This window comes from Crocuta crocuta, unplaced genomic scaffold (assembly GCF_008692635.1).
Source record: "Crocuta crocuta isolate KB4526 unplaced genomic scaffold, BGI_CrCroc_1.0 scaffold734, whole genome shotgun sequence".
Lineage (NCBI taxonomy): Eukaryota > Metazoa > Chordata > Mammalia > Carnivora > Hyaenidae > Crocuta > Crocuta crocuta.
In genome coordinates, this window is record NW_027531987.1 from 804,224 (window position 1) to 948,402 (window position 144,179).

Below are 144,179 nucleotides of genomic sequence, written 5' to 3' on the forward strand. Positions count from 1 at the left end.
CCGATTTGTATCTAAAAAGTGTGGGAAATGAAGTGGAATAACAGTATCGCTGTTTCAATGTATACCGTTTACAAAATAAGTATTGAGTTTTTTCTCTTGAATGCTGGGATTGATTTTTCTACACCACCCACACTGTCTCCCACTACCTTTACTGCCCTGGCGACTATAAATAAGTCACAGGAAAATTACTTCTCTACTGTTTCACAATACTCCCCTTATCTGACTGCCACAGCTGTCATATATCCAAATGCTCTTATTTAAGATGTCTACGGCTGGAAATATTACTGCCTATGTTCTTCAGTGGCTGAAGAACATTATCATATTATTTGGTGGATTTAATTCATTTCTTCTCTTTTGCTCCATTTTTAATGTTTTATTATCTCCCAAACATACCAAAATAGATACTTTCGGTCTCCATGTTGTTCCTGTGTCTCCTGTTAGTATTTATCCTAAGAAAAATTAAATTTCAGATTGTGAGGGATGGGTTTGAGCTTCACAATTTACTCTTTCAATTTTGGTATGTCTCGTGCAAACCCACAAATAATGCTGATCCTTTTTGATATGACTAATACATCTTCAAGATCATTACTTGAGCTCCCAAAATATGAAACAGTCAAGATTTCTACAAGTTCTTCTCGATATTGTTCTGTTCATTTTCTTCAAAATTAGATGTCTTTATAAAGCACACAGTAAAATATTGCATAGAACAAAACACAATGGAATTCATTTCAAAACTCATAGGATTAAAAGCTTTGTATACAGTTAGATTCTATATGCCTATATTTCCTTTTGAATTACTTTAGTTCAGTTTATTCCCTTAGTTAATATTATTTATTCTGAGAGTTCTTGTTATCTAATATATACATTCTGAGATTAAAACAAAATGCAGTCAAAATATCACATAAAAGATACTATATTAATATTTTATAATAAGATGCCCAAGATATCGATGGATCTGTACAAACAGAAATTTCATGAAATATTGTCTGATAAGTGTAATCAACTCTGTATGGATATCTGTATGGATATCTAGCACACTTTGATGACTTCCTCAAATGAATTAAAATCCTTCTTAACACTGAGTCGTAGAATGAGGTATAAAGTAACTCATATTTGCCACAAAATCAGGGCAGGCTAGTAGTGAAGTTTACGGAAATGGCCGACTTTCATATGGAACACCAAAAGTTTCTGTTTTATAAAATTTCCCTCAAAATTATTGGCCTGAGAAACATATCATCTACTAAGTAAATGTGAAATATTGGGGAGAAAGTCAAAGTCATCACTCACAGAAAACACTGAAAGCCACAGCGAAAAACAGTACAACTCTGATCATGGGCAAAAATGCATTTTGTGATTATTTTTCACAACTCCAAGGACTGGGGAAAAGCCAGTGGTGTCAAGGAGAAAGAAAAAAAGAAAAAAACCTAGAACCCCTGGAAATTATTTTGAGGGTTTGATCAAACTAGACTTTCAATTATGATAATTTCAACCAAATTTCTCATTTTTTCCACAGTAGTACTATTCTTTAGTTATGTTCTTTTCCCATCTGAGTTGTCAGAATAATTGTTTCAGTCCAAGGCTTTCTCTCTCCAGTTCAACGGTGGATTCGTTCCAATAATGTAACTTCTGAGTATCACAGTGTCATGTTGTGGTTGGTGTGAAATGACTTTTTCCTTTCTATTCACAATAACTATGTCAAACAGCATAAAAACATAATCAGGTGTCTTTAAAAATACGCATTTGCCTGTATTACTAGAGAAGACCCGGTTACCATTGCAGACAGACTTTGAATTAGTTATGAAAGTGAGGAAGTAACCCAGGAAATCAGCACTGGGGTTGGAGTGTCACAGAATGAAATTTTCCTATATTTGGAGGAAGAAGTCTTAGCTTAAAAGTAACACAAGAGTTTGTGGAAATGTAGCATAAGGTTGGGAAAACCAAATTCAACTAGATTTCATAGTAAAGGTAACTAGAAACTACTGGAAGATCTATACTAAAACAGTAGAGGAAATTTTTTTTTTTAATGTTTTATTTATTTCTAGGAGAAAGAGAGAGAGAGAGAGAGAGAGAGACAGCGTGAGCAGGGGAGGGTCAGAGAGAGAGGGAGTCACAGACCGAAACAGGCTCCGGGCTCTGAGCTGGCAGTCAGCACAGAGCCGGACGCGGCGCTCGAACCCACGAACCGCGAGATCATGACCTAAGCAAAAGTCGGACGCTTAACCGACTAAGCCACCCAGGTACCCCCATACTAAAACAGTAGAAAGTGGGATATAAAGAGATGGTTTTTAGAAGACAAAAAAATGTGTAGCACTTGGAAGCCTATCACAATATACATATTCACAGCAGAGTAACTTTGAAACATACTACTCTGTTCTTCAAGATAGATTCTAAGGTTAAGAAAAACAGAGGAATTTTTTTTTTTTTGAGAGAGAGAGAAAGGATGCATGCGTGGGAGCAAAGGGTGAGGAGAGGGAAAGAAAAAATACAAAGGACTTTCCAGGCTCCACACTGGGTGGGGCTCAATCTCATGATGGATATCATGACCTCTCTCATGACCACAAGAGAACGACCTGAGCCAAAATCAAGATCTGAAATCAAGAGTCAGACACTTAACCAACTGAGCCACCCAGGCGTCCCATGGTAAAGGCATCTTAAAATTATCTCAGTTGTTTACTTCTAATGGTAATTATTGTTTTGTTTAAGAACCAAGAGTTGCAATGAAGTAGAAAAAAGATATAATTATAAAATTTTAAAAAGTTAAGTTAAACCATGTAATTTTAAATTAAGGTGAAAATACTAAATGAAGTTATCATTTTAAATCATAAATTTTCATCATAAATTTAAAAATTTCTAGCTCCCTCCACTGGGGAAGCTCAAAAGCAGTAAGACTCCTTGTTGAAATCATCATTCCTCAAGGGTTCCTGGGTGGCTCAGTCAGTTAAGACTTTTGATCTCAGCTCAGGTCTTTATCTCAGCATTGGGAGTTCAAGCTCTGCATGGGGCTCTGCACTGGGTATGAAGTCTATTTAAAAAAAAAATTAGCCCTCTCTAACACCAAGATATCATAATCTAATTATCATTCACACTGAAGGAATCAGGGACCCTTACAGAGTGGCTGATTCTAGAGGGGAAGCAGGGAGGTTAGGCGAAGGCAGCCGCGACTTTTACAGCACACGTGTCTTAAAAATTCTAAGAAAGAAAGTATGATGGGACAATGTCAAAAGGACACAGTAGCCAGTCCGAAGTGTCTCCTCCCAGTCCAAACTGGGACAGTTAAGCATTAATAACAACAACTATAATGCATTGAAATCCATAAATACATACTACTGAGTGGTACTTAGCAAAGAGAATATAAATCAAATGAACTCATTTGTCATTATCAGACATAATAGCCTTACTTAGAAAATTGGTAATTAAAAGATGAGAACTAGGGGCGCCTGGGTGGCTCACTTGGTTAAGTGGCCAACTTCATTCAGCTCAGGACATGATCTCCTGGTTTGTGAGTTCAAGCCCTGCATCAGGCTCTGGACAGCTCAGAGCCTGGAGCCTGCTTCAGATTCTGTGTGTGTGTGTCTCTCTCTCTGCCCTCCCCTTCCCATTCTTTCTCTAACTCTTTCAAAAATGAATAAACATTAAAAAAAAAAGACAAGAACCAAACATGTATCTTATTTTTAGGATCCTATTTTTGGGGAGTTTTATTTAATTTTTCTTAAAGCAGCTTCATGCTCAATGTGGAGTCCAACACAGAGCTTGAACTTTCGGAGATCAAGACCTGAACTGAGAGTAAGGGTTAGACACTTAACCAACTGAGCCATTCAGGTGCCCTGTTTATCCTGTGTTTTAGATAAGAACTGTAATTTCAAGGTTAAAAGTTACTCTAGTTGATAAAGAAAACCTTTTATTTATTTACAGAAGCCTAATAACGTAAAAGCAAAAGTAGAATTAGAAAAATCATTTTGTTAATTTTAATGAAATATCTATGAGGAGAAACTTCAATGGATGTGGACACTTTTTGGTGAAATGTTAGGAAACAGGGTGTTCAGGTAATGCTGAGAATCTCTCCACAGATCTCTTGTTAATTGCAAAGGAGGAAACATACATTTCTGGTGGAAAGTTCTGACTGTGACAAAATTAATCCTCTAGCACCACTTACTAGTGAACCACTCAGTCTATAAATGAAATGCAACAAGAAATTCCAATTTTATCCATGAACTATTCTTGCCAAAAGTGTTTTACTTGCATCTAATCATGATGCTGGTTTTAACTTTCAGTTTACAAAAAAAACAGAGGATGGAGAAACACACACATTACATCATGAAAACACGATCAGACAAATGCAGAATGTAAGACATTCTACACGGCATCTGGTCTGATGTCTTTAAAAAGTTAATAGCTTCGGGAGGAGAAAAAAAAGGCAGAAACTATACTTGATTTAAAAAGACTTAAGAGACATAAATGTATTGAGCACTTTCTATTGAATCCTGATTTAGAAAAAAAATAGTTATAATAGACTTTTGGGAAATTTGATTATCTGATATTATTAAGGCATTGCTGTTCAGTTTTGTAGGTGTGATAACGCTTGTGTGATCAAATGGGAGTGAGACAGTGAGAGATTATGAGGTGCCTATCTGGAAAAACAGATCTTGGGATAAAATCTTGGGATAAACACTCTCCCTAATCTTGCAATTTCAGCCTGATTCAAAATGAAAGCTCTTTAAATATCTGTCCATGTAGTCTTCTCTTCTGAGGCACTTCTTTTACAAAATAAGAACTTGCAGAAAACCTCGAGGCCTCTCATAGACCCATTTTTCCAGCCCTCGTATCCAGTACTACATACGATTAGGAAGCCACAAGATACTCACTAGCATGAAGCAAACTCCAGGGCCCACCTTACAAACGGTTTGTTCCTGCAAAGACCAGACCAGTCAGAGCGCACACGGAGCCCTAGCCCTGACCTTTCACTGATTTTTCTGATCACTGTAAAGCCAGAAGTCACACCAAGGGTGAAGACTTAACGAATGCAAATAAAACATACAAGGTCTGAAGAAGCACTTTCTGTCAGTTACGCCTGCGTCCACAGCTTCTTATGTTTTCTGCCCTTACTCGCTCAGAGCTCACTCCTTTCCTGCCTCAGCTCCTTCAACACCTTTCTTCAGCCACTGGTCAGGGAGCAGCCTGGTACCCCTTACCAAGGCTGTCTGCCTCATGCCCAGAAATGAGCTTGCAATAGATGCTACCTGCGTCCTCCTTGGATGTCATTTAGAAGGTGTCATGTTATTTACGAAAAATATTTTAAATGATATAGCCAGACAGATATAAGTATAGATTCATATAGAGTACAGATCTCGATTGACATCAGATTTTGATTGATCATCTGAAATAAACCACAACCATACTTTAACATGGATGGTGAATTTATGTCTTTTTTGTGGTGTTCTTTCTATTTTTCTATGTGTTTTAAAATTTTTACTTTATTTATTATTATTTTTTTAATGAATGTATACAATCTTAAAGGCCCAGAAAGTACTACAAAAGGTATGCTAGCTCTATTCCCTCAGGGCTTTTGCATTAGAGATTCAAATGCTTTGCCTCCATGATTGAAGTTCAAAGAGATAAGAAATTAATTTGGGCAAATCAGTAGTTCCAAAGGGAACTCCTTTGTTGCCAACCCCAGAAAGGATACCTGTATAATAGACAGTATAGAATTGCTTCAACGTGTTATCATTAGGAATTTAGAATATCCTGGAGGATTCTTAAATCTAGAAATTCTCTGGGTGTAGTTGCAAAGTGGGACAGCCCAAATCAATTTCCAAACCTTTCCCTGAGCCTTTTTGGGGCCGGGCTGTCCTTGTAAAAGACCTCCAGGCCAGCACATGTCTGGGATCTCACCTCTCAGCCTAGATACTCCTAGGCCAAAGTAAAAACACTAACTGTCTTGGTATTTGCTTGTGCTTCCAGGAGAGAAGGGGAGGGCTACTTAAGGTCTCATGGCCAGGCTGTCCAGTGTCCCCATGTCAGAATACTCTGGGATGGCAGGTTAGTTTCATAAATTCATCAGCTTGGCTAGTCTGTAAATGTCCTGTCACAGGGAAAAAAAACATGACAAAAAAATGCCTTGTCCATAAACTTCCACCTTGAGTCCAAGCCCTATAAATCAATTGTGCTTTCAACAGCCTCTTTTTAACCATACCAGTCTTGCTTCTTAGTTCGTTGAATATGAATTTCAGTGACAATCAATTATTTTATAGGGAAAAATGTTTCTCAACAGGAAGGAAATTCTTTTTATCTTACTAAACTCGGACATAATAGTTTAGACATTTCCATTCTTTAAAACATAAAAACATCTAGTGCATGGCCATTACCCTAACCACTAAATCAAAATGTTCTTCTCAGGTAGAATGTGTAAGTACTTAGAAAACTCATTAAGTCAGAAAGTATTCATTGAGCTCCTACGGCTTGAAAAGTACAGGGTTGGTCACTTAAGAAAATTGTCAATATAAGTCTAACTCCATTTCCTTAGGGAGTTACAAATATTTATGGGAGAGAAGGTAATCAATGTGATAGGTTTTTCTTGAATTTAGCCATTAACTATTAATTTTGTTCATATAGATTTTATGCCTGGTTTATTCAAAATGTAAATTCTGTAAGTTAAAATAATGATGGTCATTTCTGATAATGATATGTATACACTTTCTGTAACCTTTTAGTTTTAAATTATGAATGAAATCCTATCAAGTATCACATTTATAAAAAATATGAATATATCATCAGAGATTCTGGCATGCAAAAGCTAGCATTAAAAAGTAAAATCTGATTCTTCTAGGCCAAAGTGGTTGAATTTAGGTTACAGTCTCAGAAAATGGACTGGTCATTACATGCTGCCTTTCAAATTCCATGTATATCAACAACCAGATTGTTCCTCTCTCCTTTATCTTTTTGTCATACCACATTTCATATTTGGAATTTCACCTATCTGAGTGATAGTTAATTCCAGTCTTCTCCACCAGAGAGGAAACTCAGTGGGGACAGAACTGGTGCCTGATTGGTTCCCATCGTACCCAGCCCCTGGCATGGAGTGCAGCACACAGAAGACATTCCAAATCCCTTATTGAGGGAAAATAAATAACCCTTCCCATCTCCATAAGCATACTGCACTTACACTTACTCATGCCCTGTGTGTGCGCACCACTGTCTTCTTGTGGGTCTGCAGGCAATTTGAAGTGGTGGGTGATGGTTGTAATTGTGTCCGGAATGACAGCTCAAAGCAGCTAAGTGCCGGCTTGGCGGAAGCACCCTCATGTGACACCTCTAGGACTCCACAAACAAGCTCATAATGTCCAGAACAAACTTCTCATCCTGAGTCTGCTTTTCTTATGGTTTATATCAATTCCCATTTTAGTAGATTTAGATTCCACTGTATATCATTCAGGTTAAATTTCAATTTCATACCTGACCCAATCGATAACCTTGTTGCAAAGACTATTAATATCTCCCCCAACATCCTACCCGCCAACACAATGATATTACAAGGTGGGGTCTTGGGTGGTGAATAGGTCATGAGGGTAGAGCTTTCGCAAATGGGATTAGTACCCTTATTAAAAAGCCAGAGGGGGGCACCTGGGTGGTTCAGTCCATTGAGAGCTTCTTGATTTCAGCTCAGCTCATGATCTCATGTTTTACCAGTTCAAGCCCCCAGTCAGACCTCTGTGTGGATGGTGCAGAGCCTATTTAGGATCCTCTCTCTCTCTCTCTCAAAATAAATAAATTTTGAAAAATTAAAAAAAAATTTAAAAAGCCAAAGAGAATTCTTTTGTCCTTCCACCATATGAGGGTACAGTGAGAAGACGGCTCTTTATAAATCAGTAAGTGGCCCATCACTGGAGGAGATCAAATTGGCCAGCACCTTTATTTCGGCCTTTCCAGCTTCCAGAACTGTTCATTAACAGAAGTGTTCATTACTTAAAAGCCACCCAGCTTGTGGTACTTTTGTTACAGCAGCCCAAATGAACTAAGATACTGGTATAATATATATATTATACTAAATATTATATATCAAAGTTCCCAAGTTCGAGCCCCTTGTCAGGCTCTGTGCTGACAGCTCGGACCCTGGAGCCTACTTCAGGTTCTGTGTGTGTGTGCGCGTCTCTCTCTCTCTGTCCCTAATCCCTTACACTCTCTCTTTCCTTCTTTCTCTCTCAAAAATAAATAAACATTTTAAAATCCTAAATATTATGTCTCCAATATTGTTTTAGATCAGATATTCAATTATATTAGAGCTCAGTGGCTTTAGGGTAGGCAGCTGGAAGTCCTCTTAAGAATTATCTTTAAAATACTTTCCAAAATTATATATTTTGGCAAATATTGTGTTACGGGTAATAAAAGTCTTTGAGGAACTCTCCATTTTTAAACACAAATCAAACATCTTCAATTCTATTAGTTAAGGGACTATAAAAATCTCTTAATTATACTAGAAATTTGTTCTCTCAGTATTTCATTGAGAGTCATTAGAGGCAAAATAATTTTGACATACAGAACTTTGTCTTGATGTTGTTTTGATAACTGTTTAACTGTTTATATGGTGTCTGTCTCCCAGAATGTTTTTAGTAAATAATCTGAAATTGATCTACCATTTGGTGGTTACATTTGTTTCAGGTGCCTCACACGTTCAAATTTAAAAGAAGGGATTATGTGATACACATGAGTCAGTAGTGCTTCTTGGCAAAGTTTTCAATGGAAATGTCATTGTGTGGGAATTTGGGGCATAAGGTATCTGTCTAAGGTGTCTGCTTTTTAAGGGTATAGTTTTCTTTTGGAAAAATTTTTTCAGTCAGTAGAAAGGATGTTCCCTAAGGCCCTGCAGAGACAGGAGTTGATAAGAGGTCCTTTGAGACTCTGACATAACATAGAAGAACTTGTACTATCCACAACTTAACTCCTAAATCCTGCTCTGAGATTGCTTCCCGGGATTCACACAGTGGCTGTTCACAGTGGCTATGGCTGAGCCAGGGCATCCTGGCTTCCGGTGGCAGTACTACTGCTACTTTATGGAACAGCTTCTCCTGTGTGTGTTGTTGAAAGACTTTTTTGCCAGGCTTCATCTACCACTATAATAAAATGAGTAATTTCAGGTCCAATTTATGAATGCAATTAATGACCAGGATAACTCTGCTGGATTCAGAGCTCCTAAAGCACCCAGTGAGAACCTGATGAAAAGCAGAATTATTCTTGATTACAGATACAATTAACATCATCCTGAGAGTATCTAATAAGATAATATCTAATAGGATACATCTATAAGACATTCCCAGGATCGTCTTAATTGTATAGAGAAAAGGAGAAGAGAAGGGGAGGAGACAGAAAGTTTACTTCTGATCCCTGATTATTTAGGAATTAATGATAATATTAAAATTTAATTCTGAAATGTACATGTGCTTTTTTATAAGATGAAAGGAAACTTTAGTGCTCATCAGATGAATTTCTCAAAGAAGAATTCAATGCAAATATGAAAGATGAATGTTTTGGAATAATTGGGTAAAATAAAATATATGCAACAGCACACTTCTCCAGAGTTTCTAAAAGGTATTCCGATACTGAGAAGCAAATATCCAGTGGTGTGCATGCATTTACAGTGTGAATAATTGCTTTACTGTGGAATATTATTTGATTTTTTAAAGTTTATTTATTTATTATGAGAAAGAGAGAGAGAGAACACAAAAGTAGGGGAAGGACAGAGAAGGGGAGAGAGAATTCCAAGCACTCTCTACACTGTCAGTGTGGAGCCCGACATGGGGCTCAAACTCACCAAACCAGAGATCATGACCTGAGCCGAAATCAAGAATCGCACACCTAACTGACTGAGCCACTGGGGCGCCCCAGAATGTTTGATTTTTATACCAATAGATTTATAAATTTAAGTAAGTCTTTGTACTTTTTAAAATGTTAGAATTTTGTTATAATTTGATTACTTGAATCATTAGAAAGCCAACTGAAACACAAAAGTTATATCTCTGATTCTTAATGATAAAAGAAACTTTTTTCCTACTGTGCATTGACATCTAACTTTATTTCATTCATGAGATTTGACTGTTAATCTCCTTGCTTGCTTTCTCCTAATGTATCCTTAATTACTGGGATTCTCTTTTAGGGCACATAATCATTAATGAGAAAATTCTCTCTGAAATCAAAAGTCCCGCTCGTGAGGATCCCTAGCTGTCCAGTATATTCATTACACAGCTAGAGACAACAGCAGGATTGAAACATTATAATACAAGCAGGGGTCTCCATGTTAATTGGTCTGGAAGGCTCTTTTGATCTAATAGATTCTGGTTTTATTTATTTATTTATTTTAAATGTTTTATTTATTTCTAGGAGAGAGAGAGAGACACAGCGTGAGCAGGGGAGGGTCAGAGAGAGAGGGAGTCACAGACTGAAACAGGCTCCAGGCTCTGAGCTGGCAGTCAGCACAGAGCCCGACACGGGGCCCGAACCCACGAACCGCAAGATCATGACCTAAGCGAAAGTTGGACGCTTAACCGACTAAGCCACCCAGGCGTCCCAGATTCTGGTTTTATAGTGATGAATTGATGAAACACACGTTTAAGAAAGTCACCTGGGATATTTTTTCCTTACTCATAGATTTTCTCATGATTGATAAATATTCCAAGAAGGAAAAAGCATTATTCTACCATATATGCTACTACATATTTCTAAGTCACTAGTCACTATTCAGTGCCTGCCATGCATCAGGTGCTATATTAAGTGCTCTGCATAGAATATCCTATTAATTCTCACGAGAACCAAGTATATTAAGTATTAATAGGGCCATATTACAGATGAAAAAATGAAGTCCGAGAGAGGTGTTTCAACTACTTGCATCTTCGCAAAACCAGAAGTGGTAATAGAACCAGAAATAAACCTATGTTAGCCTGACTTCAAAAACTGTATTCTTCCAAATAAAGCAGGTTCTTTTTTAATATTTCTGTGTAAATGTAGGGAATTTATAGGGAAATATATATGCTATAAATTTTAAGAACTAAAATATATTTTATTTCTTAAAAAGTAATAGACCTTTAATCTTACACAGCTAAATTACTGGTTATATATTTGCTGACCTGACTTCAGCATTTAGAAAATTGTATCGTGAGCTTTATTTTTTGATTGCAAAGCCTTCTTAAAGTCTTTCTACTCCAAAAATAAGATAAAATAAAATGATGCATGTAACTGGCCAATAAAATACTTAAATAATTATCCTCATTTATTTAAATAAGGTAATGCTCATAAAGCGCCCAGGGGCTAACATAATTTAATTAGAACAAACTGCAGTCACAAGTTTTACCTGAATAGTTAGAAAATCTGGGTTTACTGATGTATTAGTTAGGAAAGGCTGACTACTATAAAAACACTAGTCGAAAATGTCAGTTATTTAACACACTGAATGTTTAATTCCGGCATGCATTGTACTCCAATGTTGACCAGTAGGGTGAAGATGAAGTCTTGCGGCTCTATCCCATAGAGTTACTCAGGGAACTAGGTTCTTACGATGCAGTGAGTCTGAAACCTTGGGACTTCTGCACTGAAAGGTGCTACCTTTGTCCCAGTAGTAAAGCAAGGAGGAGTCAAAAAGACGTAAGATCTTTAGGGGTCAGACATAGAAGCACCATAAATCACTTCCACACACATTACACCGACCAGAATTCAGTCATAAGCAGGGCTAACTGTCAGCAGGGCTGAGAAAGAGTCTCCCTACACCCAGGAGGAAAACAGAACCAGGTCTGGTGAACACAGAGCTTTGTCTCTGTCCCAGCAAACAAATACATCATCATCAAAATCACAAGTGGTGACTAGGGTTTTGACAGTGACATTGAAACCCCCGTGAATAGGCATAATGTAAGAGGTCTGCAAAAATTTCTCCCTTTGAGAAGAATCTCAGTCCTCGTTCCAAAATTATGAAATGAGCCACCGAAGATTACTCATATATTTTAGCATTAGAAATGTGTCTTACTGGTTTGCCTCTTTTGCAATGCCAGCATCAGCAAAACCCAAGTGTTTTCATTATAATAGTGATTTTGTAACAAATTTAAATAAAACTGGAGTGTCTCATAAATTTCCAAGTTATGACATCATTTTAAGGCACTATGAATTCACACCCTGTTAAATGTGAAGATTATGAAATTAGACTCATTTTTAGGAGAAAAGAAGTAGTTTCCCTGAAATTGTAAATTGTGTCATTCTTGAAAGGAACAAAAAGACTAACGGTACTGTCTCATGCCCAAATATAGTAGAAACAGCAGTTGAAAAATTGTCTTCCTCCAACTTTGCCAATGTACATGATTCCTGAGATATATTACCACATCCTATTTACTGTCCTTGGCTTGGTTTCACCTGGAGTCTGCCAATTCCTTTTGAAACAGCCAAAGATTTGTGGCAATCTTATTACAAATGGTCTACTTTTTTTCCTCATGGAAATACTTTACTTCCTATATTTTTCCATACTATGACCTTGAGAAGAATTTTGTTCCAAGATGGTGGCTTTGTCAGTTCTGCCGTTGCCCTTAACCACTAAGCTCTCAGAAAATGATTTCTAGAAAGGAATTTTTAATTTCAGTACTGTTGACATTTTAAATTCAAATTCCAAATTTTATTCATCCATGCATTTACTCATTCACCCTTGCGTATTTTTGGCTTATCTTCGAGATTACAGGCACTGTGTTTAGTATGAGGAATCAAACCTCAACAGATCCTGACTCATGACTCACATTCTTGTGGGGGAGACATAAATAATCAGATAAATAAAATAAAACCCAGACTGTGAAAAGTGTTATTAAAACAAAATTGGGGTTTCTGGGTCTTTATGTAATAAGGCTTGAGTCTTTAAAATAGAGAAAAAACTTAAAAATCTCCTTTAAGATGGTTTAGGGTGGGAGCTCATTATGGAATTGAAGTTTAAATGGAGACTCACTGGTTTAGGAAAATCCACTCACATAAAAGGACAGGAAAAGAGTAGATTTGAAGGCCCCGAGATGGGAGAGTTTAGCGTATGACTAGCACAGTGAGTTCAGTGGCTGGACAAATAAAGGACTGGGAAGGAAAGCAAGGGCCAAGCCATGTAGAGCCCTGTCGGTATGGAAAGTCAAAGATTTTAAGTGGGAAGTGTTTTGCAGTATCTTGCTCCTATGAGAGGATTTTCATTTTCCGATCATTTTTGTGGCTTCATGGGAGAGTAGACTGAAGGGTAAAAGTAGAAACTGGGAGACCAATATAATGAATAATGCAAACAAGACATCACTGTGCCTTGGATCTGGGTAAAGAGAGTAGAGATGAAAAAAATAGTAGATGAGGCTCTATATGGAAGCCCCAAGACAGGTTGGTAGGTGGACCTGAGGAGTAAGAGAAGGGAGGGATCAAAGGTAAATCTTCGGTTCTTGGCTGGTTACTAAGTGGCACCATTTACTGAAATGTGGTTGACTATGCCAAGAACATGTCTGGGAGGCTAAAATAACATAATGAGAACAATCAAGCTATTTGAGATGTGTAAGAGTCATTCAATGTAAGCCTGGATCTAGGAAAAGTTTAGGTTAAAGTAGCATTTATCTTGTAGATGGCATCTACACATGGGAATGCTTGAGATCAACTGGGAAAGAGTGCATATGAGAAAGAAAAAAGTGCTTAGAATCTAGTTGGGGAGACCTCAGTATGTAAACGGTAAGCAGAGGAAGAGGCTTCATGCAGAGTCTATATCCACCTGGCAGTGGAAAAAATGGATTAAAATCAGTGAAATTTTATCTTTACCAGAAATTGTCTAACCTGTGGATGCTTGAGAAAATAAAAGAGATGTAATCGTGTGTCCCCACCAGATCTTTGGGTCAGGTTCTTCAATGCAAAAGTCATATAGAAGACACTGTTTTAATGTTCATAACAGACTTCCTACCTAATGTATCTTACAATGTTCTTGTGTACTAAGATTTCCACAAAACCAATGCCATTTTTATTTATTTTGTCTAGATGTAAAGCAGACAGCATGTCACATTACACATATTGCTACAATTCCTGCAGCTTAATGTATACAGATTTGTGAATTTTGAATGATTTGACGTTCATGAATATCTTGAGGTTGGTTTGTTTTGTCTTGTTCAAACCCTGGATTTCATGTTTTTGCAGTTTAATACATTTCTTCAGAGGAAAGAAATGTTTAGATTTCCAGCTAGACATAAAATTGTCAGAGAGAATAGAAGTTAAACATATAGAGGAACAAAGGTAATGCTCTTGGAATATATTGGGAAACCCTTCAAATAGTCTAGGCAAATACAGTCAAAGTGTTTTATTGTTAATCAAAGCTCTAGAGAAAGGATGGTTAGCTTTTGAGAAAATTAATGAATATTGTGGGCTTGGACAAAAAATAATTGCTGAGTGCTCTATTTTTTAGAAAAAAATTTAACAAAATTTGATCAGCTATACAACAGTCATATCATATAGGGATAAAAATGTATACACATTTTGATTTTTATTATTTTTATCTCGTATGCCATTTCTGTAATGACCTGACTGTCCACACTGGTCAGGCTAATGGATGGGAAAACCAACAGGCCCTTAAATATCAAAGACTGTTTTCACACCTTTGACTTGTGCTGTTAATCCTATCCGTTTGCACACTTCTTACATGCCCCTTACCAGGCCAGTTTGCTTATATCCTTTTCTACAAATCTGTTTCCTAGGGTCCTCATCTATTAGCTCATCATTCAAAGCCTTCTACGATCTTGCCATATCTAACCTTAGATCTATTTCTCCCACTACCCATTATATTGGGAATGTAATCCCTATGACTAATTTACTTATGATTATTTATGTATTTCACGTAACTCCTATGTGAAAATATGTTTTGTGTATTTCTAACTCTACATTGTGATTACCTTATTGTGTCTTCTACTCAGTGTCACGTTTTCTTCTTTTATACAAGAGGAAGGCAAGATTGGGTTTTATGTTCCTCTGTCTCCCCTGCATTGCCCAGACAAGCAACATTTTAGAGACTGTAGTTTATCAATAATTGTTTCCTGGTTAATTAGATGATTCATATACAAAATGCTCTCGATGAGAAGGATAAATAAACATGATCAGAGAGGTTAATGTAATTAGATTCAATCTGCTTCAAAACTCATGTCTTTGTTTTTTTAAAATTTTTTTTTATAGTTTATTTATTTTTGAGACAGAGAGAGACAGAGCATGAGTGGGGGAGGGACAGAGAGAGAGGGAGATACAGAATCTGAAACAGGCTCCAGGCTCTGAGCTGTCAGCACAGCTGGTGCGGGGCTTGAACCCATGAACTGTGAGATCTGACCTGAGCCAAAGTCGGACGCTTAACCAGCTGAGCCACCCAGGCACCCCGAAACTCATGTCTTTGATAGTGTTCCACACTAACCCCCACCAAGAAAGACACTGCTGTCAAAAGTCACCTCCTAGACTCCATTTTTCTCTCTCAAATACTTTTACGAGTAGAGATTTCTTGGTTAGTCCATGATGTTTTACAAACAGAACAATTGCCTAATGTGTGTGATGTAATAAAGAGAATTGCATTTGAGGATTTAGTGAGTTGCCAATCAGACAGATGGGTGACTTTCAGATGTCTCTTTTTCCCTTCAGGCTTTCCAAATACATTTGTTTATGACTGAGCTCCTAGCGGCTGGTATTAAGGAAGCTCACCTAAATCAAGAGATAGACTGGGGAGCAGATGCTGTGGTGACCACCCAGATGCCCCTTCAGGATGGAGAGAACTGATTACCTTAGCTGCTGGGGCATTGGGTCCTGACATCTCACAGTGGAGTCCTGATGTGAAAATCTCCCTTGGCAGAAGGAAACCACTCCATCCAATGTTAATGTCTCTTTCCCAAAGAAAGCCTGCTTCCAGTGCAGATCAATGTAGACAAACAAAGGACTGTCCCCTCACCTCAAGAAGAGGCAGTTCCGTGAGGGAGCTCAGCCCTAGGGCTCCCTGAAGAATCACTTGAGGTCTGCGTTGCAAGTACATCGCAGTTCACACTTGCCCTCTGCTTGCCGCTGCTTTGTTCACTGTGCCTCGCATGTATAATCCCCAAGACCAAGCCCCAATAAATCTTGAGCGCTCAAATCTCCAATTTACACTCTGTTTCCAGGGAACCAAGCTAAGACAGCCTATATTCATAGCAGGCATTAATAACAGCCTGTCCTCACTCTTGCTCCAGCATGGAGAGATTTGTATGTGTGATATGTTGAGCCTTTCAGAGCTCCGTGTTGTTTCTGTTTTCTACTATCTCCCTCAAATTTACTGGAATTAATCTCAGTATTTTAGGGGTGTATTCAACGTTCCTCTAAGAAGTTATTTGTGTTTCTTGTACCTTTAGAGAAGTAGCTAGGCTTAAAAGAGAAAGTATGGTGCCAGGACTCAGAAAACTCAGATTTTGTGTCCAGTCCTTGTATTTTTCAGTATTTGAGTTTTTCTGTGGCTCAGCACCTATACTTAAAAATCAGTTTAATTGCATCTACCCTCCAGAAATCTGATGATGTTTCAAATGAGATTAGATGCATAAAATAAAATAGTAAATTAGAAAAAGGTTTTCATTTATCAACATAATCAGACTTTTAAAAGAAAAATGCCATTCTTAAAAATAATCAGTGAAATTTTCAAAACCATACCCTCATCAACTCTCTGATTTTTTTTCAATATGAATCTTTAAAAATTACTTAAATGTAGATACCTTCAGAGTCCCAGAAGTCTTTAGACATTGTCTGCTCTAATTCTCCTGTTCATGCATGGGGAAATGGAGGTACCATAACGCTGAGAAATTTATCTATTACATACTTAGAAAAAGATCCACAACTAGTACTAGCACTCCCTAATTTCTTAGTGCTTAAAAGGTAATTTTTAATTTGTGAGAATGATAGAAATTTGCTCAAGTTACCTTTGACTTATGATCCCTAGCTACCAGTGTTTGTTGTTTTATAAAAAATTACTCCAGTCTTTCCATTTTGAATAATTCAGCTTTTTCATTTCTATTTTTCCCTTTTGATTTAAATATAGCTCATCAAAATGAGCTTCCATAGGGTTGCTACCAGAAAGAGCCTGCAAGCCCCTTTAATATGAAATGGAGGTAGTACTAAGTATAGACTTAATTCAGTAAACTGACATCTCAGCAAACAGTCTTTATACCTCTGTAGACAGCTTGTGCCTGTGTGTGTGTTTTGAGGAATGGCATTTTCGCATTGCCACAAAAGCACTCTATATAAGAAAATAATTCACATTTGCCATGTAGGAGTAGTAGCTATGGGACAGGTTATAGCTGACTTCTGTCTCTGACTTCTCCATTCCCATTATTCTGTTTGACATTTCCGAAGCCAGTTTTACATTTTAGTAGAGCCATAAATAATGGCGATAAGCTCGAAAGGCTCGAATCTGCAAGAATGGAGAAAAGAAATAAATAACATATATATGTTCTGTTACGTTAAAGGGCAAGGGGGCATTCAATGTTAGGTAAACCCAATTCTGAGCAGAACACATGGAATGGCCAGGAAAAAAATACATGTCAGCCTCAAACCCTTCAATTCACTAGGGTGGGAGAGGTTTTCGCAGACCCGTGGTTTCTCTCAGAATGTGCCAGCAGGGCCCTGAATTAATTGTCCTTCAGGCAAATTTAAGGTGAGAAGGTATCTGTCCCTGCCTGACTACACCTCTGACAGTTCTTCCCCACGCCTGTCCCTAAGGTCACTGCCGTGAGAACCACCTGCATCAGTGCCTGGCCTGCGTGAGCAGAGCCTCTGTGCTCACAGCCACCCCATTACAGAGCAGCCTGTAGAAGGAAAGGAAAGACAGAGGGCTCCTGCTCAGTCGGTTAAGCATCTGACTCTCGCTTTTGACTCAGGTCATGATCTCACGGTTAGTGGGTTCGAGCCCAGCTTTCGGCTCCACACTGACAGTGTGCAGACCTGCTTCGAACTTTCTAGCCCCCTCCCCGACTTGTGTGCGGCTCTATGTGCCTGCGCTCTTTCTCTCTCTCAAAATAAACCAACTTTAAAAAACAACAAAGAAAAAAAAACTTTCTTCAACTTACACTCTTTATTTTTTCTTGAGTATTCTCTCTTTTGCTTATTTTTGAGTAGATATTTAAATGTTAGGTTTCCCTTTTCCATGACATTGCAGAATATACAGAGTTCATTTACTATTTATCAACTCAGCAAATACAGGCACTTCTTTCAAACCTGGCTAAGAAAATGACTCTCTATGGCTTCTGCTTAGGTTTGAAAGGCAGCAGGACCTTCCCTTTGTCCCCAAACAGTATACAACAACTAAAGATTTTGAGACTATTCAATACTCTATCCCAAGAAGTGAGCGATTTTAGTGCAAGTGGCTGTTTCCAAGCAAGAAATAATAGCAGAGATACAGCTAAAGGAAGGCTGGATGAAGGCTTCCATTTCCTTGGACTCTAAGAAGCTCACCTGAAAGTTGTTTACAAAGGGGACGGAATCAAGGTGACAATTGATTTGCCAATGGCCTGAGGCAGCAACTGATCAAGATAGCAGCCATCAGGTGGGAGAGCCCGAGAGAAGTCCGGTCTGATAAGGATGAAGATTGTGCTGGTAAATCTGAAGCCTGACTCTCCAGGATTTGAGAGTAGAAGCAAATGATTATAAAGATTACAGACAATACAGGGACTCTGCTTTAAACAAACAAACAAAACCCCCCAAAACACCACTACTTTCCTGTCCGAGTCATGCCAAGAATATTAAATCAGGAGCACCAACCACACTGACATTCCCGTCCTGGTGGGTGGAAGAAGGCAGGGATTCAAGTTAGTGCTAAGCTATCCAGTGCATCTTCCCTGCACTGGCCTCTGAGACCAGATGATTATATTCCCTCTTTTCTTTCCAATTCATCCGGCATCGCAAAGCTGTGTGACCCGTCCTGTCAGTAAAACCAACCAAGATGGCTGGGAAGTAAGTGACCAGTCACTGCAAGCTGTCCCAAACCAAGTAAATTATGTATTTCAACCACTAGTACTGATTTTTCCCCCCAATGTCAAGCTATGCAGCTTAGCTGTCAGAGCAGTGAAGTGAAAATAAAATTAGGGGCCAAATGCCTAAGCCCTCAAGAAATGTCATGGAGAAGAAGCAAAAACAAGTAAAGGGTTTACTTTATCATTAATATTTTTTTTAATGCTTAAATATATGGATTTTGTTATCAGTGTACTGAAAATGGAATCAGTGACCCATTGGATCAAATACTTATGTTTAAGAAATGCCTTGAACTTTAAATAAACACCATTTTTTTTCCTCTTTTGGATTAATTTACTTGCAGATGTGTGACACGGCTCGGGAATACACACCCAGCTGAAAAACACAGACAAGGGCAGGGCAGAACCTAATTTTCTTACTATTCAGTCTTTATTGAGCAGACAACACAGCTTTCAAAAGAAACATGAACTTCTCTTTCGTATCCACTTCAGGGACAGAGAAATTGGATAAAGCAGAATTCAGAGTTTCCTCCAGTGACCACAAAATAGCATTTTAAAATCTTGTAGTGTTTTGCTTTGCTGTTTTGGGTTCTTTTCCTTTTCCTTTTCCTCTGCAGGCTTGTGAATTTCTAAGTAGCCCACCCTCGCTACCTCCTTATTCCTGCATTTATTAGCAGTAAAGATGCATTAAGTAGCTATGCGGCTGTAGGGAATTCACATCACCCGGCTGGCCCTTAGCTTTCTATCTGTAAACCCAGGGAGTTCGATTAAATCATTTCCTATTCCAGTGTTTGGGTCGATCTTCTAGGTCTGTGTAGATTTGATGTTTGAATGTCCGCCCCCACGAGGGGGTGGCATGTCTTACCATAGCCCAAAATACTACAGAATTGGCCACAGGCAGAGAGTGTTCCCATCAATGTGTGGAGGAGACCATGCGTGGCGAATACAGTCAAGAGTCCTTAGAACCTCTTGCCCTTTTTACTTTCCTGTTTTCAGTTTCATATTGTATATATTTGTACTGCGCTTTGGTGAACATAAAAAAAGAGCAATTATCAGTCCCAAGGATGATTAGAAAGCAAAACTTTGAAAAAGGACATTCATGTAAGAATTTTCTCATTTTAGGAAGGAAAATATTCATATTTGATGTTGAACTTATGTCAAATGGCTGAATATACAATTATGGGGAAGTTACCGCCCCCATTATAAATATCTCCTTGTTATGATTCAAGAGTTTGTTGAATGTATATATATTTTTAGTGTTTGCTTATTTTTGAGAGAGAGACAGAGTGCAAACAGGGGAAGGGCAGAGAGAGAGAGGGAAAAACAGAATCTGAAGCAGGCTCCTGGCTCTGAGCCGTCAGCACAGAGCCGGACATGGGGCTCCACCTCATGAACCAGGAGATCATGACCTGAGCCGAAGTCGGATGCTTAACTGACTGAGTCACCCAGGCACCCGGTTGAACACTTTTAAGATTTTAAATAACATTTTAATTGTTCTACAATAATTCTTATTGCCTTAGTAAAATCACTGTTATTTATGCATAACCTCTGTCTTACTGAAATAACTTCTGCTTATTAGTAAAATTAAGCTGTGCTAATGTTAGAATGAATTACAAGACTTACAGGGCATATTAGTTTCTTAGGGCTGCCGTAACTAATTGCCACAAACCGGGGCGCCTGGGTGGCTCAGTCGGTTAAGCATCCGACTTCGGCTTAGGTCATGATCTCACGGTAAGTGGGTTCGAGCCCTGCATTGGGCTCTGTACTGCCAGCTAGCTCAGAGCCTGGAGCCTGCTTCAGATTCTGTGTCTCCCTCTCTCTCTGACCCTCCCCTGCTCACGCTGTCTCTCTCCCTCTCTCAGAAATAAATAAAACATTAAAAAAATTTTAATAAAAAACAAATTGCCATGAACCATCTGACTTAAAACGAGAGAAATTTATCTCCTCACAGTTCTGGAGGCCGGAAGTTCTATACGGAGTTTCAGCAGAGCCGCTCTGCCTCTGAAGACTCTAGCGGAGAATCCTTGCTTGACTCTCTCTTAGCTTCCAGTACCTGCCCTACAATCGACGCGCCACTCTTGGCTTTTCTAAGCACCACTATGATCTGCCTGTTTTCCCCTTTCTGGTCTCTTAACAGGACACCCATCAATGGATTTATAGCCCACACTCATCCAGGGTGATCTCACCTTGAGATCTTTACCTTACTCATATGCAAAAGCCTAATTTTAAATAAAGCCACATTCTCAGGTTTCAGGTGGACATATCTTTTGGGGGTCACCATGTATCTTGGTTAAGTTTGGACCCCTATAGCAAATTACCACAGACTGAATGGCGTAAACAACCAACATTTAGTCCTCACAGTTCTGGAGGCTGGAAGTCCAAGATCAAGGTGTGGGCAGATCCAGAACCCACTTCCTGGCTTACTGACAGCCATCTTCTGGCTCCCTCCTCTAATGGCAGAGAACAGAGACAGGAAGCAAGCTCTGGAATGGCTCTTATAAAGGCACCAGCCCCGTTCCTGAGGCTCCACCCTCATGACCTCATTACCACCTCCTGATATCATCACATTGCATATTGGGCTCTCAACCTAGGGCTTTTGAAGGGACACAGACATTCAGTCCACAGTGCCATTCACCCGACTGCATGGAGGAGGTCATGCAACTCAAGAGAAAAACAGCTGCCGGCCTCGGAAGCCGGTGGAAGCAGCAACTGGGAAGCTCTTTCTGTTAGTCAACCCCCCTCTCCCTCTGGGGCTGCCGAGATCCTAATTCTGCCTCTCCTTGCACATGAGCTTCAATCGTTAGTCTCTGTAGCCTGGCTTTCTCTATGGCCGAAGACTATCCTGCAGGTCTTCGACTCAAATGCCTTGGCTCAAGGGGCCCCTAGGGAGGGATTAACCTCTAGTCTCCATTCTAAATTCCGACAAAAACAAAACAAAAAACATAATAACCTCAATGTCCAGCTTAGTTCAAGCCTCACATGAATCTCTTCATTTATAGAGAAAGATCAGGGAAGTGAGGTCTTGGAAAGAAAAGCATTGAAAAAGTCACAATGACCTGAAGATTATTAGTGTAAGAGGTTTTTATACTATTACCACTGTTGATTGAGAAACCACTTAAGTTTTTAAAACGATTCCCCCAATACCTCATAGCCATCTAAAATAGCTTCTAGGTTTAGATTGGCCAGAAATCTATGATCTATGTCATAAATTGTCCATTTTGCTGTTCTACCATCACAGTAGCACCTGCTGGGACCATCAAGGGGGGTTGCATGTACTTTTTTGGGAAATATTCAAAAAAACGCCAAACTATATTGCCTGTAATTAGAACAACAGGGTAGGCTTTGGTCTGACAGCTTGAGTTCTGTGAAGTTCTCTGAATATACACAGGGGAACTGATCTATAGGGCCCCTGAGATACAATCTCTTTCTGCTGAAAAGAGGTCACTGCGTGGCAATAATGGTCAAAGAAACCCTGAAAGGATAGTGTTTATGTGCTTGGAGGTAAAGTGGTGGTGGGAATAGTGCATGTGCTCCTGGGCATGACAGGCAGACTTAACGGTAAGTAGAGGGACATCAGGAAAGATACACTGGTTGGAAATGGAAAAACCTCAGGGAGACAGGGTAAAAAATGCTTTGACTGCAATTAAGGTCTCCTTTTCCTGACAAATAGTGAGCTCTCAGAAGTGTGGGGAGCTGGGGCTTCAAACACGACATGCCAGCATACATGGATGTGAGGTGGCCACTACTTCGGGTACAACTTCCACATCTCAGAGTCAACATTAGGTACTGTAGTGTGCAATGCAGGTACTAGAGAAGGCTGAAAAGGAAAAGTGTCACAGGTTCAAATGTCAGAAAATAGAACTGGCAGCTACAAGGTAAAAAATTGGTGTGTAAAAACAGCGCTGCTGATTTTATATACCAACTGCTGAAATAACGCTGGATGTGTTACCTGAGCTCATCAGGAATAAAATGTGATAAGAAAAGCTATCCTATCATTGAGATAGGGCTACACGTGAAAGAGTGGCTGGTATGGGTTCTAGAGTAAATAGGATGACTTCACAATTGATTATAATATATTAATTTCCTGAATAAATTTTTATGGGTCATGATCACATGATTGTTATTGGACATGGATGGAATTGTGCCCTTCTCTCCAAATTCCTACATTGAAGCCTTAACCTTCAATGTGACTGTATTTGGAGATAGAACTTTTAGGAAGTAATGAAGGTGAAATGAGTTCATAAGGGTGGAGTTCGCATCTCAGCAGATTGGTAGCTTTCTAAGAAAAGAGTCATTTCCATGCACGTGCACAGAAGAAAGGCCATATAAGGACACAGCTATTTGTAAGCCAAGAAGAGGGGTCCCACCAGACACCAATCCTACAGGATCTTGATCTGGGACTTCTCAGCTTCTAGAACTGTGGTAAAATAAATTTCTGTTGGTTAAGCCACCTAGTCTATGGCATTTGGTAAGGCAGCCCAAGAAGACCAATACATATAGCCACAATCACGATTGCACACACATAAAAGTTTACATAATTTTTCTTCAGGCTATGAAATTACCCTGATCAAATGCTTCTATTTGCAGTAAAGACATCACCTACTGTAATTTTCTTTTTGGACGAGTATAGTATTTTGCAGATAATTGGATTTCTGATCAGACAAAGGTCAGAAGCAAACTGCCCATACCATGGCAGAGTAAGTGATGAACAGAGGCTGGAGCATGGGAAATGGGAACACTGTAAAATTGGGGACAGAAATCAGGAGCCCCACGCTGACAGCCCTTCATCCTCCTTCTAGATGCACATGGAGACTTGCTGGCCACTGGTTTCCATCAAGAATCAAGAGGGGCACTGTGTCTGCCCATACGTGTATCAATTTTTAGCATACCCGTTCTTCCTGAATGAGTTTGAAAGACTGTCAAACAGTGAGAAACTGACTTGCTCTGGTTTACAAGACCCCATCTGCTGTGAACTGTGTCTACATCTTTGGCTAAATATATCAGAAACTCAATCTAATTTTGTGTTAATTGTTTATTTGTAGTTTCTTTCAGCTGAATTCGGGGCCCACCTTACATAATAAATCTTTCAATTCCTTTTTCCATTCTAGGTTCTATGCTGAGGCCAAACAAGTATCTTGTTAACACAGACAGGCCCTTTTTGGAGAAGAGTGAAATATTTGTTTTGAATTAAAATCTGGAGGTAATTGTTCCTAAAGCTCCCTCTTTGTAAAGACATAGGAAGGAAATGGGGACAGCTCATGTAAATCATAGAAGGGCTGGTAGACATCTCAGACTGGGACTTGTGAGAAGTTTGAGAATAAGGGACAGACGAACAAGTCCGTAAAACTAGCTTCAGGATGTTAGCAATGAAAGAGCTTAAAAGGGAATGTTTAAAGCATTTTGCCACTAGAAACTGAGTAGAACACAACTTACTAAAAAATTGATTTGGAATTTACTGAATTTGCATCTTCTTTTTATGATGTGTATATTGAAAATTTTGCCAGATTCTTATCTACTATGAAGACAGAGTAACCTTGCTTTTCTTCAAGCTTGCATTTTTACTGGTCTTTAACTGAGTCTGTTATTTTTCTAGCAGTGATTCACACGGATCCATTTGGTTGTTACTGTTTGATCCAGTAATGGTAATACATAGGATTGCTTGAGTGCTTTTCTAATTACATAATAATTCATGAAATCCTCACAACAATCACAGGTGAAGGGCTGCATTACCAGTTCACAATCAGGGACACTGAAGCTTGGAGAAGCTCGGGAACTTGCTCAACATCATACACAAGTAGTAAAAATAGCAGAACCAGGATGTGAATGTGGGTAGCCCAGCTCCTGATTTCTTCCTCTTCACTACTTTAGCAAACCAACCAGCACTGCCGATTGAAACTGTACAGAGTATCCTAGAATTTGCAACTTCCATACAGGATGCCACCTTTATTTTTTCTTATATTCTGAATTGTTAGCCATCTAATCCATTTCCACAGACCAGTGCATTCCTACAATAAATAATGTCACTGCAGCATCGAGGCATGAAAACTGAATGTACTACCTTGTGCCAAATTTGGCTAGTGAGTAGAACAGTAGTACAGCTATTTCCCCCTTTTCTTTTTTTTCTTTCTTAATATTTATTTATTTGAGAGGAGGAAAGAGAGAAGGAGAGAGAGAATCCCTGGTAGGTTTCACACTGTCAGGGCAGAGCCCAACATGGTGCTCAATCTCACACATGGTAAGATCATGACCTGAGCCAAAATCAAGAGTCGGATACTTCATTGACTGAGCCACCCAGGTGCCCCTCTCCTTTCTCTTTTGACACTCTAGCACAGTACTTCATGGTATAAGACAATGTCATTGTTGGCATATGTCCAACTCACAGGTGTATTAACTTTTCTTCAATGCTCTCTAATGCCTCAACGTTGGCTAGAAGGCATATACACAAAGTGATGCTACAGGGAAGCCATTAGGAGAGGGCTGGGAGTGAGGGAAGGTCGACGTGTATGTGAGATATACACCAAGAATGAGAAGACCAGGGTCATAGTAGACATCTGAAAGTTTTCTGTAGCTACTAGAGATTATAAGAAGGCAACTCTTAAAACTGAAGTCTGTTGTGCCTGTTATGTGGACTGCAAGCATAGTTTGCAGTCAGAAGCTCTGGTTGGTGAGCCACCATGGGACACTCTCAGGAGAGAATAGTGTTATCAGATCTGGGCTTGCAGCAGGGCCTGGGAAGTGTTCTTTGTCAGTCCAAGTCTCACTTTCAGAGATCTCAAGTGGATTCCAGCATCAGTTAGAACAAAGAGTTCCGGTAATAAAAATGGGATGCAGTGATTTAGGGCCTGGACTTTTTGCTAGACAGCAGGGTGCTCTGGGTCCACCAGCTCATTTTCTCCTCCAATATGTCAAGTAGGCCACAGTGTATCTTAAACAACAGGATCTGGGTTCAGAACAATCTCCCTTGTGCTTGATCTTCAAATGACATACTTCTTTATGAACCATAAATGTTATTTGGCATTTGCAGTCATGCGGACATAAGAGGTACAGATGGAGAGTGGATTTGAGTTGAGGCCATATAATATGGCTTCACAGTTTTGTTTCCTGGTTATTCATATTTTCAAGACTGCCACCAGAATGCCTATCCAGAGAACAAAAAGAGGGTGTCGAGGAAGAAATGACAGCGACAAATCCCTATGAAAGTCTAAATTCTCTGATAATCCAATGGGAGAAAAGACAGTATCAGCTGCATATATTAACACTTCATTAAAACACCCACTCAGGTTTTGAAATATCCATTTAAAATAACTTGATTAAAACCCAATTATAGAAACTTTCCACACTAACAATGAAACATCTATTTTATTATTATTCTGCATGTCAGTGGCCTTTAAATTTTGAAGATGAACTGCAATGCCTTTTAAAAGGAGCACTAAAAGGGAAAACCTACAATAAAATCCATGATGGTCTCAAAGATATTTTTTCCTTGATTTGAGAACATGAATTCCAGCTGTCCCCTGGAATATGTGAATAACAGAAAGTATTCAAAGAACAGGATGTCTGTTAGTATTTGTTCTGTTTAGAGAAATATTAGTCTTCAGCACATTAAGCAATTAATGTGGAGACTCTGAGTTTTGACAAACTGTAAATTGTCTAAAAATTCAGCAAAATACATATGTGTATGCTGTTTTATCATATGCCATCCACTTATAACTTTTTTGAAGTATTCCTTTATAAACAATTTACTGAGCCTTGTAGAAAGCCTGAGAAATGTAGTAATGTGAATTTAAAGCAAGGTTTTCAGAAAGTCACCTTTCACTTTGTATTTTTGGCCAAAGTCCTCTTTCAGCAAACGCATGGTGACCCAGGGCTCACACTGTGATGCTGATGCCTTTGTTGCTGGCTTGCAGAGCAATTGGTTCTTGTGGTCCCCTGCTGGCCACAGCCCTGAGTTCGGCCCAACATCCACGCATGTGATCTGCTGTTGCTCCTGTCTTGGGAACCCATGTCCATCCCAGCTGACACAAATGGCTAGGTTTTCCGAGGTTCCTCTCGAATTCCATTAGATTATAGTCACCTTTAAATTTCTTTAGATCTTGTGTCTTAGGACCTCAGACATAAGAATGTAATTTCAAACCAAAAATAAAGTACTACCAGTGGCTATCCTACCTAAAAGTAGGTACCCGGCTGTTGACCTTTGTCATTTTCATTTGGTAGACGGAGCTGTCACAGCCATTGCTGGAATTAACAAGTGACTGAAAGGATTATAAACAAACTGAAAAGAAGAACCTATACTGTTAATATGAATGTTAACACAAACTGAGAGATTATGAGCTTCTCACTGCAGAATGTCAATAACACGTTTGTTGATTTCTACCTTCCCGCAAACAAATTTTTCCTTACAGGATCTATTTGTAATATGTGAACATAGAAGAACTTCAATGTTTACATGTTGGAAAACTGAGGTTTTAGAATTAATGTTGCCATGTGGCTTTTCACCAGGCTTTCCCCTTACTCAAAAACACTTGAGTTTTTCCTGTTTTGTATGTTACAAAACCCAGATTCCTCGATCTGCTGGTAAACCAATGCCTTCCCCAATCGAGCTCCATCCTATCCACCAGACAATATACTCTTTCGAGTTTCCCATGTGCATACTGCAGTTAAGCCCTCCTTCCCTCCATCTATGCTAACCTTAACTAATCTTTAGACAACTCTCTCAATTCAAAGATAAGTCTCTTGAATATCTAGGTCCTGGCTCACTCAGCTCCCTAATTTAGCACTGAATTTGGTACCTAGGTATATACTACATCCATTTGTAGCGTGATGCTATTCTTTCAGTATTTTCTATGCACGTCTCTACTTCCTTCAACTGTCCTGGAGGCATAAAAACAACTAAATACTGAAGTCCAAAAGCAATCAAATGCCATTTTCTGGGTCAGACACCAAGTGGGTTGGGATGCTTAAGAGTGAGAAAACTCTAGAACCAGCTGATTGCCAACAAGGATAGCAAGAGCAGTCCCTCCCTCACAAACAGCTCCATCCTACTCGTCCTCAAGCTCCCAGCCCAACTGAGGGGCAGTCTCTGCTGTCTGGCCCTGGCTGAGAAATAAGGGCTGAGAAAATAAAGAGAGGAACAGCAGTCTATAACCAACTTGGGAATTTCCATTGTTATATTCTCATTACTCGAGGAGTTATTTTTAAAATATAGTTGAATGGAATTANGGGTTAGCAAGAGCAGCCCCTCCCTCACAAACAGCTCCATCCTACACGTCCTCAAGCTCCCAGCCCAACTGAGGGGCAGTCTCTGCTGTGATCTCTGGCCCTGGCTGAGAAATAAGGGCTGAGAAAATAAAGAGAGGAACAGCAGTCTATAACCAACTTGGGAATTTCCATTGTTATATTCTCATTACTTGAGGAGTTATTTTTAAAATATAGTTGAATGGAATTAAGTCTGGCACTTATTTTCAACCCTGACTAGAAAAAATAGCAAAAATTCATGAAATATAAATCTAAGGTTACTTTTTTTAATTGTATTTTCTTCTTGCAAATGGAAGAGCAAAAGCTANAGAATTTTAATATATTAAACTGTAAGTAAAGTGCATTCATTTTAAATGCATTTATAATTTTTATAGTTTTATAAAGTTAAGCATATACTGTATATCTCTATATTTATACAGATTTCTTTGCAGAGATCTATCCAGCAGACACTACCCATTAAACTTTTATATGTCTTAATCTCCAATGAGAAATACCAAAGTGAAATAGGTCATTTCTTTCCATGGTGGAGCTGATGGCTGATTCCAAGCTGTGACCAAATGATCTCTCTTTGAGGCCAGAGGAGAAAATATGAACATGCTCTTATTTTTCCTTATGTGTATTTTCAAGAGCTTATTAATAATTCTACTTTCATGATCATGAGAGTTAACTTTTAGGACCATTTATTTTATGCAAAAAAAAAAAAAGACTAAAAGAAGAGCTCTTTATCTCTTCAAGATGATATAACTTTGGCTGTGGAATTTTTAAAAATCTTAAAGGACCACTGTGTGTTTGGAAAGAAAAATGGACACTGACTTGGAATCTTATAGTTAAAACATCTCCAGTTATCTTTCTACAGTCTATACTCTGAAAGTGTTCCAACTGTTTTAACTTTTAATTGAAGCCAATTTGTATTTTCCTGCTCAAAGTCATTAATTCGGTTTGTTAGAACAAAATTCTCTCTCTTTTTAAACAAAGTGGATCATGAACAACCCAGACACTTCCCTAAGAAAATTAAAGAGTGGCACAAGATCTTTATACATTATTCTAAATATTTATTGATACTGACTCTATCTCCTGCACTATGCCAAATTCTTTGCATGAATCATCTCATTTAATCTTCACAGAAATCTTATGAGATAAATACAATTATCATCACCATTTTCTGAGGAGAAGACTCAAGTCTAGAGGGCTTAAGTTGCCTAATGTCATAGAATTCTGGCATGTGCAGAATTTACACCTGGTCATTCTGACTCCAAAGCTAAAGCCTTAAGTCACTACTCTATTTTGCCGCCCAGACAAAAATCAGCCGTATCTTTGAGTTTATTTTCAGCTGAAGATGAGAATCTTTTTGAGAGCAACACTTATATAATGATAGCCCAGAAAAAAGCCTAAGATTTTATGCCCAATTTCCATGCTTGGGTTTTTTTGCCATACGGAGCAAATCTCTGACACCACCTTAGCGTCCTACAATTCAACTCAGTTCTGACACTCACTACTTGGAGATAGTGTCAGATCCCACAGGTTACAGGCTCAGTCCTGCAAGACAGCCTCCCTCCCCTGTGGATGCCAACTGCAAATCCATATTGTCACCTGTGCTTCTGGTGTCTGGGCTATAGGTTGGAGGTTCCCACAATCCCCTCTTTGGGTTTGGTTAATTAGCCAGAGTTTCTTACAGAACTCAGAAATGCAGTTTACTGATGAGGCAACTGGCTTATTATAAAAGAATCTAACTCAGGAACAGCCAAAGAGAAAAGACACGCAGGGCATGGAAGAGAGTGAGGCCACAGAGTTTCTATGCCCTCTTAAAGTGTCACTCTCCACAAATCTCCACACGTTCACCAACCCAGAATCTCTACAAACTCCATCCTTTTTGAATTTTTATGGAGGCTTCATTACATAGGCAAAGTTGATTAAATCATTGACCACTGTCTACTGATTCACCCTGCTGTGCTATCCAGTCCCTGGAACTCAGGAATGGGGCTGAAAGTTCCAACCCTCCAATCACAAGGCCGGTCCTCCTGGCCACCAGCCCCCAACCTTAGGTGTGTCCAAAAGTTACCTCATTAACACAACAAATGCCCTTTACTGCTCCTACCACTTAAGAAATTCCAAAGGCTTTAGGAACTCTGTGGCAGAAAAGGAATCAAAGACTAAATATATATTTTAATTATGAATCACAGTATTACAAAGCCCTATGCCTTGTATTTTTGAGTGCAGGGAAAATTTTCCCCTTGGTTGGGTAAAGACTTCACATGGTCCCCTTTTCCAGCCCATGTTCCTAGAGGTCTGCTTGCCTGAGACTAGGCTATCTTTGGGGCATGGGGTGTTTCTTGCTGAGCTTGCTGACCTTGAGGGTAAAGGTATGTGCACTAGCCTGTTCATTTCTCTTCATCTTTAACTCCATGGGGTGGGGCGGAGGACTCAGGCTATTTTACAAACTTCTTGGACCTTCAGTGTCCTCAAGCAATGAGCAGTCATCTCTGTGTGCTGCCCAGAGTTGATGTAATGACATGTTTGAAGACGTTTGAAAACAAAACAAAACGCTATCCAAACACTGGTTTTCTTTGATATTCCATTCACTTGGGGGTGTAAGGATAAAGCAGTTACAATAGACCATCAAATATAGCTCATGAAAAGTATTTCTTAAAATGAGAAAATTTCACAGATACGTACTTTAATCTTTAAATGGCTTAAATATGGATCATGGCAACATATCAGTATGATCACTTGTTTTTCTGTAATCGCTTCTAGGATGATCTAAGTGGGAATATTTTATTTTTAATGTTTATTTATATTTGAGGGGGGAAGAGAGGGGGAGAAAGAGAGAGAGATAGGGAGAGAGCGTGCGCACGTGAGCCAGGGAGGAACAGAGAGAGAGAGGGAGACACGGAATCTGAGTCAGGCTCCGGGCTCCAAGCTGTCAGCACAAAGCCCGATGTGGGGCTCAAACTCGTGAACCACAAGATCATGAGCTGAAGTCAGACACTTAACTGACTGAACCACCCAGGTACCCTCTGAGTGGGAATATTTTAGACAAATTAACTTGTGCTGCCACATACAGCACCAGGAATTTTGGAGTTTGCTAATGGAAGTGGGATTGTGTGGTGGGTAGGAGGACTCCGGAACAGCAGGTAGAAGGAAGGAAAGAAAGATGGACTGGGCAGGATGGCCCTATCCCTGGAGGGGACACTGGCAGCAACAGTTCCTTCAGCAGAGACTGGTTACATTTATAGAAAAAGTAGTCTATTTTTTTCTAAACATTCTCAGTAAAACACACAAGGAAACACACTGGCCTTGTGTTGCTGGGACTTTGGGGAATGCAGGAAGTGGACAGGTCTGCTGGAGTCAGAGTGGTCAACAGCCAAGCCATCTCAGCCTCAAGGCTGCCCCCAGGCAGTGGTCACCGCCTGCCCACGGAAGAGTGGGAAGATGGGCTGAAGGCGGCTTCTCAAGCAGATAATGGAAAACCAATCCTATTTTCAAGTGCTGGAGGAAGAGGATCCACCAAAGAGAAGGGAAACAAACATTCTGTTACATGGAAGGTAGATCTTCAGTCACCATATTTGAATATTAAAGGGAATTTTAATTAATTAATCACATTACTCTTATTTCAGGGCCTTTCCCATGCCTGTGTGGCTTTTTCAGCCTCTCTGTTCGTAGTGACTCACAGGGAAGCACAGATGATTCATCAGCCTCTCTAGGGCTGTTTCTAGCAACAGGTGCTGATGCAGTCTTCCAAGTGCCATAAAGAAGTTGTTCTTTAAGTGCACCTGCAAATGTGGGCCCCGCTTCTGGTTGTCCTGGTGATGATGGCTTTCTCTCTCACACCCAGGAAGACTCTGCTGCCTTCAGTCCTCTGCTCTGAGCATTTTCACTCTCCTGTGCCACCTGGAGTGACTTTACAGGGAGCCCTAATGTCTTGGGACAGAAAGATGTGATTTTTGGGCGGAGCACAACCTGAAAAATTGATGGATGTTAGCCTGTGGTACTTGGCAAACTCCTCCAGTTTCATCTTCCTCAATCACACGACTGGCTCATGCTGCTCAAGTCACACTAGCTTTTTATTTTATTTTATTTTATTTGCATCTCTTCCAAGCACTCAGGTCTGACTGCTCTAGGAAAAGGAATCATCTTTTCCTCCAGTCTTTGTATACTGTGCCTTTGTTCTTTCACTTTCTCTCAGTTATCTCTTTATCTAAATTATATCACTTTATCTAAAATAGCTTTTTTTTAGTGTAGATCTTTCATATATGGCCTTTGTATATGTTGAGGTATATTTCATATATGTTGACATATGTTCCCTCTATCCCCACTTAGTTGAGGGTTTTGGATACTGTATTCTGTCAAATGCTTTTTCTGCATCTAGTGAGAGGATAATATGGTTCTTATCCTTTCTTTTTTTAATGTGGTATATCACATTGATTTGTGATTATTAAACAACACTTGTAGCCCAAGAATAAATCCCATTTGATTGTGGTAAATAATTCTTTTTGAAAACAGTATGGGGGTTCCTCAAAAAGTTAAAAATAGAAATACCTTACAACTCAGCCATTGCACTACTTGGTACATACCCAAAGGATAGAAAAATACTGACCCAAAGAGACACATGCAACCCAGTGCTTATAGCAGCATTATCAACAATAGCCAAATTATGGAAAGAACCCAATGTTGATCCACTGATGAATGGATACAGATATAGATAGATAGATAGCATACACACACACACACACACACACACACACACAGAATGAAATATTCAGCCATCAAAAAGAATGAAATCTTTCCATTTGCAATGACATGGATGGAGCTAGAGTGGATTATGTTAAGTGAAATAAGTTAATCAGAGAAAGACAAATGTCATATGATTTCACCGATATGTGGAATTTAAGAAACAAGACAGACAAACATAGGGGAAAGAAAAAAATAAGAGGGAAGCAAACCATAAGAGACTCTTAACAATAGAGAACAAACTGAGGGTTGATGGAGGGAGGAGTGGGGGAGAGATAGGCTAAATGGGTGATGGGTATTGAGAAGGGCATTTGTTGAGATGAGCACTGGATGATGTATGTAAGTGATGAATCACTGAAGTTTACTCCTGAAACCAATATTATGCTATAGGTTAACTAAAATTTAAATTAAAGCTTGAAATAAAAAAAATAGGTAGATATGTACAGTAGCTTTTTTTCTACCACTCTGTTATCTAGTATTTTTTTTATTATTGTGGTAAAATATACATGTAAGATTTACCATCATAACCATGATTAAGTATACAGCTCAGTGGCATCGTATACATTCACACTATCGGGCAGCCATTACCATCATCCATCTTTAGAGTGGCTTCATCTTCCCCAACTGAAACTCTGTTCTCAATTCAACACTAACTCTCCAAGCCCTGCCCCCACACCCCAGGCCCTGGTAACCATCATTCCGCTTTCGATCTCCATGAAACTGACTACTGTAGGTATGAGGTACCTACCACTTTTTATCTTACCACCTGACTGTCCGTCTGCATTCACACATCACAAAATGAAGTTCTTTTTTTAATTTACTGCTTTAGAGTTTATCACTCATATTATCTACTAAAATATAAGTGATTTGAGGTCAGGGATCCTATTTTTCTTATTTACTGCTATATCCCCAGATATTCAGCAGTGCTTACCCTGTGGTAAATGCTCAATAAATACTTATTAGATTCATGAATGAGTCAACACACTCCTGGTCTTTAACTTCTTTAGGTTTTTCTGCTTTGTGATTATATTCCTAAAATAAGTGAGCTATGGTTAGTCTCCTCATTTTGAGAACCTGCTCAAAATGAGACAAATTATTAAAATGAAAATTATTCACAAAAAATGAAAGTTACATTACAGTGCAAGAGAGATCATGCAATAGATAGCTGAGGTTTTTGAAAACATATGTTACATATAGTTCTGTTTTCTCTTTCTTGAAGAAAAGTTTATTAACCGAAAACAAAAACTTACTCCTAGAGAAGATAAAACTGGACTAGCAAATGCATTTTTCAAAAGCTTACAATATGACTTCAGGATGGATATTATCAATAATTAATCAAAGTTCTGACATTACTTAGTAGTAGCCAGAGAAAGGCCATTGTCTTTTTCTGGTCCAGAAAGTTCTTCCACATATTTCCACTTTATTTTTTAAAAATTTGTTTTGACTCCTAGCGATCAATAAAATTCAGCTTAAATATATACAGTAACAGAGATGCCACAGTGCCTTTTCCTTTCTATTTTGGCTTTTCTTTTATCCATATAACTTGGCCTTTGTTTGGACCAAGTTATTCAATAAGTGAAAGTCAAGTAGGTACAACAAAAAAGAAAAACATTACATTAAAAGGTTCTGAATCATAACAAGTACAAACAAAAACATGAAAAATAAGTATCAAAGGTTTGATGGATTTTATTTCAGATTCAGTGCATCCGTCTGCCTTTCCATTTTGGGACATTGGTTGTGTAAAGAGTGGACAACCACTGTTATTAATGATAAAATAAAAAGAATACATTTTCAAAAGTATATCTCATGTCTTTAAACTACCCTGAACCATTCATCACCATAGGAGTCTCCTACAGGAATTTATATTCCACAGCCTAATTGTTGAGGTATTCCATAACAATGAACACGTGCTAGTGGAGGTGGTAAGTGTAGGGCAGATCTCATGACAGGATATAATCTTACCGGCTGAGGGTGTCAGGGAAGCATTTTCCATCCTGTTATCTCACAATGATTATGCTATTAGTATGACAGCTCTTTTTTACCTATTCCCCCAATTTCAGGTATGCTTATATTTATCAGGCATCTTTAAACTAAATCAACAATATCGATACTTAAGAATATTTAAATCATTGGTGTGTCTGAGTGGCTCAGTCAGTTAAGCATCGACCCTTGATTTTGGCTCAGGTCATGATCTCATGGTTTGTGGGTCGAGCTCCATGACAGGCTCCATGCTGACAGCACAGGGCCTGCCTGGAATTCTCTCTCTTCCTTTTTGCCCCTTCCCTGATCGTGTTTTTTCTTTCTCTCTCAAAATAAATAAATAACATTTTAATAAAAAAGAATATTCAGGGCGCCTGGGTGGCTCAGTGGGTTAAGCGACCCGCTTCAGCTCAGGTCATGATCTCATGGTTCGTGGGTTCGAGACCCATGTCAGGCTCTGTGCTGACAGCTCAGAGCCTGGAGCCTACTTCAGATTCTGTGTCTCCCTCTCTCTCTGACCCTCCCCTGCTCACGCTGTCTCTCTCTCTCTCTCTCTCTCTCTCAGAAATAAATAAAAACATTAAAAGAAAATAAAAAAAGAATATGTAACTCATTAACAATCTTATTTAAATGAACTCATTTGTGAAATGTGATCATTTGTATTTTGAAAAGAATTGGTTGTTTTTTTTTACAAATATAAAGCAATTTAAAATTCAGATGTGGACAAAAAAATTAAGCGGAATGTAGCCTATCTGATAAAAAATATATTGAGATTTATTTGGATATTAAATTTTTCCTGAACAAAAAAGAAACCCTTTTTTTGATATGTATAACTAATGAAATATCTTAATATATTTTTAAACTGCATGACCATGCATAAATGTTAATTACGTTTACTTATTCTTGAAGTGACAAAGTGGGCAAAAGTAAACGAGTGATCTTAGAAAATATTTTATTCCATTTTTACAGTTTAATGTATTTTTAGATAGACCACAAAAATATACAAAATTGTATCTATTTTATGTAAAAGGCAATAATTTTAATAGTAGAAAAAATTAAATTTCCCTGCATTATAAGGGTGGCTAGAGTCCTTTTAACTAATATTGTGAGTTATGAGCCATGATATTTTTCCTTTAAGAACCAGTTTTAGAACTCTCAAGTGAGTTTAGGTGTTGAATAATTTTCAAGTAGTACAAGGAGTTCTAAGAGCTGAGTGACTTTACTTTTTGTCCTAATAAGAAAGTAGAAATAAAACTGATATCCAGAGAGAATCTTCTGGTCCTTGCTTTGTAATTTCTTTGTACTATTTGAGTGTTATAATTCCAAGTAAGATTCTGATAGGTTTGGGTTAGGTTGAGCAAGTGTCCTGGTTTTGATACCAAACATCCAACATCCAAGGAAACTCTTCAAAGCCAGATGGTTGATCACCCTAATCTGGCTTTGGAGGCGCTCTACTCCATGCCTCATTTACTATAGTCTTGGCAAACTTATTGTAAGAGCACCTTTTCTTACCACTTGCGACCTTCTTCCTGACACACACTCCTCTTACGCTTTCGGTGTTCTTTGTTTAAACAAAATACCTCAGTGCAGCATTCCACTTAGGAAGCAATCTGTGACAAGTAATAGCCTTATTTCCAACAGCCACATCAAAACCTACTCTTTGCCGTAGGACCTCGCTCTCTGTGAGGGGACTGCAAATTGGCAAATTAAACTGTGCCAGTTAAAGATAATGCATGGTAATCATTTGTATTTCTGGAGAAACTAGCTTAGCACAAAGAAGTACTTACTCCACAATAGGCATACTAAAAAAAAAAAAAGGCACTATAAATGAATATACAGGAAATAAAAGACTGGATTAAATGGATGCTAGGATTTTAAAGCATGGCATAAGAGGCCCGAAACAGGAATTATTTTATATAATTAGAGACACACAGAGGCTAAATTAATGATAGCCCCCTTCCACAGAACTTGGAGGTACTTTCAAAGTGGGACATCACCTTTCTTGACTGCACGACAGTGGAGGGGAAAAAATAGATTCTTTTGTATTGTGTTCAATACTTTTTTTTTTACCAGCTAGATTTGGCATTTGGTGTTATAGCTTACATGGGCATCTGGAGTAGAACACACGGTCTGGGTTGTAAAGCTTGACAAGGTAAACATCTCTCCCTTTCTAGCCCTCTATCAGTAAAATACATTTTATAAAAACAGGTGATAGAGAAGACTATGTCAGGTTTTAAGCATGAGCTTCGTTCCCCAGAAAGTTCAGACATGTTTGGGCATGTACAAGAGACTGACAAAAATGTCTGTTGTAACAGAGAGAGTTTCCAGGGACACAAGTCAGGTCTTAGGACAGTGAGTCCGTGTGAGAGATCTTGCCTGTGTGGCTTTCTTTCTCCACTTTCTCCCTGCATTTACCACATCAGAGACTTTGTGAGAGCTCTTAAAGGCAAGGACAGGCACAGAATATATGGAAAAACCATTTTACTACAGCCCTGTGAGAACTGAGGCGTTCAGGGCAGCCTGTACAGGGTGGCCAATGCCTGCTATGTAACCAGATGTGGTGCAGGGAATGGATCTAGTAAAACTATAATCTGTGATTAAGGGAACCACAAGATCAATGCCTGGAACAAGACGGGGACTCCTTAATGGTGAGGACCATCGGGCACATCATAAAGAAATTAGGAAAAGCTGTTGTTTTTGCTATTCACGTAGTAACTTCTGAAGGACACACCTGTGGCTTTACTGGCCTCTTTCTCAGTTTCGTTACAGACTCAAAATATCAGCACCACCTAGGAAATGTTGGTTTAGAACTATTTATAGGGATATTTTAAATCTACTTAGATGTATGACCTGTGAAAATGTGGATAATGAGTATACAATGCATTGTATATATAATGTACTATATATATTATACATGTGTATTTAATCTGCCTGGCCTTCTGATTAGGGGGATCTAACCCATAGACACTATCACTGGCATCACAGTGTTTTTCAGACAGTGTCATTAAAGTTGAGAAATAATCTTATAATATGTAAAAGTGCTTCATGTACTACAATTGTTAGAATAAGCAAACAAAACTTGCCCAACATTAGGGCACCTGGGTGGCTCATTCAGTTAAGCAGTTAAGGATCCAACACGTCATTTCAGCTCAGATCATGACCTCACAGTTTTTGAGTTTGAGCCCCATATTGGGCTTTGCACTGACAGTGTGGAGGGGCCTGCTTAGGATTCTCTGTCTCTGTCTCTGTCTCTCTGTCTCTGTCTCTCTCTCCCCCCTTACCCCAGTTCATGTTCTTATGCACTCATTCTCTCCTTCAGAAACAAATAAATAAACGTTTGTTAAAAGTTGTCAAACATCAAAAGCTCCAAATACTATCCTTCATCCATTGTTAATTTTTGTTATAATTTTACTTTCATTTTTACTTCAATTAGGTATTTAACCACTTTTATTTTTTATTTTTTTTGTTTTGTTTTGTTTTTTCTTTTTTTTTTTTTTACAAATAGTTTATTGTCAAATTAGTTTCCACATAACACTCAGTGCTCATCCCCATAAGTGTCTTCCTCTATGCCCATCCCCCCCCTCATCCATCAGTCCTCAGTTTTTGTCAGCGTTCAAGAGTCTCTCATGGTTTGCCTCTCTCCCTTTCCCCCACCATTTCCGCCCTTCTTCTCCCCCTTGTTCCTCTGTCAAGTTCCTCCTATACGTGCAAATATATGATATTTGTCCTTCTCTGCCTGACTTATTTCGCTCAGCATCACACCCTCAAGGTNTAACCACTTTTAAATTCTAAAATCTATATGGAACCACAAAAGACCCTCGGTAGCCAAAGCAATCCTGAAAAGGAAAACCAAAACGATATTACAAAGCTATAGTCATCAAGACAGTATGGTACTGGCACAAAAACAGGCACATAGATCAACAGAATAGAAAACCCAGAAATGAACCCACAGGAAATAATACCCAAAGGCAAAAAGACATCTCTTCAACAAACGCTGTTGGGAGAAGTGCAGAAAAAGAAACAGCACCACTGTCTCACACCATACTCAAAAATAAATTCAAAATGGATAAAAGACCTAAATGTGAGACAGGAAACCATCAAAATCCTAGAAGAGAACATAGGCAGCAACCTCTTTGACCTTGGCCAGAGCAACTTCTTACTAGACACGTCACCAGAGGCCAGGGAAACAAAAGCAAAAATGACCTATTGGGACTTCATCAAGATAAAAACTTCTGCACAGCAAAGGAAACAATCACCAAACAAAAAGGCAGCCTAGAGAATGGGAGAAGATATTTGCAGATGACATAGTATACAAAATCTATCAAGAGCTTATCAAACTCAACACCCAAAAGACAAAAAAATCCAGTTAAGAAATGGGCAGAAGACATGAATAAACATTTTTCCAAAGACATCCAGAGAGCTAACAGACATACGAAAAGATGTTCAACATCACTCATCATTAGGGAAATACAAATCAAAACCATAGTGAGATAATACTTCACACCTGTTCGAATGGCTAAAATGAACAACACAGGAAACAACAGGTGTTGGAGAGGATGAGGAGAAAGGGGAGCCATGTTGCACTGTTGGTGGAAACGGAAACTGGTGCAGCGACTTTAGAAGAAAGTATGGAAGTTCCTCAAAAAGTTAAAAATAGAACTACCCTATGATCCAGCAATTGCACAACTGAGTATTTACCCAAAGGATACACTAATATTTACAGCAGCATTCTCAAAATTAGCCAAACTATGGTAAGAACCCAAATGTCTATCGACTGATGAAGGGATAAAGAAAATGTGGTATATACTTACGTGTGTGTACATACACAAATATATACACACATACACGTATGTACACACACACACACACACACACACAGAAATGTTACTCAGCCATCAAATAATGTAATCTTGCCATTTGCAACAACATGGATGGAGCTAGAGTATGTCAACTGAAATTAGTCAGAGTAAGACAAATATTATATGATTATACCCTAAACATATGATTTCAAAGCAGATGAACATATGGGAAGGGGAAAAAAAAGGAAGAGGGAAACAAACCATTGGAAACTTAACTATAGAGAACAAACTGAGAGTTACTGGAGGGGAGACGGGTGGGGGTGGGCTAAATGGGTGATGGGCATTAAGGAGGGCAGTTGTTATGATGAGCACTGGGTGTCACATGTAAGTGATGAATCACTAAATTTTACTCCTGAAACCAATATTACACTATACGTTAACTAGAATGTAAGGTAATTTTTTTTAAAATTCGTTTTATATCAAGCTCCTCTGGGGAGAAAAATGAATAGTACAGAAGTAAAATATAATCCTCCATTTTAGATTTTAGTAGAAGTTGAGAAGTTATTCCTTTTCAAAACATGCCAAATGAAACTTAGTAACTCAGATATTTTACAGTAATACAAAATTGAGTACTTTTACATCTGATAGCCTTCAAAACACACACACACAACTATGCCCATGTATGGGAGGTACCTGGGGTAATAACATGCAAATAGTATCAAATATAAAATCTTTCCAACATTCAAAACTGCACTCAACTTTATTTTATCTCTTGCTTTGAACAAAGATCCCACTGAAATAGGATGGGACAGGATTATGGCAGTCTCTTAGGAGCCAGCTTCATAGAGCATCCTGTTTGTTATCTGGTACCTTGTTCTCTTTGAAATGTTCCACACATTGATTTTATGTTGATTTCCCTCCTTTCACCACCCAGGCTGTCTCTTAGGTAGAGATGCTGAGGTGCCGAGTTTCTAAGTCAGAAATTTCTATTTATTCCTTTAGGCTATCAACTGATAAGCACGCATTAGAGAACATAGGCAAGCAATGGCTTGTTTCATCATGAGGGCCATGTTGTGAATTTCCAAATAAGTCTGCTTTCAAAATAGTGCCCTTAAAATGTGCCATGTTACACTCTTATGTCCCCTGGCCCATCCATATAGCGCCACTTTGCCTCATTCAACACCAATTCTCTCCTCTCCTCTTACAAAGCCATAGTAAATAGACAAGACACTAACACAAGCAGGAAAAGGTTGTATAAAGACACATCTGAATAAATCCAGGGATAAATCCAAGAGGGATTTGCTGCTCACCTAGCTCCGAGCAGGATTACCTGAGCTACTTAACTAACATATCACCCTCCTGCAGACATTATGGTGGAATCAAAAAACCTTACTGTTTTATTGCCTTTCGACTAAGTGATTCATTCATCCACTTGCTACTATTTTAAAATACACTCTTCCATATTAATGCCTTCCCTTGCCACAAGCAGATTGCATGAGAGAATACAAAATTGTGGGAATAATTTCTCATCACATGTATCAATCTGTGAGAGTTTTCTTCCAGGCATGTTGCTGAGGATTCTATAAAATTGGTCTATAATTATAAATGTAGTAAAAGAATATCTCACTATACATCTTTGAAGGGAATTATGCAAGAGAGGTCATCTCATTAAATTTGATCTAGCCCGAGGGAATCCTAGCTTAAAAAGGGGAGAAGTGTTTTTGCAAATCAGGAAAAATGGTGATGATGTATGACTCACAGAAGCTTCATTATTTGAAAAACAAACATGACAAAAGAGGTCAAATGTTAACTACTGAGTTTATGTATATAGGATAACTACATTCCGTGTTATGTGTGAACAAGAAAACAACTAGTCAGAACTCCTACCCGGAGATAAACACTGCACGAGAGAAGCCTGGGATTTCCGTAGAATTGAGTTGCGCCCACTTACCTGATTGTAAGTATTCTATTCAGAGATGTATTGAACATATAAATTAAATCAGCTCTTCGGTGTATGTGTACAATACATGAAGTAGCTACTGGTACGCCTGGGTGGCTCGGTCAGTTAAGCATCAGACTTCGGCTCAGGTCATGATCTAGCGGTTTGTGGGTTCGAGCCCCGCATCGGGGTCTGTGCTGACAGCTCAGAGCCTGAAGCCTGTTTCAGATTCTGTGTCTCCCTCTCTCTCTGCCTCTCGCCTGCTCACACTCTGTCTCTCTCTGTCTCAAAAATACATAAGCATTAAAAAAAAAAAAAAAGACATGAAGATGCTCCGTATTCTTGCTAAGAGTTTGCAGGGGTCGCTGGCAAACAACAAAACCTTCAACGCCGCTAGGAGCAACGCATCCCTTCCTGTTCTGATTTCTTTCTAGAACTAGGAATACCTTCCATTTTCCAGGGAGCTTTTTGTAGCATATATGAGCGCCTGTGGCCCAGGGGAGAAGAGAGAAGAGCATATCTATTTGGTTTTATATCTTATGTTAAATCAAGTCTATTGATTTCATCAAGCCTGAAAAATTAATCATTTCACAGCTGTTAATGAATTTAAAAAGATATGCTGTGTTGTTACCAAAATGATGGCTGCATTTCTTGAACATTAAGGTCTGTTTCAGGATACAATTTACAAAGTGATATGAACTTATGTTTTGGGAAACAGAAACATCTCGCGTGGATAGTTACGGTGGGTAATTGGGGACTGCTGTGGAGACAGGCCTGAGAGAGAGGCTGAGCCCTGAGCAAGTGGTGGTTGATAAGAGGCAGCTCTTCTCTCCCTGCTCAACGTCTGTTCCCATGTGCTACCCTTTTCCACCCGTCCTGTGCCTAGGATCACATGCCCTAATAAAAGAGTCAAATGTGCCACCACAACCTTTGCCTTATGGGGACTCAAAACAATAATAAAAAAATTTTTTTGGACTTTGCACTTTGGTCTGGGGGAATAAACAGTGAAAGTGAATCAGAACCTGTGTTCTGATAGCCAAATTTTGTATGGCATGCTTGGTGTGAAGATTAAATTCTTCTCTTTACTACCGAAAGTTTCTTATCTGGGTCATGTGAAGACTGAATATATCTTCCCACATAGACGGGGACATGTATAACGTTTGCCTGGTGCCCTGCCCACCCTTGATTGCAAAAGGAAGTAAAAGCTCCATAGAGAATCAGGAAATTTTACAAGAGAAAAAGAGAAAGGATTGATTGAGAAATAATATTCTCCTAAAAACTCAGCATTGTTAAAAAAAAAAAAAATCAAGATTTTTAGGAAATCCATTTAAAAGTACAAACTCAGTTTCCCAGTCTCAGAGGGGACTCCTTGACAGCCTTTAGTCCCCCACCCCACCTGCCAGTACAGGTGGAGATTCGGGTGCAAGAGAGCAACCCGATCGATCGTGTAGTGCTGCTCTGGAGGGCTTTGGGGAAAGTCCCATGCACATCCAGAGATGTCTCAGCGAAGTGTGAAAGGCGAGGCCTTGCACTTTCTGGGTCAGCAGACTTCCCTTAAACAGGCAGCAAGGCAAGGATGAGAATTCTCAAACCTGGCTTCAGTCAGGCAGCTTGCGCAGTCAGTGCCCTGCACACTTGTGCCGTGTGTGTTACAGATGCCATCAGTGCGTCCGTCCTGGATTTCTCAGAGAACAGTGGCTGGAATTTAAAGATCCTAATAATGTCTTTAGGCAGATAGATACTAAAGTGCTCCTTCCTGACAAAGCACTATAAATCTATGGGGGCATCATGGCAACTTTAAAATACCAGATTGGGGTTAGAGAATGTTGTAGCCAATTGCTTCTAAAATGAGTCCTTGTGACTATTTGCCCCTGGGAGTGTGTGTAAATGTGCTAAGTATTCCCAGTACAGGGTAGGTCACTTGCTGTAGTGACAGTCTGCATTGTCCAAAGAAAACAGTTTGACTGCTCCAACTTCCAGAGATTCAAAAGACGCTCAAATGAAAATTTCCATGCAGCCTTGGTATTTCTCTTGGTATCTCTCTCTTGGTCAGCTGAGGTCCATTGCAGCAAGGTCTCCTTAGCAGAGCAGAAGGGAGAAGAAGCCATCTCATCAGAGGAGGACACATAGCCTCCTACAGCAGTGGCCAGAGCCAGCAGAAGCAGACACTGGATTCTGTACAGTTGCATCCGGTGTGTTGATAGATGTTGCATATCAGAAAACTTAGAAGACAATTACTTTTTTTCCTTTTTTCATATTTATGAAAAAAGTAACTGATTTTTGTTGGATGACAGATAAGGATGCATGTTTGAGACAAGAAAAACATGGCTTGATAGGTGAGAGGAGGTTAATAGGCAATCCTAAGATATTGAACAGAAGTTTAAACTTTATGTATTCCAAACTGCCTAAGCCATTTTAGGGGTTTTCTTTTATCAGCACTACAAAGATAAATGACTGTTTTCACATTTTCCCACATCAGATCAATATTGTATCAAGAATTTATTTGGTAATGCTTAGCTGCCCTCGGAGGGTTGTTGAAGAGAATAACAAAACTGATGGTCACAAACTCGTTTTGTAAAAATATATGTAGTACACTAATGTGGGTTGTTGTTACTGCTGTTACAGTAATAGTTTTGATTTCATTCCAATCTTAAGGGGAAAATTGTAGAATATGAATTGCAGTTATTTTTAATACTCTACAACAACTTGCATGTTAGAGGAATCCCTCTTCAATCTCATTCTACTCAGTCTTGCTATTAAATACTTGGTAAATTGAGTTGAGAGTGTGCTAATTGGATTTGTGGACAATCTAGAGCCAAGAATAAATGCTTTAGGAGAGGATTAAAGTATAATAGGATTCTGATAAACTTTAGGAAATAGGCCAAATGTCCACCAAATGAGATTTCCTAAAGATGTCTACAAAGACCCAAAGCATAAAATAAAATGCCTAAAATAACAAAATGCCTTCCTCTCCAGAGCCCTATTATGCACACACACATGTACTGAATTTCTATTCTTCTAGTCCTTCTTTTATTCTCAATTTAAGTAGGCTGCTCTTCTATTTCTCCTCTTTGTTTCTTCCATGTCTCTGAGTGTTTCTCCTGTGCCAATTTTCTCCATTGTTACTCCTTGCCCTGCTTGACTTCAACTTTGATTCTGCATTGATTATATTCATTTAATGAAGGATTGCACTGGCTAGTTCAAGGAACTGCCATACAATTCTGAACTTAGGGATGCAAGAAGAACTCATGGAAATTTTCATGGAAGCTTTCCACACATCACATGGTCAGGAGAGGACCAGACCATAAGACTTACTCTTCAGACAGGGAGGGAGGGGCCGTCTAGACATTTTCTTCAGGTGCATCTTTAACATCAGGGTCTTAACCATTACCAGGGTCAATTCTTGAATTATCTTACATTTTTCCACTGCCCAAGATCATCATTTTTAAGTTACTTGAGACACTTTGGTCACAATCCTTGATTGTCAATGCCAGGAACATTAGAATTGCTTTAGTTTTCTCTTCTATATTGTTTTTGTATGAGTACCTTATCTCACAGTGCAGCCACTTCCTGTATTTCTTTTAATAATCTTTAAAGGATTTCTGATAATGACAGCTAACCCTTGTAATAGTGAGACCACACTCCCAGAAATAATCACTAAGCTGGTGTTCAATCCGTGACTCCTTTTTCACTAAGTCTGACAGATGCCTTCTATAATTATCTAAAGGTAGCATTAATTGCCTTGCGTTAGGCTCATGTGTTTTATCAAAGAGAACATTATTATTAAAAGAAATAACTGAGAGCGGTTATAATGGACACAGCAATCTACCATCCACATCCCCCTCCAAGGCATGCATTGATGCTGCTCTTGCTGGGATGCTGATATGAGAAGCTTCAGCTCTCTCCTATCTTCCAATATAGATGCAGATTTCTGTGTCTAATTTCGGGTCCTGAGACACTTTTCAGACTTAGAACCTCTGGACTGAGAAGGAACGGAGTCTCCACACAAATGACCCTGCAACAACATGGCAAGTGTTTATAGTAATGATCTCCCAGTTCTTCCTTAGGAAGACCGATGGTCATTCATTCAGGCCACTTCACACTGGGGAAATGGGAACACTGCACCTGAGAAATGCCAGGAATGAGAACCAAGTTGATACTGATACCTGGAGACCTGAGGTATCATTATAGTTCCTCCATTAGTGTGGCGGAATGTGGGGGGGCAGATACTCAATGATGCTCTGAGACCAGGCTCAAAACTGGTCTATGTAGTCTGCTAACCCACTCAGAGGTCAGTTTCCTGGCCCTCAAATATGTAATTGGGATGGATATATATATACATATATGTATGTATATACATATATATGTATGGATATATACACTTTGTATTTGGGATACACACACACACACACACAAACTTTGTATTTGGTATAGTCCACACTGGTTCTTTGCCTATAATAAGAGCTATGAGAGTTGGAGATCCAGATGAAAGCTCCTGAAAGTTGTCCCATAAACCACCAAAACAGTAAATTAAAACTAGTATTGTACCTCAGGGTAGGAGGAAGAGGATTAGAAACCAGTGCCTTCCCTAAGATCTAAAGGGTGGTTTTCACCATGTCTCCATTTAATTCAGTCATCTGGCTCTTCCAGGAACCGGAAGGATCCCGAGGATGACAATAGACTATACATAGTAGCCGATGTAGTGTCCATGCCAGAAATTCTATCTTTGGTTACTATGACTTATGGTACATGGCATGTGGCCTTTGATTTTATTTTTTCCTATCCCGATCAGAAAAGACAAATCAGAAGCAATTTACATTCACCTGTAATGTATAAAAGTGTACATTTATAGTTTTGCCCTGGGGCTATATTAAGTCTCTCTCTCCCTCTGCCATAATATAATCTGCAGCATTCTGAACTGTCTGAATACCCTATGGAATATCACCCTGATCCACCCTATCATGCTAATCAAGTTGGATATGCAAGATGTGCCCAGCATGTTGAAGACTTTGTTTAGATATATGGGCTGCAGAGAGTGGTATATAAGCCTTATGAATAGTCATAATTCTTCCACATCACTACAAATTTTAGGCAGTCAGTCATCATGAGCATGCCAAGACATACCAATCCAAATAAAAGATAAATGACGGCATCACACCTCCCACCATGGGTTCGAAAATGCAATGCTGCTAAGCCTCTTTGGGTTTGGGAAGCTGCATATTCCACACCTCCAAACAGTGATCTAACACACGTACTTAGTGGCAAAAAAGGCTCCAGCTTAGAGTGGAGCTCTAAGAAATAATTCTACATCATATTCAGACCGTGGTGTAGGCAGCCCTGCCATTTGGGCCATACAACTCAGTAGACCTTGATAGCAGAGGTTTCTGTGGCAGAAGGAGCTATAGGCAATCTATGGTGAGCCCCAGCAAGAGAATCCTAGTGCAGAGACCGCTCTGCAGAGAGTCTGGGGCATGGCCTAGCTATCCTCAGTGGAGAATGCCACACCTTTTAAAAAACAACCCCTGGCATATTACGGAGCTCTGATACAGACAGATCACCTGACCATGGCACATCAAGTCCCACATGTCTGAAACTCTCCTTCGTGAACTGAGGCAGACTGACCCAAAGGTAATCCATCATAAGATGGAAGTGATACATGAAGGATCTAACATGGGCAGAACCAGAGAAAACAACCAGGTATCCTGGATCCTCACATCATATCATACCCCTCTCTCCCAAGACACGTATGGCCCTATGGAGAAAATATTTCTTGTAAACATCTGACAGAGATTTGTTTGTATATGTGGTGGCTTGAAATATGGATGCATCCAAAATTGGACAGCTTTATTCAGGGGTGGCCTTGAAAGAAAGTGATGAGGGAAGAGTCCTCACAGTGAACACAGCTTCAAGCAGACAGAAAAATGGACCAAGGATAGAAGAGATAGATTCACGGGCAGTGGCAAATGACCTGACCAAGGTGTTCAGGAAATGAGAAGAAGACAAACTGAAAATATCAGGGACTAGGAAGTCTGAAACCAAAGAATGTAGATGGCCATAAGAGAGTGGACACAGAATATGAAGATCTTTACAGTATCACATATTACCTCCTACAAGAGGAATCCATAGAGGAGCACTAATATAAACAATTATATAAAATAACTCGGTTAGTTGACATCAGCCAGCTTCTATCTGTTGCCAGCTCTAGTGTGGGCACAAAGAGCCTAAGTGCAAAGTTGTCACAGTGCAAGAAATGGAGGCTATGTATTGCCTCTTGCTTATCAAGGCTGATTCAACTGTTTCCGTAACCAGCATGCAACTTGCCAGGAACAGACACCAGTGCTGAGCCCCAGTCACGGAACTCTCTCTCAAGAACACAAACTGGCCACTCAGTGGCAAGCTGGGTACACTGAGCCCCTTCCAACCGGCAGAGCAAACAACAAATTATCACAGAAACATACATTCCAGATTCAGGATTGCTTTTCCTATTCCAAGGGTTTACACAGTGTTTGATCTACTGGCATGGAATTCCACATAGCGCTGCATCAGATAAGTGGACTCACTTTAAAGCAAAGGAGATTTGGAACAGGATCCATGAGATCCACTAGTCATATTATATTATGTCCCACCCAAAAGCTGCAGATAAGATAGAATATTGGAATGGCTTGCTGAAGGTATAGCTAAGCACCAGCCCAGTGGTGTTACTTTATGAGGATGAGTCACAATCCTACAGGATGCAATCTGTACCTTGAATCAAAGTCATTAATCAGGACTGTGTATCAAACAGGAAAAATACACACGTTGGGGAACCAAAGGGTAGAAGTAGGGGTGACCTGCTTACGGTCATTTTCAGTAATCCACTAGGATACTTTGAGCTTTCCACCTTGGCAACTCTGGGCTCTATAGGATTAGACATTCTAATAGTCCCCAGAGGGTGACCTTTTCATCAGAGGACATAATGAGAGTCCTACTCAACCACAAGTTATGACTACTGCCTGGCCGCTTTGGGTTTTTCTGTCCAAGACCAGAAGTTAAGAAAAATTAAAAAACAACTTGGTGAGGTAACCGACCTGATCATCAAATGGAAGCAGGGCTGCTGTCACACATGAGCCACGGAGGACTATGTATACGACACAGATAACCCACCAACGCTTCTCCCTCATGTAGAAGAGGCAACGATATGGAGGAATTTCAGAGCCCAGAGCCCGAATTCTGTGGATGTATTTGAAACCCTGTCTGAGCCCCTTCCAAATTGTGCACCCCTCTCTGCTGGGGCACTTGGGTAATGGGAGAACCTATTTATCTCTTGCGGGAAGTATATAACCTTACAAAGCTTGGCAGGCCAGGTGGCACTGAGCAAGAGGCGAAGGGTTGCTTGAGCTGAAGATGGCAACTTTCTGGAAGCTGCCAAATTATCTACCGCCCAAATCTCTCCTGGATGCTGTAACACAGATGTTAGAGAATTTCTCTGTGTCTGATCCCAAGCCTTGGCATTCCCTGATACATTTCATGTAGAGACTTTCAGATCCTTAAATATGTGGATAGAAAAAAAAAAAAAAGCAATGAACTTAGGAGTCAGATATCCTGTGTTTAAGTCTCAGTCTGACACTCTGATGAAGTTAATATATTTTCTCATTGACAAAAATATAAACTACTCGGGGCGCCTGAGTGGCTCAGTCAGTTAAGAGTCCCACTTTGGCTCAGGTCATGATCTCATGGTTCGTGAGTTCGAACCCAGCATCAGGCTCTGTGCTGACAGCCAGCTCAGAGCCTGGAGACTGTTTCAGATTCTGTATCTCCCTCTCTCTCTGACCCTCCCCTGCTCATGCTATGTCTCTCTCTCTCTCAGAAATAAATAAAACATTAAAAAAAATTTTTTGAATATATAAATTACCCATCCAAAGAATTTTCAAGGAAAAGTTTGTTAAAAACAAAAATGTCAGTGAAAGTGCCTGGTGTAGTACTTGACGTCTAATAGAATCAATGTTTGCTAGCATGCTCTTTTGTTTTTGTTTTTGTTTTTTGTTTTTGGTAAATTTGAATTCTCAACCACAGCAATATATATATTATTAATTTTGCCCTAACTCTATTCTCCTACCACCTGGGTTATTTAGTTTGCTTGAGTACTTTTGAAATCTAAGTCAAGACCAGACTTAAAACTTACACATCAAGATTTATTTAACAGTATGACAATTAAAACTGTTTTAGAAATTAGATGTCTTTTGTACCCCAATGTTCATAGCAGCACTCTCCACAATAGCTAAAACATGGAAAGAGCCTAAGTGTCCATCAACAGATGAATGGATCAAGAAGATGTGGTTTATCTATACCATGGAATACTACATGGCAATGAGAAACAATGAAATCTGGCCATGTGTAGCAACATGGATGGACCTTGAGGGTGTTATGCTGAGCGAAATAAGTCAGCCAGAGAAGGACAAATATCATATGTTTGCACGTATAGGAGGATTAGGAGGAACTTGACGGAGGAACAAGGGGGAGAAGAAGGGCAGAAATGGTGGGGGAAAGGGAGAGAGGCAAACCATGAGAGACTCTTGAATGCTGACAAAAACTGAGGACTCTTGGATGGGGGGGGGAGGAGGAATGGGCATGGAGGAGGACACTTGTGGGGATGAGCACTGAGTGTTATGTGGAAACTAATTTGACAATAAACTATTTCTAAAAAAAATGAATAAATAAAAAAAATAAAATGATAAAAAAAGAAATTAGATGTCTTTTCAGCATAATTATGCCATCATCTTATGATATAAACAATACTTTTAAAGATATGATTACATTAAATCCATTGAATTTTTATATATGCAAATAGTTTAAAATTTGGATAACAAAATAACAGGAATAATTTATTAATTTACCTCAGTGTTTTCCTGTGCTGGTGAATTTCAACTTTAGGTTTAATGACATATATTCTTGCAATTAAAGGTATTATTGTTTATAATTCTTGCCGCCTCTCCCTATAGGGATTAAAATTAGGGTTGGCCATTTGATTTATTTTGGCCAATGGAAGGTGAGTAGAAGTGATACATGTCACTTCAAAGAGAGTGCCTTAAGATCCAGTGAGTGTTTTGCCATGTTATTTCTCTCTGCCAAGGCCATAAATTTTCCAATACAGTTTCATCATCCTGAGCCTAGTAATGAAGGAGACTTGGGAGGGAACTGTAGTTGAGTCACAGAGCCGATACAACATGTAGTAGAAATAGATCACTGCTACTTTAAGCCACTGAGCTTTTGACATTGACATTGTTCCTATGGCATGACTTTTACTGATTATTCTTTTTTCATTTTTTACAAATTAACATCTCAATAGAGTTAACATTTTCCTTTCTTTGAGGAGATGATATAGTCTTATATTTTTGATTACAAAATACCCATGGTATTATCACAAGTTTTATACAGCATGTTCTAAATGGATCAGGGCGTCTGTGCTAGTTAAGTGTATTTCAGTTTTCTTGGAATAAATGGTGGAATGTTTGTATCTAAGCTTCATTAATAGAATTTTATTCATTCCATCCTCTTTCTGAATTTTAGAACCAACGTATCTATAAAATATTTTCTCTTTCTCTCAAACACACACATGCATGCATTCAAAACATGCAAAAATTTTAGTTCTATTTTTCTTTAGTAAATAGCCATGTATGACTTACAGTGTTACATGCCGCTCCACCCCACACTCCTTATAGGAGGTCTTACTCCTGTGCTCCCCCTCCACTACTGGACATTAGTATTTGATACACTGTTGTTCTCCACATAATCATTACTGTATTTAATAGCCGAAGCTGCAAGAGTCTATGGATTAGGAAAAGTGTGAAAATACTGGTTCTTTGTGAACTTTTCTAGAAGAGTATTTTTACATCTTATTTTATAGTAATAGATTCTGGTTAGAAATGAAAAACAACATAGAAATGTAAGGAGATAAATGAAAGATACCTGTAATGCTACTTTTCCAGGTACCATCCTCTATTCAATGTTTAATAGACATTCTTCCATTTTCCTGTGCACATATTAATATATTTTAAACAAAAGTGGTATTAGATAATATTGTTCTTTTTTGTTTTTTCTCTGAATTTATTAATCCATCTTGTTCATAAAGACATTCATAAAACTCCCATTTTTACTAGTTAGGGTTCTTTAATCAATTAATTTATTTTGAGAGAGAGAGAGAGAGAAAGAGGGGGAGAAGCAGAGAGGAAGAGAGGGAAAGAGAAAGAGAATACCAAGCAGGCTCCACACTCTAAGCACTAAACCCAACATGGGTCTCAAATCCACAAACCATGAGACCATGACTTGAGCTGAAACCAAGAGTTGACACTTAACTGACTGAGCCACCTAGGCACCTCAGGGTTCTTAAATTTTTTAAACAAGTAAGTAAAGAGAAGCTGATTAATTTACAGAGAAAAGGAAAATGTGGAAAGGATATTGCATAGCTCATAGAATTAGTCAAATTTAAAAACAGGTCTAGGCAGGAAAACAGAAAGAGGAACACCACGTGAGAACTAGCCTTTGGATTCCTAACCAAACATGGCTGCCTCTCTACTCAGACAGTGAGGTTACCCTTGGATCCTGATGGCCTTGTCAGGACTCTTGACTAAACTTGGAAATGTGAGTCTAATGAGTGGTTATGTCATGCTCATTGTATTCTCTCACGTAGTAAAAGGAATTATGTCCTCCATGTTGGAGGTGAATTATCTTTGCAATAGTCTCTCAAGACATTTTAAGGACCTCTCGGGCCTTGAGTGCTTCTCAATTTGTGGCAGTTTGGGGGCAACTTGACTTTCCTGCAAAATGGCCTTAAGTGTGGGTGACCCTTCAAGAATCACTGTTAGTTTTTTGAGGTTTATAAGTGAAGTGGACCATGTAATCTGTGTTCTCTTTTTAGTCATCCCTGTGGCTGACCTTGGGGAGGTTCAAGGTAAGTGAAAGTGGCTCTTTACCCAAGAAGGTTTCACAATGATGAGCTGGCGAAGATGCTACTCAGCAACTAAAAAGAAAGCACTTAACTCAGAGAGTTAGATATTTTTCTCCCAGGACCAATTCGACTCTGTGCTGTAAAATCCTATATTCATTATCAAGTAGGGCTGATTAAATGTTCATAAGTGTGCAGTGGTGTTCTAGGAACCATACAAACAGAATTATCCTGCCTTGTAGGACCTTAAAATCAAAAGCAGAAATTTAATACCTAAGGGGTGTCGTTTGGCTCCCTGGAGATGATGAGCAGTGAGTGCTCCGGTCACTTAGTAATGCTTTATGCTCACCAGCATGTTGTTTTAGTTGAAAAATTCTTCCATTTCCCTGCCAGACCATTTAAACCCCACAATCTGGGGACAGTACTGAGTGTATGGAGAAAATGCAGGCTAAATGGACTTTATGAGTTTATTTGTTTAATTAATTTGTTTTCATAGCCGATAATACAAAAGAACCTCTGCTTTGGTGATTTTGAACCACTAATTTCTTGAACAAATTACACCAGGTACTTTTATTTCACCAAGGTGGATACAAAAGGATCTCTGGGGGCCTTGTCCACTGAAGGAATCACAGCTGAGTCTTGTATAGTGTGACTCCCTGTCTGTGAAAGTTACACAACAATCCTCTAATAAACTGCTGCATTATTTACGACACCCATAGTGACCAGATGCTCTAAATATTCTGATGTGTCCCAGTGAAGCACTTTCTTATATTGTTTTATTTTCTGATATTATCCTGGAAATCCCAATATTCTGATGCTCAAAGCTTCATCTGACACAATTTATTTTTGTTACTTAGAAGTGGCATAAAAATTCTTTATTAAATCATCTGTCACCCCCTCTATCCTGGTTACTAAGGCAATGAAAGTCCAATCTTCAGAAAAATCAGTGCAACCAAAGTGAGCGTAGAAGAGATTGCCAGATCTGTGGCTGCCCAAAGAGATTTCAGGATGAGTCTGGCAAAATAACATGATAAACTTACAATGATATTATGCCCAAAACTGAAACACTTTGTTGTGTTGGTGATTGTCCCTTGTGGGGAGATATTTTTTCTGATTTTCATTATTGTGAAAGTTCTTTTCATTATCCCTGTGCCCAAGGTATCTCTGTCTCTGTTCGGTCTTGTAGAAGCGTGACAAATAGCCTAATGGTTGAGATGAAGGGCATTTAGAATCATCGTTGGCTCTTCTATCTCCCTAGGAAAGGTGCCCCTGACCTTTTATCCTGTCAGAGATGGATGCCATGAAAGTCTTTGAGCTGATTCAGGCAAAAAGTGAAAAAGTGGACCTGCAATACCTTAGCAAAGCAAAGTGGCAGACACCGTCTGGCAGTTGGTATTTGAGGAGTCTAGCCATCACTTAGGTTCCAGGGAGGGCTTTCTATTTTATTCCTGGCCACAATAGGAGATGAAGAATTATAGCTCTCAAAATAAGGACTTGGGATCACTACACTAGCCCTAATATCTGGTATCAGGGATCTGACACAGCCCTCCAAACAACCCAATAGTCTATGATTGGGAAGAAAGCCTTTATATTTGAAATTCACAGAGAACTCCATTCTCTAATATTTCCTGTAGAATAATATTAAAATCATTCATAGTCTTTAAGGGTAGAGTAAACATCTTCGTTCCCTCCTTGGGTTAAACAGAGATGGACCATAAGGACCTCAGGGTTTGTGTGAACAGATACAAAGGTGACATAGTTATAGAAAGAAAACTTAGAGTTTATAAATAGGAGTTACAAATAAATCTAATGATCTATAAGTAGTTTTAACATAAAAGGAAAACAGTCAGTAGAGAATATTGTACCGATTTCTATTAGAATTATCCACTATATTTTACATCACTTTAGTCCCTGAAAGTATGGTTTTTTAAATATGTTACCATAACTAGTTAAGGAGATTAATTTACTCCTTCACTTTTCTTTAAAGTCCCAACTTCTTGGACAGAAATTTAAGAACATTTAGAGTATCAGCTGTTCTCCCAACCACCTGAAATCTTTATAACCTGGCTATTTACTTAACCAAGCTAGATTACTTTTCTACTACAATCCACATCAGGTTTAAATTTATCCAAAATATTGCTCTACTTTTACTCAGAACAATTTCAAATGTATCCTAAAACTCAAAACAAAGAAGTTAACTATCGTTTTCAAGACCTATTTAAGGTGGCTGGCAGCATATAACAATGCATTCTAAACCACTTCAACAGTCATATACTTAGTAACTGATTTATCACTTTTGAGCTAATATACACCATGTGTTCAGTTAAAAACTGAGCATAAAAATTCAATTAGTAGAATAATGGCAGGGTAGCTAGTATCAGATTAACCTCCGTTGGGGGGGGGGCTTTCTAAAAACTATTTAAAATATTTCAATACTATTTGAAGTCACAGGAGAGTGATCCATTTCAAGTAGATAATGGAGAGAAAACAACCCTTGACAGAGGACACGATGGTGGGTGACATTTGCATTTATGTGGCTTTTGCTGGAGGACACCAGCTTGTCACATAGTCTGGAGCACCCAGAACTTAAGCATATAGCCACAGTTTGCAAACTTAAAAAGTTATATAACAGAGGTCTGATTTGGAAGCTGTTAGTAGGAGCTTCAAAATGAAGTGTAAAACTCCAGAATGGAAGGCAGAAGCCCCCAGAGCTGCATACAAACTTCACTCAAATTCTTGGCTGATCTCTCAACTATGCATATGAGGGGAGAACAGGAGGGTCACATTTCAGCTGTTGCATCCTACAGAAAAGACTTATCGAGATGAATTAACCATCTTCTAGAACAAAAATCAACACGCAGAGGAAGAGAAATGAATACAGAATTACTGGAATCTATTATTAGGGTGTCCAGTAAAAATTATCAGCATTTTAAGGGAATAAGAATATGACACCCACAGTCAAGAGAAAACAATTAATAAAAACAGGCCTCATGAGAACGAAGATAGTGAAACTGACAGATTTCGTCAATTACGTCATCTACTAGAAACTTTTTAATGGATTTGAAGGGAAAATATAGTCTTGGGGAATAAACAGATGAGGAATGTTAGAAGAACAGAAACTGCAATAAAATGGAAATTCTAAAACTGAAAAGCACAATATCTAAAACGAAAAAAATGTATTGGATTACATTAAGAGTCAATTGGTGGTTGCAGAAGAATGTGTCAGTCAGTGAACTTGAAGATGGGTCAATGGAAAGTATTTAATCTGGAAAAGAGAAATAATAATTGGAGAAAAGAAGGAGCCATCTGAGTGACCTCTTGAACAATATCTGAATGGCCTTTGTAATTATGCTCCCAGAAGGAACAAAGAGAATAGGCAGAAAAAATGTTTAAAGAAAAAATGAGCAAGCTCTTCAAATATTTTACGAAAACATAGTGATCCAGCAAACTCAGTCATCTCCAAGCAAGCTTGTAAGTAAGTAAATACATAAATAAATAAGAGAGAGAGACAGACAGAGATATCATAGTCATATCGCTGAACACTGAAGACAAAGACAGAACCTTGGGAACAGCACAGGAGACATACATGAAACATTCTCTCCAATGAGACAATGATACCAACAAAGGCTGATAATGCCTCTCAAATGATAGTTTCTCTCTCTTTTTTAAGTTCATATATTTATCTATTTTTTGTATTCTCTAAGCCCAATGTGGGGCTTGAACTCACAACTTCAAGATCAAGAGTAGCATGTTCTTCTGAGAGCCAGCCAGGCACCCCCTGATAGTGCCTTCTTGTACGGAATTTCTATTTTCATTTATTCCCATATATTAAGCATCACCAGTAGTATTATTTTATATGGATTTTTTATTGTGGGGAATATGTCTTCATTTACCATTTCTACTTATATACTAGACCCTCCTTCTGGGACAGAATTTCTTCTAGATACCTATTCTTTAGGATTTTTAAAGGTATGCTGGTTGCAAACTACTATATTTTTTGTTAACTTCTGTACTCTTATTGCCTAAAGTCCTCAATAAATATTGGTTGAGTGAATGAAGAGAGTCTGTGCTCAAGCCATTATAATAATTAAAAGTTTCTGTGTCTCAATCTTCCACAAGACTCAACTCTGCAATTTCCCTGAGTTTTGTTGTACCCACTACTAATAAAAGACAATCTCTTTACCAGCACTGGACCTGAGGAACCCTTAATTCCAGTTAAATCTCTTTGGCTTCCTCACTAGGGTTGGGAATCAGGCCAATGAGTTAAACACACAGCAAGAGGTATGTTACATGGTTTGCTACCCCGATATTCTCACTCTCAATTCACAATAACTAACTTCAAGTGGGTTTTTAATGCGTGGAGTCATAACATAGTCTCCTGGTGTATTCCCGTTCATACTCCACGAGATGATGGTTTCATATTCTCCATTCTCTTGTCAAGTCTGCAAACCTCCTTCCTTATCCCTACATCCATCTCATAACCTGGATTCTTATTCAACTGAGAAAACAGATGTTGCTAGGAGAGACACTCCACAAGCTCTTTCCACGACAGAGGCTCAGCCCAGCATCTGTTCTATGCCTTGCTCTCCCCGAGTCTCTGTTCCTGAAATACTCATGCTGTTCTGTAAACCCAGCTCTTCCCCTAGAGCACCAAAATATGGTTAAAGAAAAATCTCTTCACAGCCTCTTTAATCCTCTCTTCTCTTTCTGCCAGATCATTCCCATCCGCAAACATGGTATTCTCCCCATCTAAAAACAAACCCCTCTCTTGACCCTGTTTTCTTCTATTAGTCCCATTTATGTGCCTCTTTTAACAGCAACAAGCCCTTAGGAATTGTATTTTCTCCCACTTGCCAGATTTTCTACCCTCCTCCTTCAGACCAATCCAATCAGGCTTTTACTCCCACTTACTGAACAAAAACGACTTTTGTCCATCTCCATGACCATGCCATTACTACAGTCTACAGTTACTTTGAAGTTTCCACATTAATCTATTGGTAGCATTTAATGTACGTGATCATGTCCTCTGCCTTAAAAACAAACAACAAACAAACAAACAAACAGCACTTTGCTTACTCCACTTCCCCTCTTCTGGTTTTCTTTTCACCTCACTGGCCCCTTTTTCTCAGCTTTCTTTGCTGTTTCCTCTGTGTCTCCCAGGACTTTTATGCCTGGACTGCTTCAAGTGTGGGTCCTTGAATGTATTTACTACCTGTATTTTCTCCAGTGAAGATCGCACTTAGTCTCATAGCTTTAAAACAAACTGACTACTTCAAACTTTAGATCTTCAACTTGGTCCTCTCCTGGGACTCTAAAGTGATATCTATCTATCTACCTACCTACCTACCTTTCATCTATCTACTGACCTATTTAAAGTTCAACATGTCCAAAAATGAGCTCCAATATTATTTGCCCCCTGACAACAAAAAATGTGACTTACCTAGTCTTCCCCATCTCTGTTGATAGCAATTCCAACCTTCTAGTTGTTTGGTTTCAAAATCACAGTCTTGAACTCCCCTAATCCTAACCCATTTAGTCCACGAGAAAACTTCTGGCTCTGTCTTCAGAATATATCTTAAATCTGACTGCTCTTTACCACCTCTGCTGGGGATACCCTGGCCTAAAGACAGGTTGATCCGTTAACTGGGTTATTTTAATGTTCTCCTGATTCTACCTACTCTTGCCTTCAAAAGGTCTGTTCTCATAGCCAACAGCCAGAATAACCCTTTTCAAAGGAATAGGTTGTGTCACTTCTGTGCTCACAATTTTATCCTGTTTTGCATCCCAAAGTACAAGGCAAATCTGCTCTGATCCCAAGTTACTTCTTTGATGTCCTTCATCAAATCTGCCTTGATGCTTACTCTTTCCATCCCAGTCCTACTGGAGCTATTCCTCAATCATGCAGGGCACATTCCTCAGGGCCCTGGCTCTGGCTTACCCTTTAACTGTTATGGTCCTTTTCAATGCATGCACATCCATAAGATTCATTGTTAATGAATGAATTAACATATCTCAACTTCTCAGTGAGGCCTTTCTTGACCACAAAGATAAAAATTGCCAAACCTCTCCCTGTACTTCCTTTCCCCCATAGCATTTATCATAATATTAGATAACTTACAAAATAGTTTGTGTCAATTATTTTGTTTATTATTTGCCCTTCTTTCCAACCCCCCTTCAATATACTTATGTAAATACAATTTTACGAGGACAGAGAACCTTATTTTGTTCATGGCTTTGTCCCAGAGCACAGTTGGTGCTCAGTAAATATGTGTTGGGTGTGGTATTATCATTAGGTCAAAAAGTTACTACACATAATTTACTAGAATTTTTATCATAGAAGAATAATGTAAGCCAAAATAAAAACAAAAATGAAAATACTCAGGAAAAAAGAAGTAGAATGAATTTCTAGATTTCTATCTGTGACTTGACTACTATTAACAATATTCTCTCTCTCATTATCTACCTATTTGCATATTAAGTAGTTTCAGATATAGTTATATCAGCTTATATACAGTCCATTTCTAAGTAGGTAGTGAAGTAAATTGTTACTTAGGTGTTTATATTACTCCTATAGTAAAACTCTGTTTCACTAAGAATATATTTAAAATTTTCATTTTTATAAGCATTTAAAAAATGTTATGGTCTCAAATAAAGAGAGGCAGTTGATTATTGTCTTCAGTTTAGTTCCATTTTGCTGTCTTATTGCAATGTAAATTAGATATTATAACACATCTAACTATCTGAGAATTAAATATTCATTAGTATCTATAAATCAGTATAAACCTATATTTGAACATTTGAACATGAAAATACACTCTAAAGTAATACCAAAGATGGCAAATATATAATGGAACATTAGAGGAAAATTTAGAGATAAATATAATTAAAAGTATATATCATATTTATATAATTGAGTAAAGAGTTTTAATACAAACATTTCTAGAGTCAAGCTTTAATATGTTTATTGTCATTGAAGATGCTGACTGAAGAATTAAACTATGTAATAAATGATGATAATTTACAAAATTATATAAGATATCTTAATCTTTCCTAAGAAGTGAAAATGTTAATAGTTTGATTTAACGCATAAAATTTAATTTTAATAACTAAAAAACCTTTTTGTATAATTTTATTTTCCATCTAATTTCATACGTATCTGTTCTTTAATCACTCATCTTTAGTTATCACTGAGATGTAGAAATAATTCACAATCCATTAAAATAAATATAATTTTTTAATGGTGGCCACTTGAGGGCCAATCATTTCCACTCTTTCATTATTCCACAAGAATCTCACAAGAACAACAGTTAAAGGAAGAAATAAATTAAGTCAGAATCTCATAAAACCCTCTCTCTCTCTCAATACTGGACAACAGTATACATGTGCTTGGTCGGCAGTAGGTTACAAAATGGGGCTTGTAATAAATGGGTATTTGTTCCTAATTTACTTTCCTAGAGCATTTTAGGCCCTGGAGCTTTTTTGTGGCCACAAAATATTTTCAGTCGTCAATAAACATTGACTAGTTAGGAAAAGATTCTGAAATTCTCTGTGGATTAAAAAAAAAACTGATATTTTTCTGAGGGGAGGGGCAAGATGGCAGAGAAGTAAGGAGCTCCATACTTGCACACGCGCCCATACCTCACAAGGAAAAGATCTGAAGCCGTTGGAAACCTTACAAAACCAGAGACATTGGGAGAAAAAGGACGTAGAATCCACTGAGAAAGCCTTCTAATGGCTACCTCAAGAAACAAGCCAGAGTACACAAGGTGGAGAGTCCCAAATATCACTACGAATAGGAAAATAAAATAACCAAGTTCCCAACAAGAGAGACCAAGGGATACCATTCAAAAAACACTCTTTGAAAGGATAGGCCCTGGGCAAAGAGTCTTCTTGGATACAGCAGCGCTCATAGGTGCAGAGAGCACAACAGGTCTTTAAAACTAACAAGAGGTGGAGAGCTAACTAAAATGAACAAATGAAAGAGCTCTTCTCCAAAGAAACTCCAAGAAGAAATGACAGCTAATGAACTGCTCAAAACAGATATCAGCAGCATAACTGAACAAGATTTTAGAATAATAATGGTAAAATTAATAGCTGGGCTTGACAAAACCATAGGGGACATCAAAGAAACTATGGTTACAGACAGAATGGAAAATAAAAATAGGCAGAAGATTTAAAAAATGCAATAAATGAGGTACACAATAAATTAGAGGCCTCCAATGCACGGATTGAAGAGGCAGAAAGGAGAATAAGTGATTTAGAAGACACCATTATAGAAAAACAAGAAGCTGACAAAAAAAGAGACAAACTGATCCAGGAACAGGAAAGAAGAATTCGAGAGCTCAGCGATACGGTCAAACGCAACAATATCCGTATCATAGGAATCCCAGAAGAGGAAGAGAGAGGGAAAGGTGCTGAAGGAGTCCTGGAACAAATTATAGCAGAGAACTTCCCCGACCTGGGGAAGGAAGTAAATGTGGAAATACAAGAGGCTCAGAGGACTCCCCTCAGACGTAACTTGAATCGATCTTCTGCACGACATATCATAGTCAAAATGGCAAAATATAAGGACAAAGAGAGAATTTTGAAAGCAGCTAGGGAGAAAAGGGCCCTAACATACAAAGGGAAACCTATCAGAGTGGTGACAGACCTATCTACTGAAACTTGGCAGGCCAGAAAGGAATGGCAGGAGATCTTCAATGTGATGAACAGTAAAAATATGCAGCCAAGAATCCTCTATCCAGCAAGCCTGTCATTCAAAATAGAAGGAGAGATAAAAACCTTTCCAAATAAACAGAAATTGAAAGAATTTGTCACCACTAAGCCAGCCCTACAAGAAATCCTGAGGGGGACGCTCTGAAGGAAAGGTTGCAAGGAACAAAGATACCAGAGACACCACCACAAACATGAACCCTACAAAAGATACAAAGACTCTAAACCCACATATTTCAATAATAACACTGAATGTAAATGGGCTGAATGCTCCAATCAAAAGACATAGGGTAGCAGAATGGATAAAAAAACAAAATCCATCTATATGCTGTCTACAAGAAACTCATTTTAGACTGGAAGATACTGTCAGATTAAAAGTAAGGGGATGGAGAAATATATATCATGCTACAGGAAATCAAAAGAAAGCCGGAGTAACTATACTTACGTCAGGCAAACTGGACTTTAAATTAAAGACAATAACACTAGATGAAGAAGGGCACTACATAAAATTACAGGGTCCATCCATCAGGAAGAATTAACTATCATAAATGTCAACGCACCGAATATGGGAACACCTAAATATCTGAAACAATTAATCACCAACAGAAACAAGCTTATAGATAAGAATGTGCTAATAGCAGGGGACTTTAATACTCCGCTTACNCACACCATGCACAAAAATAAACTCAAAATGGATAAAGGACCTGAACGTGAGAGAGGAAACTATCAAGACCCTAGAGGAGAAAGCAGGAAACAACCTCTGTGACCTCCACTGCAGCAACTTCTTACTTGGCACATCCCCAAAAGGGAATCAAGAGCAAAAATAAATGATTGGGACCTCATCAAGATTAAAAGCTNGCAGATTATAAACCAAAAGACATTTTTAAAAAAACGAACCTTGTAGGAGAGCTGAGTTCATTTTTTTGTTTTGGAGTACTCATTTTTTAAATCTAATTCAAAGTGATACACATTTATTGACAATTTATTTGTGCATGTCATTGTAATAAGTGCTGACAAGATAAAGATATGGTATCTATCCTCAATAAGATGATTTTTTTTTATTCTAGAAAGTGTATCTCTTGAATTAAACAATGAACCCCAGTGAGATGATGTAAGACAAGGGGCTGTGACTCTTTGTAACTGGTGATCCACTATGATAAACCATGTACGTTACTTGAGTTGGACTCCATATTTCATGGCCATAAATTTACATTTTAAGCTGTGAGACATATTCAAGCTAAGTTATGAAGAATATTTTGATCTTCCTGAAAAATCAAGGGACATTTGGGGGGAAATATTCTCCCCAATATAAGATACGTGAAAAAGAGACTCTTTTAAGTGGGTTAGGACAGCTTATAGGAAGCTTATAGGAATTATCAAGTGTGGCAGAATCATTTATATGTTGAGAGTCATTTCTCAAACCTTCAGTACCTACCAATGGTAAAGGGGTTTGATAAAATTGTTTGTTAATGATCTTCCTCTACTTTGCAAAATCATAAAATGTGAAATCAAAAACAATAGAACAATACAGAAAGTGATCTTGCTTTGTTATGGTAGGAAGTTCAAAATTACTTAGTAAAACAAAACAATAATGTATAAAGTACACAGTGTATAAAGAAATCACGTACAAAAAAAAAAATCCATCTGGGAAAGTGCATATTCAATCACCCAATGATGAGCTGTGGGTTTGAGTCTGTAACTTGTTCATCATTCAAGAAGTGATAATCTCTCTCTAGGCACACAGTTCATGACTGAATTGCTAATTAGATCCCCCAAGTTTAAAATGTTTCTTCTTTGGCTCTCTGGTTTTTATGAATTCCTGAATAGCATCCTTTGCTTCTCTACAGCCACACACTCACACATACACTCAAAAGCTTATATTAACATTACGCATGACAACTTAACAATGACCTGAATTAAAATCCTGGCTGTGCCCTTAGCCAGTTTATGAAGATGAACAAATCAAATCACCCTCTCTTGACATCACTTCCCATTTATAAAAAAGATGCGTTGGACAAAGTTTATTCAAAATAGCAAACATAAGCCTGAGCTGGTTTGCATATGGCTCTGTAGGTATCATCACGTGTATGGTGAGATCCACGGTTTTATACAGTTCCTCTGAGGATACTGATGTGAAAACTGACAACCAGTAGTGTAACCTCATATGATTTTAGAAATGGATAAAATCCTCAACACAAATCTAAGTGAAAAAATTTCAGTTATCCTGTATATATTTTTTCCCATCTGCTATAAGTAACTATGGTAAGTTACAGTATTGTAGTTACTAACATGTATATTTAGTAACTATAAGAAATTATATAAATTATAACGCATTAATATGTAGATATAGTTATATATAATATAGTTAACATACGTATATGTGCAGGCACTATAAAAATAAGCAAAACAAATACAATGCTCAATATATACTATTCCTTTATGAAAAACACTTTTTTAATGTTTATTTCTTTTGAGAAAGAGAGAGTGTGTGAGCAGGGAGAAGCAGATAGAGACAGAATTTGAAGCCAGCTCCAGGCTCTAAGCTATCAGCACAGAGCCTGACATGGAGCATGAACCCACCCACTGTGAGATCAAGACCCAGGCTGAAGTCAGACACTTGACCAACTGAGCCACCTAGGTGCCCCTCAATATATAATAAACATTTTTTAAAGGTTTATTTTTATTTTTTAAATATAATTTATTGTCAAGTTAGCTAACATACAGTGTATACAGTGTGCTCTTGGCTTCAGGAGTAGATTTCTATGGTTCATCACTTACATACAATATCCAGGGCTCATCCCAACAAGTGCTGTCCTTAATGCCCATCACCAATTTCCCCCTATCTCTCAGACCCTGCCATTAACCCTCAGATTGTTTCCTGTAGCTAAGAGTCTCTTATGGGGGTGCCTGGGTGACTCAGCTGGTTAAAGCGTCCGACTTTGGCTCAGGTCATGGTCCCACAGTTCGTGGGTTTGAGCCCCGTGTCGGGTTCTGTGCTGACAGCTCAGAGCCTGGAGCCTGTTTCAGATTCTGTGTCTCCCTCTCTCTCTCCCCCTCCCCAACTTGTGCGGTCTGTCTCAAAAATAAACTATAAAAAAATTTTTTTTAAAAGGAGTCTCTTATGGTTTGCCTCCCTCTGAAACAATTTTTCCCCTTCCACCCCTCCCCAACGGTCTTCTGTTAAGTTACTCAAATCCCACATATGAGTGAAAACACATGATATCTGTCTTTCACTGACTGACTTATTTCACTTAGCATTAAACCCTCCAATTCGATCCACATTGTTCCAAATGGCCAGATTTCATTCTTTCTCATTGTCAAGTAGTATTCCATTGTATATATAAACCACATCATTATCCATTCATCAGTTGGACAGTTAGGCTTTTTCCATGATTTGGCTATTGTTTGGTGGTGCTATAAACATTGGGGTACATGTTCCCCTATGCATCAGCATCCCTGTATCCCTTGCATAAATTCCTAGTAATGCTATTGCTGGGTCGTAGGGTAATTCATTTTTAATTTTTTAAGGAATCTCCACATTGTTTTCCAGAGTGGTTGCACCAATTTACATGCCCGCCAACAGTGCAAATGGGTTCCCATTTCTCCACATCCTCATCAACATCTGTTGTTTCTGGAGTTGTTCATTTTAGCCGCTCTGACCAGTGTGAGGTGGTATCTCAATGCGGTTTTGATTTGTATTTCCCTGATGATGAGTGGTGTTGAACATCTTTTCATGTGTCTGTTGGCCATCTAGATGTCTTCTTTGGAGAAGTGTCTATTCATGTGTTCTGGCCATTTTTTCACTGGATTATTTATTTTTTGGGTGTTGAGTTTGGTAACTTCTTATAGATTTTGGATACTAACTCTTTATCAAATATGCCATTAGCAAATATCTTCTCCAATTCTGTCAGTTGCCTTTTAGTTTTGCTGATTGTTTCCTTTGCTATGCAGAAGCTTTTTATCTTGATGAAGTCTCAATAATTCGTTTTTGCTTTTGTTTCTCTTGCCTCTGGAGACATGTTGATAAAGAAGCTGCTACAGCTGAAGTCAGAGAGGTTTTGTCTGTTTACTCCTCTAGGGTTTTGATGGTTTTCTGTCTCACATTTTGGTCTTTCATCTACTTTGAGTTTATTTTTGTATATGGTGTAAGAAAATGGTTCGGTTTCATTCTGCATGTTGCTGTCCACTTCTCCCAGCACCATTTGCTAAAGACACTGTCTTTTTTCCATTGGATACTCTTTCCTGCTTTGTCAAAAATTAGTTGTTCATACATTTGTGGGTCCAGTTCTGGGTTCTCTATTTCACTGATCTGTGTCTGTTTTTGTGCCAATACCATACTGTCTTGATGATTACAGCTTTGCAGCAGAGGTTAAATTCCAGAATTGTGATGCTCCCAGGTTTGGTTTTCCTTTTCAAAATGACTTTTTTTGTGGTTCCATACAAATTTTAGGATTGTTTATTCTAGTTCTGGGAAGAATGTCAGTGTAATTTTGGTTGGGATTGCATTGAATGTGTAGATTGCTTTGGATGGTATTGACATTTTAAAAATATTTGTTCTTTCAATCTACAAGCATGGAATGTTTTTCCATTTCTTTGTGCCTTCTTCAATTTCTTTTATAAGTTTTCTATAGTTTTCAGCATACAGATCTTTTATATCTTTGGTTAGGTTTGTTTCTAGGTATTGTCTACGGTTCTTGGTGCATTTGTAAATGGGATTGATTTCTTGATTTCTCTTTCTGTTGCTTCATTACTGATGTATACAAATGCAACCAATTTCTGTACATTGATTTTGTATCTTGTAACTTTGCTGAATTCATGTATTAGTTCTAGCAGATTTTTGGTGGGGGAGTTTTTCAGATTTTCCATGTAGAAGATCATGTCATCTATGAAAAGTGAAAGTTTGACTTCTTTACCAATTCATATGCCTTTTATTTCTTTTTGTTGTTTGATTGCTGAGGGTAGGACTTCCAACACAATGTTAAACAACAGTGGTGAGAGTGGGCATCCCTGTTGTGCTCCTGATCTCAGGGGGAAAACTCTCAGGTTTTGCTCATTGAGGATGATATTAGCTGTGGGCCTTTCATATATGGCTTTTATAATGTTAAGGTGTGTTCCTTCTAACCTGACTTTCTTGAGGGTTTTTATTAAGAAACGCTGCTGTATTTTATCAAATGCTTTTTCTGCACCTATTGACAGGATCATATGGTTCTTATCCTTCTTCTATTAATGTAATGTATCACACTGATTGTGAATAGTCAACAAACCTGAAGTCCAGGAATGAATCCCATGTGATCATGGTGAAGAATTCTCTTAATATACTATTGAATTCGATTTGCTAGTATCTTGAGAATTTTTGCATCCATGTTCATCAGGGATATTGGCTTGTCTCCTTTTTGTGGGGTCTCTGTTTGGTTTGGGAATCAAACAAGGTACTGCTGGCTTCATAGAAGGAGTCCAGAAGCTCTCCTTTTTTGGAACAGGTTGAAAAAAATAGGTATCAACTCTGCTCTAAATGCAGGTAGAATTCCCCTAGGAAACAGCCCATCCCAGGACTCTTTAATGTGAGATTTTTGATAACTGATTCAATTTCTTCGCTGGTTATGGGTACGTTCAAATTTTCTGTTTCTTCCTGGTTGAGTTTTGGTAGTGTGTGTGTGGGCGTCTAGGAATTTGTCCATTTCTTCCAGGTTTTCCAGTTTGTCGTCATATATTTTTCATAGTTTTCTCTAATAATTGTATTTCTGTGGTATTGATTGTGATTTCTCCTCTTTCATTTGTGATTTTATTTGGGTTCTCTTTTCTTTTGGGGAAGTCTGGCTAGGGGGTTATCAATTTTGTTTATTCTTTCAAAAACCAGCTCTTAGATTTATCTGTTCAACTAGGTTTTTTTTTTTTTTTTTTTACTCTAGGTTATTTCTGCTCTAATCTTTATTATTTCTCTTCTTCTGTTGGCTTTAGGTTTTCTTTGCTGCTCTGCTTCTAGTTCTTTTAGGTGTGGGGTTAAGTTTTATATTTGGGATTTTTCTTGTTTCTTGAGCTAGGCCTGGCTTACACTGTATTTTCTTCTTATTACTGCCTTTGTTGCACCCCAAAGGGTTTGGACTATCATGTTTTTATTTTCATTTGTTTCCATATATTTTTCAAATTTCTTCTTTAATTGCCTGGTTGACCCATTCATTCTTTAGTAGGATGTTTTTTAACCTCCCTGCATTTGGAGACTTTCCAATTTTATTTTTGTGGTTTATTTCAAGTTTCATAGCATTGTGATCTGAAAATATGCATGGTATAATCTCAATTTTTTATATTTATTGAAGGCTGTTTTGTGACTATGTGATCCACCTTGGAGAATGTACCATGTGTACTTGAGAAGAATGTGTATTCTGCTGCTTTCAGATGAAAGGTTTTGAATATATCTGTCAAGTCCATATAGTCCAGTGTATCATTCAAGGCCATTTTTTTCCTTATCAGTTTTCTGCCTAGATGATCTGTCCATTTCTGTAAGTGGAATATTAAAGTCCCCTGCAATTACTGTATTCTAATCAATAAGATTGCTTATGTTTGTGATTGATTTATAAATTTGGGTGTTTCAAGTTAGGGGCATAAACATTTATAATTGTTAACTCTTCTTGATGGATAGACCCTGTAATTATGATATAATGCCCTTCTTGATCTCTTGTTACAGTCCTAGGTTTAAAATCTAGTTTGATGGAAGTATTGCTACTCCAGCTTTCTTTTGACTTCAAATAGCATGATATATGGTTCCCCATTCCCTCACCCTCAATCTGAAGGTGTCCTCAGGTCTGAGTCTCTTGAAAACAGCATATAGATAGATCTTGGATTTTTATCCATTCTGATACTTTATGTCTTTCGATTGGGGCATTTAGTCCATTTACATTCAGAGTAATTATTGAATGATAGGGATTTAGTGTCATTGTGTGTTATCTGTAGGTTTCATGCTTGTGGTGAGGTCTCTGGTCCTTTGTAGTCTTTGCAGCATTCCAGTCACAGAGTAGATCCCTTAGGATCTCCTGCAGGCCTGGTTTAGTGGTCATGAACTCCTTCCGTTTTTGTTTGACTGGGAAAGTCTTTAGCTCTCCTTCTATTCTGAATGACAGCCTTGTTGGTTAAAGGATACTTGGATGCATTCTTTTTTTCCTATTCAGCACACTGAATATTTTCTGCCACTCTCTTCTGGTCTTCCAAGTTTCAGTGGACGGGCCTGCTACCACCATTATGTATCTACCTTTGTAGGTTAAGACACGTTGGTCCCTACATGCTTTCGGAATCCTCTCCTTATCTTTGTATTTTGCCAGTTTCACTGTGATATGCCATGGCGAAGATCTGTTCTTGTTGAATCTGAAGGGAATTCTCTGTGCCTCCTGCATTTGGAGGTCTGTCTCCTTCCCCAGATTAGGGAAGTTCTCAGATATAATTTGTTCAAATAAACCTTCTGTCCCTTTCTCTCTCTCTCTCTCTTTCTCTCTTTATGGCACTCCTATGATTATTACGTTTCATTGAATCACTTAGGTATCTAATTCTCCCCTCATGGTCTAGTATTTTCTCATTTTTTTTCAGCTTCATTATTTTCCATAATTTATCTTCTATTTCACTCATTCCCTCCACTGCTTCCTTCCTCCATCCTTGACATCACTGTATTGAGTTTATTTTGCACCCCATTTACAGCATTTCTTAATTCATTATGACTATTTCTTAGTTCTTTGATCTCTGCAGCAGTAGATTCTCTGCTGTCTTCCATGCTTTTTTCAAGCCCAGCTATTAATCTTATGTCTATTACTTGAAATTCTTGATCAGATATATTGTTTACATCTGCTTTGAGAAATTCTCTAGCTGTTATTTCTTTCTGGAATTTCTTTTGAGAAAAATTCTTCTGTTTCATCATTTTGGCTAGTTTCTTGTCTTTTACATGTTTTTACATGTAAACGTTTTCTGTCTTTTACATGTTTTTACATACCTTTTTATGTGTCTTGCACTTGTAAGCACTACTATAATAAAAAGGGTTCATATACTGTCCAGGGCCTGGCCCTTCAGGAGGTGTTTTTGGAGTGTGTTGTGTGCTCTCTGTTGTTGTGGCTCTGAGTGCCTACTCATAGTGGTGTTTTGGACCTGCCACCAGGCAGGCTTTGATTTGTTCATTGAAGTAACCCTGGAAAATATTTAAAAGGGGGCCGGTAGTAGAATCTTTATCCCATTCAAAGAGAAAAATGACAGGGGCAGGGAAAAAGGGAAAAAGAAGAAAGTTTAAAAGCCAAAGAATCAGGGNAAATAAAAGAAAGAAAAAATAGTTATATATATATAATAAAAATTGACCAAGAATCAAGTCAGAAAATGCAGAACTGCTAGGCCGGTGTGTGATGGGGTCGTGGAGCCAGTGGCCCTGCGGGTCTGGAGGAAGGGCTGTCAGGTTCGGTCAGGGTCAATCTTGCTCTGGTAGATAGGTAGGTACGAGGCATGGAGGGGTGTGGTTTGGTGTAGGCAGGTCCCGCCTCCACTGTGAGCCTCCTGGCCTGTTCCCTGAAGCCCCACCTTGTTGGTGAAGGGGAGAAAAATGGCCAACATCTCAATCTCTCCTCCCCAGGTGTCCAGGACCACTCCGTTCAGGCCACCCTCACAGTGTCCTGTGGGCATAAGGAGGCCAGTTTGTCCTGCTCCAAATCTCCCGCACCTCCCTGGTGCTCAGCTGGGATTCAAACCCTTAAAGGATCCCACACTGCGTGCTCTGGTTCAGGGTAGTACCACCTCGCCCAGCCAGCTGACAAAGGACCTCTGACCAGTTGATGCCTGCAGGGTCTTTTGTCCTTAGAGCATCTGTATAGCTTCTTCTGACAGCACTGGAGGGAAGGGACTGCTCCCTCCGACTGCTCCCCTGAGCTCACTATTCAGCCCAGGGCTGGCTCCCCTTCTACCCCAGGAGTGTGTGCAAGGCGGCAGGCCCCAGTCCGAAGAAAGCCCCATACCCCTGGATCATGTTAGAAATTGGTTCTTTCTCCATTATTTCTGTTCCCCAATCCATGGTCTGGGGACATTTTTCTCTTGTCCAAATACAATTCTACACTTCCACAGCCTCTCCTTCTTTTCCTTTTGCCTCTCCACAGAAGGGGATGCCTCCCCTCCACGACTCTGCTGCCCATTTTATCTCCCAATTTGCAATCACACACCTATGGCCCACCAAGTTGTCCCTGGGGGCGCCTGGAACTCATTCTGTCACTCCATAGCCTGGATTCCTAGAATTCCAAGACTGCTGGCGTTTGAGTTATGAGGGACCTTTGGATCCCACTACTCCTCTGCCATATTAACTCCTCCCTCTCTAGAATATTCTTTAAAAATCAATACCTCTGGAGAAACAGCAATTACTTTCAGTTTTTCCAGAAAATTTCTTATTTGCTTTAAATTAGCTTATTTCTGAACAAAAATTTTACCATATGAGTGCTGCCAGTTTCCAGTAGTGATTCTATATGAGTGGATAAAAATAGCCAACCCTTCAGATACAGAAATATACTCTATGGTTTTTCAGGTGGAAGTGTGGTTAATAAGAATTTAATGAGGATCCACCACATGCCAGATACTGCATGTTGCATAATGACCTGAAGATAAATAAGCAAACATCCCTGCACTTGAACCACTCGTTATTTGGTCTACCAATCATTTTGTCTTGGAATGAGATTTCCCAGCACTTGTCAGTTAAAATTCATACTTTTTTTTGGTCATCTGATTATAAGTCAAGTTGTAAAAGTATATGAAATTTTACCATTATTCCTGCAGTTAACTTTGTTCCATTTATGCCCAAGTAATTTTCAGCTAACTAAAATCACATTAATAAATCAAGCAATTCTACTGAATACACAGGGACTACTAGATTGACTATGGGGGATAAACCCGGATATAATCCCAAATCCTATCTTTGAGGAAAAAAAGAGTATATGTGGTGTTGGTCAATTTGTGGTATAAATATTTCTCCCACAATCAGTTTCAAGCTACCAATTTAACAAACCACTTGCAAAATTACTGAATATTTTATGATCATCTCTCACAAGACAATGAGGAGTTGAGATGCTGGCAATAGCCAGTGCTAGCAGACTACTAGGTAATACGAAAGTGAGTTATAGTCTTCTCACCTTTGTGTGGAGAAACAGGAAGACACCTCACAGGATTGTCACTTTAGCGACAGTTGTATGGCAACCTAAGAGAAAGGAAAAATAGTAAGTGGCTAGAGAAAGCTTTAGAGAGAAGGTGATATATGGACAGTATTCTGAAGGATGAGTCGGAGTTCCCCAGTTTGTGGTAGAGCAGAGACACGGGATATCTTGACAGAAGAGGCAGTGCATGTCATACAGAAGGAAATGAATAAAATATGGTTTGATCAAACTTGGAATAGTATGATGTGGCGAGAGAGAGCAAGAGGGGCAATGAGAGGTGCATATAGAAGGAGTAGGGAGACTGTGGGGGAGCTTGATCATGAAGACATGTATGTCATAGTAAGGAGATAGGTAGGATTTGATATTGCCTCAATTTGAATAGTAGGGTGATATGTCTGGCTTTTTGTTTTAGGAAAAAAACATTCTAGAATCAGTACAGAGGATATATTGGAGATAAGGAGACAATAATGATTGCAAAACCACTAAAAAGGTTGCTGCGGAATTCTAGGAGAAAAAATAATGAAAGCTTTGACTGAAATGTTAGGTTTGAGGTGCTTGTGAAAATTCTTCCCTCTTTCCTCCCATAATAACCTTATCTTAATGTTTATTAACATAAAACAATGTATAAGTTTAAGACGTATAGTGTTATGATTTAATATATGTGTAGACTGTGAAATGTTTACAAGAAGTTAGTTAACACATCCATCACCTACTATGTTGTCTGTTCTTGTCATTGTGGTGAGAACATTAAATCTCTGTTCTCCTAGCACCTTTCAAGTACCCAATAGGGTATTAACTACAGTCACCATGCTGAACATTACATCCCCAGGCCTTACTTATTGTATTACTGGAAGTTCGTATCTTTTGATCATCTTCATCAACCCCACCAAGCCCCACTCTTCTTTTGCCAACCACTGATTTGTTTTGTGTACCAATGAGTTTTTTTTAAGGCTCTCTATATAAATGCAGTTATACAGTATTTGTCTTTCTCTGACTTATTTCACTTAGGATGATACTCTCAAAGTCCACCTGTGTTGTTGCACATTGCATGATTTCCTTCCTTTATGGCTGAGTTATATTTCATTGTGTGTATATCAAAATGTCTTTATCCATTTATCTTTCATTGGCTACTCAGGCTCTTTCCATGTCTTAGTTACTGTGAATCATGCTGCAATACCGTGGAGTGTTGGTATCTCTTCATGATAGTGATTTCATCTTTTGAATGTATACCTTGAAGTGGAGTTGCTAGATCATATAATAGTTCTTCTTTAAATTTTTTGAGGAACCTCCATACTGTTTCCCATAATGGCCACACCAATTTATATTCCCACGAACAGAATACAAGGGTTCTTTGCATCCTTGCCAATGATTTGAACATATGAAGTGTTATCTCATTGTGGTTCCGATTTGCATTTCTTGATGATTAATACTGTTGAACATCTTTTCATGTACTTATTGACCATTTTTATGTTTTTGGAAAAATGTCTAATCTTTTGCCCACTTTTAATGAAATTTTTGTCTTTTTGCTAGTGAGTTGTATGAATTCTTCGTATTTTGGATATTAACCACTTATCAAATCCTTAATTATTTTTTTAAATCCTAAGAAAACAACGAGGAAATGTTTTAGTCATCACAACAATAATAGGGAACACAGGCATATTTTCCTCAATGTGGTTTCCCTTTTTATTTTGAGATTATTACTAGCAGGAAAATTTTATAGTGTTCTTCTTTGTATAATTAAAATGGTTGCTTATGTGGAATGCTCCTTTATGGTCTTATTTCTATATAATCTTGTGTTAATCAACTGAAATTATGTTAGATTCTAAATGTAGGGGCAAACCAAATGTCGGCAGAGGATACAAACAAGAAGGCATATCTGATTCAAGGGGACATTTCTGGATAGTCCCATGATATTTTAATAGTCCAAATTAGATATTTTATGGAAATTCAATAATCTTGCCAAACGTGTAAATCAAGTCTTAATCCTACTTTAAAAAGCACATTTTATATAAAGAACAACTGTTCCTCAAAAGCTGATTCAATGTGCAGAGAACTTATGTACTTTTATGACACATTTGTCTTCTCATCCATTTCTTCCCCTCCTCCCATCTTTGAACTAACATCTGTGTGTTTCTAACGCAGTAGTGATTCTTTAGTCTCTATCTGAAATCCATGGATTATCCCAGGGCAATGATAATGTCAGCACACATATAAGGTTTCAAACTTGTACAATTGGTACATGTCTATCATGACTTACAGTACTGAGTGGTGGCTATCCTGAATGTTCTGTGCAGAAATTTTAAACTTTGGGCATTTGGTCTGCCAAACTCAAATGCAGCCACTCTTTCTTATGACATATTAGCAAGAATATTAGTGGAAAAAATAATCTGAACACCACTGGCATATTTGCCGATTTTGTAAAGCTCCATTTTTACCAAGGATAAAAGGATTTACTTTTTTATTACAGAGAGGAGGTAAGCACAGGCTTTTATTTGAGACATAAATTTTAAACCCAAGTGAAAACTACTTTAAGACCATGTCTATATTAAAGGAATGAAATTAATGAAGTAGTTTGTTATGATGCAGTCACAAACTGGTGACCTTCAGGGCAAATCTATCCCCTACTATCGTTTTGGGGACATACTTAATGTCTAAAAAATTTTTTAATACTACTATTAGGTAGGTAAAGCTCTGTAATCTTTTTGCCCCCACAACTTGAGAATTACCAACCCTGCTCTAATGCTCATACTTTTTCACTGAATCCTGTAGGCCTTTGAGTTTGTTACCATGAAATTACAAACACCCAGAGACCTTAGGTATCAGACAATGTGGGATTCAAAGCTTGATTCTTCTAATAACCATGTCAGCTCTCAGAGGCATTGTTTAATTTATAGATTTTTAGAAAACTCAGTAAAATCACCAAACAGGGCAAAATGTTGTCACTTAGTGGGAACTCAAAATGCTACCTTCCTTAGCAAGTATAGTTATTGATAAATTCTATATTGAACTGAAAGAATTAGAATTCCCTGATATTTTCAAATAGTTCACTTCTTATCGGTCTCCTCAATCAAAATTTCCCTGTATCCTTTATTCTGTTACAAAGTTACAGGTGTTATTTTAAAGCAAGGAAAATCATCCTTGGGGAGAAACATCTTTTGTGAGTTCTTTTCTGCTATGGTCTGAATGTTTGCATTCCTCCAAAATTCGTCCATCTAAAACCTAATGCCCAAAGTGAAGTTATGAGGAGGTGGGACATTCGGGAGGTGATTAGGTCATGAAAGCAGAGTCCTCATGAACGAGATTGGTGCCTTTATAAAAGACACCCCAGAGAGCCGGCTCACCCTTCCAACCATGTGAAACATAATGAGAAGTCTGCAACCAGAAAGAATCTGCAATTACGGTGGCATCCTGATCTCAGACGCCCAGCCTCTGCAACTGTGAGAAGTGCATTTTGTGGTTTCTAAGTTACTCAGTCTGTAGAATTTTGTTACAGCATCCTGAATGGACCTGAGATATTCCATGTTCCATGCTTGCAGTGGGACCATCGCCAAGTGAAAAAAAAAAATCTACATATAAGAAACTGTTAGACGCAATCCTGAAGACAGCTTCAAAAAACTGGTCATTTCCTGTGTGCTTTGAAGACCACAACAAACCAGGAAGATATTCTTTCTTGCTCACAGGTGAAGACTCCTACTGTCCCTGGCTTCCCAACTTTTCTTTCCCTTCCCAAACCAGATTACTCTGCACTCTCTTCCCCTAAGGCACACGTACCTTTCTAAGCTCATTTCTCTTCCTTTTCACCTTGCGTTATTTTCTTGTCCTGTCTTATTTCTCCTCATGCTTCGGGGAGTCCTTTCAACACACTGGCAGGGCCAAGTTGTTTCCCTTTTGGTTTCCATAAACTCCATCCTGTATTCAAATAAGTCAGTTCTAAAGTATGTTGAATTTCAAGTTACTGAATCTTGCTGGAGGGGGCAGGAGAGAAGGAAAGTTTGCCAGGGAGATTTCAGGAGCACACAGCCTGCAGGCAGGGAGAGGAGGAAACCACCGGGCACGGCTTCTCACCTTCTGGTGCACATTAAACATCAGGGAGCTCCTGCTTCTTCAGGTCTGACTGATTACCTGGGGCTGAATTCAACTGTCTCACACTCTGCCCAGTCTTTCCTTTGTTTGTCATCACCATTAACATCGTCTCCAGGTGGAGAGACTTTGCCACACAAAGCCTACTTATACGGGAAACTGAGATACCAAGAGAAGAGTTCTCTTGCTCGTCAGCAACGTTGTGGAGGCAAAGAAAATCTGTCTGTGACCCCTTTCCACCTTCTCTTACACGTCTTGTCTATCTCAGTCAACATAACTACATCAGGCTCCTTTGTAGCCAGCCCCTCCAATGGGACAGGACTCTTTCCTTTGTACCTGTCCCATATAGCACTTCATGTTTCCCTAATGACACTTATATAAGACAAGATACAGTGCTTGCCTACACATATTGGATCATCACAGATTGGTTGAATTTAATCTGGTTTTTTTTCATGCTAAATATAAATTATTTGAGGACAGGGACTGAACCTTCTCATCTGTATGTAACTTTCAGCACTGAGTATGCTGCCCTGAGCATAGGATATACCTTATAAATTTTAATTGAATTGGACTACAGTTTTTGCTTTGATGAGAGATGAAAATAACAAAGTCCAAATCCATCATGTCAATCCCTCCATTAAAATTCCCATTTCTTTAAATAATTCCCATTTAAGGCAGTAAGGCACTAAGTCAGGTATAGTGGTAAAAATCCAGTGTTAGGAGTCAGAAGATAGGGTTTAAATCTCAGTACTCAACTGGGGTTTACATCTCCCTGTTTGAAACTGTGAAATGAACTAAGGCCCTCTTCATAGAAATGCTGTCCAGAAGGAAAGGGTTTCATAAACTAACATATAACCCAACCTCAGGAGGATTTGGATTTTAAAAGGGCAATCGGAGACAGGCCAAAGTATTCACAATAGAGGAATAAATCCAAGGGTAAGGTTTTGTGTTAGAAACCCAGCTGGTTCCCTGTCGTCTTCTACATTTAAACACTTGATTTCCCTCTTAACTATTTTTTTCTGGTGTAACTAGAGATATTAATTGTAAAAATAAAAGTATACAGTATGTGATTTATTGGGATAGTTTCTATATTTCTAAGAGGATCTGAAACCTGGTTTAATTGAAAAGGATCCAATACTTATTCTTTGTGAATTATTTTCTGAGGGAAGGCAAAGGAACCAAGAAAGAAAGATTAAATCACAGAAATTAGACCCATTCCCATATCACTGCCTACTTTTCTCAGTTTTTACATAACTCCAAGAGTTGACTAAAGTTATTATATCATAGGAGAAGAGAATTATCCAAGTAGTTCTTATAAGCATTCAGCAAGCTTCTGGCATTCTAAAGCATAATCTTGCAAGCCAGACTGAGTTATGCTAGCAAAGGAGTCGGCCAGGATTTCTTAACAAAACACTCATTTACCAATTCATACAAATGCTGTGTGACCATTTTTATTAACTCAACTTTGGGTATAAATTCTTCCTGGTTACTTACCATGTACTTTGACTGCCTGAGAATGTCACTTTAGATTCTCATAAGGATTTGAAGAAAACATTAAAGATATTCCATTAAACATAGACTGAACACCACCCCAAGTCACCCATAAGTTCTCTGTATTTATTGCTTTTTTAGATATTATCGTACAGAGTATAGAAGAGGTAAAAGCGGATAATCCATTAGTTCCTTGCTTTTGTAAATAACTTATTAAAAATGATTTGAGAAAATTAAGATAGACTTGCACATTTAAAGCCTCTTTAGTGAGAATGGAACTTTAAAGTAAATTGACCCAGAAAGTCCTTTATATGGAGACAGTTGGTATACTAATGCAGACACTGAAAAAGCAGGTAAGGTAAGCTGTAATCATATACCGTATTTTGGTTGTCAGTAATTTACACCAAAAGTACTTGGATGTATAAATAATCACATTTTCTTTTCATTCATGGTTTAGGTACTATGGGAAGAACATTCATTATTTCAGACTATTCAAGTAAATTATTGCTGCAGTGCTTCAGGGCATAATTTATTCTTGGAGAAAATGTGGTTGAGTGTTTTGAGTGTTTGTTCTCTAAGAATGTCTCTGCAGTCTAAAATTTTAGTCTCTGTATTTTTCTAGAATTCTGTATTGCATAGAAGTCACCCATTCAAATACCCTCATTACCTATAAAGCTCTTAAAATTGTATCTAATCTCAAAGCCTTTCCAGCTAACTCTAGATGAGGAGTAGTTTTTCTTTTACTCTGTTTGTTCCTGAATTGTTCATGAGCTTTCAGTTCTACCTTCAAAACATTTGCTAGACTGCTTGTATGTTTCTTGGCTACTGGTTTGAAGTTCCTTTGTCTAAGGATATAAATATTTCTTTTATGTTCTAGACAGTGTTTCCTTACATTATAAATCTTTACAGGACAAACCTTTATCTGACACATTTAACTTGATCCTTTCAGAACTTCTTGGTGAGAATTTATATATCTAACGGTAAATGGAAATTTAAGGTCATTTACTTTTTCTGAAAGGCAAGCAGGTTGATATGGAGTCCCCAGCCTTTTAGATATTTCTTTTAATTACCGTGAAAGTAAACACACTTCCCTTTTGAGTTGTGTTTCTTCAATTAATGAGATAACAGAGTAGTGTTTACAGGACATTAGCTGCACCTCAGTGATAGCAAGCAAACTGCAGAAGCTACATCTGTAATTGGTTTTCTGATACAGCCTTAGCAAACACACAGAAGAGTGAAGTTCATGGAAGGGATAAATGGATTCAGTTACCTTCATACACTGCCTTCAAAGAGTGGTTTAATTATGTTTCCTTACAGCACCTTCCCTTCCCCCCAACCCATTAGAGCTTCTTGATTTATGACCCAGTCGTTGTAGCCTTCCCAGTAAAGACAGGATTTTCTCCTGTCAGAAAGCAGGGCTCCCTGGTGATACTTCTCCAGGAGAATAAATGAGATTCTAATAGCTCTGGATTATTATCCAAAGGCAGGATCAAGGAAATTACTTTTATTTTTTCTGTTAACCACACATACCAATGAAAATTCTCAATTAATGAGTTAATTTGTATGAATCATGTTTCAAAATATACAAAAATTGAAATAGGAGACATCCAAAAAAAGCTTCCTGGTAATATCACCTTTCTATAATATTTAAACCTCTTTACAACCTATATGATTTGTTATAATTAGGTATTCAGGTTACTTATGTGGGTCAAAATAATGTTTGAAGGGCCCAAGAGTCATTTGTTTTTACTAATGATGCACTCTTTTTTCTTAATGAGCGTCAGGAATTTGCTTCCTTGGTCATATCAAAGCAAATTTATTTACAGTGGAATCTGTTCCTATTTTCTGACTAGATAGTAGAACTGAACCTCCTCATCTGTGGTTTGCTACCAGCAAATAATAAAATAAGCACATGCTGCAGGCCCTTGTCCTTTAAAAAATATTCAATGGTTTTGAAATTTGTTTCACATTTTGTAGCCTATTGGTACAACTTATGGGTAAATAGCAGTAATATTACATGTGGATACCTAGCTGAATAAAGCTTAGAATCTTTTAGCTCCCCCAAAACTTTACTAATAGTTTACTGTTGACCAGAAGCCTTACCAATAACGTAAGTAGTCGATTAGCACCTATTTTTTTGTATTATATGTATTATATCCTCTATTCTTACAATAAGTAGGCTAAAGAAGCTGCTAAGAAAATCATAAGGAAGAGAACATACATTTACAGTAGTACACTGCAAAAATTCTGCATGTTAGTAGATCCACATGGTTCAAACTCCTTTTGTTCAAAGGTCACCTATAGTGTGGAAGTTGTATAATCACGGTATAATCATTTATCATGATGTAAAGCAGGTGGGAGTGTCATTTTGAATAAGATTTAAGCCACCACTTTGTTTATTATTCAGTCACTGGTCATGGATAGCATTGGGAAAGAAGATTTTATGGATAATTCAGGAGCTGCAACAAAGATCTAGGTTCCTAGAGTGATTCTACATAATTCAGTGATCAGAAAAGCACTGTGATTATGTAACAGTCATTATCAGGAAGCCACCAAAAGCTAACAGATCCCTCCTCTGAGTGCATTTCATCTATAAAGTGAAAATTTGCTTTTGCCCTCTGTGGGGAAGGAAGGTAACTGGTAATCCTTCATATGTATCTCCCTCATATACATTTCTCTTTTGGATTAAATGAACATCTGAGACAAGTTAGGCAGGCCTTAGTGAAAGATAGTTTTAATGTATACATTTTTAATTCTAATTATATCTGTCCCTCTCCACTACAAGTTGTTGGTCAAGATATTTAATTAAAAATATTTCTTCAGCGTGTATTGCAGAAACTAAGAAAATATCCCCATGCTTTAATTCTGAGTGAACATTTTAAAGTTCCTATCATATAGTTCTGTTCTTTCTAAGAGACAGTCAATTTATGTACACCCATGTGCACAGGATCATTACTCAGAATAGACAAGAAGTGAAAGCAACTCAAGTGTCCATCAATGGAGGAATGGATAAACAAAATGTGGTATTTACATACAATGGAATATTACTCAGTTTTAAAAAGGAAGGGCATCCTGACACATGCAACCACATGATTGAACCTCAGGGATATTCTGCTGAGTGAAATATGATAGTCGCACAAGACAAATATGGTGTGATTCTATTTATAGGAGGTATTTAAAGTAGTCAAATTCTTAGAAACAGAAAATACAATGGTGGTTACCAGGGGCTACGGGGAGAGGGAAAAGAGGAATTGTCTAATGAGTATAGAGTTTGCAAGATGAAAAAGTTCTGGAGATCTGTTTTACAACCAAATGAATATACTAAACACTTCTGATCTGTAGACACTTAAAAAGGTTAAAATAACAAGTTTTGTTTTTTACAATAAAGGAAATAGTAAGCCTATTTTTTTTTACATTTGAAAACATCATTATGATATCAGAAACCTTGACATAAAATCCATAGTACATGTAGATTGACTTTGTGAGAATTATACCAGCAAACAAGCGATACATGGCTATTTTAAAGATGCTACACAGAAAAGGCAATGTTAACAGACTAAATAAAATCATTTAATATCATCCTGGAAAATGACTTAGATGAACACTCAAAATTCATTCTTTCTCTGTCTCTGTCTCTGTCTCTCTCTCTCTGTCTGTCTCTCTCTCCCTCTCTCTTATTTTGTGGTAATAAATTTAAAATCTCTTTGTAAGCCAAATATAAGCTCAACAAGGAATATAACAAATCTATGGTTTGGCAAATCAAATCTTGTAATTAAATTTGGGAGGAAAAGAAGCAGGAAGGGAGGAAGGAAGGACAAAGATAAAGCCTCAATCCCAAACTTAGTTCTTAACCCCAGCCTTATGGCATTCTTGTTATTCCCGCAGAGGCTGTCATCTGAAAGACCCACACTGCAAATGACATAGAACTTAAAAGCTGAAGAATGAGACAAACTTTCTGAGGTCTAAGTTGCAGCTCTAGGAGCCCAAGTATTTCACTCTTTACAAGACAGAACACACAGAGTGTTCTCCACTCTGCATTTTCCCCAGAGAGGTTTTGGCTCTGAGGAGCACTATAGTATGTGCTTAACATGATTGGTATTAATACTGACTTTTAGACAGGCGAGAAGTTTGAGATGTAACAGGGAAGGACTGGCACGCTTCATGCTCTGTAGGCATTATATTTGCGTAAGATATATTTGTTGTAAAATGTAAATCACCAAGGTGAAGTCTAGGAAAATGTTTGAATCCAATCTTGAACATATGCTTATGGTACCTGTTGAAAACATTTGAGAGGGAGAGGAGAATTAGGCGAGCTTTTCCAAGAATAGTGTCTGTGAATGTCAAATTTAGGCACATTTAGTTCTACTAGAGATCAGTCTATTCAGAGAAGCTGCTTAGAAACTCTGAGCCTTTTTATCCTTTACATGGCTACTCTACTGAGAAGAGAATAAGGAAAGGGGCTAAGAAAAAAGATGGCTGCTAATAAGTAGAATGGAATGTTGGCACTACAGAAAACAAAGCTGTAATTTGAAGGCTCTGAATGTACACATTTTTATTTGGGGGTAAATGAGATTATAAAGGTAGTAAACTTATTTCTCGAGTTTGTGATCTATAGAGGCATCCCTTTGGCTCTATGTAATCTTTTTCCTTTTATCTATCAGAGTAAATAGTTTCTTTACACGTTCTCTGTTTAAAACTAAGAACGGCTGTTCTTTATTTCTTCTTGATAAAAGAAACCTTGCAAATGATTGTTTCGCTGCATATTTTGTTTTGATGTAGAGAACGGTCATGACTGGATGACAGAACAAAGCAGTGGTTTTGCATTCTCATATTAAAGACTTCTATATTTGTTTTCTGTTGCCAAAAGAACCCCACAGAACCATGAAAGGAGACCATAACTTCTGTAGTTATGGTTTGAATGACTGAAGTACTGTGAACCCATCTAAGGAAAATACTTTTTTGTCTGCTCTTGGTGAAGCACGTAAAGACCCTCAGTGAACTTTACCTGAGTGTATCATGCTTTTTACTTGATTGCATTGTTGATGGAGTTATAATTTGTTTTTCAAAGAGCACTTAGCAAATGTATGTTTAAGAATACAGCTTTGAATGTTGGTTAGAAATGCAAACTATAGGGAAAGAGGCTTTGCTTTTGGAATTTTCTTCATCTTTCTCTTTTCTAATTGTTGAAAACTTAGCTGACATACAGGGCGTTTTCTAGTGTTCTTTCTTGGAACTTCATAAATGGAGGAATTAATTTATTTCTGTCCAGTAAATCTTGCTGGGACTCTACTCAGGGAGTAACTTTACTCTTCTGGAAATGAGTATCATACTATCTGGGGAGCGATTTCTATCTGAAGAGCAAAAGAGTGGTAATAACAAGACATTGATACAGTACTTGTAACTTCAGTTTTCTCTCTTGTGTGACTTTTCATCCTCCGTACAACTGTGTAAATGAGGGTGGGCATATGGTCAACATTAAGAAGTCTAAAGCCTTAGGTTGAACACGTGTGTAGTCACTAGGAAAGCCCAGACATCTAAATCTACATGAGAACATGGATGCAGCTACAACACAGGGAAGCAGTGCACAGTGCTTGCACTCAGGCACACAGGTGATCTCTCACGTGATGTGCAATCTTCTTGTGTCTCTCCCTCACCGGAAAGCTTACTTATATCCATTCCTAGGTCTGTATTCCTTTGGTCATTGCACCACTGTTCTCACTACTCCTCTCAAAGTTTTGCCTCTCTTGGAGCCACACCTTTTGCCATCTGACTCAAGACCAAGTGCATGTGTCTTCTCTGATGAAACTAGGTGTGGCTCTCCAAGCTGCTTTGGCAAGCAGTCAGTAGAGGGAAGTCATTTACAGTGCGCTCTTATGCATTTGAGCCTCGGGCAGCATTGCATGATCTAGCCCACTCCTGTTGTTCTTCTGGTTTGGGATAGTCTGCTGGTTGAAGGAGAATGAAAGATAAATGGGGCATCACTGAATCCAACGTAACAAGCTGGATTCAGTGCTGAGCTGAGCGTAGTCTAGATAGGTTGACTTCCAGATATCCCACAAACATGTGCGAGAGAACAGTGATGGCGACTGTAGGCCACTAAGTCATGTGTGGTTTGTTTTGTAGCATTACCCTTGCAATGGCTAACTTAGACCCTGTGTACTATCAGCTGTCATGATCTGGGATTGGGAACCTACATGTACAAAAGTCTGTTGCCTTCTCTGCTCTTTGGATACAGTAAATTGAAGTAGCCTCTCAGATTCCAAGGAAATGAGCTCAATAATATCTATAGCTACATAATGAACAGCTCTGTTAAGAGCTTGCTCTCATAATTTAATCATACTGTGCCGACCTTTGGTATTCTTTATTAAATGGAAAAGATAATACCTCTTAATTATTAATTAATTAATAATACCACTTAATTCTGCCTCCTGGAATTCACCAGTTCATTTACTAACTTACTTGATTCATGGTTGTTGAAACCCTACTGTTTTTCTAGAATATGCAGTGATGATTAAGATCATGTCCCTGATGACTAAGATTTCTAAACTACTAGGTACTATAGGGATAAAAATTTAATATAACAAACACTTATAATGGAGTTAAGTGCTTAGTAATTTAGGTATACAATGGAGGCTATGTCAGGTAGAGAAAGCAGTATTTGAGTTGAAATGTAAAGGATTGAGGGAAGGGGAGGAGAGACAGGTTATGTCCTCACAAGCCTAACAAATACAAACAAGAAAATACATTAAGCAAAGCTCTCTAAACAGCCTTGACCACATGATCAAAATTAATATAACCTATAAGGGAACAAATAAACATCTTACCTCCTTGATAAGAAGCATTGAGAACACCATAGTATTAGTTATGTGGTATGTTTTGCTAAAAATGCATAACCTGAATCTAATCATGAGGAAACAGAGGGCATACCTAAATTGACAGATATTCTACAAAATAACTGGCCTGTACTCTTCAAAAACAACAATGTCAGGAAGACAAAGGAAAATGGAAGAAATGTTCCCAGTTAAAAGAAACTCAAGAAACATGGCAATTGAATGTATGTGCTGTACAGGATACTGGGACATTGGCAAAATCTCCACCAGGTCTGAGGAGCATATAACAATATGGTGTCCGTGTTCAGTTCCTAGTTACGATAGTTATGCTTGGGGTTAGAAAAAACCAATGTCCTTGCTTTGAAATAAACACTGAAGTATTTAGGAGAAAATGGGCAAAAGTGTGTGTGTGTGTGTGTGTGTGTGTGTGTGTGTGTGTGTGTGCATGTGTGCAGAGAAAGAGGTAGAAGGAGGGATGGATAAAGCCAATATGGAACCAGGGTGGAAGGTATATGGTAATTCTCTGTGCAATTCTTACACCTTTTACAAGAGTCTGAACTTTCATCAAAATAAATATGCAAGCAAAATGAGACAAAAGAATCAGAGAAAGGGTCGAGCCTGGGGTACAACAGTGGCAGAATTGAGGGTACTGGAAACAGCCAGGCTCAGTCACGGGTACATGCCCAAGTTTGGTATGGTCAATGGGTCTCTTTGCCCTGCATTTTAGATGCAGCCTATCACTGTGGGATTAGAACACTAACTTTCCTAAACACAAGAACACAACTCACAACATTGAAATAAGCTCTGTGGATTTTGCTGATATCAGTTTCCTGGGTTTCACACTGTGCTTGAGTTGTGTCAGATGTTACCATCGGGTGGCGGGGGGGGGCACTGAGTACCTCCTGTACATTTCTTGGCAACTTCCTGTCAATCTATAATCACTTCAACTAAAGATTATTTAGTTGCCTTCATAAATCTTTCTGAAAACAAATGCATTTTTTCAACCTCATATTAATAACTCCATATGCTGAGATTTTTACCTCTAAACAAGACTTGTAAAATTCATGTTATCAGACAATTTTAACAGTTTTAAATTTCCTTTAAAATCTGCAAGGACCGTTTCTCTAATATTCCTTTTTAAGGTGACAAAGATTCTCTACCTGGCCAAACTCAGGCAGGATCCTTTAAACCCTGTTCTCCACTAGGCCTTGGTCTTGTGCTATGAGGAGCGGAACTAACTCTCTCATTGCCTCTAATGGCTGGAATCCACACCACTAGGTTGACTCCAGCTCCCCCACCCCCACCTTCACCGAAAGTACCTGCCTGGGAAAATGCAAGGCTGCTGAAAGAATTTTCTGTTTGCTTCAGCCAACACCTAAAGAGAGGGCTCTCATTTCCCTGCCTCTGTGGGAGGGTAGGAGCCCAACTCTGATAAGTGCCACTTAACAAACCCAGATGGGTTTGACATGAATGAGTCCCCCTTCCTGCTTTTTATAGTTGTTTGCTTCTCTCACTCTGCTCAAACCCCAGGTCACCTCCCTTCTTATTCCCTTATTTTCCCTTTAAAACACCCATTTACCTCTGTACAAATCAAACTGGAGTTTAGTTCACGCTGGACTCTTTTCCCTAAGGCAGCAGTTAAAGTAGTTATTACTGATTCAAATCTGTCCTTACCATTTTCACCAGTATCCAACTTTGTTGATCTCTGGCAGAGGTTAAAATTTATTTGTATTTGCTTTGTAACAAGAGCACCCACACTGCCATGAATGCCAGAGGATTCAACATTTGAGAAAACCTCAGGCAGAACATAGTCATAGTTACTGTTATTAACTATTGTGCACCAGAAATTTTGTATTTGTTTATTTTCATTCACTGCTCATTATAGCTATGTGACTATCAAAACAAAAAACAAAACAAGCAACAGCAATAATAGGTGAATTCAGCATGTCTATTTCCCAAGCTCATGTTCGTGGTGCCATACTGTTCAGGTTGTAGGATGCAAACCATTGTGAATTTGCCAAGGGAGCTGGGTACTAAGTAAATGGAGACAGTTCCAAACGTAATTGTATTAAAGATTCTTATCTGAGTTTTGATCCCTGATTGCGGACAATTTTTAAGCCTAACTTCTCCCTCCTCCCTCTATCTCCCTGGGGTGGGCAAGCTGATAAAAAAATTTGGGTGCTCTCTCCTTTAGCACCAACAGGAAGTTCATAGCACTCTAGGGAATCTCCACCTCAGTGCACCCTCTCTTCAACCATAAAAAACCCTAACCCATTTCTTTTCTTGCTCTTCTGAGTTATTTTGGGACCAACTTGGGAAGTCCTCCTTGCTTTCCCCCAAGTGTCTCATTATGTGAAACATAAAGCTTTTGACCGTGTTGCTATGTGTGCCATTGGTCTTGACATCCAAACCAAATAAATTTTATGTGAAAGTTCATCTTATTCCTTCAGAGTAGTCACAACAATAATGAGCCTCTTACAGGTTTAAATTTAAATCAATATATTTTTAAAGTCTTTTCAATTCACTTAATATTAATATCATAAAAGAAACGTCTATAGTTAGAAGATACTTAGTTAACCAAGATTCACTGTGCATGCTGATGGTGACGCTATGATTATTGTCTAATAACTGGGCAAATTACAAGTTTCACTGTCAAAGATACAAAGATTTCTGGTTGGGAAAAGCAGCTTGGTATGCACTTCATGTGAAAATAACACATTTACAAAAACACAGTTAGTGTGTGTTTTCTCCTGGAGGGAATATAGATTTCTTTAGGGAGCTTAGCAATGGTTATGAAAACAATATAAAATCTGTCAGTATTCCATTATGGCCCTATTTTATACTTTCATTTCCAATAAATATTTTGTACTCATTACTGACTTTTGACTCTGGGTGTGATATAAAGAAAACATAAAAGCCTGAAATAGTGGCTATAATTTTCAGTTAAAAAATTACTTTAATGTTTCTTTGGAATAACATGTCTTCTAATAAAAAGATCATATTTTTTAAAAAAAAGTTAAAAGTAAATGCTGTCAAAAAGACTAAATTCTCTCAAATTCTATTAAAATAAAGACAAATAAACTTTAATACATTCTTTGCTTTGGCATTCTCATCAGCGCATATGTGGTGTTCTAAAGGAAAATGATCAAATAGAAGGAGAAAGTTAGTACAAAGTAAAATTTTATGCTGAAATTAAGCAGCACATTTCAGTATTAACAGAAGCTCTGTAATAAAATGCCCATGCTACATTCATGTATTAATCCCAATGAAAAGCAATACCAGTTTTCTGAAGCTGTATAATTGCCATCTGCTATGATTCTGCCCCAGGTAGTGAGCTCAGGACCATGTTTTTCACACACATGAACAAACAAATATGGATACTCTTGTGTTATAGCACAGAATGGCAAACCCATTCATGTGTTTCATGTTACCATGAATGTTTCACTTACCACAGGTATTTAAATTATTACCCACCCCCCCAGTTATTTGTTTAAAGGACTCACACACAGTATCTCTATCAAATAAGCTAAACAGATTCACCATTTCTCCTCTGAGAATTTAAGCTACAAATCAGACCACATTTAAACATATACACTTTGAATGGGGTAAATCAGCTTAAAAACAGCCATAAAACATACATAAATACAATTTATGAGGGTGAGATGTCTTAATGCTCTACTTCATTCATTGCTGGACATCATTGTCATCCAACAGCCACTATTATTTATGTGCAGCTGCAGAGTCTATCAAATATGAAGGAGACGGGAATAATACAAAGTCAATGGGCAGCCATGGATAATTTCCATTCACTCATTCAAACTTGTATTAATTATTTTTTGTTTCTTAGATGATTGAGAGCAAATGGTGTCTAAGATGCCACAGTTCAGGGAACTAACTCTCTAAAGGAGGAGACAGAAATCTGGATGCTGTAACTGCAATGTGGGGCAACAGGTTCAGCAATAGAAAGGTGTACCAGTTGGAGTAGAAATAGTTAACTTGGCTCCAGTGGCTGAAGGAAGCTAGGGAGGACATTAAAGCCTGGGGTGCAAGAAAGGGGGTCAGGGAAGAGGTGAGAACAAGGGTGGGGGACATGGTTAAGCAGAAAGGTAGAAGTCTGATGTTTGCAAGATCTGTCTGTAAAAGGGGGAAATCTGGGTTTAATCTCTTGGAAATACACAAAACACCACACAGAGAAGAGAAAATAGAACTACGATCTCTGAGGTCATCAGACTCTAAGTTTACTAGAAGAAGCTAAAACTGGTTCCTCCATCACCACTGCCTCTTAATGTCCCAACTCCCACACAATGGACACTGGCTGGGTGCTGGAGGGACATCGTATTTCCATGAACTTGCTGGAAGCATCATCAAAAACCTTCAGGAAATAGACTCTGTTCACCTCACCCTTTCCAATTTCTCATAACTACCTCAATCCAGAATCCTGGCATTCAGAAAAGGGTGGCAAGTGAAACTTTTTGCTTTCCAACCTTCTTTCCCCAACAGAGGGACGATGTAAGGGAGTCTGAGTGAACCAACATAGAGTATCCAGACAAAGTGCTAAGAATTTGTTGCAAAGTTTTGTATATTTGAAATCTTTTGTTATCTCTCGTCTGTAGAAATATGGACATCCCAGAAGGGCACACATTAGAAGAGTCTTGTATGTGTATTTCAGACATGAATTATTTGCAATATGGAAATTAGTTGTCAGATAATTGAAGAAAAGAAAAATCGCTCTCTTTTAATTGGGAAAGCTTAAGAAGGGAGATTTTGAGAGCTCTCTGAAGAAGGAAGAGGAAGCTGCGGAGCAAACAAAGGAGAGTAATTTATTTCAGTCCTGGAGAAGTGTATAAAGGAAGAAAAGAAGTTGAAACTCGTAATAAAAAGGGAGTTGTAAAAATAGACTTGTTGGACACTGAGTGGAACACTGTTCCCTGAAAAGGCAGAAGAAGAGGAGACAATTGAGCACTCCATGGCATGGAGATTCTCCAGTATGCAACAGGCAGTGTTCTTGCCCAGGAAGGTGAAAGTATTCGGAGCACGCCATGAGGCTATCTACCCCATCCGTGGAAACTGGGGTATGAAAACAGTGTCAATATCGTTTATGGAAAGAATGTGCCAGTGGGAAGGGAGTGGTCAGATTAAGAAGAGCAGAAGTAAGTCTGTCAGTGGGAGTATCGCTGTGGAAGCAGAAATGAACCCAGGGAACTCACTGGGGAAGTGTTCTCTCGGTGCAGCAAGAATGTTGTAGTCAACTTTCCCAACACTTTGATGACATTCGTACATATCATTTCTCTTCCCTTGCCCCAGTTTGAAAGCCACCAAGCAGTCTTTGATAAACATCTTGGCCTTCTGCTACCTCAGTATCAGGAAATACATGCTCTGGATAGCAGTGAGAAGAGGGCATCCCCTAATATATATATGTATATTCTGCTTTACAGACCTTTACACAATGTCCGTGCCAAAGGAGCTATTGTCTGTGGTCATTCAAAGTTCAGGTGTTCAGAAAAAGGAGACTGAGATTCAGATACTAGAGAGCACTGAATGAACCCTTAGAGGCTGAAGTCCTAAATGACAGCCCAATCTGCATCTTCCACAACTAGGAAGGAGTCCAAAGAAGGCTTAGAGTTATTAGGATACCCCTTAAGTCATAGTTAAATTATTCCACCATATGCTCTAGGTAGGATTTACCCAAGCCTTTGATAGGAAAGAACATCTGGAAAAGGTCCCTTAAAATGGAAAGTGAAATCAGTGGAGGAATCTCTTCTCGGTGCTGGCTTCCTTGTGTAACTTCTAACGCATGTCCATGTGTGAAGGCAGTATCTTATACTAAATATCCCACAGTGATTTTATTGCCTTTTTGGTCATATCTTTGTATATCTCTATTGGAACAGATAGATAGTTGGATTCTACAAAGATCTGTTAGGGGAGTTGCATATGTGTTTGGTGATGCTACATGAAAATATCATGCTCTCTGAGTAATGGCACTTTATGGACACACAACACAATGCCAAGTTGTTCAATTGTTACATCAATGTTTCCTTCTATCAATGTCTCTCAAAATTTGCTGGCATTGCCCTGTATCATGGGACTTCAACACACCCATTCATTCTTCGTTTATTAAAAAAAAAGGAAGTTTGTTGAATTTCTACTATGGACAAGGCACTGTGGGGTACAGAAGACTAACTCTGGTATGAAAAACACACATTTATGACTAGGGGTGAGAAAGGGATGAAATAGCTCTGAGATGAAGAGGGTAATGAATGACAAATGTCACCGTGAAAATACAGAACTGTCCTTTCTACTTAGGAAAAGTGAGAAAGCTTGCATACTTTTTGAGCCGTGAAGGCTGGGCAACATTTTGACAGGCACTGGTAGGAGGCCTAGCAGAGAGTCAAGAAGAGGAGGCTTTTGTGGCAAGCAGTGAATCACTTTTTTGGCCAGTGATGAGGATGCAGAAAAGTAATCAGGAAGCCTTTTGAAATGTTTGCAGGTGGGTGTGTTTTCGCTGCTATTGGGTGTCCAGACTATATGACTGAGTGGAATCATTTAATGATGCTTTAGTGAAACATTTCAAAGTAGGCCAGCACAGAACCATTCAGTGTAAGCCAGATAGTCCTACCTAGAGTGAAAGGCATTTTTGAGCCAAGTTCCTGTGCCAGTTTGTTGTATTGCCACACGATGCTCGAGTGGGGATCTGGGCCAGTATAAGCCTAGATTTCTTTAAACCACAAGCACCTTTGAATAGTAGCATCCTCAGCTGAAACTGAACCTTGGACAGAATCTTCAACTCATGAACAATGCAAGGTTTCTAGACTCAAACTTGCCTGTATTTCAGTTTTGGCTCAACCTCTTTTTGGCTTGTGTTTTCCTAAGTCACCTACTCTCCCTAAATCTTGTCTTTAAAATGAGGACAATAATAGCACCTACCTCATGTGGTTATAGCGAGAGATAAACAAATTAATGAATATAAAGCAACTGGTACCTCTCTCTCTAACTTAAAAAAAAATTTAAAGGGGCACCTGGGTGGTTAAGTGTCCAACTCTTTGTTTCAGCTCAAGTCATGATCTCAGAGTTCATGGGTCAAGCCCTGTATTGGGCTCTGCAGTGGCAGTGGGAAGCCTGCTCAGGATTCTGTGTCTTTCCATGTCTCTGCCCCTTTCACTCTCTCTCAAATAAATAAACTTAAAATTTTTTTTTAAAGCAAGTGGTACAGAATATGAATTCAACAGAGATTAGCGGTGATGATGGTGCTTGTGTGTCAGCAGACTTTTCAGACACAGGCCAGCCCTAATGGCTGCAGAGCCGGCTGGGCCCACCTAGGAGTGACCAACAGTGACTCAAATCTTCTAAATCCATTTTATTTCCAGAAATTGAACTTAGCATTAATGCTGCTTCCTGAAGCTCTGAACATCACTTCCCTGGTTACTACACTGCCCCAGGTCGTCCTAAGATGAGTTGGGAATAGAGATCTTGTGCTCAAGACATGGGCATACTAACGAACAACTGAAATATTGGTCCCAAGTTCAGGAGTCACGCTGGAGGGTAGATTATGTTACTTTAGGAAATCTCTAAAATATTTTCTTTGCTCATACAGAAAATGTCTTAGACATTCTTTAAATTCAAACTGACAACTGCCTTGACACCACACATACACACACACACACACACACACACACACACACTGAAAGGGTCCAACTTTTTTAATCAGCTGCATAGAATTTTTTTGTATGGCGATACCCATAATTTAATGTTTTCTCTGTTGACTGATGTCAGAGTTATTTCCAGTCTTCTGCTAGTAATATTATAGTGAATAAACTCTCTCTATATATTATATACAATTATATATACATTTATGCAATATATATTATGCATACAATTATATTATATATATACAGAATTATATATTATATATACACAGTGTGTATACACACACACACACAAACAAGAATAAGTTGCTTGTTAGTTTTTATAGAAAAGCATCTTGGTATTTAAGACATAGCAGTAGGACTGGAGACCAGCAAGGTAGACTTATGTAGCTAATACTTCATTCCCTGTGCACTACCTTCTGAAAAGACTTGAAATTTTCTGGTTATAGAGGAAAGGTACTGTTATTTGCTATTTCTCTTCATCTTTAAGTGAAGCTCTAATGAACTGTGTGCAGAATACATAAATCATTTGAAGGTGAAGAAGCTTCAGAAACAAGGTTTGGACAGGCTCCTGATATTCTTGCTGAGTGTTAAATTCTCTACATTTTTTTAGCTGTAGCTTTTGCACAGCGAAGAGAAGGGGGCTCCAATTAAATTTTCCATCCCTTTCCTCTTGGAATTCAATGATCAGCCATTTGGGCACGAGAAAATTTAGGAATAGGAACAATGATTCTTAATGTGCTCTTTGTCCCTGAACTAGAAGAAGATTAAATAAAATCCCTTTCACTATTTGTCTACCCGTCACATTAAACCACTGTAATATTTTCCCTCCGTGATTACAGAACTGAAAGTTACAGAATACAGGATCAGGCTCGGTAATTTTTAAACTGAAAAATTTAGTACACGATGAAGCAATGAGAAGTTGCTTCTAATAAGTTGCCAAGAAGCCACACAGCATAGAGCCTAAGGACATCGGATTTTCTACTGTCCTATTCAGTAACTTAAGAAATTAACTATTTTGTAAAGTACAGACATATAATATGCTGATGGACTTCCCATTCTTTTTTGAAGGGTTCTAAGTGCAAACCTATCAGCTCTATGTTTTCTTTAGCTAAGTTCTCCGTGATGGAGAGGTTTTATTTTTCTGTTTTTTGGTACTTTTTTCTTTTCCTCATAAATACCTTGTTTGTTCTGATTCTTATCCTTGAGGATCTAAGAATATTAAAGCTAATGGTGTTGTACCATTTGGCCATGTAGTCAAGCCTCTCCTTTTAAGATGGCAAAGTGAGCTCAAAGCCGATTTAGAAACAGTGAAACTCTACTTTTTAATTTCTATTTTATAGGAATGTTCAATTCTTTGGATTGCAAGCTCCTTGAGGGTTGGAATTTGCTTTACTTTAATATGAATGCCCAGTGATACAATGTTGGGAATATAATAGATGCTGAAACGGTATGTTTCAAACATAGATGTCTCCGCCCCTAAGGACACAGTGGCAGAGTGAATGGCACCACCAAATGGGGCCCCATGTTGTTAACTAGTGAAGAATTCTGCCACTGAGTTTTTCCTCCCAGATTGTCTTCTATTGGGTGGAAAATAATCTATGCTTTTGCTTTTCATATAAAAAATATGTAAACATTTCTGCAAATACTAGCCAAAATATTCTACTTTAAATTTTGGCTTCAAACTTCCAGGGAGATGTTACCATGGTAGTAGACAGAATTTCCCAACTCCAATAAATAACAAAACTAAAACTTAGGGGGGAAAAAACTAGCAGGAATTTTAAAAAAATGGAACAACTCCAGGCCACAAATTTCAGAGAAAGAGAAGGAGAGAGAGAGAGAATGAAACAAAAAAAAAAATTAAAGGAAAGAATCATAAAATAGTGGCTTAACTCTTGACCTTGTCTTCACTCTTTGATAGGTGGTATTGGAGATATCAATAAAATTAAGACCAAAACAAACAAGACTCCATATGAAGTGGGTTTAAAGCTGAAGGCAAATTATACCCAGGGAATATACTAATTCCTCGAAGAGTATATTTAAAATAACCTAGAATTCCTATGGAAATGCAAGGACACAGAAGAGCCAAACCATTTTCAAAAAAGAACAAAGTTGGAATACTTATACTTCCTTATAAAACCACAGTAATCAAGATAATGTGGCACTGTTATTAGGATATTTAGATCAATGGAATAAAAATTAGAATACTGAAGTAGACTCTCACATTTGATTAATTTCCTTTGAAATACCTAGACAACTGGCAGAAAAATTATCTTTTCAACAAATAGTGTTGAGACACCTGGATATCCACATGCAAAATAACGAAGTTGGATCCCTACCCCACACCATACACAAACATCAGCTCAAAGTGGATCATAGACATAAGCCTAAAAGCTAAAAACTATAAAACACTCAGAAGAAAGCATACTAGGAAATTTCATGATGTTGGGTTAGGCAGAAACTTCTCAAAGCACAAATGACAAAAGAATGAATTGGCTGTATAAAATTAAATACTTTTGCATATCAATGGATACCATCAAGAAAGTGAAAAGACAGTCCATAGAATGGGAAAAAAATATTTGCATAGTATACATCTAAGAGACTTGTGTCTAGATAAAGATTACTTATACTCCCTCAATAACAAAGGCAACTAATGCAATTAAAATATGGGTAAATGATTTGAATAGAAAATCACCACAAAGAAGATGCAAATAAGCCAAAAGCCAATAAGCAAAAGGCCAATAAGCAAAAGAAAAGATGTTAAATAGTATTAGCTATCAGGGGAATAAAAGTCAAAATCGACATAAAATGCCATTTATATGCACTAGAATGACTATACTAAAAATGAGATAATGGTAAGTGTTGACAAGGATGTGGAGACAGTGCACTCTAATATATTGCTTATGGAATGTAAAATTGTGCAGCTACATAGTTCAAGAGTCTGGCAGTTCCTCAAAAGGCTGAACATAGAGTTACCATACAGCCCAGAAACCCCACTCTTAGGTCTATATCTAAGAGAAATGAAAACATGCCCATTCAAAAATATGAATACGATGTTCATGCTAGTGCATCTATCATAGTAAAAAGTAGGAACAAAAGTCCTGATCAATGGATAAATAAAATGTAGTAAATCCACAAAAAGGAGTATTATTAGGCAATAAAAAGGGATGGGTTCTAATATATGCTATGATATGGGTGAACCTTGAGAACATGCTAAGGCAAATGCCAGTCATAAAAGATCACATCATCTATAATTCCATTTTTATAAAATGCCTATAATCTACAAATCTACAGGATGAGGGTAGATTAGTTGTTGCTTAGGATGGCAGGGATTCAACGGTTGGGGGGAGGTATGATAACTTAAGGCTATGGGGTTTCTTTCAGGGGTGATGAAAATGCTCTAAAATTGATTATGGTGCTGGATGCATCACTCTGCAAACATACTAAAAGCCATTCACTGTACACTTGAGATGTGTATGTGAAGTTTATCTCAGTAAAGCTGCTTTAAAAATAGAACAGAGGGTTTCCGGGGAATATGGCAGAGTAGGACGACTCTGAACTCAGCTCATCCCATGGGTACAAAACAGTCACATCAGTGTAATTAACCCAGAAAACAACCTGAAGTCTAGCAGAATGAACTTTCCACAGCTTAATGTACAGAAGAGGCCACATGTAAGAGGTTAGGAGGGTATAGATGAGACTAGGAGTTAATGGAACCTTGGGACTGTCCATGGGAGGGAGGGGAACTGCAGACACAGAGGAGAGAAACAAACCCTCACCAGCACCCCAGGCACAGGGAACCCCCATGGGGAACATGAATCCCATAACATTTGGCTATGAAAACCAGAAGGGCCTAATTTGGGGAGTTTTTACCATTATTGGGGCTTAACACATGAAACCTTAAAAATCAGCAGGCTCAGCTCTGGAAGAGCCAGGAAGGCAAGTGGAAACTGAATCCCTACCCTTACAGAGGCAGCACAACAAACAGCCCCATGGAGATACAGCATAGTAGCAGCAGTTTGAAAAACACCTGGGGCGAATGGGAAGATTTATTTATTAATCTCAGAGCATGTGCTGGAGGGACAGGGATCTTAAGGAGACTTCTCCAAAAACAAAGGAGCTTGCAGTCACCATTTCCCTCCCACACGTCCCCAACCTAGACACACAGATACCTGCAGGAACCTGTGTATCGCCAACACTCGCTACCTAAGTTGCTAATAGAGCGCCAAACGACACGTTCTGCTGGAGACATCCCCATTCCAGCTAGGCCCCTGCTCCAAGTCTCCTCTCAAAGCAGATCCATGCAAACCTCGCTAACACCACACATCCACTCCCAAGGTCTCCTGCAGACTCACCAACTTCAGCCCTGCAGCAGGAATTTTCTAACCCTGATCCTGGTCCTATCCCATCAGGACACCTGAGCAAAACTTGCTAACATTGTGTGCTCCACCCATGTATTCTCCAAAGGACCTACCGCTTCACCAGAGAACATCCAAGGTGGTGCCACAAGCCTGGCACTGTGCAAGTGGCCCAAAAAAGGCCAGCACCACTCCAAAGAAACGCCTATCTTGGGAAGAGGGGAAGGTAACCACACACACAGTTCTGGCCAAAGACTATGAACTGCTGTTGGGCTGGGGGAAGACACCTCATCTTACTGCAGGCCCCATCCACCAACCAAATCTTCTCAGGGGACAACACAGGGAAAACTCAGTAATACTGCATCTCTGGCAAATGCCTAGTGTGATTCAAGTCAAACCCAAGACAGTCCCAGATGAGCCTCCTAACAGTGGGGACCGAACTCTGCTCACAGCAGGCGAAGTGAGGCACGGAGGACAACTGGACTAAAGGCAAACACGGCTCACCCACAACAGTAGTGGTCACGCAACACACACAGAAGGCACCCCTGAAGCGCCAGGTTCCGGTGAAAAGAGGACACTGCACTGCAAGACCCATTCTTCATAAGGCCACTAATTTCAAGAGACGTAACTGACTTTCCTAACACAAAGAGACAGAGAGTTAGATAAAATGAGGATACAGAGGAATATGCCCCAGATGAAAGAACAGGACAAAACTACAACAAGAGGGCAAAAGGAAATAGAGATAAGTGATAACATGAAAGGAATTTAATGGGCATAAAGCTACTCACTGGACTTAAGTAAAAAGTGGAGAATCTCAGAACCTCAACAAAGAGACAGAAAACATAAAAAAGAGCCAATCATAGATGAAGAACTCAACTGAAATTAAAAATACACTAGATGGGATAAATAGTAGACCAGAAGCAGCAGAAGAATGGATCAGCAACATGGAAAACAGAATAATAGGAAACAATCAAGCTGAATAGGAGAGAAAAAAATAATAAGAAATGACAATAGACTTAGAGAACTCAGCAACACCATCAAGCACAATAACATTCTCATTATAGGGATCCCAGAAGGAGAAGAGAAAGAAAGGGGGCAGAAACTTTATTTGAAGAAGTAACAACTGAAAGTTTTCTGAAGTTGGGGAAGGAAATAGAAATCTAGACCCAGGAGGCACAGAGAGCCACCAATAAAAACAACCAAGGAGGTCCACACCAAGACACACAGAAATGAAAATAGCAAAAAATAGTGAGAATTGTACAAAGGACACCCCATAAGGCCAGCAGTGGATTTTTCAGCTAAAATTTTGCAGGCCAGAAGGGAGCGGCATGATATATTCTGTGCTGAAAGGAAAAAAAAAAATCTGTAGCAAGAATACTCTATCCAGCAAGGCTATCATTCAGAATAGAAGAATTACAAGTTTCCCAGATAAACAAAAGTTAAAGGATTTCATGCACACTTAACCAACCTTGTAAGAAATGTTAAAAGAACTTTCTGATTGGAAAGCAAAGACCTATGGAGGATTAAGAAAAGTATGAAGCAAAAAAGCAGTAAAATTAAGTTTATCTATAAAAATAAGTCAGGGGTTTTACAAAATAAATGGATGTAAAGTATGACATCATATACCTAAAGTGTGGAGGGGAGAGGAGTAAAGAATAGGTTCAAAGTTAAGTGACCATCAACTGGATATAGACTGCTATGTGCGTACGATGTTATACATAAAGCTAATCAACCACAAGAAAAAACTGTAGAGAATACAAATACATGGAGGTTAAATAATATGCCACTAAACAGTAAATGGATAAACCAAGAAATCAAAGAAGAAATTTCAAAATACATGGAGACAAATGAAAATGAAAAAACCAGCCCATGGGAGGCAGCAAAAGCTGTTCCAAAAATCAAGTTTATAGCAATACAGGTCTATAAAAAGAAGAAAAATCTCAAGCAACCTATTATTACACTTAAAGAGCTTGAAACAGAACAAACAAAACCCAAAACTGGTAGAAGGAAGGATAAAGATTTGAGCAAAAAATAAATGAAATGGAAACTGAAAGACAATAGAACAGAATCAGTGAAACCAGGATCTTGATCTTTGGAAAGATCAACAAAATTGATATTCCTCTAGCCAGACACAACAACAGGTGAGATGGAGGGACTCAAATAAAATCACAAATGAGAAAGGAGAAATAACCAAAAGCACGGAAATACAAACAACTAGAAGAGAATAGTATAAAAAATGATAAGACAACAAATTGGACAACCTAGAAGAAATGGAAAATTCTTAGGAACATATAACCTACCAAAACTGAAGCAGAAATAGAAAATTTGAACCAACCGATTACCAACAAAGAAAGTGAATCAGTGATTAAAAAATTCTCAACAAATAAAATACAGGACCAGATGGCTTCACAGGTGAATTCTACCGAACATTTTTTTTTAAAGTTTATTTGTCAGAGACAAAGAACAAGCATGAGCAGGGGAGGGGCAGACAGAGAAGGGTAAAGAGAATCCCAAGCAGGCTCTGCACTAATAGTGGAGATCCTGAAGCTGGGCTCAAACTCACAAACTCTGAGATCATGACCTGAGCTGAAATCAAGAGTCGGATAGTTAACCAACTGAGCCACCAGGTGCCCCATATTCTACCAAACTCTTATATTAAATAAGAGTTAATATCTATTTTTCCTAAACTATTCCAAGAAATAGAATAGGAAGGAAACCTCCAAATTCATTCTATGAAATCTGCTTCAATCACCCTGATACCAAAACCAGATAAAGACACCACCAAAAAGAGAACTATATGCCAATATCTCTAATGAACACAGACGAAAGATTCCTCAACAAAATGTTAGCAAATTGAATTCAACAATACCTTTAAAAAATCATTCACCATAATTAAGTGGGATTTATTCCTGGAATGCAAGGATGTTTCAATATTTGCAAATCAATCAGTGTGATACATCACATGAACAAGATAAAGGATAAAAGCAATATGATTATAGCAATAGATGCAAGAAAAAAAGCAGTTGAAAAAATACAATATCCATTTACGATAAAAACTCTCAAAAGAGGGCATAGAGGGAACATACCTCAACACAATAAAGGTTATTTCTGAAAAACCCACAGCCTACATCATACTCAGTGGTGAAAAACCAAGAGCTTTTCACCTAAGATCAGGAGTAACACAAGGATGTCCACTCTCACCACCTTTATCCAATACAGTATTGGAAGTCCTAGCCATGGCATTCAGGCAAGAAAAAGGAATAAAAGGCATCCAAACTGGTAAGGAAGAAATAAAACTATTTGCAGATGGCATGATACTATATACAGAAAACCCTAAGACTTCACCAAAAACCACAAGAACTGATAAATGAATTCAGTAAAGTCACATGATAAAAAATCTATGTACAGAAATCCATTGCATTTCTGTACACTAATAATGAAGTAGCAGCAAGAGAAATGAAAAATATGATCCCATTTACGATTGCACCCAAAATAATAAAATACCTAGGAATAAACTTAACCAAGGTGAAAGATCTATACTCTGAAAACTATAAAACATTGATAAAAAAAATTGAAGACACAAATGAAAAGATACTCCATGCTCATAGATTGAGATAACAATTATTACCCAAAACAATCTACAGATTTAATGCAATCTATCAAAATACCAACAGCATTTTTCAGACCTAGAACACATAATCCTAAAATTTGTATAGAACCACAAAATACCTGGAATAGCCAAAGCAATCTTGAAAAACAAGAACAAAACTGGAGCTATTGCAATCCCAGATTTCAAGATATATGACAAAGTTGTAGTAATCAAAACAGTATAATACTGGCACAAAAAATAGGCACAGAGATCAATGGAAGAGAATAGAGAGCCCAGAAATAAGTCCACAATTCACCCTCCTACACTGTGGGTGGGAATGTAAATGGGTGCAGCCCCTCTGGAAAACAGTGTGGAGNAGGAAACCATGAAAGACTCTTGAATGCCAAGAACAAACTGAGTGCTGATGGGGTTCGGGGGGAGGGGAGGGAGGATGGGCATGGATGAGGCCACTTGCGGGGATGAGCACTGGGTGTTTTATGGAAAACAACTTTACAACAAACTATTTTTTTAAAAAAAGAAATAAGCCCACAATTATATGGTCAGTTAATCTTCAACAAAGGAGGCAAGAGAGAAAAAGACAAGGGGAAACAGCCTCTTCAACAGATGGTCCTGGGAAAATTGGACAGTTACATGCAAAAGAATGAACTGGGCCACTTTCTTACACCATACACAAAAATAAACTCAAAATGTATTCAAGACCTAAATGTTAGACCTGAAATCATAAAAACCCTAGAAGAGAGCATAAGCAGTAATTTCTCTGACAATGGCCTTAGCAACATTTTCTAGACAGGTCTCCTGAGGCAAGGGAAATGAAAGCAGAAATAAACTATTCAGACTACCTCATAATTAAAACAAAACAAAACTTCTGCAGAGCAAAAGAAACAAAACTACAAGACAATATACTGAATGGAAGACATTTACAAATGATATATCTCATAAAGGATTAGTAGCCAGGGCACCTGGGTGGCTCAGTTGGTTAAGCATCTGACTTTGGCTTACACCATGATCTCACTGTTTGAAGGTTTCAGCCCCATCTCAGGCTCTGCGCTGACAGCTCAGAGCCTGAAGCCTGTTTCAGATTGTGTCTCCCTCTCTCTCTGCCCCTCCCCTGCTCACATCCTTGCTCTCAAAAATAAATAAAACATTTTTTAAAAGGGTTAGTAGCCAAAGTATATGAAGAATTTATATAACTCAACATCAAAAAGGAAATAATCCAGTCAAAAAAGGGCAGAAGACATGAACAGACATTTCTCTAAAGAAGACATACAGACAGCCAACAGATACATTAAAAGATGTTCAACACTACTCATCAGGGAAAGGCAAAACAAATCCACAATGAGATATCATCTCACACCTGTCAGAATGACTAAAATCAAAAACTTAAGAAACATCAAATGTTGGTAAGGTTTGGAAAAGAAGGGACTTTTCTGCAGTGCTGATGGGAATGAAAACTGGTGCAGCCACGATGGAAGACAGTATGGAAGTTCCTCAAAAACTTAAAAATAAAATTATCGTATGATCCATTAATTGTTCTACTGGGTATTTACCCAACAAATACAAAAACATGAATTCAAAGGGATACATGCACCCCTGTGTTTATTACAGCATTATTTACAATAGTCAAGATATGAAAACATCCCAAGCGTCCAAGTGATAGATGAATGGCTAAGGATGTGGTATTTATATACAATAGAATTTTACCCAGTCATAAAAAATAAATCTTCCCATTTACAACAGCAGGTATGGATCTCTAAGTATAATGTTAGATGAAATGAGTCAGTCAGAGAAAGATAAATGTCGTATGATTTCATTCATATGTGGAATTTAAGGAAGAGAACAAATGAAGAAAAAAGAGACAAACCAAAAAACCAGACTTTTAACTATAGACAACAAACTGATGGTTATGGATGGGGGGGAGAATGGGTGAAATATGTGATGGGGATTAAGAATACACTTATCATGGTAAGCACTCAGTAATATACAGAATTGTTCAGTCTCTTCATTACACCTGAAACTGTATGTTAATTATACTGGAATTAAAATCCTAAAATGAGTATCAAAATCACTATATTTGTAAAAAATTCTGCGGTCTGTTCTGCTAGGTAGAATAATAGAAATAGTCCCCCAAATATTACTTTATATTTCTCATTTTTACTATTATTTAACTTATTAATTCCCTTTCTTAATTTTAATTTCTTCCATCTATTGCTGAAAACCACTCAACTTTAAAGAATAATTTTACATGGATATTTTAGTGTTACCAGATACATTAGGGAAAAGATAATGTTTTCTCATTTGAACTGTAATCCTTCTTTGTTAACTTCGAAGTAAATATGTATATAGAATTCTTTATATTTAAATAACTACAAATAAAATCCAGGAACTATATTTGAACAGAGCCAGATTGTCTTCCTGTAGGTCTCCTAAGGCTGTGAAACCACAGCCTGTGGTTATATACCCTGTCTCAACATCTTAAAATGTAAGAATTATCCCTTCATAGTTTTCATAACAATTCACCCACCACAAAGCATATTTGCCTGGAGACCTCCTCAGTGGCATTTCACAATGGTGAGAATAAATTGTAGATTCCTATCATTTAAATGTTTCATTCCTAGGGGTGGCCTAGGAATATGTGAATATGACTAGACTTTTTTATTACTTTCTATTACTTTCTATTTTAACCTATATTCATACAGATAACATTAATTTTTCTCTTTTGGAAAAAGTGTGTGTGTGTGTGTGTGTGTGTGTGTGTGTGTGTGGCCCTTCCTCTGAGAAGGGCCAATGTCAGTGGCCGGTCTCCTATCCACTGATGAAGAACATGTCTGTTACATCTGCACTTTATTACATCATGTGATAAAAGTGAAGCCAATGTTCTAGATGAAGAACAGCCAAAGGTGCCTTCAAAGCTGAGAACAAGTGAACAAATTATGCTCTGAAGGCATAAGTTTCTGGAATGGATAGCAAAAACAGCTGCTATGGAACTGCATTCCATTCACTGTGAGAACTTGCATTTTTGAAAAGTAATACCCCTAAGTTAAAACGGTATTTGAATCTAGCCTCCTACGTCAATTAGCAGTTACTCCTCACAGTGTGGTAACCATCATACGGACTTGGAGATCACGTACCCCTACATCTCTCTGTTCTGACACCTTCTGTTAGTGCCACTTGAAGCCAATGACTCCAATTTTCCTCACCTTAGTGTTCTTACCTATAAAATGCATATAATTTTATTTACTTAGAATTATTGAGATAATTCATTGAAACAGCACATGTATATTACCTATCACAGTGCTGAGAAACACAAGCTGTGGTTTTTTTTTTTAATATAGTTTATTATCAAGTTGCAAACTGTGCTTTAATAGTGGAACCAGGATGCATAATATCTTAAAGGCAGAAGCTAGAAACTCAATAACATGAGTTGTTTATTGTTTCCCTAACATTCTAATTCTATGAATTATATATTTGTATAAATCCAAGCACATAGAGGACCAAATTGATTAATATTACATAATCCTTTGAGTATGGCAATTCTAGATTTTGTGATTAAGGGTTTGCTCCATTTTTCAGTATAATTTTTAAGACAAACTTCGAAATAAAATCAGTAAATTTCCAGGCCAAAATAATAAAATATCAGGCTATGATAATACTGTGTTTTTGTTCAAATTTCAAATATTGGAAGAGATGAGAATTCTTATTATTAGCTTCAGAGATTAACATGATTAAAATTATACTATTAATTTGTACTCATTATATCTTTCATGAGGAAAATTTTATGCCTCTTAAACTCTTAATTGATTCTTACAATGTAATAAATGTTTTAGCACCTACTATGTGCCAGATAGTTAAGTCCTTGTAACTATCGACAAACAAAACGAAGACACCACCTTTGAGAAGTTTACATTCCAGAAGGGGGAGATAGACAATAAATTATATACATAAAAATAAGCAAACTGTGTAGTATGTCTGAAGGTGGTAAACACTTTGGAAAATAAAAATATAAGAGGGCAAGAAGAATTAAGAGTCCAATGATGATGCACTTTTTATGAAGTGGTCAGGGAAGGACTTATTGAGAAGGATTTTAAGTGAAATGACTAAAATGGCATGAGGAATTTAGGCATGAGAGTTTATTAGGTAGAATTACATCCAGAGGAATGGTCAGTGCAAAGGCCCCCGTGCAGGAATATGTCTGGCATATTTGAGAAACAAGGGGCAGTGTATGTGTAAGAATGTGTGAAATGAAAGTTATAAGAGATGTGCTCAAAGAGCTAATAGAGGAACTTCATTATGTAGGACCTTGTAGGCCAACTCAAGATTTCAGACTTTTACTCCAAGTGAAATTACAAGAGTTTTGAGCAGAATGACATTTTCTGACCTACATTCAAAAGGAACAAAGGCTCATGTGTTGAGAAGGAATGCTATGGGGAAAAGCATAGACACAGGGAGACCCATTAGGAGGCCACTGAAGTCAAGGAAAGAGGATGACAGCTTAAAGAAGGTAGAAAGGAAATATAGATTCAGGGTATATTCTGAAGCCAACCTGAGAGATCTTCGTGGGATATGAAAGAAGGAAAAATCAAGGATTCCAATGTTCTTGACTTGACCAAGAGGATAGATGCAATGGCACAGTGATCAACTTTGTTATGGAGGGCTGCAGTGTGAGCACACTTGAGGGGGGTGGCGATCGGGACTTTAATTTTAGAAAGGATGGAGTTTGGCAGGGCTATTAAGTAATCCAAATGGGATATCAAGGAGGGAGTTGGGTATGTGAGACCCAGATTCAGGAGAATGGTCTTGACTGTGGAAGTAACTTTGGGTCACTGGCCTATAGATCATACTTAAAGGCATGAGACTAGAAAGATTATCAAGAGACTGAAAGTATATAAAGAATAGAGGAATTAAGATATTTCAACATTAAGAAGAAGAATGAATGAGACTGAAAGAAAATCAAAGAGAATGGAATATTCTGGAAGCCACATTGGGAAAATAAGTTCTGGAGAAAGAAGTATATAACTTTATCAAATATGACTGATAAGTCGAGAAATATGAAGACAGAGCACTGACTATTGGATTTAACAATACAAAGGTCACTGGTGACCTTCAACACAAACAGTTTTAAAGGAATGGATGAGTTGAAAGCTGGAGTTAAACATGTTAACAGAGAATAAGGGGAACTTGAACGATGAAAACAGATAATTCCTGGAGGAGTCACAGTAAAGAATAAAAAGTAGATGCAAAGAATTTTAAAGACTGGTGAAATAATACCAATACCAATACCAGTAATGGTAACACTTTGGTAGAGAAGAAAAGGCTGATGACAGGATAGAGAAAATTATTTTCCTGAAATAGACAAGCGAGGGTAGGCCCTGATGCATAAGGAGAAGAGTTCTACTTAGGTAATATCATACATTTTCTATGGTTTCAGGCAGGAGGACAAAGTTTGTGGGTAGAGGAAGGTGAGATGATGTGTGATGGGGGCTTATGTCAGAATATCAATAACCAACGTCCTGGTGAAACTGGCTCTTGTGGTTCTTATGATTATAATATACTGTCAGGAAAACTTGATGCCATTAGGAAACTTTTGGGGGAAAATCTGTTACAAGAGCTGGAAATTATATAGCAACACCCAGGTTCACACAGTGAAGCCACAGGTAGAGAGAGAGAATACAAGACAGTGCATGCATGGGGCAAACGGTTGTGTTTTTATTACAGCAGAGGGTGAAGGCATAGGGTTTTGCAAACTCACTCCTTACTGGTGAATTTAAAATCTAAGAAGGGGGACACCTGGGTGGCTCAGTCGGTTAAACGTCTGACTTCAGCTCAGGTCATGATCTCACAGTTTGTGGGTTCAAGCCTCGCATCGGGCTCAGTGCTGACAGCTCAGAGCCTGGAGCCTGTTTGGATTCTGTCTTCTCTCTCTGGCCCTCCCCTGCTTGTAATCTCTCAAAAAAAATTTTTTTTAAAAATTTAAAAAACAACCTAGGAATGGAAATGTAAAGTGCAAGAAAGACACAAGGAGCCCAAATGGTCAGTTATGGAAGTCAATCAAGATTTCTACATCAAATGAGCCTCAGTACAGGTAGGAGACCTGGCTCTTTATCCAGTTACACAGCTATCAATGTATTTCTTGAGACAGAGGTCTTCAAATGGGTGTCTCTTTAAAATGGATGCCTCTGCAATCAAAACTTAAGCCAGGCACTTGCATTGACCAGAAAAAAAAAAACCTGTCATATCTTACATTTTAATGTAATAAGAATCTGGAGAAACTTTCTTTTATTTTGAATTTTCTAATGAAGTAAGAAGATCTTCAGCCGAGATTGCAGATGAGGGTAGCAATACTGAAGACTGGGGAGACAGAAGGCATGCAAGTCATCTAGATGTTCAGACAGACGATCACGTATGATTGTTGGAAACACTGAAGACCTACTCAATAATTCTGGACAGGATTTGAATTTGTCTAAATGTAAAATGTCACCAGTTAATGTGGTTGAGATTTTTACCCAATCACACTGGGTTACCTGGAAGCAAGGTGTAGCATAAACAGAGATTGGATTTAAACCAGGGTTGCAGTTTCAGCGGAATCAACCAACATGGTGATATGAAAAACAGCAATTTCCCTTACGGTTCCAAGTCCACATTAGTATCGCTGGGCTGAAATCAGTGCATCAATAGAGCCACGCTTTTTCTAGAGACAAATTCATTCTCGCCTCTTCCAGATTCTCAGGACAGCCAGCATTCTTTGGCTTCCTGTGGCTGCATGACTCCAAACTCTGCCACATGGTCACATGGCTTTTTCTCTTGAGTGTGTCACCTCTTCTCTCAGCCTCCCTCTTATAAAGATGAATGTGACTCCATTTAGAATACACATGGAAAACCCAGAATAATCGCTCCCTCTTAATTCTTAATTTAATCACCTCTCCAAAATCTATTTATTTGTGTCATTTGAAGTACCACTTACATGTTCAGGGATCAGGATATGGGGCTCGTTCACAGAGGCATTATTCAGCCTACCAATGAGAGAAAGGAAAGGGAGGAACATGTATTCTAAGGAGAGATAGTAATGACTGGTCATGGAATTTAACTTCAATAGAATCTCTGTTATAGATTGAGTGAACTAGAAAAGTAAGAGATGATGGTCATGGAACATTAGTCGATGAAATAGAAATAAGGACGTTGTAAATAATGGTAATTGTGAGGTCTAGCACATGGCTGACTGAAGAAGGAGGACATGATTATTGAAGAACAAGTTAAGAAACTAAGAAACCAAATAGTTGGAAAGATCACATTTATATCTACTGAAATGGTAAAAATATTTACAAGTAGATGAATACATAGATAGAAGTTGTAATCAAAGAATAAATGAAAATAGCATAAAGTTCACACTGTTCAGTGTTTATGTGAGGTTTGCATATGTGTGTGTAAATTCTGATGTAAATTTCTTATTCCCCAGAAAATAATTCCACTTACAGACAAAGTGAAGTCATCATGGTTTTATCTAGCATGCATTGTGTGCCTGTGTTCTCAGGCACAATGTAATGTAGCCTGGGGTCATCAATACGGACATGAGTTTATCCTTTGAGTTAGAGGATGATTATGCTTCCAGTGTCTATCAAGGTGTCCAGAAGCATTTGCTTTTCCTTTTGCTTTCGACAGCTATGTTTTTTAAGGTTTGTGTCTATTTATATTTTCTGTCACCTTTCTTGCTGTTTGGCTGTCATCTGTCGCTAAATTTTGCTGTTAGTGTGCTTTTAAGCTCTTGCATTCCAATTTGTAGTTTATAAAATGTCTTAGGTAGGGCAAACAGAGACAAGCTAATTATAATTGTGTTCTAAAAATGAGAAATGTGACTCTGAATGAGATACTCTGCTTCTGAATAAAGTTTATAGACTACAAAACCTATGAACAGATAGTCCATTTTGTATGGCTATTTCTCATTCTTACTTGTGCCATGAATATTCAGCTATTCTATTTTATTCTATTATTTTTCTATTGATAGTCTATTCAGATACCATATGTATGAACACTAATAAATCTCCATAGGAGTTAAAGGACTGAATATCAATAGACCATATGCAAAAAATGTGGATATACCAGTCTGAGTTCTGTCTGGAAACAGACAGCTCACTCAAATTGGGCATTCTGAGAAGAGTTTAAGAGAGGAGAATTTACAGAGCTGTAGGCAGGGTTTAGGAAAAGCAATGAAGGATCTTTTAACAGCTAAGGCTAGTGACAGGGAGTTGTTTCTGGGCTAAGCTGTAAGAGGCAAATAGGAGATGTGGTTACCATAATCTGGAAAGACTCTTATAAGAAGAGGGTGCGTGGGAGGCACTGGGGTCTTTCCAGAACATACAAAGCCAGCCTCTACACACCTGGCATGGAGAAAGCCAGAGGAATTAAGAGCCACACCTCAGTTTCCTTGCACCATAATTTCCTTCTGATATCTCCCATCAGACAAGGTCAACAAGAAGTCAATTCTGAAGAATTGACAATTCTAAGAAAATCTGAACAATTCTCAGCAAAGAGCAGGATATTAAAATATTACATTTAGTAATTGGGATAAGATTCTGTTTACATTAAATCTAAAAAACTGTAACTAATATTATTATAATGACATATCGTCTCTTCTGGGTTTCCTGAAAGCAAATTATTTTTAAAACTTGTAACAGTCCAGAAAGAAGCAAACAACAAAATTTCAGTGTTAACCTTTCATTTAAGGTGAAAACTTAGCATTATTCTTTTACTGTCCATTAAGTATAAGAAAATAACAGATTTGACAGAATGACTTTTCTAAAGATCAAAGAATTATTTTGATTAATCATTTTTAACAGAGAATTTATGAAGAGTGTTTAGGTACAGGCCAAAATGATGTAGGGGTCCTATGGGGTGGGGGGAAATGTGGTCTGTTATTTTTCTGACAAATGACTTTATATCCTTCTAGAAGGAAATCTAGAAGGTAGCTCACTTCTATCATGAAGTTATTATGTGGAGTATTATACTTTCTTATATAGTATATTCATATTCAATCCAATTTTAAAATAGAAAAAGTCTGCATTCTGCTCTTGACAATATGTTTCTACTATTCATAGTTTATAGACCAGATGTTATTTTCTGAAGTTCAAGTAATTAATGCAAGAATTTTATAAACTTCATGAGGGTATTTCAGAGGAGGTAATAGAATACTTAGGGAAAAAAAGGAATAAAATCTTGTTAAAATGATCAAAGAAAATCCCATTTAAAATGTTCAAAATCAAGAAGAATTCAATCTACCAAGAATAATTTGTGTTTATTTTCTCAATGTTTTTTTCTAAATATCTGAGAGCATAGTCACTCCTTTATAATCGCTTAACTGTTTTTTTTTTGTTTTTTTTTTTTAGAAAAAATGTGTTCCTGTAATCAGAGGCAAAGTTCTTCTATTCAACTCAATGAGCGATAATGCCTCAGAATTCATGGCAGAATGACCTAAAAGAATACTTTAACTGTAGGCTATGAAAAAGAGATAAACAAAATCTTATTATCTCTGGGTAATGTGCTATTACTGTTGTTATTTCCAAACCCATAAGGCCTGTTCCATATCCATTTTCTATAACTGAACAATTTTGGTAAGGTCTCTTTTCTTTATAACATTAAGTAAAAATAGAGGTATCAATGCTAAGTGAAAGCAATAGACGCTAATGTCCCTTTTAGTGTTTAAACCCTGCAGTTCGAGCAAGACGTCTGATTTCCCTTCTGTTTGTGCATTTTTAAGGTATATCAGAGCATAAAAATGAACGTGACACAATAATTCCTAAGTACGATTTTTAATGTACCTAGCTTTCCAGGTACTGTGTTAAGTTGTTGAAGGTTCTGAAAGGAGTGACACGGTCCCATCCTAGAGGCTCTCCAATTAGATGGGAGAGGAACAAATGATTGACTCCCTCTGAATGAAAGTGCCAAGACTGACCTATGCACACAAGGTTTATGGAGCATCAAGGAGAAGCCCCCTAATTTGGTCTGTGAAGGGGTACATCTGAGTAGCTTACGCAGAGGAGGAGGCAGGAGTTAAGTGTTAAAGGATGAATTAACCATTGGGAGAAGACTGTCCTAGGCAGAGGGGAACAGCATGTTCAAGGAACCACACATGATTTTATAGAAGGAACCATGACATCAGACATTAATCCCTCAGGGTTCTTCCACAAAATCAGAAGTTGTCAAACAACTCAATATACCCTTCAGTAGAGTTTTTGATTTCTAAGGCAAAGTCATAACATAATTTCTTTTGGGCAGAGATGACAACACTAATTAATAGGGAAAATTTTTGCTGGTAGGACAAAGGGAAAACTTTCCCAAACTATTTTATATTCTGGGGTTTAGATTGGAAACTCCCTAAGAGGGAGGTGCTTTAAAAAAATCTTAATACTGAATACCATGGAGTAAATACATTCTCCAAATATGAACTCGCAGAGATAGAGTTGTGGGGCTCAAGGAATATACTTCCATATGTTACCGTAGTATTTAGAGTAAAGTTACCTTAAATAATAAGTAAGCAAATTTTAATTTTATTTAAAAGAAAATAACCTAGCCATGTAAGTTATCATTGCATAATAAAGTACAATATAATGTAGTTGTACAAAAGGACAGCCATCTATTAAATGATAGGTAACATCCCCATAAAATGATGTAAATAAAACAAAAACAAAAAAAAGATGCAGAACAGTGCTCACAGTATGCTCCCTTTGTTGCAGGCAAGATGAAAGTCTATAATATTTCTCTATTACATACATATGTCTATATATGTGTGTCTGTGTGACTGTGTGTTAAGTATATGTACCCACTTGTGTTTTTAGAAGCAATGGTTACCGAAAAGGAGACAGAAGGAATAGGGTATTCAGGACAAAGATGAAGCTACACTTCTCCGAACGTACCTTATTTTAAATTTTACTTTAAATCCATGTAAATATTTACGTAATTCATAAAAGAAACTTGCATTAAAAAGAATCCCTAAAAGTGAAGAAAATAAACCACATTGAGCTTTTTTACTATATGTCAATGATTCTAAGCAATGTAAGTGGCTAACTATTCCTCCTTGATGGGAGACAGAACTCCCTACTTGCACTGCACCCACCTCATGCACCCCCCCCCCAGTATGTTGCTAGTTAGAGCCACAGCATAAATGCAAATCTGAAGACACTTCCACAGTGGGATGTGCTCACTGCAGGAACCAATGAAGTCACTTTTTAAATGTTGTTAAGTTTAATTTGTAATCTCCCTCTAAAATAACATTAGATGATAAATTGAACAATAGTAGAGTAAAAATGGGGATTATATGCTGAAAATAATGCAAAAAATATAGAATCAATTAGGAGAGAGAATATAGGTAAAAAGAAAATAAATCCCATCATAGGATAGTTGGGGGCAGGTACACAAGTAGAAAAATCAATTTTAATGAAAAGAAATATGGAAGAGAAAGAGTTGTTGGACTGTTGAAAAACAGGGCGCCTGGGTGGCTCAGCCAGTTAAGCATCCGACTTCGGCTCAGGTCATGATCTCACTGTTTGTGGGTTCGAGTCCCATGTCAGGCTCTGTGCTGACAGCTAGCTTGGAGCCTGGAAACTGCTTCAGATTCTGTGTCTCCCTCTCTCTCTCTGACCCTCCCCTGCTCATGCTGCCTCTCTCTCAGAAATCAATAAAACGTTTTTAAAAAATAAAAGAACTGTTGAAAAACTATAGGATTGTCAAATTTTTAGAAGCAATGTCATGTACAAAAATGTTGCAATGTACTAAGTATTATTTCTCCGTACTTTGGTTTGTTAATGTTAATGATGAAAGACTTCAGTCAATTCATAATGTTGAAATTTAGATGACTAAGAGAAATTATGTTAAATGTACATGTTGCACATCAGAAGCGCTAGCGTCTTAGAAGGTTGGAACTTTTGCTGATAAAAATAGCAGAGGACCCTTGTAAACAAGGATGGCACTGATTGGGTCAAAGTGACAACTAAAGTTATAGCAAAGGCTGTATAAAATAGAGGAGAGTTCTGGTGCCTCACCTCTGAGCTCACTTTCTCTGGCTTTTTCTCTTTCCATATGTGTATGCACGGGCGCACATAAACACACACACATGTACACACACATAATTGCACACATGCGCACAGTGGTCCGGAAACTCAGTAACAGAAACAGCAGCTTAAAATAGAGCAGATCCTTTTCAAGTAAGCCTGGCAGCTGCAGGACTATGCACTCCAACAAACAAACAAAGTACAACAGAAAAATACAGAGAATTTCCATAAAAATCAAAGTCACGATACATTCTTTCCCTACTTTACTGCGTCCCCAATCCTGGCTTGCATACAGTTGGCTTAAGAATTGCAGTGAATCTCTTTTCTTGAAAATGTATTCATGCAATGTAATCCTGGCGTACACTCAATCTCTTGGTACTATCCAGTATTAACATGTTTTTAGAAATAAATAGAAGAAACAGTAATGAAAGAGGTACTCAATAGATAAGTCCCTTGGGATCTAATTTGTATGGTACTGGAGAAAATGCCTAGAGGGTCTGCAAACAAACAATGGGTGATATACACAATGTTCAGAAGAATATAGCAGATTTTAAAAAGGAATAGAGTCTATAAAAAGGCTTTTGTGTTTAGAATGCCAAAATCTAACATAAAGACTTCAAAAATTAATTGAAAGGGAACCTCTAGCAAATTACATTTGTTAAGAAATGTACTTATAACCAGTTTTCATATTTAAAAATCCGAGAAAAGAAAGTCAAGTGTTTTTCTAACACATGCACGAAATTATTTACCTAGGTCTTGCCATTCTGATGGTTTTGTTAACACCTGGACATCTGTTCAGGGAAGTTACATATATAAAGAAGTATAGCCCATAATGCCAAGCCTAAGTCAGAGGGAAGCTTTTTTCTCTACCCCTGAAGTGCAAACCCAAACACATCGGGAGAGCAGTAAGACAATCATGACTCCATGTGCCACAGGGAAAAGGAATATGTAGGTGTTAAAGGCTGATTTTGTCCAAAGAAATAGTTGTAATAATTTATACATGTTTTTAAAAAAATATTTTCCTAAGCATTTCCTCACACCCATCTGGCTAAGGCGACTTATTTAAAAGTAGAAACAGTCTGACATCCATGCAGATTTAGGACTGAGAGTACTCCATTAAATAATTTAAATGTCAAAACATCTTGTTTTTGATGGTGCAAATTCACCCAAACTCACCTTTTCAGAGTCCTTCTTTTTTTTTTTTAATTTTTTTTTATTTTTTAGTGTTTCATTTATTTCTAGGAGAGAGAGAGACAGCGTGAGCAGGGGAGGGTCAGAGAGAGAGGGAGTCACAGACTCTGAAACAGGCTCCAGGCTCTGAGCTGGCAGTCAGCACAGAGCCCGACGCGGGGCTCGAACCCACGAACCGTGAGATCACGACCTAAGCGAAAGTCGGACGCTTAACCGACTAAGCCACCCAGGCGCCCCCAGAGTCCTTCTTTTTGAAAGATCATTCTGACTTCCCTTTAACAGTGGCGTCATGAGGGGCCGCACGTCAGGGCCAGCAAGTTAGAACTTGTAGACCTAAGAGTCTGTCAGCATTTCCATCATAAACCTATATTATCTGGAATTTATAGGCCGACTATAAAAGTCAAGCAGGACCTAGGCACTGGAACCTTTTTTGAAAAAGTGTTGTATTTTTAGACCATGTAGACCACAGGGTGGTAAGAACACAGGGTTGTCAGACCCAAATATAGCTGTACATTACGCTCATTTAAGCACATCAAAATAAACCAGAAATGTCCTATTTCTAAATTCAAAGGACACAAAAAGAACACATCATTTTAGGCTACTATCCAAACTCTCTAGTCTGATTTTGTTCAAAATCTGTCTTCCATCATGATTACGCAGAGAGGATTGAAAGCATTAGAAAGTTTTCGGAAACCAACCTAAACAGGTTGAGATTTCTTTTATAAACTGCTCTTCTTGGAAGTATTGCTTATATACCAAGGCGTTCAAATGACGCATCTAAAGCCCTTTGATCTTTAACTATTTTTTCTTTTCATATTCACAAACTTAACAAAAGTGTTATTTTTGTTGTTTTCATTGTATAATTTAATAGGCAGTATTTCATTTAACTCTAAAACTAAATAACCAGTAATATTATGCTCATTTTACAGAGGAGGGGGTTAAGATTCAGCAGGTACCTGTTTTACTCAAGGTCACACAAAGGGAATCAAAATTCATATCCAGGTCTTCTGAACATCACATTCTATTTGGTGCTCTTCACAGCACTCTGTATTAGGGAAACAGAATGAATAGGATGGGCAGACAGATAGGATGGATGGATGGATGGATGGGTAGATAGATAGATGAGAGGAATTGGCCCACACAATTATCATCTGCCATCTACTGGCTGGAAGACCAGAAAAGCCAATGATTTAATTTAGTCCCAGTCTAAAGGCTTGAGAAGCAAAGCAGAAGATGGATGTGCCAGCTCAGGCAGAGAAGAAAATTCTCCTTTCTCTAACCTTTTGTTCTATTCAGGTCTTCAACAGATTGGAGGAGTCCTGCCCACATTAGTGAGGACCATCTTTTTTACTCATCTACTGATTCAAATGCTTCAAATATCTTCCAGACATACTCTCCCAAACATACCCAGATAATAATATTTTTACCAGCTACCTGCTTATCCCTTAGCCCAGTCAAATTGACATGTGAAATTAATCATACACCCCTATCACTTCATCTCTCCTACCTCCTCACTCAAATAGAATCTGCTGTTCACTATCATTATGGCCTCTTCTGGCTGGACTCCTCTTTATCCTCATGTAATTCCAGTTAGCTTCTTTCCTCCATACTGGGCCTCTGTCAGCCATAGCCAAATTTCTCTAGCTCATTACTTTTCTCTTGGAGTGATTTTGTTCTCTAGGGAACATTTGGTGATACCAAGAGACATTTGTCATTGTCACAATTCGGCAGAGGAGGAGATTGGCATCTAGTGGTGGAGACCAGTGATGCTGGTAAACATCCTACAACGCATAGGAGAGCCTCTCACACAAAGAATCGTCCAACCACAAATGTCAGTGCTGGGGTAGAGAAACTCTGCTCCAGCTAGCAGTCTAGATGAACAATGCAAGATCTTTTCAGCTTCTGCTGTAATCAAGTGTTGAACCCTAGGTGACACTACCTCCAACTTTCTTCAGTGTATAAAGCAGTGCTACTAAATACCATTCATTTAAGGGGGATAATGATGACAGAGGCTGAGACTGGAGTAATGCATCTATAAGTTAAATGTTATTTGATGCCATTTGATTATTCTACAAAATAGATCTCAGCTCACCTAACAACTAGAATGGGAGGTCTAGGAAGGAGTTTTTGGTCCATTTTATTCCATGTCTATTGTTTAGTGCTTGCCTCATAGTAGGTGTTCAATAAATATTTGATGAAGCAAAGAAAAATGGGAATACACTTTCTCTGGGTCAGAGAATTATTTGTTGTGTGTGGCTGACTGGAGTTCTTTCTAGTTCTGAGGTCTCCATATCTCTACTGCACCCTCTAAGCCTTTGCAAAAAATTAGCTTTCAATTATTACACTGTTAGCTTCATCTTCTCTATCTTCAGGTTCTAAAATCTTGCTTTGAAAACAAATCCTGCCACCAACTTTTTTATGCGTTTCTTTTATTGCTAAGCTTCTGGAATAATTACTGGCTCCAATTCCTCAACACATAGAGTATGTAACCTTTTGCAATCTCAGTGGATTCCCTGTATCTCTACAAATACTCCTCATCTAAAATTCAATAATGGCTTTCTAATTGCAAACTGAGAAAAAGCCATGGTCTTTTCTGCACCCTTCACCTTGCTGAAGGATTTGATGTGGTTTCTGATCTATTTCATGATATTCTTTCCCCCAATTTCTCTAATATCACATATTCTGTCTTCTTACTCATATCCTCAAATGCCTGTTCTTATGTTAGTGGGAACTCTTCCTCTTCTGTTTTTCTCAGTTGGATGTTTTCTAAGGTTTTGTTTCTTTCTGGGGTTATTAGTTTTCTCTAAGATTTCTCGCTTGGTCTTCTCAATTACTTCTCCGTGAAAAACAAATTTCCACTCCCAAGCTTTCATTCTACTTTCTAATGTCTGGCTTAGCCTGTCTACTATTACTTCAAACTCAACACATGTAACTAGAAATCACTATTTTCTCCCCTTTCTCTTCCTTGACTTGGCTCCTCCTATTCTGTAGCTCCCAAAAGCCAGAAGGTTCTATCTAGGGGCAGGGCTGACATTAAAAGGATTAAAAGGCTCCTTTTCCTGAGTCAGCTCTCTACTTAAATGGATTCCTGCCATTTTGTCACATTATTGAGCTAAGACCCTGAATTTTTCTCTCCCATTGAAAATTCAGTTCTGCAGAACGGACCATTCCATGGACTGTTCTTGTGACTAAGACCACACTTTAAAATAAGATCTGTTATAGAAAACCTCCTTAATGGTAACTGCCAACAGTCTGGTGTGTGTTAAGACACAAACTAACACAAAAATTCTATGGGTCAAGTACTATTATTATGCAATCTGACAGAGAAGGAATCCAAGACATAGATAGTTAAGCAACACAATTATTATTACATTACTAGTAAAACAACAGAGCCAGGAACTGAACAGGATTTGAAGGCAGGTTGACTTCAAGTCCATGCTTTTAAGCACTATATTCTACCACGTCCTTAAAGCAGACACATAATAATACTGACAGCCAGTGACTGGGTGTACTACACAACAAAGAGCCACACAATTTTAAAGAGGAGTATGGTAGGCTGAATAATGGCTTCCAGAAAGGTATGTCCAAGACCTATTGCCCAGAACCTTTTTAGATGACATCGTTTAGCAAAAAGGTCTTTTAAGATGTAATTAAGTTGCTATTGAGATCATTCTGGATTTAAGGTGAACCCAAAAATCCAATGATGGGGTCTTTAAAAGAAGACAGAGAGACATAGAAAGGGGGATAATGATGACAGAGGCAGAGATTGTAGTAATGCATCTATAAATCAAGTTTGTGGTAACTTACTGGGGCAGCCCTAGAAAACTAATTCAACAGGAAAGATTTGTGTGAGCTGGATGTAGAATAATAGAATTTTGAGGAGCCCTGGAGAGGTCCTAATAAAACTTGTCTATCAACAAAATGCTGCCTGAAGACCAGATTTTTTTCTCTTTGTACAGCATATCCTATTAACAAGTTTTAGTGGTCAATACGTGATGATTAGAATAGTGAAAAAACTAAAGATGAACACGCTTTTTTACTATATTATAAATGTGCATAACTTGTGTGTCTTTTAAAATTTTATAGGTGTGAAAATGCTAGATAAAACATTTTCCTCTATTTTAAACATCTGTTATTAAACATCACTCTAGTTGTGTTTATTTCATCAAAAATTCTGAATATTTTCTTACCTATTAAAATACGGGGTCTTCTACATATCACTTTATGATTTCATTTTAAAATAATTTTAGGTGTTTATAGACAAAGACAAACAAAGAATAGGTTGCAAAATCTCATCATTTAGAAATAAAATAATTCCTGGAATCTTGGAATTCAGATGTATGTATCTGGGAGTCTAGATTCATGTATGTTCAACACGGTAGGATTATTTTCTCAAATCAAACCAGAACATTGAGAGGTAAATTTGAGTTGAATGTAGGTTTCATAAGTATACTTCGGTTCCCACGTGACTATTCTTGCTAGAGCAGTATACTAACGCTGCAAAAAACTATTTTTCAAAAAGAAATCTTCAAAAGAATTAGCCACATGAATTGATGAAAAGATAAGTAAATGCAATGATTCATTATTGATCAGTAGAAATCCTGGATTCTAAGATAGTGAAAATACCAAACATTGTTTTTTCAAATAAAACCTCTGGGACCAAGTATATATACTTGGCCTATCAGAGGTAGAATAAGAAGGACCTAATAAATGTGAATTGAGAACTTTTGAATCTCAAATATCCCTTAAATAAATTCATCAGTTATTTCTGAATACATATATACGCCTGATATATATGTATATATGTAGATATTATAATCATCTGAAATCTATCTATATATAGATATTTGAAATCTATGTCTAGCCCTGATGTTTTCTGAAACATACTTTTTTTAGATATTCAGCTACATATTTCATAATATGTATACACATACACACACATATAGCCCTATCTTCATCCTATTTAGTATTATTACAACTTAGAAGTAATAGAAATAAAGGATCAGATATTTTTATTTAACTTCTAGTTAACTTATATGGTGAAATTGGTTTCAGGTGTAGAATTTAGTGATTCGTCACTTACAGGTAACACGCAGTGCTCATCACAACAAGTGCCCTCCTTAATGCCCATCACCCACCCACCTCCATCTATCAACTCTCAATTTATTCTCTACAATTTAGTTTGTGAAACTCAGATACTTCGCAAAAGTAATCATGATCAACACATGGAGGACGCAGCAAAAGCAAACATTTCTAAGGGCAAAATATACTTAAGTATCACAGCAATGCCATTTATTTCTAAACAAAAAATAAAGTATTATATACATATTAACTATTTGGGTTGATTTTTTTCTCCCTGATTGGAACCTGAAATAATTTCAGGATAGAATCTCTTAAAAATCTAGAAAAGAAATAGAAATGCCTGAGAATTCCCTTCTGTTCTCCTCATCTCATTTTCTTTTCTGGAAAATGGGAGTATGAACGGTATGCCCCTTTGTGCTCATTTTTAGGACAAGAAAAAAATAAATTTTAGCAATAACCAATAATCAAATATCTTTATATATGCTATATATAATAAAGGCACTGAGCTATGGTCTGTAAAAATATTAGAGTATAATAATAAACCTTACATAAGTTTTCTATTGCTGCTGTAACAAACTGCCACGAAGTTCACATCTTAAAACAACTGAAATTTATTACCTTATGGTTCTATAGGTCGAAAGTCCGTTGTTCATCCCACAGGGTGAAAATCAAGATTTACATGGCTAAATTCCTTTCTGGAGTCTATTTTATAGCTCATTCATGTTGTTGGTAGAACTCAGTTCCCAGCAGTTGTAGGGAGGTTCCCCTCTTCTTGCTCTCTATAAACTGAGGGCTATTCTCAGCTTCTAGAAGCCACCACATTCCTCACCTCTCGGTCCCTTCCTCCATCTTGAAAACCTGCAACTTCCAAAACAAACCCTCCTATAACCATCTGACCCACCAGGCAAGGGTCTCACCTTTTAAGGACTCCTCTGATTACATTGCATCCAGCTGGACAATCCAACTTACCCTCCCCATCTGAAGGACCATATCCTTCATCACATCTACACGGAGCCTGTGATAGAACTGATGCACGGATTCCAGGAATCAAGGGTATGGACATTTTTGGAACAGGCATTATTCTACCTGCCACAAACTTCCAACTTCATATGTATATAATATTATAAAATTTATCAAAGTAGGGACACCTGGGTGGCTCAGTCGGTTAAGCGTCTGACTTTAGCCCAGGTCATGATCCTGTGCTTCGTGGGTTTGAGCCCCGTGTCGGGCTCTGTGCTGACAGCTTGGAGCCTGGAGCCTGTTTCAGATTTTGTGTTTCCCTCTCTCTCTGCCCCTCTCCTGCTCGCACTCTGCCTTTCCATCTCCCAAAAATAAAAAAGAAATATTTTTTAAAAATTCATAAAAGTAGGTAAGAACAAGTAAATAAAACAAGTACACAGACGGCAGTCACATAAGGCAGAATGTGCATCTTGCTATAGAATACCTCAAAAGTGAGAGCCAGTTCAGGATAGACAACTCAGTAAGGAAGTAATGTAACTATTCCTTTGCTTGGGAATTAAAAACAACTTTAAAACAGGTGTTTTCCTCCTTTATAAGGAGCTTTTTCTGTTACCCTGATCTCTTTTTGCCTCCTCCGCCCTTACTACCACCGCAGCAGTGACAGAGCCCTGAGATGAGACGGAAATGCCGTTTTTGTCAAGAGGCAACTGAGTTCCCATCCTCAAGAAAGCTTCTAAACTGATGGACTTGAGCATCTTGGGTATTTTGCAGATAATCCACTTTAAGGCTTTAAAAAAATGTATGTTGCAGAATATTTGTATAGAAATTCTCCTGTTCCTTCTTTATTTACCCTTAAGAGATTATGATCAGAGGTTAGCTATGTGACTTTGGTTCTCTTCCCTGTGGCTGAATTCTTGGGAACATTGCCAATATTAGCAGACCATATTGTATTTCTCCTATCCTGTTTATTTTTCCTTTTCATATCTCTGTCATTATCATTTGTTGCCCTTGATCACAACCTAATTCTATTCTTCAGCTCAGTCACTGCAGAATTGTGGGAGACTTTTTCATGACCTTTGCCTAGCTGTACTGAACTTTTCTTTCTTTCAGTATAAAAGTATTTTCTTCCACTAGCTGAGTATTCCATTTCTAGGCCTGCTCAATTTAAACTATATATATATATATATATATATATGATATAGATTTTCTTTTATGATAGGGTTTCACAGAAAAGAAACTACAAAAATCTGACCTAGATCAGACCGGTTAATGTTTAGCTTGTTTCACATAAGTAAAATAATGTTAACAGTTTATGAAATGCTAACCTAGTAACCTAAAGACATGACATACTTCCTTTCTCATAACACCATACAAACCCAATATTGCCAGCCTCAGGGTAAAATGGTACATTTTGGAGCAGTATTCAATTAATAAGGACAAAAAAGACTAAATCATACAGATAGAAGGAGAGAGCATAGAGTGAAATTAGCATGGTTTGGATCCCACCTCTAGCACCTACTATTTGAGCTCATGCAGGTAGCTGAAAGTTTTAAAGCCTGAGGTTTCTCAGTGAATATAAGAAAGTGATAATATCCATCTTAGATGTCATTAAAATTAAATGAGATAGTATGTACGTACACACACACACACACACACACACTATTTGACATCCACTAATTACTCAAAACCTAGGAGTTTAATTTTTGCTCAAACATTTTTTGGTTTTTGATTTAGAGAGAGGACACATGTGGGAGAGGGGCAAAGGGAGAGAGAGAGAGAGAGAGAGAGAATCTTAAGTGGGTTCTACACTCACTGAGAGCCTGATGCAGGTCCCCGGCTAATGACTCTGGGATTGTGAACGGAGCCAAAATCAAGGGTTGGACATTCAACCGACTGAGCCACCCAGGCGCTCCTGGTTTAACAGGACTAGAGCTAGATCTCCAGCTGGCTGAGCAACAGGGAAGAAAGGAGCTCAGGCAGCCTCATCGACAGGGCGAGGTGGTGCCACCTGACAGTGTGGCCTGGTTTGTGGATCTACTAACTGGTTAATATTTAATGCACGTGTTCTTTGTGCCTGGAATTGTATTAAGATCCCAAGTGAATGATCTCTTTTAATTGTCACTGTAACTATATGATACAAGCATGGTAACACACTGAACAGAGGAGGGAAATCTCCAAGCTAACAGGGATTAGTAACTTGTATTCCACGCTGCAAGTTGGAGGTAAACAGAACATACAAACTCAGGTTTCTGACCCAAGAACCTGTGTGTTTACATTTCAAACTGAGCTGTCATGCTTCCCAGGAAGCAACCTCTTCTCCAGACACCTCTAGTCCCCCCGGTGGAATGAAATTCTCAGTGTATTGTTATTTGATTTTTTAAGGTAAATATAACAAAGGAGGCATATATCCTTGATATAACCAATCTAAGGGGCATATTGGCTCCATTACCTACTGCAGCATAACAAACAACTTAAGACTCAGCCGAAGCTGCTGCTCTCTTAGCTGTCGGTGCTGGGGATTGGCGGGGGCGAGGTGGGTGCTCCTGAAGCCTTTACCTGCGTCTTCTCACGTCCCCAGGCAGACAGACAAAGCTCCATGTCCAGCTCCTTAATGCTCCTCTCAACAGCTGCATGCATGTTTTCTCCCAGTAGAATTTATTTTTTTGGAACCATTTTATGTTCACAGAAAACTTGAGAAAAATTCCACACCTAGCTTTCCTCATTACTAATATCTTACATTAGTAGGGTACATTTGTTACAATTAATGAACCAATAATGATGCATAATTATTGACTAAAGTCCAGATATTTTTTCTAATTTTTTACTTTGTAGCTAGTATCTTTTCCTGTCCCAGGATCTCATCAAGGATACCATGTATATTTAGTTGTGTTTCCTTGGCTCCTGAGTCCACTTGTGGTCTTGCTTTTATTGTGTGTGTGTGTGTGCGTGCGCACGCGCATGTGTGTGCGGTGTCTTATCTTCCAGGTCCTCTGCACACAGTACCCCCCGCCCCCACATATTCATACATACAAGCAGGATAGCCTGAATTTCATACACAGTGGCTCAAGACTTCAGGACAGAGGACGTAGAAGTTAACACACTCTCAGGTCTGGGTTGTAATGTCCCAGGGCACCACTTCCTCAGCATCCTCTTGATCAGAGCATCACAGAATTCAGGCAGGGGCAAAGTTCCACCTCTGGATGGGCAGGGCAGCACGTGTGTGCAGGGGCAGGGCCACAGTCGTCACATAACCTCTTTAGAGGCAAGCTACCCCGTATACACCAGGCGAATGTCATTGATCGTTTAGTTGATGTGTAAGCAGGTAGTGATGAGATCAGTATGAGACAGTGAGAACAGAATGGCATAGCGATACTGAATGCAAATTCTTATGTAAGGTATACGTCTCAAAATCAGTTGTTGCCACAGGCTACCACATCTTAACACAAATATGTATTGTTCATGGAATTAAATCACCCTTAAAAATGTTTAATGTGCCGTGTGTCAGTGTGGTACTTTTATTCTTTAGTAAATATAAAACTCATACGTACATCATTAATAAAATTAGTCTTTACTTTTACCATAGAATTAGGACCTGGGGTTCCCTGTAGAAGCCTAGGTCGTCCCCAGGCCTAAGAATGAAATACTGATACTATGACAACACAGCCTAAATTTTCTGCTTTGCGGACGCCAGATTTATTTTTAAATGGTGTGACTCAAATCTGTGCTGAGAGGCCAACTTCAAAATAAAAAGAAAAATTGGCAATGGAAAGATTTTGCTGGTTTGGCTGAAGTGGAACGCTCTGCAGCATTTCCTCCTCCTGGAGCATCTGACTGTGACAATCTTTCCAATTGTCATTCTCTTTGGCTTGCCAAAAGGGGATTATGAACGAAAGTCAATGTTGCAGGAAATGTCACCTGTCTTTTGAAGGAAAATAAAAAATCAAAATGGCTTTGTTCATCAAATTTAAAAGAAAAAAATGCGTTGATCAACTTTAGGGGCTTCTCTCATTCCTTGATAAAGCAGGTAAACACATAGAGCAAAATTTCAATGTAACCTTTCATTTTAATTCTTGCTCATCTGAAACAGAAAAAAAGTAAATCTCCTTTTAATACATATTCATAAAAAAAGAAAAGTAAAGACAGAGAGAGAGGAGAAGAAGTGAGACAAATAGTGTAACACGGGCCTGGGAATCTTCAAGTCAGATATTAAATTACAAAAGATACATTTAAATTATATTTTGTTCCTTTCACAGATACCATGGTACAAATTCAAGAATAAGAAGTCAATAAAAACAGAATCAGGACACTGATTCCTCTACGATTTGAAGTATTTGTATATTATGTTTTCAGCAAATAAAGGCAAACCTATAAAACAAACACAACAGAACTTGAAATTATGTATATTTTTGTACCTTAATATTTTTTCCCAGGGTTTTAGCAATTACATTGCCTATGATGAGTACTTATTACCTCAGGTAATAAGAGAGAAAGTGATGTCTCTGAATTAGGTAGACATCGTGACCATGATGATACAACTCCCTTAAAGAGGTAATTGGTAATGCTACTATTCATGTTAATCTGAAAACATACAAGAGCAATTTTGGAATTGACACCACTACTATAGACCTCCTCCGCTGTGTTGTTGTTTTAATCACCTACTACTAATAACATCTGAAATGTTAATGTGGTGAAAAACTTAGAAACGGCCATAGAAAGATGGAAGATAACGGATTATGACATTTGCTCTCTAACATTGCAGTGATGGGTTTATTTAAAGCAGCTAATAAACCAATTATAAAGGATATTTAGAATATTTTGAGAGTGTTATTTCTGTTTGTTATAGTATAAACAGCTTTTTAAATCTGTTTATAGTATAGTTTTTAAATCAAGACACACTGCATTGCTTACTTTTTAATTGGTTTTTAACTGAATATAAGAAACTGAATCAGATACACACAGTGGACATTTGCATTTGAATAATGCCCCAAAAGAAATAAACATCCTCTTTTTTTTTTTTAATCAAGCCAATATGATGACTCAGACAAGTACCGACATGTGGTATGGCGATGACACAGCCTTAGAGTTCTGTTCTTCTCTGGGCACTGATGTTTAGAATATTGCCTTTATGAGTATATTGTTAACATACTGAATTAGACCACAAAACAGTTATCAGGTTAAGGGAAAGTTAGTATTTTCTTTAAATTCTAATTTTGAATCAAAGTAAAAGACATAGATAAATAAACAGACAAAATCCTCAGCAAAAATTTGCATGAATAACAGAGTTGTTATGCCTTATTTTTCTTCCTTGATTTGGATTTTCAGATACAAAGAGCAAATTTTATTTCCTTATTTTTTACTTTTATTTTTGACTATTCAACCTTATTATCATTGAGTCAGCTTCTCACCTCTCCCATTTCATCTGAATTCTTTCTGACATCAAGAGGACTCTTTGTAGGAGCATTAGTAACCCTGGGAAACTTTTCTAGCCCAGAGTTTTTCAACACTTCTACATATAACCTACTCCACTGAGCATAGCACCCAATGGGAACCCAATAAATGTTATTTATCGACTGCTTCCTATCTACTTAGAAATTGGGGGTAAGAATGAAACACATTTTGGGGACACTTCCTAGTTTAACTTTTCAAAGGATCTAAACGTGGTTAGAAATGGTATAAACTGCTTTAATTTTGTTACCAGAAGTATCTGAGAACAATAAACTTATTTAGAGATAGTCCAGAAAGTAAAAAATAAAAACAAAAAAATGGCACAGCTTAAAGTCAAATTACCTGGTGTTTCTCTGTCAACACTTTTAACCAAGTTTAAGGCATTAAATCTAATTTTAAAATATGATTACATATAGAAAGCACCAAGTATAATCACGTGTAACAATAGCATGCCTAACAATTGGCTGAAGGACAAACCATTCTTTGCTCAAAATTAAAGTTACTTGTAAAATGTACATGAATAAAAGAGAAATACAGCATGGGGAAGTTTTGAAAAAGGAAACGGTGGAGTCAAAACATTACTTTCCTACTTTCTTCAACGAATGTAATCATTTAAAAAACTTGATTATTGTTCAAGTAATAAAAAAAAATATGCTTTCTCAACAGCTATGAAATACCAGGCCTTGGCTATGCTTCTTGAAAATGATGGTATTGATAAATAGGAAAGAAAAAAAAAAACAGTTCATGTGAGTATTGATCCTGTATGTAAATATTGTATTCCATCTTTACTTTACATGTTAATATTTTCTTCCTTTATTCACGTTTAAAATTGCAAACACACAAACAACCTCCCTGACCTCCACCGCAGCAACTTCTTACTTGACACATCCCCAAAAGCAAGGNGCAAACACTCAGTGAATACATTTGTATTACATTTTTAAAGTTTGACTTTTTCAGTACTTGAAAGATTCTCTGTGATTTCTAATGATTTTCATTCTTTTAGTTAAATTCTGCTTTAATAAGACTCCAACATATATGTTGTATTCATTTATACAAATGGCTTAAAGATTTGCATTAAATTGGCCATCTAAATTCACATCTAAGTGGTCAAATAATGACGTTTAGACACAAGCTGCATGACACATTCAGCTCTAGTACTGGAGACATAACAAAATATGTAGGAATCATACCTCCACATGACACGATTTCTGTCACCTTCCTTGTTTCAAACAATCTAAACTTAAAAGTACATGGCTTTACCAAAATGAGGTGGGAAACTGCTTGAAAAATGAAAGATTGCATTAGATTAGTGATTTGGCACTACCCTTGAGAAGAATAGTTAACAAATGAATTTTTTCATTCAATAAAATTGATTTGTGTATGCAGATGTAGAGAATATCTATTTGCTAACAAGCTAGTAATCTTTACCCATGAAGAACTACTAACATTTCTGTTGATCAATCAGTAGATTTTAGATGTATCGGCTCACTTTCTTTCAATTCCCTCCATTCTCTTGTCCTTTCTCCTTCTGTTCTTCTTCAATTCACTTTCCATCCTTGGTCCGGAGTCTACTGAAGTGGAAATATAACTCTAGATCTAAATAGGTTTGTTTCTAAGAACTGGGTTTCCACCCACTGTTCATTTTCTGACACTAGTTGCCAAAAATGTTTTCTTCAGCAACTGAAATTAACATTCCAACAATAACAGAAATTGCTAAATTTTCATCAACTTTCATAGGACTATGTTTGCATTTCTTTGATGCCATACAAGAGCATTAGCCTCACTAATGAAATGAAATTGTCCACCCCCACTGTAAAGGCCAGGTGCAAATGGAGAGTCGGGAAGTGCTAATCTAGATGCATGCACCATTCTAAATAATAAAGCAATTGCTGTTCCCATTCCTTGGCTCTTCTTTCAAGTGCTTGAAAAGCTCTTGCCTGGCCTTGTGCAAATGATTTCTTGTCTGAATGACCTCTTTCACATCTTCTCATTTCCTTTCCTCTGTTCAAACCCCTCCTCTACTCCTCTATCAGAGCTGGGCAAAAAGATACAGTTACATACCCCCATAACCGCAGAGAGACTCTAACCTGGGCACCATGTGCCTATTACAAGGGCCACACTCACAAGACTAAAGATTTTTAAAGACTCCTTTAAAAACATTTAAAAAAATCATCTTGCTTTCATTTTGACCCTATTCATTTTGCATATAACTAAAAAAGCTAAAATTCATTATTAAACATTTGTAATTTAACCATCTTCTTTATGTCATCCTTGTGAGAGAGGTTATTAGCTTTTTCCTGGCTTGGGGATTTGGAGTAGACTTTTTTTTTTTTTTAACAGATTTGAAGTGGATTCTGAATAGATTTTGAAGGTATCATAAATTAGCTTTTCCAACCTGGAACTATTTTCCTGTTCTAAATTCTGTAGGAATTATAAAGCTTGAGGGAAAGAATCATTGGTAGCTTCAGAAGCTCTGACAAACAATTAAGTAGAGAATGATTTATACAAGGCTCAGTTCCTGGAAAGACTCACTGTTGATTCTGATTAAAAAAAAAGAAAAATGTTGCCAAGGGGTAAAAAAATGTTACTTATGTATAAATGCCTTTCATTCAAACTTAAACATGAAAACTGGTAATATCCAGAATGATAATTTGGATTATATAATCAGTGTTAAGTGGATTTTTAAATATGGAAAATTTCACTAACTTTCTTAGCTTTAACTAAAAATAATTTGAGCACGGTGAGGATTTTCATATGTATGTATTACTATGCAGTGTGGTTCTGCCTCTGATTGCATTCAATATCCCGTCTGGTTCAAACCGTGTTTACTTATTTCTCCTCTAACTATGTACCCTTCTTGAAAACTTTGCTCACTTTTCCTCTTAGAAGGCTTTAAAATGCTCTGAATGTGTCACAGAGATATATACCCAAGGGAGCTGAATGAAACAAATCTTGAAGCAATCTAAATGTCTATCAATAAGGAAGTGATTACGTTTGAAAATTGTATGCTCATAATGTGGGATATTTCACAACGGGGGAAAAAGGAGGTAGAATACGGTTGCTGATTTGAAAAGGTATGAAGATATGTTGTTGACTTTTAAAACAAAAGGGAAGTTGCAGAACGAGGTGTGTGATAATTTCATTTATTTTGAAACTCCGTATAGCCATAGACAAAGACTTATAAAAATATATAAGTTGATATCTATAACTATACATAATTTTTTAAGTTTATTTATTTATTTTTAGAGAGTCCATGAGCAGGGATGGAGTCAAGAGAGAGGGGAGAGAGAGAGAGAATCCCACGCAGGCTCTGCACTGAGCAGAGCTGGATGCAGGGCTCAAACTCACAAACTGTATGATCATGCCCTGAGCTGAAATTGAGTTGGACGCTTAACCAACTGAGCCACCCAAGCACCTCAGTATGGCTGTAGGTAAATTAAAAGAGAGGTAGGTAAGTAGGTAGGTGAAATAGAGGTGGAGGTATGTTTGGGAATTTTTGAGGGGGAATCAATAGGCACTGAAAACAAATATTTTTATGTGGGAAACAAGACTTTTACTTTCCTCTAATCAGCTTTACATAATGTCTGAATTTTTTCATGAATGTGTATTACACTTCTAAACATTTATGTGTTTTTATAGTGTATAGCATTTACTTTGTGTTCCAAATACTCTGCCTCGGTCATCTGTTTTCCAACTTAGACTCATTGACTATATGTACTCATTGCCATTGGTCTGAAGTAGCCTCCTCCTTTGATTCTGCCCTTCTTTTTTGAACTTTAAAGTTGATCTCTCCTAAGAATGAAACTGATTAAATAGATTTGAGCAATCATTCTTAGCTCCCGAGCATGGCTTAAAACATATTCTCTCTTAAGCCAGAGACCAATTAACTGCATTTTTAACTTAGAGATTCAAATTAACTGCTTCCAACATGAAGCACAAAACTTTAAATAAAGATGGTTTCTCTAACAACCATGAAAGCACGTTAAAGATTCAACAACTAGAACTATCCTGGAAGAATTATGGGGTAGGAAAAAATAGAACTAATTAGAAATGTAAATATAATCTAGAATACATTCTCTCAAGAGGGTTGATCCTATGCCCACCCAGTTATTAATAGAGCATACAACACAATGAATGAGTGGTCCGTCTTCCTAGATGCTTCAACACTGTCATTCAACTTCTAAAACCTTACTCTTTCAATTAAATAGGTTTTTACAAATTTGCAGAGGACTAGCAGATCCCTTGCAATGTGCTCTCCATGCTAGAAACTTGGTCATTAGTCACCACCTCATTACCGGCATGTCACACCAACCCAACCCTTCTGCCCTGTGTACAGCATCAACGGAGCTGACTGCTTCAGTGTTCTGTCACGTACTGTGATTCAATTCCATTTGTTTAGCATCCACTACTGTTTCACAGAGAAGTGGGCACTTAATAAATGCTGCCAACCATGTAAAGGTAATGAGAACAGTTAAATGAGCAGCTGAACTCCATTTATTCAACAAATGCTTGTTGCATATTTACCGTGGACGGTGTGTTATATGTTAATGGGAGGCTGTAAGGTGATTCCATTTACTCATTACGATGAGGCCATTGAACTGGATGATCTCTAAGGTGAATTGTGGGTCTAATACCCTATGATTCTAAATGTAAATTTCAAAATGAGAGAACAAAGCCTCCTTCCTTGATTTAACCTTATGGATGGCGAAATATAATATCTGTATGTAAAATTATTTAAAATATGAACAAATATTTCAGTAGTGCAAAGAAGTACTGATGAAATGTAAAATAATTTGAGGGGGACACGTAAAGAATACTTTTTAGGCAAAGTAAATCTTTAGCTGTATCTTGATGGATGTGATGAATGGAAGTAAGAGTGAATTTGAATGAATTCCAAGTTGAGGTTGTAGGAGTACTTGAATGTTCATTCTTGTCCTGTTCGCATTCAGAAATGAAACTGCTTCTAGGCAGAATGACAAGGTAGAAGAGTTTTTGACTTATAACGAGTGATAGAAGAAGTAACACTTTACAAAAGAGAAGGATGGAGCGGTAACTCCACAGATGCTGAGGAACACAATCAAGCATCTTGCACATGGAGGAAGATTAGGATTTCAGAGGAGAGAGAGGTGGTGCTGAGGAGGAAAAGTGAGGAGGGCAGCTAGAGCATGTCTAGGACAGCATCTAAGCATCTGTACTTGAAAGCTCTATGCCTTTGCATGATGCCATAGGCAAGAGATCTTAGAAAGAGAAACATTAATCTCCTGCCCCAAATCCACTCTGTAGAACTGAGGTTTATAAAAGACAACTTGAGTTCAGAGTTGCTCTAAAAGCTTTGCCCTGTAGGTATATATTTAGGAAGGAGTTAGGTTCAGGTGTAGGAAATGGTAGCCAGAGAAGTACCTGGCTCAGCATGGCTAAGCTTTTTTAGATCTTTCTCTCCCTTAAGGGATGATGAGAACAGCACGCAATTTGATTTCCCTTCAGGAATCATCCAGGGGCTGCCTTGCATCGGGCTAACTGCGGGAAGAGACACAGATGCAGTGGTGTAGTAGTAGACCTCATTTTTAAAAGTCTGTAACAACTTTCCAAAAAACACTAACTTTGTTGACCCATTCTCCATATTTTTTTCTCCAATAATTGCTCATAAAGCTTTAGAAGCTGACACTAATTGAGACATGCTCAGTCCAATGTAATCCTAACCCATATTGCCAGTAATAAACCCTGAGTGAGCTAGACTCTCTTTCTTATATTGGATTAAGAGGACATTGGTATTTTCTCTACCTGTCCAGAGGCAACTCAGAACTGAACATGAAAACAACAGAGATTTCAACTGAATGTAGTTTTCTTGTGTGTTAAACCTGCTAGAAATGCATCCTCCAGCTTCAACTGTTCACAGGCCAGCCTTGGAGAAATGGTTTTTAAGGATTTCTTCTCATCAGGCTACCATCTAACTAGTAAAGTTAGGAGAGTGACATGGCTGGTATTAGCTCTTAGATTAGTAGTTTTCTGAAGCTGATATTATAGAACAACTAACATTTATGGAAAATGATAAAAAGGCTATAGGGTGGCTAAGAGCTAGAGAACATGATATGGGCCTCAAAAGGACTTGCAGTGTCAGACAAATTGTGAATTTTAAGATCTGTTAGGGTCACACCACAATAGAATTGGAAAGAAACATCCAGGCTTCCTAGTTCAAATCCTTGTATGGATATGACAGATGTGGCTTCAGTTGGGTTGTTCTGTAAGTAAAAATGCCTCCCTTTAATATTGATCTTGAAATTACACTTGATATATCTGTCCCGCCAAATAAGTAGGAGTTATTATGGCAAAAACATAGAACAGAAAGCCAGAATATTTCTTCTAAATAGCCACAATGGGTATAATCTTTCCATGTCTACTCACCTGGTAGGCATGTGACATTGCTCTGTACCAAGTTAAGACTCTGGTTATTTATTTTGGTCTCTGAATTTCTCATGGAAACTCATACAGCAGGCATGACTTGAGAATGTTCCTTTCAGCTGCGTAATTTAATCAGCCTGAACTGTTAAGCCTCTCTCTTAACCTGACCTTAAGAACAGGTTGATATAATTCCTAGTCAAGCTTTTCTATTTGTACCTGTTCTTTGCGCATCAATTGTAACTGACTTATATGAAGTTGGTTTGGCACATTATAATTCTTTTAATGTTTTTTATTTATTTCTGAGAGGGAGACACAGTGTGAGCAGGGGAGGGTTAGAGAGAGGGGGAGACACAGAATCTGAAACAGCCTCCAGGCTCTGAGCTAGCTGTCAGCACAGAGCCCGACGCGGGGCTCCCACCCACGAACCATGAGATCATGACCTGAGCTGAAGCTGGACACTTAACTGACCGAGCTACTCAGGCGCCCCAAGGCTTGGCAGATTACAAAATGCTACATGACAGAGTACTATGGTGTTTTTTGCTGAGTAAAACCTGAGAATATACTTTCTAAGACTCTAATATGGAGATGTGTAAAATGTATGCATGTCATTTATCTCTATATGTATACAGTCACATCCTCCTTTATGCTATCACTAGGTGATGAAATTTCAGCATTTTAAAATGTTTCCTAAGGTAAACAACAATTTTCCATTGTCAAAATAAAATACTATTTTATCTCATGAATTTATTCTTCTTCCTACCTTGAATGTTAAGTCTAAATATCTGATCTTCAAACTGCCTACAATTTCACTAATGCTTTTAAACATGTTCACACTCCTACCCACATACAATATGATTTTATAAAATATTTTTATTGAAATCTTCATTCATTCTTTCAATCATTCATCCAACAGAAGGTAGAGTGTTATTCAGTGCTGAGCACTGATCTGAGCTCTGAGGATTCAGCAGTGGAACAAAGCAGACAATTTACTCAGACACCAAACATCATAACACAACATAAATGAGTAAAATATATATACTACTAGAAGGTGATGAGTATTATGGAGAAAAGTATAGTAAGTGAGAAAAGGAGACAGAAAATTATGAGTTTTATAATATTAAGTGGGATGGGCAACAACAGATCTCAATGAAAGCATGATGTTTGGACCAAAAAAAAAAAAAACAAACCACATAGCAAGGGAGTAGACATTTGAGACATGGGGATCCCAGGGAAGGGAACAACAAATGCAGAAATCCTGAGGCAGAAGCATGTCTGATGTGTTCATGAACAGCAAGGAGGCTCATGGCTAGAACAGAGGGAGGGAGGAGTGGAAGGAGGTGAAATCTGAAAGGCAAGGAGATGGAGAAGCAAATTGCTTAAGGCCTTGCATGTCTTTAGGGACTTTGGTTTGCATGCTTGGTAAATCAAGAAGCTACTGGAAGGCCGGAGCAGAGGAATGATGTGGTCTGACTTATGTTTTAGTGGACTCACTCTGGCTACTCAGCTGTGAACAGACTGTTAGGGGATAAGGTAGAAGTGGGAAAAGACCAGTTATGACATTAATGAATATCATAGTAGGCACCATTTTTGGGAAAAGAAGAAGGGAAAGAGTAGAGGAAGAAAAGCGATTGAAGGACTCTCAGGTCCTGAAAAAAGAAGAATGATAAAAATATGGTCCAAAAGTTTGCATGAGTTTTGATCATTTAAATTTGGAAATTAGTATTGACACTAGACAAAGAAGTTAAAGATGAACATCTTTAGGGAAACACTAATAGCAAACAATCAAGGTTGAGAAACCTTCATAATTCATCAATGGATTTCACTGAATGTAATAAAAAAATGAATAAACAAATGGAGCAGTGGTGAAAGATAGCCTAATGGTTAAATGCTTCAGCTTTATGCGCATGGGGATGTGGATTTTCATCTGCAGCAGGTGCCTATTACCTGTGAGACTCCCGCGAAATGAATTTACATTTTTGAGCCTCTGTTTCCTCATCTGCTAATGCTGATAATACTGGTATCAAATCTGCAGGGTTGTGAAAAAGATTAAATAAAATAATAGATTAAAAATACTGAGCACAGTACCTATTAAGTTTTGAGTGCTTACTATTAATCGGTAGTTCTCAGCTACAGTTTAGTTTATTATGAAATGTACCCATTATTTAAAGGCAAAAGAAACTATATTTGGAAGAATTACACATGATCAGGCTACCTCACCTGCATTACATGTGCTTGAAATAACCAACTGCTTTAAAGATTCAGTAAGAATGCAGGTGCTGACAAAGGAGGGAGGAATAAGCTTATTTAATCAATCTCCTCTTCACTAACTCACGAGGTAACTGGTGTTCTCCATTTCTGACTCTGAACCTCATACTGAGATCATGTGGCTGGTTGGCTCCAGGCCACTGGCTCGGTGCAATTCTGTTACCATAACATGAGCCCTGTGTCTAGCAAGTGCTACTGTGCTTTTTCCCAAACCTGTTTCAGGCAGGCTTACTTACCATGATAGTTATATATTTTCATTAGCTGTTTAACAAAGTGAGGAAATATGGGTGCAAAAAAGAAGAGCTGTCATTTCTGTAAAAACGAATAAAAATTCATTTGAAGGCTTATCAACACAAACTGTTCAATATGCTATTTTTTGTGCATGAGCAAGACAACCAAAAGAGACTGGTGTGGAGGAGAAAGTCCTCTGGGGTTCTGCACCCACATAACTGCCTCATTGTCCTTAAGGTCTAATCATTCTAAAGAAACCATAATTCTAATATTGTAAAGATGCATTATGAGTGTGATCTAAAAAAAAAAATCAGATCCCCAATATGTCAACTTGGATTTAAAAATGGGTCCAGCCTCCTATCAAAAACTACCAATTAAATAGATAGATGAATAAAATATTAAGGTACATAAGTATGATATTCTGATTCTCATTTACTAACTTTTTCAATTGAATGAGGTAAGAGAACATAGTCTTCTTCCACTCTTATTGGAACTTCGAGGTCTTTATATGCATTTAGGGGCCATGGAGAAGCACAGTGGGCAGGCTGTATAATACGAGCATTTATTTCCAGGCCCTCACCATTCCAAGTTCCAAGACATTCCATAGGAACCACCTACTTAGCTTTTCCTCTCTTTTGCTTAAGGGTTGTGACTCAGAATACAAAAGGCAGGTAAAAATGGGATGGGAGAGGCATTTCCCTAAAAGAGGCTATGTCTCTTTGGTACTAAGAAGGAGTCTGGGATACATATCTCCCCCTCTTTCCAAGAAAGTTGGTCATATAAGAAAAGATATGCAACTTACTAAGACATCTAGGCAAACATGAAAACAATTGCATTAGCAATCAACTATATAACATCTGGTAGGTCTGTAGGCTCTAGTGTAAACTTGCAAGTTATATTTGCCAAGAATCCAGGATAAATAGAAAATAATATATTTTACTCATGTTCATAATATCAGAAAACAGCTTAAGGAGAAGACCTGTTCAGTACACTCCTTCTATTTTCTAGGCTTCTGTATAGCCATCAATGAAGTCTTGTGCCAATTAACACTTAAGTGACTCATCTCACCTGGTTTTATTTAAATTGGGCTCTCCACAAGCCCCCCCAAAACTGAACTGAAACAGGGAAAAATGTTGCAAAAGGACTCACCAATTGATTATACGATATCTAGATTGTAGAGGAAACTTTCTTTGAAAGATTTTATGTAAAATTTTTGAGGCTGTATAATTATAATATTGTTTGACCAGACTATCCTATTTCATAGCACAAGCTTAGATGTGAAATATATTGGAGTTTTGATTGCATATATGGAAATGAGTGAAAATAAAATATCAAACAGAGCCATTCTGCAAATAACATGGACATTTTAATGTATTAGATTGTATTTTTGGTCGTGTGTACAAAAACACTCCTGTTCTTTAATCTGCTTTCTATAATGCTATTATATTTTTGTCAGGATTACCTTAATCCTTGTCAGCTCAAGTCTATTGGATTTTATTATGGGTCAGCAGAGCATTTTCTCATCTCTTCTCTAATCTTAAACCATTATTTATTCATTCAAAAAGCATATGAATGGCTACCAACAGGCTAAACCTGTTCCTCCAACCAAAGACACATGTTTGTCCATTGGGGAAGTAGATTAACAACAACAACTCCTTACTGGATGACCTTCCTTCACTTTCTTTTCCTTGGCCAAACCATCTGCTATCACAGTCCTTCCAAATTATATTATATCTCTAATCTAGTCATCTCCTGCTTAAAACTTTATATGGTTCCTTACTGACCCTTGGTTATTGAGCTTGGATATATTCAGAAGTTTTACCTCACTTTCTACTGCTCCATTCACATTCCTTATACTCCAGCAAAACTATTTTGGTTCATGTAAGTATTTCACGTTCCTTCATCAGAGTATCTCTTTTCTCCTCTATTCATATTCTCAGCACTGTTCACACCCCACACCCACCAAGGACTGAATGTCAGTAGCATTTCGCTTTAGTACTTAGAAGAGAACTACTTGCTTTCTGCTTCCATTGATTGCTTTGTGTGTCTGCCCTGCTCTTCCTGCTAGGATGAGGCAGAGGGAGGGGGTGACTTGAGAGAAGAATTAACACTCTGTTTCTCTTTAGCTCTTACAATAGCTGTCATGGTTCATATGCTTAGTAAGGACTCAGCAAATGTTTATTCATGAATAAGGTAGGGTTCACTTAAAGTGTTCACTTAAAATATGAAACAGGATCAGTATGAACAGCAAGAGTAAGAATGTCCAGAAATGACAGGAGAGATAGTCAAAGAAAAAGCTCTATACAAGTTAGCTGGGCAGCGATAAACCATAGCAAAACCAGGAATATATCTTGGAACAAGGAAATGATGTGGTCTATTCTTTTTATTTCACAAATTGCAAAACTAAGGCACAGAATATTAAGAGATTCATTTACAATCCTATATCAAATATCTCTGGGTAGGATAAACTTTTGGATAACTTCAAACTACAACCACCTTATTTTATTTTAAGTCATACCTACAGTCATGTTCTAGACCGAGCCACCAGCTCAAATAACCTTATTGCTGAATCTTTTTATTTTACTTTATTTTGAGAGAGAGTGCATATGGGCACACACGCACGTGCGAGCACACACACACACACAGATACATACATACACGTGTATGAGTGGGCGAGGGGCAGAGAGAGAGGGAAAGGGAGAGAGATCCTAAGCAGACTCCACACCAAGCATGGTGCCCAGTGCAGAGGCGGGGGGTGTCCGATCTCACAACTGGGTGAGATCATGACCAGAGTGGAAATCAAGACTTGGAGGCTCAACCAATGAAAGCCACCCAGACGCCCCTACTGCTGAGTCTTAAACTCACCATTTTCCCATAATCAGCCACTCTTTCCCTCTTTCCCTTACCTAACTAAACCAACGACCTGCTTCTTTTTCTCTTGGCCCATATGCAGACTTATAATATGATGATGTGGGAAGGAATATGTGCTTTGTAATCAGGTACAAGTGGACTTTATTCCCTGCTCTGTCACTTTCTGGAGACATAATGTTTAGTATGCACACAGGCTCCCTGAGCTTCAGCTTGCTCATTTATAAATTTAAGGTATTGAAAAGATATTAATAGCTACTATATTGAGACCTTGCTAAGTATATACTGTTTTAAATGCTTTACATTTATTATCTTCAGTCTCACACCACCTCTGAGGTACATACTCTTATTACCCCTGCACATATAGATGAGGTCAATACTATAATTATCCCCACATTATAGGTGAAGTAACAGAGACACAGAGAAGTTAATTAATGCCCAGAGTCACTCAATTACTGAGGAGTGCAGCCAGCATAGAAACTCTGCTCTTGTGACTTCAAAGCCCATACACAAAATGGTTATTGTGAGAATTATTTGCAAAGGTCAATATTGCTAGTCTTCAAAAAGGGTGTTTCTCAGAATTCTAGTTGAATGCTGTCAACATAAGTGCACTATGTGTTATTTTTACCTTGTTATAAAAACTCCATTAGTTGTGGGATTTAAGGGACAAATGCCATGGTCTACAGCATGATCACTGCCCACCCGTTGACAGTAAGAGTCCTTAGCCAGTTTTAAATGTTGCAATTTCTTAAATTCTGGTAATTGCCTCAAATTTCATAAAGTCAATAATATTTGTCTATTTTGCCAGCTCAAGGCTCTCACTAATGACTAAATAGCCATGGGCACCTCCTCATCTTCACAGCCCTTACCCCAAACTCCTTTCTAACTGCTCACAAGCAGAGGAGGAATGTCCATTCAGAACCTACTGCCAGTAGTTCAATACATTTTACAAAATGAACTTATCTGAATTATCTGGTCCAAGTCTCTACTTGTGATATCTTGCCTTCTCCATTGTTCCTTTGCTGAAGATTTTATGATAAATATTGTAGTTTAAATAAATTGCATTCCTTAAAATTATCAAAAAAGGTCTTTTATGGACCAATAAATAACCTGTAAAGGCACAGGCCATCTTTAGAAATCATCAGAGAGAGAGAGAGAGAGAGAGAGACTAAATCAATTAGAGAGAATAAATGCACTCATTTACTGACAACTTTTTTCTGACAAACACTGGTTGAACCTTTTCTAAAAAAAAGTCAAAGGACAACAGATCCAAACACTTTTACTGGGTAATATGTGCCACAGTTTTATTCTGTGAATCCTTCAATTATCTGGATACAATATTGTTGGTTCTGTATTGTTGGTACATTGTGAAAAGGTTTTTATGGATTTGAATTTTCTGGATAGATTACTAGGGCTATAAGATGCTATCTCTAGGCATGCTATTTGTCCTTTTGTCTATAAATTTATCTTTCATCCATAAAAGAGGTCTCAGCTAAGAGCCCAGCAGACCCGACAAACATAAAACATTGTGAACCTATGATCCAGAGAGGTAGATGAATAGGACAGATCAGTGAATCACCTAAACAAGATGCAGGCATCTCTGTACGTACTGAAATGGAACATCAATAAAAGTAATCATTCTCTTCATTTATAAGATTATAAGATTAGCTCAAGCCCCTTCTAAACAGTGGAGATGACCAAGCTCTTTACAAAAGTTTTGTAAATGTCAGGGTAGGAATGGGAATTTGAGCAAGGAGGCAAGGATGACCTTTTCACGGTCACTTCTTTTGACCAAGTAGTCCTTCATTTGAATTAGTTTATTCTTTTAAGAGTTTCCCATAAAGACATGGCCTCTTTATGGTGTACACATGACAAACCAGAGAGAAAACACAGCTTCCTCCAAGTTCTGCAAGAATCTCATCAACTCACATTCCCAAGTCACACCTAAGCTGACAGTAAAGAGGTTAACCAGGTAAAGAGGTGGAGGGTTGGGATGTCAGAGCAGGGGAATCTACATACATGTGGCAATCCCTTGAAGCAAGAGAAAGCATGACATGTTTTTGGTATTAAAAGAAAATTAAGCTTGGCTTCGTATTTTGCCTCATTTGGGTGTCTCTTCACTCCTCATTTTCAACACAATCTAATACAGCTGTGCATTTCTTTAGATGAGACCAAATGCAAATATTTGCTTGTTGCTATTCTTTTTATTCAAACCAAATCAAAATAATACTTTCACACTGCAGAGTGCATTTCAATTTCCAAAGCAAGTGTCATGATCTCATTTGAAACTCTCAGCGGCCCATCACCACCGCTGATAACAACAAATCCTCTAACTCACAGAACCACTTTTGGGTTTCAAGAAAAATTAACTATGGAACTTCCTGAAACATCAAACATTTTTTAAATAACTGAAGAAGCTACCAAAAATTGCATATATAAATCAGTTCACTCTGTGGTCTGGGAGGGAGATACAATTTCCTTCTTTTACAGCCAAGAGCATGAGGAGTAGCATTTTAGAATAACTGCTTACATATTTGTAAAACTTAAAAAATTGAGTTTATAACACTTTGAAAAGGAATAACTGGTCATTTTTTGATGAAACGTTAAAAACGCAGTCTCCCACTTTTCACATTCATTAACACCCACTTGGTTCTGATGAAAATAGAGGGAAAAGGCAGTGGGTCCTGGGCCTGCCCAGAGCTTGCCAGGAAGCAGTCACTCATCTGGCAGCTCATACCTGAAGATGAGCAATTAACATAAGGCTGTGCTGACTTGCCTGGGAAGGGTCCAGTTAGAGTTGGTCTATTTAAAGCAACTGTGAAGGCATGGGTCAGTGCTCTTGGACTAGAGGACTTTTGTGCACCACAAGAGGCCTCAGAAGTGAATTGTTCTCCCCATCTGACCCTCCTGATAATCTTGGGCCAAGCTTTTCTCTGCAAAGACTGGTTTCTCTCAACGCCTCCTTTCTGTCTGTGTTTCTTGGTTACCAGACTTGCTTACTTTGTAATATCCTCAAAGCCCATGAATTCTTCCTCTTCTGCTTTTTCTCCAAACAACCTTCATTTTCTCAAAAGTGTTCACCAACTTCTCTATGTTTTAGCTATCACAAGGCTGAGCACATTTCCTGGTGGCTGAATAAGCTCTATTCAACACAAATAAATTAAAGAAGAATAAGTAAATTGCTTTAACATTGTGAACGCTCATTAAAACTTGGGAGAATACTCAGGAGCACAGACTTGTCCCCTTAAAGGTATGATTGCATCAACAGATTGTTGGAATCTTTGAACACTGAGCGTCTGATCTGGGTGGAAGTGTTCTGCTGGCATTATTATCTTAGATTTCATTTTCCCAGAGTTTGACCATTTTTATTTGCAATTCGATTCAAAGTACTTAAAAATTTTAACACAAATCTTCTTCCTCATTCTCTAAAGGGCACCAGACCATAGTTGATTGCAGGAATGAAAGGAAATGGTAATCAGAGTGCAAAGCAACTGAAGATCCCTACAGATTTGCAGATCAGAAATGGAGCAGGGGGGCTCCAGAGAGGAGGCCAGAGTAGTTTAGTCTCTTTATAGACAGCAATAGAGAGAACAGGCTGTATCTTGTTATAAGAGTAAAGAGGTTCTGGAAGCAACAGCTTGGCCTTGAAGAAGACCGTGCTCTTGAACAGTTTAGATAACACCACAGGCTGTGGGACCAGAGCTGAGTCAGCGACACTTTGTCACTAGTTATGGGATCGTGGTGAAATTACCAAACCCCTAAACCATAGTTTCCTCATCTGTCAAGTGATTTTCATAAAATTTTCTCTTTTATACATTGTTGTAAGGGATAAAGTGAAAAACATTTACATGTATGTAAAGAATTCCCCACTAGATATATTAAAATGTTCCTTATTAGGAGGGCAAGATGGCGGAGAAGTAAGGAGCTCCGTACTTGCACTCGCGCCCATACATCACACAGAAAAGATCTNAAAAATAAAATGTACTATTAAAATATAAGATCTTGATTTGCACCCATTTGAGGGTATTTTGTGCTCTCGTAGATGCCTTGGTCAGTTCTCTGGAGCAGAGCTAAGTGGACAATTCTGCGGGTAGGAAGCTGTTAATTAACAAAATGTCTGACGGACCGAAATCCCGGTTCAATCAGGAACATATATATTCGTTACTTCAATATCATTGAAGGCAGAACTTGGATTGTCTTCACTGTGATAATGCTTGCAGCTAGAAGTGCTGTAAATACGTAGGGCCCAATCAATATTCGTAACTTGAAATGATCTGACATATTTGATAATAAACTGTTTAGAATAGTAGAAAACCTGAGGTACACACAAACATTATTTTTATCATGTACCATTAATTCTTAATGGAAGCTGAAAATAATTAACCAAAAGTGACATCTATATTGTTGTACATATTTAGTTGTTTGCCAAGCAGCTGTAAATTAGCATTTATAAATCAGAAATATCTTTGTCCCATTTGTTACTAGTGGAAAATAAATTTTGTGAAGTTTTCCCTAATGCCTTTTATGGAGCTCTAGGTGTCTAACATGATTTTTTTGAATATTGTTATTGTATTTAGAAATGGTACAGGGGTGCATGGGTGGTCCAGTTGGTTAAGCATCGGACTTTGGCTCAGGTCATGATCTCACTGTTTGTGAGTTTGAGCCCTGCATCAATCTCTCTGCTGTCAGCACAGAGCCCATCTCTCCCCACCACCTCTCTGGCCTTCTCCTGCTTGCGTGCTCCCTCTCAAAAAAAAGTACATAAACATTTAAAAAAATGGTACAAATAGACCAGAATTTAGAAAGTGTTCATACGAATTAGAGGTAGAGGGCAATGATCCTTGTTTTTCTTCATGGTATTTTTCACAAAAAACTGGAATTATTTTTAGTTAAGCTTCATTGTATAGGTCTCACTAGAAAAAAATTAGATTTATTAAAGAGGAGTTGTGACTGACTTTTAATAATGGCATAAACTTAATTTGGAAGTTTTATTAAGTGAATTAAGGTAAATTATAATGTATATTTTTTGTTCAGAAATACTTATTTCTATCTATATTCATCTTTAATAATTATAGGTTGATTAGCATTTCAGTGTATCAGGTAGATAATGACCTTCAACTTGCTGATCCAGCTTTTGCTTTTCCTATGTTAATTTATGAATAATTTACATTTGGCCCATGGGCATTTTACAATACACAATGACACGGGTATCTCGATAAATTGCTAATTAACAATTTTATCAGCAACCTCTCTCCAATACAGAGTAGATATGCCTTAGGAACTTTGTGCTTTTAACTATGTCTAATATGGTTTTGCAAGAAGTAGTAAAGAACAACAAAATGAAGAATGGTTAGTTTCTATAAACTATGTGAAAAATGGTCTGAAGGTCAACTCAAGTACTTCTCATGAAAACTAATGCCCTGTTTTCTTCTTAAAGGCATCTACACATTGTTTTCTATTCCATACACATGGGCTGTGTAACTTTATTGCTGATGTTTTAATGTCGTCTGAAAACTTATCAACCTAAAGACAATATTCTTGCAATTAAAAACAGGAGTAAAAACATGTAGAAAGGAAAATGTAACTGAACCACAAACCTCTATAGAAAGTATGTGTAATAAACAGAATGTGTCTTTAAAATGAACATGGTATCTAACACCCGATTAGCAATTATTTTCAAAATTGAGAAAAAACAGTGTTAGGAAGAGCTTAAAAGAGTGGGCACTGTCATCCTCTTCTAATGAGGTGAGCAGGAGCATTTTGCTTTATTATTATTATTATTTTTTGTTTGAGTAGGCTTCACACCCAGAGAGGAGCCCAATGCAGGCTTGAACTCATGACTCTGAGATCAAGACCTGAGCTGAGATTAAGGGTCAGTAGCTTAGGGGCGCCTGGGTGGCTCAGTCGGTTAAGCGTCTGACTCCGGCTCAGGTCATGATCTCACGGCTCGTGGGTTCAGGCCCCACATCAGGCTCTGTGTTGACAGCCAGCTCAGAGCCTGGAGCCTGTTTCAGATTCTGTGTCTCCCTCTCTCTCTCTAACCTTCCCCTGCTCACGCTGTCTCTCTCTCCCTCAGAAATAAATAAAAGAAAAAAAATTAAAAAAAAAAAAAGGTCAGTTGCTTAACCAACTAAGCCACTCAGGCGCCCTGCATTTTGCTTGAGATAGTACTCAAGTGGGCATTATGTAGTAATCACTCCAAAATTTTACATACTTTCTGACCTAATAGTGACATAAATAGGAAATATGGTTTAAGGAAATAACCCTAAATTCAAAAATGTTTTATGAAAAATTATGCTCATCAAAGTGTTATTTATAATAGAAAAGAATCAAAAGTTAATTTTCCATCAGAAAGGGAATGGTTATTTATGATATATCCATATAATGGAATATTACAAACTGATAAAAAGTACAATGTGGGGAATTACTTAAAATTACATTATATAAAAATAAAGTATAAAACTTCACTCAACAATGTTAATAATACTTTTCTTGGAAGATTGGAATATGCATTGCTTTTTCCTCTTTTCTACCATTATGTATTTGTCAATTATCTTTTATCACTATATATTTTTTTAATTCAAGAAAAATCAATTACAGAGTTCACTGCAATAATCTATTTGGAGATTATATGCTCTGGGCTTTTTCATATCCCAAGAAATTATATCATGTTAAACTAAGATTGCATAGTATGCTTTCAAGGACTCTCAAGAGTAAGGAGCCCTATTAAAGATTCTTTGGCTCACCTAGTTTAAGGCAGAGGCGATAGCATTTGTAGAAATCTTGATGCTGGTTAGAATCGATATTTATGAAGGATTGAAGGGAACCAGTAGCCAGTATAACTGTAGCTTAAAGAGGGAAGAGCAGGTCCAGTATCAGCAGATGAACAGACTATATGGACAAGCAGTAGATCATACTTGCTTTGATCCTTGTCCTCAGGGTAACGGGAGATTTTGAAAGGTTTTTGAAAAGAAAAATCACAAGACTAATGTACTTCCTAATCAGATCACTGACTTTAATTCTTTCAACACATACTCTCATTCTCTTTTCACCTGACTCTAATTTATATGTTAAAATCCTCTTTTTTCTTCTTGATATTGGTAACCTGTGTTTTCTTTTCTCCCATTAATTTTTCTTGATAGCGGCTTATAAATTTTAATTTTTCCAATAAACCAAATTGTGGCTTTGTTAATTTTTCTCTATTATACATATTATCCTCTATTTTGTTGACTAATGCTCTTATCTTATTTACATGCAACATTCTACATTATATAGGTTAGAGTTCTTTTCCTAGTTTAGTGAGATCCAGTTTAGATCACTGATATTTTCAGGCACTGATTTTCTGATATATGCACTTACGTGGTAAATTTCTTTCTAAACCTTGCCTTGACTGCATCTCACAAGTTCCATGGGTTTTGTATTCAATATAAATGCAGCCTAATTTCTATTTTCACTTCTTTTGACCCAGGGAAGTTTTAGGAATACCTGATTTAACATTTGAGAGTATGGAAAAAATTTAGTTGTATATTTTGGCATTTGATTTCCCTTCTATCGTGTTAAATTCATTCATAGAATTCTCAGTATAAAATTTGATATAGAATTTTCCATAGAATCCAATTATCTAGCAAATTTTACATAACTTATTTATTTATTTTAATGCTTACTCATTTTTTGAGAAAGACAGAGATGGAGAGGAGGGAGGAGCAGAGAGTGAGAGAGGGAGACAGAATCTGAAGCAGGCTCCAGGCTCTGAGCTGTCAGCACAGGCCTGACACGGAGCTCGAACTCACGAACCACAAGATCATGACCTGAGCCAAAGTTGGATGCTTAAGCGACTGAGCTACCCAGGTGCCCCAATTTTTTCATCTTTTAGTCTATTTCTCATCTTTTCTTTTCTTTCCTTGAATATATTAATTAAGGTTATTTTGTCCTCGTCTGCTGATTTTTAACAGTTGAGTTTCTAGAGGTGTGTGTTTATTGTAGTTTTATTCTCTCTCTTGTGTTCAATTATATAATCCTTTTATCAGCAAATATGGGAATATTTTTATAACCAAAACCTTGTAAATTGTAACATGCAGACAGACGGGGGGCTGATCACCTTAAAACTAAGCTGGGTAAAGCTTGAATTTCAGTGTCTGGTTCATTTCTTACGTTGGCGCTTAGCGTCTAAAGCTTTCGACACTGGCCAAGCTCATATTCTCAAATGAGAGGCTGCATTCAAATTGCAGA